The sequence below is a fragment of the Zingiber officinale genome, chromosome 3A, assembly GCF_018446385.1.
Source record: "Zingiber officinale cultivar Zhangliang chromosome 3A, Zo_v1.1, whole genome shotgun sequence".
NCBI lineage: Eukaryota > Viridiplantae > Streptophyta > Magnoliopsida > Zingiberales > Zingiberaceae > Zingiber > Zingiber officinale.
The window spans coordinates 160,141,509-160,263,949 of NC_055990.1; the positions used below are offsets into that span (position 1 = coordinate 160,141,509).

General features: G+C 43.3%; 8 protein-coding genes, 4 non-coding genes and 1 pseudogene across 15 annotated transcripts; 4 read left to right on the forward strand and 9 right to left on the reverse strand.

Moving 5' to 3' along the window:
• The first annotated feature begins 6,367 nt into the window (after window positions 1-6,367).
• LOC122054201 lies at window positions 6,368-35,832 on the forward strand (annotated as a pseudogene).
• Window positions 35,833-38,095: 2,263 nt separating this feature from the next.
• LOC122053101 (ABC transporter F family member 4-like) lies at window positions 38,096-40,799 on the forward strand. Its single transcript, XM_042614981.1, has one exon. It carries the CDS (start codon window positions 38,412-38,414, stop codon window positions 40,563-40,565), a length of 2,154 nt encoding a protein of 717 aa, XP_042470915.1. The 5' UTR covers window positions 38,096-38,411; the 3' UTR covers window positions 40,566-40,799.
• A 658-nt stretch (window positions 40,800-41,457) lies between these two features.
• LOC122053102 (uncharacterized protein At4g04980-like) lies at window positions 41,458-45,129 on the reverse strand. Its single transcript, XM_042614982.1, has 6 exons — window positions 44,778-45,129; window positions 43,512-44,684; window positions 43,217-43,382; window positions 42,617-42,781; window positions 42,381-42,533; window positions 41,458-41,920 (listed from the first exon to the last, which is right to left on the reverse strand). Exons 2-6 carry the CDS (start codon window positions 44,336-44,338, stop codon window positions 41,873-41,875), a joined length of 1,359 nt encoding a protein of 452 aa, XP_042470916.1. The 5' UTR covers window positions 44,339-44,684; window positions 44,778-45,129; the 3' UTR covers window positions 41,458-41,872.
• Window positions 45,130-45,234: 105 nt separating this feature from the next.
• Window positions 45,235-45,308, reverse strand: TRNAV-CAC. Its single transcript has one exon. It is a non-coding gene; the product is annotated as a tRNA-Val (tRNA).
• A 113-nt stretch (window positions 45,309-45,421) lies between these two features.
• On the reverse strand, window positions 45,422-45,495 carry TRNAV-CAC. Its single transcript has one exon. It is a non-coding gene; the product is annotated as a tRNA-Val (tRNA).
• A 122-nt stretch (window positions 45,496-45,617) lies between these two features.
• TRNAV-CAC lies at window positions 45,618-45,691 on the reverse strand. The gene has a single exon. It is a non-coding gene; the product is annotated as a tRNA-Val (tRNA).
• A 121-nt stretch (window positions 45,692-45,812) lies between these two features.
• Window positions 45,813-45,886, reverse strand: TRNAV-CAC. Its single transcript has one exon. It is a non-coding gene; the product is annotated as a tRNA-Val (tRNA).
• A 29-nt stretch (window positions 45,887-45,915) lies between these two features.
• On the reverse strand, window positions 45,916-47,626 carry LOC122053104 (endonuclease 1-like). Of its 2 annotated transcripts, none has more exons than XM_042614986.1 (9): window positions 47,475-47,626; window positions 47,216-47,396; window positions 47,054-47,143; window positions 46,916-46,971; window positions 46,757-46,840; window positions 46,594-46,689; window positions 46,452-46,516; window positions 46,308-46,381; window positions 45,916-46,206 (listed from the first exon to the last, which is right to left on the reverse strand). In XM_042614986.1, exons 1-9 carry the CDS (start codon window positions 47,592-47,594, stop codon window positions 46,082-46,084), a joined length of 891 nt encoding a protein of 296 aa, XP_042470920.1. In that variant the 5' UTR covers window positions 47,595-47,626; the 3' UTR covers window positions 45,916-46,081. The 2 variants fall into 2 exon arrangements, with proteins under 2 accessions (XP_042470920.1, XP_042470919.1); XM_042614985.1 differs by having other exon boundaries at window positions 47,051-47,143.
• A 596-nt stretch (window positions 47,627-48,222) lies between these two features.
• LOC122053103 (probable galacturonosyltransferase 10) lies at window positions 48,223-52,240 on the reverse strand. 2 transcript variants are annotated; one of them, XM_042614984.1, is made up of 2 exons: window positions 51,821-52,240; window positions 48,223-49,837 (listed from the first exon to the last, which is right to left on the reverse strand). In XM_042614984.1, exons 1-2 carry the CDS (start codon window positions 51,977-51,979, stop codon window positions 48,533-48,535), a joined length of 1,464 nt encoding a protein of 487 aa, XP_042470918.1. In that variant the 5' UTR covers window positions 51,980-52,240; the 3' UTR covers window positions 48,223-48,532. The 2 variants fall into 2 exon arrangements, with proteins under 2 accessions (XP_042470918.1, XP_042470917.1); XM_042614983.1 differs by having other exon boundaries at window positions 48,223-49,981; window positions 51,821-52,237.
• A 407-nt stretch (window positions 52,241-52,647) lies between these two features.
• LOC122053106 (vacuolar sorting protein 18) lies at window positions 52,648-74,252 on the forward strand. Its single transcript, XM_042614987.1, has 23 exons — window positions 52,648-52,906; window positions 52,994-53,206; window positions 53,467-53,606; window positions 53,697-53,792; window positions 54,287-54,354; window positions 55,466-55,567; window positions 55,739-55,874; window positions 56,940-57,080; window positions 57,164-57,283; window positions 57,399-57,455; window positions 57,889-57,948; window positions 65,986-66,093; window positions 66,359-66,519; window positions 66,992-67,070; window positions 67,390-67,452; window positions 67,626-67,756; window positions 68,448-68,553; window positions 69,813-70,001; window positions 71,145-71,372; window positions 72,668-72,823; window positions 73,167-73,328; window positions 73,606-73,722; window positions 73,797-74,252. Exons 1-23 carry the CDS (start codon window positions 52,735-52,737, stop codon window positions 73,965-73,967), a joined length of 2,976 nt encoding a protein of 991 aa, XP_042470921.1. The 5' UTR covers window positions 52,648-52,734; the 3' UTR covers window positions 73,968-74,252.
• Window positions 74,253-76,323: 2,071 nt separating this feature from the next.
• Window positions 76,324-79,142, forward strand: LOC122053108 (universal stress protein PHOS32-like). 2 transcript variants are annotated; one of them, XM_042614990.1, is made up of 3 exons: window positions 76,328-77,185; window positions 78,121-78,169; window positions 78,913-79,142. In XM_042614990.1, exons 1-2 carry the CDS (start codon window positions 76,456-76,458, stop codon window positions 78,126-78,128), a joined length of 738 nt encoding a protein of 245 aa, XP_042470924.1. In that variant the 5' UTR covers window positions 76,328-76,455; the 3' UTR covers window positions 78,129-78,169; window positions 78,913-79,142. The 2 variants fall into 2 exon arrangements, with proteins under 2 accessions (XP_042470923.1, XP_042470924.1); XM_042614989.1 differs by lacking the exon at window positions 78,121-78,169 and having other exon boundaries at window positions 76,324-77,185.
• Window positions 79,143-79,256: 114 nt separating this feature from the next.
• On the reverse strand, window positions 79,257-80,921 carry LOC122053107 (transcription factor bHLH112-like). The gene is made up of 7 exons (XM_042614988.1): window positions 80,609-80,921; window positions 80,204-80,525; window positions 80,027-80,122; window positions 79,887-79,952; window positions 79,740-79,805; window positions 79,626-79,670; window positions 79,257-79,549 (listed from the first exon to the last, which is right to left on the reverse strand). The coding sequence occupies exons 1-7, from the start codon at window positions 80,881-80,883 to the stop codon at window positions 79,394-79,396; spliced, it is 1,026 nt and encodes a 341-aa protein (XP_042470922.1). The 5' UTR covers window positions 80,884-80,921; the 3' UTR covers window positions 79,257-79,393.
• Window positions 80,922-95,388: 14,467 nt separating this feature from the next.
• LOC122053109 (probable proteasome inhibitor) lies at window positions 95,389-101,009 on the reverse strand. Its single transcript, XM_042614992.1, has 9 exons — window positions 100,652-101,009; window positions 100,374-100,560; window positions 100,154-100,300; window positions 97,821-97,898; window positions 97,092-97,169; window positions 96,967-96,998; window positions 96,836-96,896; window positions 96,659-96,736; window positions 95,389-95,617 (listed from the first exon to the last, which is right to left on the reverse strand). Exons 1-9 carry the CDS (start codon window positions 100,812-100,814, stop codon window positions 95,548-95,550), a joined length of 894 nt encoding a protein of 297 aa, XP_042470926.1. The 5' UTR covers window positions 100,815-101,009; the 3' UTR covers window positions 95,389-95,547.
• Between the last annotated feature and the right edge of the window lie 21,432 nt (window positions 101,010-122,441).

Consider the following 122,441-nt stretch of genomic DNA (forward strand, 5'->3'; position numbering starts at 1 on the left):
CACGGAGAGGAGCCGCGGGCTCAGGTGCATCTGAGGGACGAAGGCCGAGGAAGAGGACTTCAAAGGCGACTCCGGAAAGGATGAGAGGAGTGTCGACTGGTAATGGGACCAGTCGACTGATCCAAATTCACAGAATGCACAGAAGCATTCTGTGCTTGTCGACTCAGGGGACCAGTCGACTGGTACATGACCGTTGGCAGAAATTGGGGTCTAAAGAGAGCCGTTGGAGTTGCCTAACGGCTAGCACCAGTCGACTGGTGCTTGAACCAGTCGACTGGTGTCGGGGTTTGAGTTGATTTGTGATCAACTCTCTCCTCTTATTTAAGGGGAGCTTTGGGGCATTGAGGAGGTTACTGATGCTTGTAGTTTAACTCCTATTCTGTGCCCAAAGCTCCCAAGTCAATTCTCTTCCTCCTAATTCTAACTCCATCTTGTAAAGAGGAAGAGTGCACCTTGTGAGAGGTTTGCTCCACCGAGAAGGAGAAGCTCTAGCCGGAGATTGCCGGGGACTGATCCACCGAAGGATCAAGGGATCGTCCACCTCAAGGACACGCCGTGGAGTAGGAGTAAGCAATCTCCGAACCACGTTACATCGAGCGTGTTAGCGTTTGTATTCTCGTTTGTGTTTCATTGTTTTAGTTTCTATATTTCCGCTTGCGCAAACTAACGTATTGTAGAGAAGAAATCGACTTGGGGGTGGCCTAGCTATCCAACCCCCTTTCAAGCCGGCCACCGATCCTCCAACAATTGGTATCAGAGCAAGGAAGCTCTTCAACGGACTAATCGCCAAGAAGAACAACATCATCAAATGGCCGGCTCAAACATTCATCCACCCAAATTCGAAGGAGACTTCTCTTGGTGGAAGAAGAAAGTGGAGGTATTCTTCGAAACCAATTTTGATATTATGCTAATCATGGAAATTGGTTTCGAACTACCTAGGGATCAAGACAACAAGATACTTGAGAAAACAAGGTGGAGCAAGAAACAAAGGGAAGAACATCTAGCAAATTCGAGAGCCATCCATCATCTACTACATGTTCTTCCCCAACAAGAAGTAACAAGAGTTGGAACCTATTCAAGTGCCAAGGAGTTGTGGGAGAAGCTAGTGGAGCTTCATGAAGGCACATCGGAGGCTAAATTGGCAAGAAGAGATCTCTTCCGAACTCAACTCAACAATGTAAAGCTTGAGAAGGGAGATAAGGTATCTACACTTCATGCTAAATTTAAAGAAATCTTAAGTGGACTAACAAGTGTAGGTGAGAAACTCTCCAACCGGGACATCATAATGAAAGCTATCAATGCTTTCCCAAGATCCTCGACATGGAGCTCCATTGTAGATTCATTCTACATTTCAAAGGATCTAGAGAAGAGCTCTCTAGATGAATTCTTCTCAACCATGGAGCTTCACGAAACAAGGGTTGAAGGATTAGAGGGAGAAGCAAATAAATCAAGAGGAGTAGCCCTTGTGGCAAACAAGGGAAAGGGGAAGAAGAAAGCTCCATCTCCATCATCTTCCGATTCCGAGGAGTCAAGTGCCTCAATGGATAGTGACCAAGAGGCGTATATGGTAAGGAAAATTAGAAGAGTTTTTAGAAATTTTTCATCTAACAAATCTCATGCTAGGAAAAGCTCAAGAAGCAAAAGTAGGACAAGGAAGATAATTTGCTACAATTGCCAAGGAGAAGGACACATAAGAGATGATTGTCCTCTCTTGAAAAAGAAGGAAGGGAAGAAGAAGAAGGAGAAGACAAAAGAAAAGGGGAAGAAGGCTCAAAACCTAAAAGCAACATGGGATGATCCTTCATCTTCATCGGAGGAAGAAGAGCATCACATAGTCAATTTTGCGCTTATGGGGATTGATGATGTAGCCTCCACCTCATCCGAGCAAGAAGAAGGAAGGAGCTCAAGTGAAGATGAAGAGGGGAGCTCAAGTGAAGGGGGAGGTCAAACTTCGGATTCGGACTTCTCGGTAAGTGAGGTACATAATCTTCCTCCCCATATTTTAATTAAAATTATTTCAAGCACAAATGATGATTTGTTTAAGGCAAAAAGAAAGAACAAATCTTTGAAAAATGACATTTGCATGCTTAAAGAAAAATTAGAATCCTTGCCTATTAGGGATGATGATTTGTATGTTTCCTCTACAAGTTCAAATGATTCATGTTTATAAGAGGAAAATAGGAAATTAAGGGAAAAAGTAGAATACCTCACCATAGCCCTTAGAAAATTTGAAATTGACTCAAAAACCCTAAATATGATCATTGGGAGCCAAAGGGCAAGTTTTAAGAAAAATGGGATAGGATACAATGAACAAAATAATGAAAAGACCTATCATTGTCTACTTGCTAGGGGGCAATCCAAGACAAAGACCATAGATAGGAAATGGATCCCCAAAGAGTACTTGGTCAACCCAATTAGAAAGAATTTCTATTGGGTGCCAAAATCAATCCTCAAGGGTTAAGAGGATTTTATGGCAAGTCAGCCATAGAAGTCAATAATTCAAATTTTTCCTATATGGTTGACTTGAGACCTTAAGGGGGAGGACTTAGCCTTGATAGAGATTTATGATCAAGAGGGCTAAGTAGAGGTTACCTTTATCTCACAATGATTTGTATTATTTTCTAACCATGAATGTGAGATATTAGGATAATACAAGTAATTCACTTATGCTTATGGCATTTTGATGAGTTATGAAGTGTATAAATGTTTAGTGATCATGGGCCAACTATGGGGAAAACAAATATTTAATTAATGGACATCTTGCCCATAGATCATAGTTGGACATTTCAAATGTTTTGAAAACAATTCTATGTTTTATTTACTGTGGTCTAGCTATTTTAAAACATATGATTGCAAAACTGAGCTTGAAATTGATACAAACTTGCATGTTTTCGATATTTTTGAAACTTGGTCAAAATTTTGAAAATAGGTTGACTTTTCATGAAAACATATTTTTCTTAGTTAAAGAACATTATAAGAAATATGTGTTCAAAATTTCATGATTTTTAGAATTTTCTAGAATTTTTTATGGATTTCTGAAGTTGGCTGCCGTAGGCTGAAATTGATGTTCAGTTTGTGCCAGTCGACTGGTACCAGCCTTTCAGCATTCTGTTGGTCTTTAAAATCAAATTTTTGGTTCAAATTTGGTTGGAACTGATACCATAGTATGTGTACGTATCTGGTACAATATTTTTGATGGTGTCAAAGGGGGAGAAATGGGTAGGTTTAAGTTAGAAATCTACTTGGGTGCAAATCTTTGAAAATTAAGATTAAGAGCATGTGTTAAGGGGGAGCTTGGGTTTTATGCTTCATATTTACATATTGCTTGTACTTTTCAAAGTTGTTATTGGTGCCTAACTTAAACATATTGCCACACATCAAAAAGGGGGAGATTGTTGGTGCAATCGACCTAGGTTTTGATGTGTGTGTCAAAGAATTTAAGTTAGGCTTTCATATGTATTTGATATGTGTTTGAGTCTTGCAGGACTTGGTGGAACACATGAGAACTTGGTGCGGCCAAGTATGGGAAACTCATCCAAGGGCTCGGATCCTTGAGTCGGTGAAGGATGGTGTGGAAGACATCCGAGGGACCGCCGGACGAGGAGCAATGGAGTGGAGCCGAGGGAAATGGACTTCAAGGCAGCGTGAAGGATGGCACGGAGAGGAGCCGCGGGCTCAGGTGCATCTGAGGGACGAAGGCCGAGGAAGAGGACTTCACAGAATGCACAGAATGGTTCTGTGCTTGTCGGCTACGAGCATCAGTCGACTGGTCCTGAGACCAGTCGACTGGTACATAGCCGTTGGCAGAATTTGGGGTTCTGCAAAGAGTCGTTGGCTGAGTCCAACGGCACACCAGTCGACTGGTGCTTGAACCAGTCGACTGGTGTCGGGGTTTGAGTTGATTTGTGATCAACTCTCTCCTCTTATTTAAGGAGAGCTTTGGGGCATTGAGGAGGTTACTGATGCTTGTAGTTTAACTCCTATTCTGTGCCCAAAGCTCCCAAGTCAATTCTCTTCCTCCTAATTCTAACTCCATCTTGTAAAGAGGAAGAGTGCACCTTGTGAGAGGTTTGCTCCACCGAGAAGGAGAAGCTCTAGCCGGAGATTGCCGGGGACTGATCCACCGAAGGATCAAGGGATCGTCCACCTCAAGGACACGCCGTGGAGTAGGAGCAAGCAATCTCCGAACCACGTTACATCGAGCGTGTTAGCGTTTGTATTCTCGTTTGTGTTTCATTGTTTTAGTTTCTATATTTCCGCTTGCGCAAACTAACGTATTGTAGAGAAGAAATCGACTTGGGGGTGGCCTAGCTATCCAACCCCCCTTCAAGCCGGCCACCGATCCTCCAACAAGAACTTAGGCAACTTAAACATTTTCTTGATTTAGAGATTGATCGCACACAAAATGGAATATTTCTTTGTCAACAAAAATATTCCAAAGACATGTTGAAAAAGTTTGGAATGCTCGAATGCAAGCCGATCTCGACACCTATGGAACCAAATGTCAGAATGTGTGCACATGAAGGGAAAAGTTTAGAAGATGCAACAATGTATCAACAATTGGTAGGCAGTCTCATCTACTTAACCTTAACTCGACCTAATATTTCTTATGCAGTCAGTGTAATAAGTCAGTATATGCAAAATCCAAAGAAACCTCATTTGGAAGAAGCTCGACGAATACTAAGATATGTAAAGAGCACAATTGATTATGGTCTTTTGTACAAAAGAAATGAAGAAGTTAGTTGGCTACTGCGATGCTGACTATGTAGGAGATTGTGACACAAGAAGATCAACAACTGGTTATGTATTCAAGCTTGGTTCTGGAACAATCTCGTGGTGCAGCAAGAGACAACCAACTGTATCGTTGTTAACCACTGAAGCAGAGTATCGAGCAGCAGCAATGGCAGCTCAAGAGAACACATGGTTAATACAACTAATAAATAATCTACATCAACCAGTAGACTATGCAATTCCAGTATATTGTGATAATCAATCAGCAATTCGTTTGGCGGAAAATCCGGTCTTTCATGCAAGAACTAAGCATGTTGAAGTGCATTATCATTTTATTAGAGAAAAAGTTCTGCAAGGAGAAATTGAGATGAGACAAATCAGTACAGATGATCAAGTTGCGGATGTGTTCACAAAAGGCTTGAGTGCCAACAAATTCAAGATTTTCCATTATCAACTCAGCACAGTACAAAGGATTGGTGTTGAGGGGGAGTGTTGAAGATCAATACCAACCCATTAACGGATAAGAATAAAAAATATGGATGAGAATAATTTTCTCATTCAATGTATATAATTTAATAGATAAAAAATATAATTAGAATGTGTGATTTGGAGTATTTCTCTCATTTAAGAGATAAGATTTAAGATAGAAATTAAAATGTGTGTGGTTGGGAGTATTTCTCTCATCTAATAGAGAGGGATAAAATTTCACTGTAGATAGAATTTAGTTTTCTGATAACTATGTATCTTGCATGGTGAGTACTATAAATACCCCCCCCCTACATTTAGGTTCAATCATCCAACGGAAAATAAAAGTATAGAGTTTTCAAGTTGAAAGTTGTTTTTTATCTTCCTTTTCTTTTCCTCTCTAAAATTGTGAGTGATCCTCAAAAGTATTGTAGTGTCTTTGAAGTGTGAATATAATAATTTATTTACTTGTTTATAGTCCAATTTTTCAACACACTTAGCCTCTTCAATAACTATGAAGGGATGACATGTTCGATCAACTCGCAACTTCGATCGGACGAAGCAGTTGGTCGGGCCAATCAATATTTAGCCTTGAGATTTGTTCACCTGTCATTGGTTTAGATACGGAAAGCGATTGACCGGGAGGACCGATCGGCTGGGTTCTCGTATTCTGCATATACGCAAGAGAATCCGTGGTCGGGCTTCAAAGCTCGGCCGACTGCTTAACTCTGATCGACCATTTGGTCCCGACCGGCCATCCAGTTCATGGCCCGATCGACCATATGACTATTTAGGTGCACCCCTGCTCCTGTTAATGGCCTTAAGAGTTGACTACTTATTGATTTTAACTGCCAGCTAATCAGTCTCCTCGACCTTGACCTGCTTTCGGGGCTTCATCTTAATCACCTTATCACCAACCTATTTGTTTCCTCTGTAACTCACGTGCTTATACTGCCTGCCTTTTCTTTATTATATTCCAAGCAATAACAACTTGCATATTTTCAATTCCGACTTGACTTTTTTTATAATATATATATATATATATATATATATATATATATATATATATATATATATATATATATATATATATATATATATATATATATATATATATATATGAATGTATATTTTTCCTCTTCTAGCACCTAAGAGAAGGATGCATCTGAATCTCAAACAATTCTGAAGCTTCAACCCTGTAATCTGTTTAAGCATGGAAAGGAAGGGGATATGGAGGCTGGTCCTCATCCTACTCCTTGGCCAGCTTGTCTCTTTCTTCCTTGCAGTAGCTAGCTTCACTTCTTCTCTGATAGCAGATCTCGGTACATTTTTCACTTACTCCATTTCCTCAGAGATCTGCCTCTCTGATGGCTGATGCCATACTTTCTGTGTTTTTGCATTTGAAGGAACTAATTGTTGTGATATGATTACGCTAACACAGTAATTTATAATTGCACCAATAAATGACAAGTATACAATAAACGGTAATAAGAGTAAGGTTAAGAATTTGTGTATCTTCGGTTGAAGCGTCGGACTTGCCGACTGTCTTTAGAGAATTTATTGTCGCCCACGGTGCAGAGGCTCTCTGACAAAATCCTCCCAAGATCCGACAACTGCTCGCGCCGTTCGTAGGTGCACTCCAAGACGAGCGCCACACTCGAACTCAACCTCAGATCGCAGAACCAAGTCTCAGAACTTGGAAAGAAGAAGAAGAAGAAAGCAGAGGAATGCTTTGCTTTTTTCGGAGTGATTTGAGAAGGAGCAGAGGAAGTGTATTTATACACTTGAAGCAGTGCAGAGGAAGCGACGCACGCTTTGCTTCTGCCTCCTCATCTCACGCGCGGGTGTGCTGCTTCGCATCCTCACGCGACGCGGACAGAACCGAACAGATGCCGTCGCGCTGCTTCGCTTCCCTGGGGATTTGCACCCCCCACCTGCGCGCGATGATCGCATGCGTCGCGCCCGGTTTATGAATTTCCGGTTCGAACTCCCCGAAACCACCTGATTTGGGCTCAACCCGCGCATGCGTGTAAGTCCCCTTAACATTGCTAAGCATGGATGGAAGGACTCCATATATAAGGCCTTCCAACCTTCTTGGCTTAACAATATGAGACTAAAAACATAAGGGATAATGTGAATTAAAACTCAACACTGATACACCATTAACATGTACAGTCATGGCTTACTTACCTTTCTTTGTCTCTCGTGTATGGTGCTGTTTTCTTCTTCAGGGGGCAGAGACCTTGTGGTGAGTCTTTTAATGTGTGAGTTCTGATGACATTAATTGATATTTTGATACATTGTTTGGATTTGCAGGTTCCTTGGTACTGGTACCTTGCCTTGGCCATTGTTGATGTCCAAGGCAACTACTTAAGTAATCTCTTTTCTCCACCTCCTATTTGATTTTTCAGCTGCTTATGTTGAGTGAAATGACCTCAACTAGCTCCATTTTCTTAACCATTGATGTAAACTATAAGACAATTAAAAGCTTTAATTTATCTGTTACAGTAGTCAAAGCCTATCAGTATTCTTCAATTACAAGTGTGACATTGCTGGATTGCTGGACTATTCCATGGGTCATAATCCTCACTTGGTTTGTCCTAGGGACAAGGTATTCTCCATGTCAATTTGTGGGCGTTGCAGTGTGTGTGTTAGGCCTTGGCTTGGTGCTTCTTTCCGACGCGCACATATCTGGTGGTGGAGGTAGTTTATCTCAGTACAAAGTTCCATTAACAACTATCAAATTGTTAATTCAGAGAACTAATCTTGTTTTCTCTTGATGACCTGATAGCAACTTTGGTAGATGTTTTGTGTTTCAGATGGAAGTAAACCTATCATTGGCGATGCACTTGTGATTACTGGGACATTTAGCTATGCATTCAGCAATGTTGGTGAGGTTAGCCAAAACAGCAGTTCATCATTCAACATGTGGTTAAAATATCAAACCCTCCTCTTTCCAAAAACATGCAGGAATTGTGTGTTAAGAGGAAAGATCAAGTTGAAGTACTTGTAATGCTTGGGATACTTGGGGTGCTAGTTAGTACTTGTGAGATGTATCCTTTAAATATGTACATCCAACCCACACATCTATTGGTTTTGTTTTATAGGCATTATTATGTTAGTTTTGTGATAATCAGATTCCCTAACATGCTTAGATCTATTTTTGAGAGGAAAGGTCTTGAATCAGTCAAGTGGTCTGCCACAATGGTAAGCATTCTACACATTATGTATTTACTAAGGGCTTAAGCTATACTGACTAAGCAAACTACATTTCCTCCTCTTGTGTGTGTTTTTTACAGATATGTTTGTTTGGTGGATTTGCAGCTGCAACATTTCTGTTCTACACTGTTGTTCCTTTTGTGTTGCAGGTAATTTTAGGATAACTGAACCAGGCCCGGCTCAATGCATAGGCCATTAAGGCCTATGCCTAGGGCCCCAATTTTATTGGGGCCCATTGATTAATTAATTAAAGATATTAAAAAAATTAAATTAGCATCATTAATATTAATTAATTATAAATATATTGCTAATTCATTAATGACACCTTGTCAATTAATTCGTTATCGATTCCACTTCCTATTTGATCCTGTCCGAATGCTGAATCAACGGACACTGGGCACGGGACACTCTTCGACTGCTGACGTGGATCTTCGACTGGTGGCACGATGCTCCGGCGGACCTGCACAGAAGTCGGGCCGGGAAGGGGTTCCCGGCGGTGACCTTCCGACGCTCAAGTCAGGTAAGCAGGTGGTGGAAAAAGTAGCTCCAAAGGTCTTGAACGCGTACCCTCGGCGAAGTATGAGGCTCTCTTTATATAGAGCGGTGAAAGAGCTCCTGCACATCCACCGAGACGCCTACGTGTCTGCAGCCCATACCTCGGTATGTGTTTGTCAGAAAACTTACCTGACGCCATACTGCTACAGTCCAAGCACGTCTTCGATGGGACAATAGAACACCTAGCTGTCAGACGTAGAGTATGGCCTAGCCATAGGACTTGACAGCTGTCAGAAGATGTCCTTGCCTTTCCCTACCCCACAGGCCGGTACGTTCGTCCGGACGGGGAGTGACGTCCGGACGGCCCTCGCTTTATGCGTCAGCCGGACGGAATTCCCCTCTCGTCGGCCTGCCGTATGCATCGATCTGCTGGGGATATTTTCGGTAGGGTACTATGCAGGGCCTGTTAGCAGTATGTCACCTTCTCTTAGGGATTCCGCTCGGCTCCCTGCTACTGTTCCATTGAGCGTCGGAACTACGACTTCAGTGGGGGCACCTATTGCCTTGGCTATTCACCGGTCGGTCTGCATGGGCCGGTCGGGAGGTTGGCCCCTGCCTCTCCGGTCGGCCACTTGGCCTTTTGACTCCAACGTGGCATTGACCCCTCAGAGTGGGGGTCCCCTGTTCTAACCGCCGGATCACTTGCCTCCCCTTCAAGTCTAGTCGAAGGAGGCGAAGTCCGACTGACTGGACTGCCGATCTGACTGAGTAACGACTGCTACGTTAATCCGCTCGGCCAGGCTTAGGGATGCTCATCCGTTCGGCTGTACCTTGCCCGTGCCTTGCATTGCCTGGAATTTACGCCGAACCTTCTTCTATACTGCCCATCATGTGTTCTGCGCATGGTAAGGGGCGCCCATTAAATGCGACCAGTATCCAACTGACACGTGGCGATCGTGCGTTTGTCAGCGTATGGCGATGGCGTCACTTCCGATGGGACAGCCGCCGTTTGAAATGGACGGCTGGATGATGACCTCGTTTTTTATGACCTGGATCGGACGGTGGAGGTTGCTCCCGGGCGACAATATAAAGACCCCGACTCATTTTCCGCCGCACTGTTGCTTCATCCTCCTTCGTCTTTACGCTGCTCTTTCTGCTCCGGCGATCCTTATTCACCGCCTGTTTGGTGCGCTCGCCATCTTCTTCCTTTCCTCAATCTTCCTTGTACTCGTAAGCCTTCCTTTCCAGCTACCCGCCTCTCGTGTTGCTTCCTTTTGCATTATGTCGGCATTTTCTTTTAGTTTTTCTGTCGATTATCGTTTCTGTTTCGACCATGGCGAGTACCTCTACGCCTATCGTCGGCGCTCCTAGTCTCTGGTACATGACTATGGAGAGCCGATTCGATGAAGAAGACGCACTACGTCTCATCCGAACATACGAAATTCCAGCCGACCACGAAATAGTTGTAGCCACTCCTTCCGATCGGCCCAATGATCCGCCGCCCGACACCGTTTGCTTCTTCCGTGATCAATTTTTGGTCGGGCTGCGCTTTCCTCCCCATCCGTTCATCATCCAAATATGCAACCACTTTCGCCTCCCGCTCGACCAATTAGTCCCGAACTCGATTAGGTTGCTGAGCGGGGTGATAGTCCTTTTCAAGTTGAATGATATCCCCTTGGATCCTCAAATCTTCCACTATTTCTTCTACCCAAAACAATTTGAGTGGGGGACCTTCATATTTCAATCTAGGTCGGGTTTCGTCCTATTTACCAACATGCCGAGCTCCAATAAACATTGGAAGGAGCATTTCTTTTTTATGCGTCTACCCGAGCGGCCGGCCTTCCGAACGAAGTGGCAGACGGCGGTGCCGACTCAACCGGGACTCGGCAAATTCAAGAGTCATCCGGCGTATCTTCATGCGGCGAACCAGCTGGTCGGCCAACGTTACGATATCGACAAGTTACTCCTTCCGGGAGTAATGTACATATTTGGCTTGTCTCCCATCCAAGCCGATCTGCCTTGTAGCATGAGTAAGCGATTCTTATCCCCCCTTTTTCTTTTGTGCTAACTGATTTGTTCTCTGTTTCTGCAGCTGAAGTTATGTGGCGCGCTAAGGCAACCGAAAAGCTTAAGTTGAAAGCCGCCAATATTGAGGTGGTAAAGGACAAAGAGGTTGCCGAACGGGGTTTGGTTCCGACCGGCTCTGCAACTGAAGGGAGCGAGGGAACTCAAGTTGCTCCCGAGGCGTCGGCTGCCCGCGCCTTTACTGACGAAGCTGCAATCAATATCACAACATCCGCCCAGGGCGAGGAGGAAGGTCGTTCGGCCGACGAGACACCTTTGGTGACTCGAAAGCGCCGTCGGCTAGAGCAAGCTGCTCCACAACCTTCACAAAGGGAGCAGCTTTCCGAACGGAGCGCTGATGCTCTTGCGATTTTTGAGGCGGTCTCCTCAGAGCATACGCCAACTCAACTTGACTTGCCGCCAACCATCGTTGAGGCTCAACCTTCCACCTCTCGAACTTTACGTCGCCTTAGACGATTGGGCGACTACCCGGGTCCAATCGGCGAGTCTTCTGGCCCGGCTGCTGCATCTCAAGATGATTCGAGCGGCCCGAGGGTGATTAAAACCGTACTAAGATTTCCATCGGAGGAATATATATTGGCCGCCGATCGGCCATCGGCTCCCGAGCAGCAGATCACCCTCACCGGTCCGCTCGCCAAAGTTTGGGAGGACGCGCGCGTGCGCGTCACGCTTATGTCCCCCAGTCAGCTAGGGGACAGTAACCTGCAGCAGGCGACCGGGGTATGCCTTTCTGCTTGATTGATATTTTTTGTTTTAGCTGTTAACCTTTAGCTTAACTACCTTCGTTTGCAGAGTTGGGTAGAGCAGATTGCTGTCAGCAATCGACTGGCCGAGCTGGAGGAAGAAATGAAAAAACTCAAGCTCTCGGAGGCGAACCAAGGGCAATCAACGACTGCTCTAGAGAAGAGCAAAAAGCTCTTAGAAACCGAACGGAAACGCGCTTCCGATCTGGCGGCCGAGGTTGCTCGGCTTGAAGCGGTGGTCAAAAAACGGGATAAAGAAATCCAGACGGCGACTACTCGGAAGCGCAAGGCCATCGACGACATGGACGGAATGAAGGTGGAGATCATAGGGCTAGAGCAACGCATCAAGGATCTGGATGCCCTTCTGACCACCGAGAAGGAGGGCCGCTCGGCCGATCTGCTGAAATTTGATGAAGACTTAAAGGCTCTCCATGCTGCCAACGATGCTTCCCAGGCCGCGCTCAAAGAGTATCAGGAGAGGGAGTCGGCTCGCTCTGAGGAAGTGAGGAAGGCATTCGTCCGCTCGGATGCCTTTGGGGAGAAATTTACTGACAAGATCTCCCTCACCTTTGAAGAGGCGATCAAGGCGGCTGTGGATCACTTGAAGACCAAAGGCCACCTTCCCGTCGAGCTGATCATCCCCCCAGAGGATCTGGCTACCGTGATGGGCGCTATCCCTGATGCCCCTTTTGATTTTGACGCGTGAGGAGTGTTTTTCATCAACTTTTTTGTACCCTTGCCGTTCGGCCCAACTTATTTTTTGCTGTAACTTTTTTGGTTTGCCCAGTGCTCGGCATAAATAGATTATTTTTTCCGTTCCTTCAACTTTTGTTTTGGCAAGAAATTTTCCTCTCGTCATGTCTAAAGTGTTCTTTAAAACTCCTCCGCTCGGCTTCATACTTTAACATGGACTCAAGCCGATTGTCTTCAAAAAGTCTTTCGCCATGCAACTGCGCAGCCGCTCGGCGCACGAACGTCACTCGTTCATGTGCTCACATCTTTAATTCCTATTAACCATCTATTGCTTTGCACCTTACCTCATAAGGTTTTTCATATATTTTCGTTAAGCGAGCCGCTCGGCCGTATGTTGGCCTTCAAGAACAGGCTTTGTCGTCGGTCGGCTCTTACCGCCAGAATGTATCACGTGGATGGTTATCCGCTTGGACGTTTATAGACGCCGACTCGTCTCTCGATTTTTAACGTCGGAGCTCGACGACCTTCCGCTCGGACGTTTATAGACGCCGGCTCGTCTCTCGATATTTAACGTCGGAGCTCGACGGTCTTCCACTTGGACGTTTATAGACGTTGGCTCGTCTCTCGATATTTAACATCGGAGCTCGACGACCTTCCGCTCGGACGTTTATAGACGCCGGCTCGTCTCTCGATATTTAACGTCGGAGCTCGACGGCCTTCCGCTCAGACGTTTATAGACGCCGGCTCGTCTCTCGATATTTAACGTCGGAGCTCGACGGTCTTCCGCTCGGACGTTTATAGACGCCGGCTCGTCTCTCGATATTTAACGTCGGAGCTCGACGACCTTCCGCTCGGACGTTTATAGACGCCGGCTCGTCTCGATATTTAACGCCGGAGTTCGACGGCTCCCTTCGGACGTTTATAGACGCCGCTCGTCTCGATATTTAACGCCGAGCTCGAGCGGTCTTCCGCCGGACGTTTATAAGCGCCGACATATCTCGATATTTAACGCCGGAGCTCGACGGCCTTCCGCTTGGACGTTTATAGACGCCGGCTCGTCCCTCGATATTTAACGTCGGAGCTCGACGGTCTTCCGCTCGAGGCGTTTATAGACGTCGGCTCGTCTCTCGATATTTAACGCCGAGCTCGACGTCTTCCGCTCGGAGCGTTTATAGACGCCGGCTCGTCTCGATATTTAACATCGGCTCGACCCTCCGCTCGGATGTTTATAGACGCGGCTCGTCTCTCGATATTTAACGTCGGAGCTCGACGGCCTTCCGCTCGGACGTTTATAGACGCCGACTCGTCTCTCGATATTTAACGTCGGAGCTCGACGGCCTTTCGCTCGGACGTTTATAGACGCCGGTTCGTCTCTCGATATTTAACGTCGGAGCTCGACGGTCTTCCGCTCGGACGTTTATAGACGCCGGCTCGTCTCTCGATATTTAACGTCAGAGCTCGACGACCTTCCGCTCGGACGTTTATAGACGCCGGCTCGTCTCTCAATATTTAACGTCGGAGCTCGACAGCCTTCCGCTCGGAATTTTTATAGACGTCGGCTCGTCTCTCGATATTTAACGTCGGAGCTCGACGGTCTTCCGCTCGGACGTTTATAGACGCCGGCTCGTCTCTCGATATTTAACGTCTGAGCTCGACGGCCTTTTTCAAGGCTAACTTCAATACAGCCGCTCGGCAAACCCATTGGCCCTCCTTTGAATTAATTTTGCTTCCTGCATTACAAGGGTACGGGCGACCAACATATATGCAAAAATAAGTTACATTAGTGCACCTTTCACCCAGCCCGATAAGGCTGGAGATGATTCGCGCTCCACGGCCGGTCCAGTTGACGCCCGTCTTCATCCTCCAAATAATAAGCGCCCGGGCGGAGCTTTTCAATAACCTTGAAGGGGCCCGCCCACGGTGCCTCTAGCTTGCCAACGTCGCCGACCGGCTTGACTTTCTTCCAGACAAGATCGCCGACCTGGAATGATCTGGGGATTACGCGGCGGTTGTAGTTTTGCTTCATCCGCTGCCGGTACGCCATCAGCCGAACGGACGCCTTGGCTTTTTCTTCTTCGACCAAATCCAGCTCCATGTTCCTCCGCTCGGCGTTGTCCTCATCGTAATTTTGGATCCGAGCGGACTCGACGCCGACTTCAACAGGAATGACCGCTTCACCGCCATACACCAAGTGGAAAGGCGTGACGCCCGTCCCTTCCTTTGGAGTCGTTCGGATGGCCCATAAGACGCCCGGCACTTCATCTACCCAACTTCCTCCCAAGTGATCGAGCCGAGCGCGCAGAATGCGAAGAATTTCCCGATTGGCTACCTCGGCTTGACCGTTACTTTGGGGATAGGCCACAGACGTGAAGTGTTGCTCGATGCCATAGCTTTGGCACCAATCTTCGAGCAACTTTCCTGTGAATTGCCGCCCATTATCGGAGATAAGTCGACGGGGGTTCCCGAACCGACAGATGATGTTCTGCCAAATAAATTTCTTGACCATCTGCTCGGTGATCTTGGCTAGCGGCTCAGCCTCCACCCACTTGGAAAAATAATCAACCGCCACTAATAGAAACTTCCGCTGTCCGGTCGCCATAGGAAACAGACCCACAATATCCATTCCCCATTGGTCGAACGGGCAAGACACAGTGGCGGCCTTCATTTCCTCTGCCGGTCGGTGGTAGAAGTTATGGTACTTCTGGCACGAAAGGCATGTCGACACTGTCCGAGCGGCGCCCGCTTGTAAAGTCGGCCAAAAGTATCCAGCTAGCAGGATCTTCTTAGCTAGTGATCGTCCGCCCGGATGCCCTCCGCACGATCCTTGATGTACTTCTTGGAGGATGTAAGCCGAGTCCTCCGAGCTCACGCATTTCAACAGCGGGCGTGAGAAAGCCTTTTTGTAAAGCTGATCTCCGATGAGTGTGAACCGACCGGCTCTCCTCCTTAGCAGCTGGGCTTCATTCTCATTGGATGGTGTGGCGCCCGAGCGGAGGAACTCTATGATGGGTGTCCGCCAGTCGCTTGGAAACGTGAGGCCTTCCATCCGGTCGACGTGCGCCACCAACAGTACTTTTTCAATTGGCTGCTGAATGGCGACCGGCGTTATTGAGCTCGCGAGTTTGGCTAACTCATCGGCTGCTTGATTTTCTGCTCTGGGTATCTTCTGGACAATAACTTCTCTAAAATTGGCTTTAAGTTTCTCAAACGCTTCAGCATAGAGCTTGAGCCGGGCGCTGTTAATTTCAAAAGTGCCAGAGAGCTGCTGCGCGGCCAACTGCGAATCCGAATGAAGTATTACCCGACCGGCGCCAACATGCCGAGCTGCCTGCAAGCCGGCTATGAGGGCCTCATACTCTGCTTCATTGTTGGTAGCTTTATAATCCAGCCGGACGGATAAGTGCATCTTTTCTTCTTGAGGGGAGAGCAACAATATTCCAATCCCGCTTCCGAGCCGAGTGGACGACCCATCCACATATACTCTCCACATAGCTTCCGGCTCCGGCCTCTGCACCTCAGTCACAAAATCGACCAAGGATTGCGCTTTGATTGCCAAGCGGGGCTGGTATTGGATGTCAAATTCACTTAACTCCGTCGTCCATTTGATGAGCCGCCCGGACGCTTCTGGATTCAATAATACACGCCCAAGCGGGCTATTGGTTTTGACAATGATGGTATGCGCCAGGAAGTATGGGCGAAGGCGCCGAGCAAAAGCCAGCTTTTCGAGTCCAGTGTAGCGAGATTCAGCATCTTTTAAAATGTGACTAAGGAAATACACAGGCTCCTCTCCGCTCGCCCTCACTAACGCCGAGCCGATTGCTTGCTCGGTTGAAGACAAGTAAATACAAAGTGGCTCACCCGCAGCTGGCTTGGCCAATACCGGGAGAGAATTCAGATATGCCTTCAAGTCCTCGAACGCCCGATCGCATTCTTCATCCCAGTGAAACCTTGTGGCCTTGCGCAAGATTTTGAAAAAAGGAAGGCTCCGGTCGGCAGTTTTAGATATGAATCAGGACAGGGCGGTTATCCGACCGGTCAAACGTTGCACTTCCCTTGTATTTCTTGGAGGCGGCATGTCTTGTAGAGCTTTCACCTTGCTGGGATTTGCTTCGATTCGATCCTGTCCGAACCGCCGAACCAAAGGACGCTGGGCACGTGGCGCACTCCTAGTCGATGGTGTAGGCTTCCGTTGGGTCGCACGAATCTCCGGCGAACCTGCACAGAAGTCAGGCCGGGAAGGGGTTCTCGGCGGCGACCCTCCGACGCTCAAGTCAGGTAAGCGGACAGCAAAAGGTGGCTCCAAAAATCCAAGAGCGCGTACCTCCGGCGAAGGGTGAGGACCCTTTATATAGAGCCGTGAAGAGGCTCGGGCACACATACCGAGGTGCATACGTGTCTTCTATCCATACCTCGGTATGGGATTGTTAGAAGAGCTTACCTGACACCATACTGTTACAGTCCGAGCACATCTATGATGGGACAGCGGGATCCTCTGTTGTAAGATCTTACGTATGGCCTGGTCGTTGAACATACCCGCTGTCAGGAGATGTTCCCCCGATGTTTCCTTTGTCCTTTTGTCTCTTCTGTTCCCTCGCCGAGCGGCCAGCCGCTCGGCAGGCATAGGTCTGCCCGGGTGCTCGGCTGAGAGTGTTCCACAGCAACGATGCTTTTATGCTTCGGCCGAGCGGGCTATCCGCTCGGCCAGGTGACCCTTTTCACTATGAGCGTCGGAAACCCGCCCATGGTCGGGTTGTCTTCTGTCCGGCCCGGGAAGCTCTTGGCCGAATGTCAGGTCGGCTCGGCATCCTTCCGTTCGGCCCGGCATCCTTCCGTTCGGCTCTGCATCCTTCCGTTCGGCCCTGCATCCTTCCGTTCAGCCCGACATGCTTCCGTTCGGCAGGGCATCCTTCCATTCGGCCCGACATCCTTCCATTCGGCCCGGCATCCTTCTGTTCGGCCCGGCATCCTTCGTTCGGCGCGAACTTGGGGTTGACCTCCACGTGTCTTTGACCCTCCGCCCATGAGGGTCCCCTGTCCTTACCACCGGATCACATGCCTCCCCTTCAAGTCTAGTCGAAGGAGGCGCATAGTCCGACTGACTGGACACCCGTAGTGCCAAGCGGCGCATCCAAGAAACCATCCTCCGCTTCTCCTTGTTAATCGCCTCTCATCCCACCTCTCTTGCGTTTCGCAAGGAATTTTTTACGAAGTTTTTTGCGTGACTTTTCCGCTCGGCCGAATATGTCCTACTTTGACAAAAGAAGTTGTTTGCTTGATGTTGATGTAACTTTGGGTACTGAGCCGAGCGGAACGTCTCTCGATATTTAACGTCGGAGCTCGACGGTCTTCCGCTCGGATGATTTATAGACACCGGCTCGTCTCTCGATTTTTAACGTCGGAGCTCGACGGTCTTCCGCTCGAAGGGTTTGTAGACGCCGGCTCGTCTCTCGATTTTTAACGTCGGAGCTCGACGGTCTTCCGCTCGGAGGGTTTATAGACACCGGCTCGTCTCTCGATTTTTAACGTCGGAGCTCGACGGTCTTCCGCTCGGAGGGTTTATAGACGCCGGCTTGTCTCTCGATATTTAAAGTCGGAGCTCGACGGTCTTCCGCTCGGACGTTTATAGACGCCGGCTCGTCTCTCGATATTTAACGTCGGAGCTCGACGGTCTTCCGCTCGGAGGGTTTATAGACGCCGGCTCGTCTCTCGATATTCACTACAACAAAATCGCTCATAGACATCGGTTTTCCACCGGTGTCTATTTGATTTTCGACCGATGTCTATGAAGCCGATGTTAAAAGTCTGCCATTTTAGACATCGGGTTAAAACCGGTGTAGTATCACTTAACGACACCGGTTTTCGAATCGGTTATTAACCGGTGTAGTATCACTTAACGACACCGTTTCATACACGGTGTAAAACCGATGTAATATTGTATGTTAATAACACCAGTTTTGGCAGCGGTAAATCACCGATGTAATATTACTTTATAACACTGGTTTTACATCGGTGGAAAACCGATGTAATATGTATTTTTTTCTAACAGCACAGATTTGATTTTAAAACCGACAATAACAAAAAAAAATACACAAATATTCACAAATTGTACAAATATTCTACATTCAATAATATCCATAAAATACACAAATATTCACAAATTATATAAATAATCTTCTTACAACAATATCCATAAAATACCCCAAATATTCTTTTTACATCAAAAGCTAGCTAATAGATATCAAAATCAAAGTATAACATTCTGTTAACACATTAAGGTACAACTGTCTCAAATGTAATCTAGCATGCATTCAGCCCACTCGAACCGCACTTATAGACGCCGGCTCGTCACTCGATATTTAACGTCGGAGCTCGACGGTCTTCCGCTCGGAGGGTTTATAGACGCCGGGTCGTCTCTCGATATTTAACGTCAGAGCTCGACGGTCTTCCGCTCGGACGTTTATAGACGCCGGCTCGTCTCTCGATATTTAACGTCAGAGCTCGACGGTCTTCCGCTCGGACGTTTATAGACACCGGCTCGTCTCTCGATATTTAACGTCGGAGCTCGACGGCCTTCCACTCGGGAGTTTATAGACACCGGCTCGTCTCTCGATATTTAACGTCGGAGCTCGACGGTCTTCCGCTCGGAGGGTTTATAGACGCCGGCTCGTCTCGATATTTAACGCCGGGCTCGACGGTCTTCCTTCGGAGGGTTTATAGACGCCGGCTCGTCTCGATATTTAATGCCGGGCTCGACGGTCTTGCGCTCGGACGTTTATAGACGCCGGCTGCGTCTCGATATTTAACGTCGAGGTCGGCGGTCTTCCGCTCGGGCGTTTATAACGGCTCGTCTCGATATTGCCGGAGCTCGGCGGTCTTCCGCTTCGGGCGTTTATAACGCGGCTCGTCTCGATATTTAGCGTCGAGGCTCGGCGGGCTTCCGCCGGGCGTTTATAGACGCCGGCTCGTCTCGATATTTAACGTCGGAGCTCGACGGCTTCCGCCCGGGCGTTTATAGACGCCGGCTCGTCTCGATATTTAACGTCGAGCTCGACGGTCTCCGCTCGGACGTTTATAGACGCCGTCTCTCGATATTTAACGCCGGAGCTCGGCGGTCTTCCGTCGGGCGTTTCAGAGGACTTGCCCTTCTTATTGCGTGAGACTCGACGGGCTTCCCTCGGACGTTTATAGACTCGGCTCGTCTCTCTATATTTAACGCCGGAGCTCGGCGGCCTTCCGCTCGGGAGTTTATAGACGCCGCTCGTCTCGATATTTAACGTCGGAGCTCGGCGGCCTTCCGCAGAGTTTATGGACGCCGGCTCGTCTCGATATTTAACGTCGGAGCTCGGCGGTCTTCCGCCCGGGACGTTTATAGACGCCGTCTCTCGATATTTAACGTCGGATCTCGACGGTCTTCCGCTCGGACGTTTATAGACGCCGGCTCGTCTCTCGATATTTAACGTCGGAGCTCGACGGTCTTCCGCTCGGACGTTTATAGACGCCGTCTTGTCTCTCGATATTTAACGTCGGAGCTCGAAGGGTCTTCCGCTCGGAGGGTTTATAGACGCCGGCTCGTCTCTCGATATTTAACGTCGGAGCTCGACGGTCTTTCGCTCGGACGTTTATAGACGCCGACTCGTCTCTCGATATTTAACGTCGGAGCTCGACGGTCTTCCGCTCGGACGTTTATAGATGCCGGCTCGTCTCTCGATATTTAACGTCGGAGCTCGACGGCCTTCCGCTCGGGAATTTATAGACGCTGGCTCGTCTCTCGATATTTATCGTCGGAGCTCGACGGTCTTCCGTTCGGACGTTTATAGACACCGGCTCGTCTCTCGATATTTAACGTCGGAGCTCGACAGTCTTCCGCTCAGAGGGTTTATAGACGCCGGCTCGTCTCTCGATATTTAACGTCGGAGCTGTTAGGACCAAAAGTAGCTAGAGGGGGGGGGGGTGAATAGCTCGTCGCGTTCGCTCGGTGCTTGGCGTTGTTCGGCGTTGCTTGTTTCTTCAAGAATATGCAGCGGAAAATACAGAAACAAATACAACCATGTTAACACTAGGATTTTACTTGGTATCCACCTCCAAAGGAGGTGACTAATCCAAGGATCCACACCACGCACGCATCCTCCACTATGAAACACTCCTTTTCGGTAACTACCGAGGGCGGAGAAGCCCTACAAGACTCTCGGTACAAGAAGAAGGAAAGGGAAACAAAATACAAGCACAAATCTTACAATGAATGCAGAAAACCCTAACCCTAGCTTCTCTTCTTGCCTTTGATCCGCCTCTTGACTCGGAGAGCTTCCAAGAACCTTCAAGAACTGGCGATCACGAGCTTTGAGAGTGCTGTGGAGGAGCTGGCGAAGATCTGAGATGAAACGGTGAAGAGATGCTGCAGCCAACGCACGCCTGCAGCTCAAATACGACGCAACGGTCGGATCCCGATCGATTCGAATATTCCCAATCGATCGGGGAGGCTTTGGATCGATCCACGGATCGATCCAGAGCGCCTCTGTGCTCTGGAAAAACGCCTGGATCGATCCACGGATCAATCCAGCGCTTATCGCGCAAAGCAGCCGCGTCCCAATCGATCCACTGATCGATTTGGACATCTGGATCGATCCAGAGGCTCTCTGTTCGCTAGGAAAGGCCTGGATCGATCCACTGATCGATCCAGCACTTGGTTTTTGCCCAAAACCAAGTCCCAAGCCTCTCAAACCAACATCCGGTCAACCTTGACCTGTTGATACATCATGCCTAGCATCTGGTCACTCCTTTGACCTGCTAGGACTTCCCACCAAGTGTCTGGTCAATCCCTTTGACCCACTTGGACTTTACTCGTCGTGCCAAGTATCCGGTCACTCTCTTGTCCTACTTGGACTTCCACCAGATGTCTGATCATCCTTGATCCATCTGGATTTTTCCTTGCCTGGCTTCACTCACCAGGATTTCCTTCTGCCTAGCTTCACTCACTAGGACTTTCACCTGGCTTCACTCACCAGGATTTCCAATCTGCCTAGCTTCACTCACCAGGACTTTCACTTCTGCTGCCTAACATACCAGTTAGGACTTCCTAGTCAGGTATCCGGTCACTCTTGACCTACTTGACTCTCCTTCAATCACACTGATCACACATGAACAACTGCACCTGCATTGTCCATGTGTCTACATGTATTGTCAAACATCGAAACTATGACCAAGACCCAAGCTTGGTCAACTCAGTCAACCTTGACCTAAAGGATATTGCACCAACAATCTCCCCCTTTTTGATGTTTGACAATACCTTTAAGTTAGGACCATTCTGAGTTAAGCTAGTCCCATAGCCTTAACTCCATTCATGCCAAAAGTATGAATGTTGGTTCCCTTCATTCTCCCCCTATGAGCTCCCCCATAGGTAATGAAAGCCTAGCTTAAACCACACATTCTCCCCCTATTGGCACACATCAACCCATCTTTGAGCACACATCAACCCATGCCTCAATTTTAGGCACACTTCAACAAATGCCCCATTGTTGAAAACTCTCCCCCTGAAGAGTTGCTCATCGTTGTTCACAACTTCACTCGTTGTGGTCAACACGATAATGAAGGTCCCATACCCTTCATTATCCTTAACCTTACATTCTCCCCCAATGTAGGCAAATGCCCATCCTTGAGCATTATCCACTAGAACCCACTTGAACAATGAGGATATCCACTCCCCATTAAAGTTCAAACGCTCAACCTTGAGCATGTTCTTAACAGAAGGTTAACCACCTTCCAAGGTTCATGAAAAATAATTTTTCATGTCTTTAAAGAGTCCCTCCCCCTAAAGACATGGTGGTAACTTCTATCATTGCACCAACAATGACTTGGAATTCCTAAACCTTTAGGAAACCCAAATTTTAGAAGTTTTGAGGTTTAAATGTTCAATATTTGAAACAACCTCAACCTAAACTTCTACTTAGTCTTCGTTAACCAATCCATCCTTGTTTTCAACATGAAAACACCCTTTTTATGTATACAAATGTATTTTGAGGGGTTAGGAATGGTTACATTGACTAAAATAGGTTTAGAGTGCTGAAATCAGACCTTCCCAGCCAAAATCAGCATCCTGGATCGATTGGAGTTGGGTTCCAATCGATTCAACCTATTTGAATCGATCCACTGATCGATTCAGGATGTGTGGATCGATCGGCTGATCGATCCAGTGAGCTTCTGCTCGCGAGAATTGCCTTCTGGATCGATCCACGGATCGATTCAGGCACTCCAATCGATCCATGGATCGATTGGAGCTCTGATAGTTGCTGAATTTCAAATTCAGCCAATTTCAGAAACCCCTAGAAAATTCTACAAAAATCTAAAAATCATTAAATTTCATATAGACATTATTTAGGGCATACTTTATCATGGAAAAATAGTTTTCTATGAAAATACTTCATATTTTCAAATATTGACACAAACTTGAAAACATGCTAAAACTTTAGCGTTTTCTTCAAGTTTGTGTCTAACTATTCAATGGTGATTATTATCAAAAGATAGCCTTCACCAAGGTTTTCCAAAAGTCTTTTAAAATAATTTTCAAAACCAATATCCCATCACATTCCTTGGGCTTAATGCACATGACTTGTACATTAGCTTTCCCAATGATGGGAAAACACATAACTATGTGTTTTGATGAACCTAAAACTCAAAAGAATGCACTAAATCAACATGTAGAGTTTTGTTCATCATCCTAACATCTCACTTGTATCTATTGTGGACAAAACACATAAAAGTCACCTTATAGTCCTTGTGAGATGTAAGATTTTGATTTTGCCTTAATCTAGGGATCATGCATATCTATCTAGGCATTCTAGAGTTATTAGACATCCACCTAGGATGTCACTTGTTAAAAAGTGTTGTTGAATGCCATTTATCCTTAAGTACAAGAAATTAAACTTAATGCATGATTATGTTATGACATACATCAAAAAGGAGATAATTTTCAAAAGAAAATATCCTATAACTACATGATGTATGAATGTCATGACATGGTATTTTTGGATTTTTCATAATAAAACAATGAATGCAAAAATAGACATGATGTCATGGCATATGATGGGCAAACAATCATGGCAAGATTTAGCATAAATAAAATATACCTAGATTATCTATCTAAGTATCCTTAACCACTTAGCTAACTTAAAATACCACTAGTTTCAACTTAAACCTATATTGCCCTAAATTGCTCCAAGACAATGCCAAACCTTAAATTGGCATTTCTAATTCCCTTGATAAATTTATGCCAATTGAAATTAAGCATATTCCTCAAATGTTGGCATATTTCATTTTTCCACAAGAGCAACACTTTTAAATTAAGGCCTGGGTTGCCTTACATTTTAAGAGAATACCAAAATCCCAACTTGGTATTTCTCTATGAATTTCCAATTTGTGCCATTTTAAGATAAAATCAATTATTCCACCAATAGGCACATTTTACTCTTTCAAGGAGTAAATATTAGTTCCATTTCATTTTCAAAGGTTAACAAAAACCTTGAAAATGCTCCTTGAGTGTCAATTTCCTCAAAGTTGGGTTAACTACCCTTCTAATCGGAGTTGACACTCTCTAACCCATCTATGGGATAGAGAAGATGCTCCTAGGAACCCAACACCTATTGGTGCTCCTTGGATACTCTAGGTACTCACTAGGGATAACTTCCCTAGATACCTTCCTAGTGACCTTGTTAGGCTTCTTAGAAGCCTTAGCCACAATTTCTAGGTCAACTCTAGGGATATCTTCCCTCGTAGCCTTGTTAGTGACTTTCTTAGACTTCTTAGAAGTCTTAGTCACTTTGGTTGCAAAAATACTCTTAGGGATGACTTCCCTAGTATTCTTGGTTTGACCACTAGACCTAGAATTTGTTCCATAACTATATGGAACTCTATGGTAAGAGGGCACACCCTTCTTAGCCTTTGGTTTGTATCCCAAACCTCTATGGCCATTGGATGGCTTTTGTACCCCTAAACCTAGGTTATGCTCATTTTGCCCTAATAGGATATTTTCCATCATTTTTAGGGTCTTTTCCATTTTATCAAGTCTTGACCTCAAGACTTGATTTTCCATCACTAAGTCCTTAGTTTTTGGTTTTCCATTAAGTCCATGAGCATTTTTGTTTCTAGGCTTGTAGCTACAATCCTTAGAGTTCTTGCATAGACTTTTACCTACATTCCTAGCCTTAGGTGTAGTAGTTTTAGCATGTAGGGCCACATGCTTTTCCTTAAAGCCCTCATGCTTTCTATTCTTATGGTAAATTGCATTAAAATGATAAAAATTTGAATTATCATGCTTTTTACCATAATGTAAAGGGGTAGACTCAATAAATGTTACCTTCTTCTTGACCTTGGAGGCTCCCCCTTGACTGGTGCCTCCTTGAGCCTTGACCATCTTCTTCCCCTTGGGGCATTGACTTCGGTAATGCCCTTTCTGTTGACACGAGAAGCACACAATGTGCTCCTTGCCCTTCTTTGTCCCGGGGTTGGTCTCCTTGGGCTTCTCCTTGCCCTTTAATGCCACTTGGCCCTTTTTCTTGGCCAATTTAGGACACTTGCTCTTGTAGTGCCCATGTTCCCTACATTCAAAGCATATAATATGATTTTTATTATTAATTGAAATATTTATACCTTTACTTGTAGGGGTGACATCTTTTCCTTTGGATCTGGAGGTAGAAGCTTCCTTTTGATCGGACCTTGATTCTCCTCCATTTGATTTTTCTTGACTTGTGGAGGTAGAAGCTTCTTCCTCCTCTCCTTCTCTCGATCCGGATGTAGAAGCTTCTTCTTCTTCTTGATCCGGCGTCACCAAGGATTGTTCCCCCTCAATCCTAGAGGTGGAGGCTTCATCATCTTGAATATGAAACAAGGAGTATGCTCCCTCCTTGTTCCCTTCGTTGCATTCCCTTGAGGATGAAGCTTCTTGGATTTCCTCTTCTTCGGAGGTTGAGCATCTCTCAACCTCGGAGTCCTCCTCTTGGTCTTGCTCCAAAGAGTCACCCTCTCTGGATTCTTCATGATCTTGTACAGTGGAGGGGATCTCTTCATGAAGCTTGGCCAATTTACTCCATAGTTCCTTTGCATCTTCAAATTCTCCAATTTTGCAAAGGATGGTGCTTGGCAATAAATTGACCAAGAGCTTGGTCACTTTGTCATTGGCCTCGCACCTTTGGACTTGCTCTTGGCTCCACTTGCTCCTCTTGAAAACTTTGCCCTTTGAATTTCTTGGAGCCTCGAAGCCTTCCATTAGAGCAAACCATTGCTCTATCTCCATCATAAGAAAATTTTCGATTCTTGATTTCCAAGAATCGAAACTCGTGGAAGTGTATGGTGGAGCCACCCTTGTGTCAAATCCAAGTCCATCTTGGAATTGCATCTTGAAGTTTAGCTTGATAAAGTCTTGAACTTGAAGAATTTGCTCCAACTTCTTTACCCTCTAGCTTTTCTTGATATGCTTGACCCTTCCGGCGATGATTCCGGTGAAGAGCGGCCTTGCTCTGATACCACTTGTTAGGACCAAAAGTAGCTAGAGGGGGGGGGGGGTGAATAGCTCGTCGCGTTCGCTCGGTGCTTGGCGTTGCTCGGCGTTGCTTGTTTCTTCAAGAATATGCAGCGGAAAATACAGAAACAAATACAACCATGCTAACACTAGGATTTTACTTGGTATCCACCTCCAAAGGAGGTGACTAATCCAAGGATCCACACCACGCACGCACCCTCCACTATGAAACACTCCTTTTCGGTAACTACCGAGGGCGGAGAAGCCCTACAAGACTCTCGGTACAAGAAGAAGGAAAGGGAAACAAAATACAAGCACAAAGCTTACAATGAATGCAGAAAACCCTAACCCTAGCTTCTCTTCTTGCCTTTGATCCGCCTCTTGACTCGGAGAGCTTCCAAGAACCTTCAAGAACTGGCGATCACGAGCTTTGAGAGTGCTGTGGAGGAGCTGGCGAAGATCTGAGATGAAACGGTGAAGAGATACTGCAGCCAACGCACGCCTGCAGCTCAAATACGACGCAACGGTCGGATCCCGATCGATTCGAATATTCCCAATCGATCGGGGAGGCTTTGGATCGATCCACGGATCGATCCAGAGCGCCTCTGTGCTCTGGAAAAATGCCTGGATCGATCCACGGATCGATCCAGCGCTTATCGCGCGAAGCAGCCGCGTCCCAATCGATCCAGGCTTTCTGATCGCTTGGACAAGTCTGGATCGATCCACTGATCGATCCAGCTCCTGGATCGATCCACTGATCGATCCAGCTCCTGGATCGATCCACTGATCGATCCAGCACTTGGTTTTTGCCCAAAACCAAGTCCCAAGCCTCTCAAACCAACATCCGGTCAACCTTGACCTGTTGATACATCATGCCTAGCATCTGGTCACTCCTTTGACCTGCTAGGACTTCCCACCAAGTGTCTGGTCAATCCCTTTGACCCACTTGGACTTTACTCGTCGTGCCAAGTATCCGGTCACTCTCTTGTCGTACTTGGACTTCCACCAGATGTCTGATCATCCTTGATCCATCTGGATTTTCCCTTGCCTGGCTTCACTCACCAGGACTTTCACCTGGCTTCACTCACCAGGATTTCCTTCTGCCTAGCTTCACTCACTAGGACTTTCACCTGGCTTCACTCACCAGGATTTCCAATCTGCTTAGCTTCACTCACCAGGACTTTCACTTCTGCTGCCTAACATACCAGTTAGGACTTCCTAGTCAGGTATCCGGTCACTCTTGACCTACTTGACTCTCCTTTAATAACACTGATCAATCCCTGATCAGAATCTCCCCACATGAACAACTGCACCTGCATTGTCCATGTGTCTACATGTATTGTCAAACATCGAAACTATGACCAAGACCCAAGCTTGGTCAATTCAGTCAACCTTAACCTAAAGGATATTGCACCAACAGGAGCTCGACGGGCTTCCGCTTGGACGTTTATAGACGCCGGCTCGTCTCTCGATATTTAACGTCGGAGCTCGACGGTCTTCCACTCGGACGTTTATAGACGCCGGCTCGTCTCTCGATATTTAACGTCGGAGCTCGACGGTCTTCCGCTCGGACGTTTATAGACGCCGGCTCGTCTCTCGATATTTAACGCCGAGCTCGACGGGCTTCCCGGAGCGTTTATAGACGCCGCTCGTCTCTCGATATTTAACGTCGGAGCTCGGCGGGCTTCCGCTCGGACGTTTATAGACGCCGGCTCGTCTCGATATTTAACGTCGGAGCTCGGCGGTCTTCCGCTCGGACGCTTTATAGACGCCGGCTCGATATTTAACGTCGGAGCTCGGCGGTCTTCCGCTCGGACGCGTTTATAAACGCCGGCTCATCTCTCGATATTTAACGCCGGAGCTCGGCGGTCTTCCGCTCGGGCGTTTATAGGCGTCGGCTCGTCTCGATATTTAACGTCGGAGCTCGGCTCTTCCGCTCGGACGTTTATAGACGTCGGCTCGTCTCTCGATATTTAACGTCGGAGCTCGACGGTCTTCCGCTCGGAGGGTTTATAGACGCCGGCTCGTCTCTCGATATTTAACGTCGGAGCTCGACGATCTTCCGCTCGGACGTTTATAGACGCCGGCTCGTCTCTCGATATTTAACGTCGGAGCTCGACGGTTTTCCGCTCGGAGGGTTTATAGACGCCGGCTCGTCTCTCGATATTTAACGTCGGAGCTCGACGGTCTTCAAGGTTAATTTTTACGCTGCCGATCGGCGAATCCATTGGCCATCCTTTGCATTAATTTCGCTTCCTGCATTACAAGGACATGGGCGACTAACATATACAAAAATGATTTACATTCGTGCACCTTTCACCCCGCTCGATAAGGCTGGAGATGATTCGCACTCCACGGTCGATCCAGGTGCCGCCCGTCTTCATCCTCCAAATAATATGCTCCCGATCGGAGCTTCTCAATAACCTTGAAGGGGCCCGCCCATGGAGCTTCTAACTTGCCGACATCACCGACCGGCTTGACTTTCTTCCAGACAAGATCGCCGACCTGGAATGATCTGGGGATTACACGGCGGTTGTAATTTTGCTTCATCCGCTGCCGGTATACCATCAGCCGAACGGACGCCTTGGCTCGCTCCTCGTCGACCAAATCCAGCTCCATGTTCCTCCGTTCGGCGTTGCCATCATCATAACTCTGAATCCGGACGGACTCGACGCCGACTTCAACCGGAATAACTGCCTCGCCACCATACACCAAATGGAATGGTGTGACGCCCGTCCCTTCCTTCGGAGTCGTCCGGATGGCCCACAAGACGCCCAGCACTTCATCCGGCCAACTTCCTCCTGAATGGTCGAGCCGAGCGCGCAGAATACGAAGAATTTCCCGATTGGCTACTTCGGCTTGACCGTTGCTTTGGGGATACGCCACGGACGTGAAGTGTTGCTCGATACCGTAGCTCTTGCACCAATCCTCCAGCACCTTCGGCTTGATGTACCTGTTGGAGGTTGCTGTCGCCGAGCTGCCCCGGAGTCATCTCTTTTATGCGACGCTGAGCGTCCTCCCAAGCTTTTGCAAGGTGGCCCGTCAAGGTGATCTGCTGCTCGGGGACCACTGGCCGATCAGTAACAGCCATGTATTTCTCTGAAGGGGAGGCATGTGATCATAGTCTCGGGGCGGCTTTCGGATGAGCGATCGGAAGAAATCCCCATCCACCAGGCCTTGTGTGAAGGCATTCATCATGGTTTCCGAGGTGGCCGTTGGAATGTCCATCGCTACTTGGTTGAACCGCTGGATGTAAGCTCGAAGCGATTCACGGGTTTCTTGCTTGATGGCGAACAAGCTCACGCTCGTTTTCTGGTAGCGTCGACTGCTTGCAAAATGGTGAAGGAAGGCCGTTCGAAAATCTTTGAAGTTCGTGATGGATCCGTCCGGCAATCTCCGAAACCACCGTTGAGCCGATCCCGAGAGAGTGGTAAGAAAAACCCGGCACTTTACTCCATCTGTGTATTGATGGAGAGTAACTGTGTTATCGAACTTACCCAGATGATCATCTGGGTCGGTTGTCCCATTGTACTCACCGATCGTCGGAGGCGCGTAGTGCTTTGGCAGAGGATCTCGTAGAATAGCTTCTGAAAATTGGCGATTGATCCGCTCGGGAGATGCGTCCGTTCGGGGGGCTTTCCCCTTTCTGTCATCTCGCCTAGGCACTTCCTCCGAAGAAGATCCCCTATCCCTATGAGCTGGTACGACTTCAGGGGTGCGGAATAGGGCTCGATGAAATGCAACGGTGGTCGGTGGTGCTTCCGCTCGACCACCAGACGCCGATGTTGCTTGCTGCTCCGGCCGCTCGGCTGTGGCTTTTTGTTTTTGCTCCACGAGCTTGGCGGCCCTTATCTCGATCAGAGCGTCAAGTTCCTCGTTCGAGAGCGTCACCAAGTGTTGTCGTCCAGCCTCGTCCATGGCTGCCGATCGGATGCAGGAGCGTTCCCACAGACGGCGCCAAATTGATCCTGTCCGAACCGCCGAACCAAAGGACGCTGGGCACGTGGCGCACTCCTAGTCGATGGTGTAGGCTTCCGTTGGGTCGCACGAATCTCCAGCGAACCTGCACAGAAGTCGGGCCGGGAAGGGGTTCCCGGCGGCGACCCTCCGACGCTCAAGTCAGGTAAGTGGACAGCAAAAGGTGGCTCCAAAAATCCAAGAGCGCGTACCTCCGGCGAAGGGTGAGGACCCTTTATATAGAGCTGTGAAGAGGCTCGGGCACACATACCGAGGTGCATACGTGTCCTCTATCCATACCTCGGTATGGGCTTGTCAGAAGAGCTTATCTGACACCATACTGTTACAGTCCGAGCACATCTATGATGGGACAGCGGGATCCTCTGTTGTAAGATCTTATGTATGACCTGGTCGTTGAACATACCCGCTGTCAGGAGATGTTCCCCCGATGTTTCCTTTGTCCTTTTGTCTCTTCTGTTCCCTCGCCGAGCGGCCAGCCGCTCGGCAGGCATAGGTCTGCCCGGGTGCTCGGCTGAGAGTGTTCCATAGCAACGATGCTTTTATGCTTCGGCCGAGCGGGCTATTCGCTCGGCCAGGTGACCCTTTTCACTATGAGCGTCGGAAACCCGCCCATGATCGGGTTGTCTTCTGTCCGGCCCGGGAAGCTCTTGGCCGAATGTCAGGTCGGCTCGGCATCCTTCCGTTCGGCCCGGCATCCTTCCGTTCGGCTCTGCGTCCTTCCGTTCGGCCCTGCATCCTTCCGTTCAGCCCGGCATGCTTCCGTTCAGCAGGGCATCCTTCCATTCGGCCCGACATCCTTCTGTTCGGCCCGGCATCCTTCGTTCGGCGCGAACTTGGGGTTGACCTCCACGTGTCTTTGACCCTCCGCCCATGAGGGTCCCCCGTCCTTACCACCGGATCACCCCGCTCGGTCACTATGTATCCCAGAAAACACCCTCCTTTTGCTCCGAACAGGCACTTCTGGGGATTTAGCTTGACTCCATATTTGCGCAGCGTTCAGAAGGTTTCCTCCATGTCTTTGAAGAGATCGGCCGCTCGGACGGTCTTGATGAGAATGTCGTCCACATACACTTCCAGATTTCGCCCGATCTGTTCTCTGAATACTTTATTCATCAAGCGCTGATAGGTGGCTCCCGCATTCTTCAATCCGAACGGCATCACATTATAGCAATATGTGCCGTCGGCCGTCACGAAGCTGACTTTTTCTTGGTCTGCACGGGCGAGCGGCACTTGATGATAGCCTTGGTAAGCATCGAGCATACATATTAATTCGCATCCGGCCGTAGAGTCCACCAGCTGATCTATTCGGGGCAGGGGATAAAAGTCTTTCGGGCAAGCTTTGTTGAGATCTCGAAAATCGACACACACTCTCCACTTGTTGCCGGGCTTAGAAACTAGCACCACATTCGCCAGCCAGCTCGGGAATTGAACCTTGCGTATATGGCCGGCTTCCAAGAGTTTCTCCACCTCTGCTCGGATGATGGCATTCTGCTCGGTGCTAAAATCTCTTTTTTTCTGCTTGACTGGCCGAGCGTCCGATCGGACGTGGAGCTCATGCTGCGCAATACTTGGTGAAATTCTGGACAGCTCATGTGTCGACCAGACGAAGACATCATGGTTTCTTCTGAGGCATTGGATCAGCTCCTCTTTCTGCTTCACCTCCAGATCGGACGCGATGAATGTTGTAGCCTCCGATCGGGTGGGGTGTATCTGTACTTCCTCCTTTTCTTCGTAAACTAAAGAGGGAGACTTTTCAGTTATAGCATTCACCTCGATCCGTGGCGATTTCCGAGCGGAACTTGCTTCTGCTCGGACCATTTCAATGTAGCATCGCCGAGTGCGCTTGGTCTCCCCGTACCTCTCCTACTTTGTCTTCGGTTGAGACGGCTGCCCGGAACTCGCTGAGCGCCGGTCGTCCCAAAATGACGTTGTAGGATGAGGGAGAGTCCACCACCACGAAGTTCGCTGTCCTTGTCCTCCTGAGCGGCTCTTCTCCCAGTGAGATGGCTAGCCGGATTTGCCCGACCGGCAGGACTTCGTTGCCCGTGAACCCGTAGAGTGGGGTTGTCATGGGCAGCAGCTCGGCTCGGTCAATTTGTAGTTGATCGAACGCCTTCTTAAATATAATGTTGACCGAGCTTCCTGTGTCAATAAATACGCGGTGAATAGTGTAGTTGGCTATTACCGCTTTGATGAGCAGAGCGTCGTCGTGGGGTACTTCAACTCCTTCCAAGTCCCCGGGCCCGAAACTGATTTCGGGTCCCTCCGCTCGTTCTCGGCTACAGCCGATTGCATGGATCTGGAGCTGCCGGACGCTCGCCTTTCTGGCTCGGTTGGAGTCTCCTCCGGTCGGCCCACCAGCTATGATGTTGATCTCGCCTCGGGAAGTATTGCTTCTATTTTCTTCTTCCCGAGAGGACGGTCGGGACCGTTCTCTTGACGTTCGGCGATTGTCCTGCCTTGGAGAACGATGTCGATCGGGAGTTTGTTGCTGTCGCCTATAAGCTCTTGTCCGATCGGCTTCATTAGTTCTCTGTCGCCTGTCGACTGAGGGAGACCGTCGGCCGCCATTCCGGGGTGCGGGATGAGCCACGAAGGGAAGACTTCGACAATCCCTTGTGTTGTGGATATCCGTCCGGTGGAAGGAGCAGAACATCGGGGTCCATTTCTTCTTTGGTTTGGGTCGGGCGACAGCTACCTCTTGCACGTGGGACCTCACATGAGGGGAGCGGATTGCTTCGGCCCTCGGTCCTCTTGGCGGTTGATGCGCGGTGGGAGGCTTCCGCTCGGCAGGTGGAGCCCGATCAGTCGGAGCTTCCTTTCTTCGAGCCTCTTGGGCCTCCTCCACGTTGATGTACTCGTTGGCTCGGTGTAGCATATGGTCATAGTCTCGAGGCGGCTTCCGAACGAGCGAGCGGAAGAAGTCCCCGTCCACGAGGCCTTGTGTAAATGCGTTCATCATTGTCTCTGAGGTGGCCGTTGGAATATCCATGGCTACCTGATTAAACCGCTGGATATAAGCTCTCAGCGGCTCTCTCGGCTCCTGTTTGATGGCAAACAGACTAACACTGGTTTTTTGATAGCGCCGACTGCTTGCGAAGTGGTGGAGGAAGGCCGTCCGGAAATCCTTGAAGCTTGTGATGGATCCGTTCGGCAGCCTCCGAAACCACCGTTGAGCCGATCCCGCGAGAGTGGTAAGAAAAACTCGGCATTTTAATCCATCTGTGTATTAATGGAGCGTAGCTGTGTTATCAAACTTACCCAGATGATCATCTGGGTCAGTTGTCCCATTATACTCGCCGATCGTCGGAGGCACGTAGTGCTTCGGCAGAGGATCTCGTAGAATAGCCTCTGAAAATTGGCAATTAATCCTCTCGGGCGATGCGTCCGCTCGGGGGGCTTTCCCTTTTCTGTCATCTCGTCTAGGCATTTCGTCCGAAGAAGATCCATGATCTCTATGAGCTGCTGCGGCTTCAGGGGTGCGGAATAGGGCTCGATGAAATGCAACGGTGGCCGGCGGTGCTTCCGCTCGACCACCAGACGCTGACGTTGTTTGCTGCTCCGGCCGCTCGGCTGTGGCTTTCTGTTTTTGCTCCACAAGCTTGGCGGCCCTTATCTCGATCAGGGCGTCGAGTTCCTCCGTCGAAAGCGTCACCGTGTGTTGTCGTCCAGCCTCGTCCATTGTTTCCGTTCGGATGCAGGAGCGTTCCCACAGACGGCGCCAAATTGATCCTGTCCGAATGCTGAATCAATGGACGCTGGGCACGGGGCGCTCTCCGACTGCTGACGTGGATCTTCGACTGGTGGCACGATGCTCCGGCGGACCTGCACAGAAGTCGGGCCGGGAAGGGGTTCCCGGCGGCGACCCTCCGACGCTCAAGTCAGGTAAGCAGGTGGTGGAAAAAGTAGCTCCAAAGGTCTTGAACGCGTACCCTCGGCGAAGTATGAGGCTCTCTTTATATAGAGCGGTGAAAGAGCTCCTGCACATCCACCGAGGCGCCTACGTGTCTGCAGCCCATACCTCGGTATGTGTTTGTCAGAAAACTTACCTGACGCCATACTGCTACAGTCCAAGCACGTCTTCGATGGGACAATAGAACACCTAGCTGTCAGACGTAGAGTATGACCTAGCCATAGGACTTGACAGCTGTCAGAAGATGTCCTTGCCTTTCCCTACCCCACAGGCCGGTACGTTCGTCCGGACGACCCTCGCTTTATGCGCCAGCCGGACGGAATTCCCCTCTCGCCGGCCTGCCGTATGCATCGATCTGCTGGGGATATTTTCGGTAGGGTACTATGCAGGGCTTGTTAGCAGTATGTCACCTTCTCTTAGGGATTCCGCTCGGCTCCCTGCTACTGTTCCATTGAGCGTCGGAACTACGACTTCAGTGGGGGCACCTATTGCCTTGGCTATTCACCGGTCGGTCTGCATGGGCCGGTCGGGAGGTTGGCCCCTGCCTCTCCGGTCGGCCACTTGGCCTTTTGACTCCAGCGTGGCATTGACCCCTCAAAGTGGGGGTCCCCTGTTCTAACCGCCGGATCACTATTTATATCTTGTAGTTATCTTTATTTCCTCTTTAATTGTCTACCATAATTTTATATGAGATTTTATTCTGCCTTAAATATAATTCATTTTTAAATTGACATATTTCTTTTTTATTATTATTATTATTACTCCGATTCCCTTTTTTTTTTGCAATTAGTAATACTATTTTTATAAAACCTAATGAATTCTTTTTTCCTCAATATTTCTTAAAAATCCTAATAGTTCTCTCATAAGTGTATTGTGCCCTTTTCTTTTTTTCATCAGCAATTTTGTATGTTTCTCCTTTCTCACGGATGATACTTGGAGAGAAGGTCCTTCTCTTCCTTTGCCGATAATATTTCTTCCTTGCTCTTTCTTTTTATTTCTCGATAATAATATGAATTAGAGATTTTTTTATCATAAAATATAAAGTAAAATGCATTAACAAAAATATTTTTTTAAAATTAAAATTAATAAAATCTATTTGACATTCTAACTAAAAAGATTAAATAATTTAATAATTTTATTAATAAAAAATAAAATTATTATCAAAATACCCGTGTGAAAACTAAATTTCATATCAAAAATTAGTTTTTTTAAACAATAATATTTAATTCTTTTTAATAACTAATTTTAAAAATATTTTTTTTAAATTATTATTTTCAATCCCAAATCTAAATGAAAAATGTTAAAGAAAATTAAAAATATATTAAAAATTTTAATTTTTTTTTTGACCTAGGGCCTCATGGAATCTTGAGACGGCCCTGAAATGAACATTGTCCTAAAAACATAGTGATGTTAAGGCATTGACAGTTTGTGCATTGAGGAGAACTGAAACTCTTTATGCAGATGAGTGGAGCAACCTTGTTCAATCTATCTCTTCTCACATCCGATATGTGGGCTGTCGCCATTCGCATCTTCTTTTACCATGATAAAGTAGCATTTCTGTTTCTTCCTGGATCATTTAACTAAATTTGTGTTGTGTTTTCCTTCGATAATTACAGTGTGTTGATTGATACTAATTTTCAGGTGGATTGGTTGTACTTTGTTGCGTTCAGTTTGGTGGCTATTGGCTTGATCATTTACTCAGTGAAGTAAGTTTGCATTTCAGCAATGGTAATTCTACATTTTCATCAAACTTTCTCCTGATGTGTAAATCTCAATTCCATTTTTCGATAGCGAAAAAGCCACAGCAAGTGGAGAAAAGCCTGAATCTTTAGAGCATGAGAGGATCTCACAAGAAAATTCAGGACTGAATTGACTGCCTGAGCATTGTTCAGCTACAAATATGAAGCCTAAAAAAGATGTAGATGATGTTCTAAGAACTGATTAGTGTAATTGATGACATGATTGAGAATTCATTTAAAGTGTGTATTTCAGTTTGCTCCATGTTTTAGTAAATCGAAGAAGATGAGTACTGATCGGTAACGATGAAGGACCCCATCCCACTGCTATGGTGAAAGTCAAAGTCAAGGTGGTCAACACATATATGACATCGGTCGGTCGGACGAAATATGTCCCGACCAGGGAGAAGACTTCGACCTGACGTCGCCTTTGACACGGGGAGCAATTAAATAACCGACGCTCAAGGGAGACAATGTGCCTTGAGGTATAGATTTCAACTTTGGCCAAGCGATTATTTCGCTCAACATGACAACAGACTTCGGTCGAGCGACTACCCTGCTCGGCTCGATAACGGGCTTCAGCAATAATACGGTGGACCTTCGGTCGAGCAGACACACACGGAGGACCAGCTAGGTTTTGGCCGACCAGACGAGGCACCAGGGCGGCGGAATTCCGACCGAGCGACCAACCCGCTTAGCCTAGCAGTACACTTCTGATGATATCCAATGATATCCTTTTGGGAGTTAGTGCCACCGACACTGGGCATGGGCTGCCAGAAGATCGTACAGCGGAAACTTCCACTATCACTTTAGAGATATGCTCGGCCCGTTAAGGTACTATGTCAGAGACACTTTACTGACAAGTCTTTTTCAGGGAATGCTTCGAGAAGTGTACACGCGCACTACCGAAGCTCTATATAAAGGGGGGTCCAAGTATCGATGGAGGTACACAATACATGCGATATTCACTGTTTGTGCTACAGTTCTTGTTGTTCTGCTTCATTCTCATTGCCGGTGATTGACTTGAGCGTCGGAGGACCAACGTCGGAGATCCCTTCCCTGACTCAGCACTAACGTAGTATGTGTTGCAGGTCCGCGCGGAATTCACAGGAGATCAGCGTGAGCGCCACATCCTCAACTTTTCGTCTCTTCGACTTTCGGACAGGATCAAGTACGTTGCACATAGTTCCTTTGATCGATGGGAATGATAGTCGCAAATTAAGTTACAAATCGACTTGTACCATATTGATTTAAGATTCAAAATATTTTTTAGAGTCGCAAACTCGTATTAAACTAAAAAATCCAAATATCTGCAAGTTAGATTTGGAAAATTTTGTTCCTTAGAACTACATTTTGTTGAAATAAAAATAGTCAAATCCGGTTGTAACTGAAATTTAAAAATTTATAAAATTATTTAGGGTTTGAGGCTTCAACGCTAGAAGTGTTGTAACATAGTTCTGCCTCTAAAATTAGTAGAAATCTTGAATTTAAGGAACACAAGTTAGTTTTTATAGATGGAAAAGGCAGCCAGATCTAACGGTTCACATAATTCGGTTGCACAAGAATAAAATATCCATAGAGTTTATAGAATCGTGATCTAACACGGGATTTATTTGGGATCAGAATCATATTGTCAAAATCAAATCTTACAATCATACACATCCTATTAAAAATTTAAGTTAGTATTTGATACTAGGATGAAATTGATAAAGAAAGACTAAATCAATTTAATAATTTATTAATTTTTTTTATAAAATATAATAATATTAATAATAAATGTATAATATATATAATAAATAAATATATTTTTTATAATTTTAAAATTTTAATATATATAATAATTACATCTGTATAAAAATTTTAATTAAACAATCTATTTTAAATTAGAAATTGATTAGATTAATTAATTATTAAAAGCCTTTTTAATTCAGTGATTCCTTATTTTATCTAGGATGTAAATTAGCAGAGAGCGGTAGAATGTTTAAGTTTGTTTGATAAAATAATCGAATCAAATCGGATTGAGATTAAAATGAATCAAACTTTTGATATAATTATTCAAGTTTAACTTGATTTATTTTTATAAACTTAAGTTTGTTTATCTTAATTCAAACTTAATTTGTGTTTGGTTTTAGTTTGATTTATCTAGATGCTATCGAGTTCTTAATTTAAGTTTATTTGATTATTTAAAATTTTTAGTTTGTTGATTAGTTATCGAGTTTGATAATTCAAATTTATTTATTATTTTATTTTATTATTTATTTAATATATTGATAAAAAATTTATTAATATGATTAATAAAAATTATTCACTAATATTGTCCATGGAGATCATTCATCAATTTTATTCACGAATAAACATTAACGAAGTGATTATATACGTCTTCAAATTTATTTATTTATTATTTATTTTATCGAACTGTTAAATTTATTTATTTAATTAATTAATTATATATATATATATATATATATAAAGTGAACATAAATAAACTTTTGTTCAGCCCTTTGCCGATCGACGATGCCCCTGCTTCCTCGCTAGAGCACTCGTCCCCGCTGCTCTGCCGTCGCTGACTCTGCTCTTCCGTCGCCGCCGCTGACAGCCGCCGTCCACCGATCCATAGCGAGCAGTCAGAGAACAGTCTCCGTCGGCCGTCGGAGACCGCTGCCGCGAGAAATTAGCAACGCCCAAATTCCGGTCTATTTCTCTATCGATCTGTTCCAAATCTGTTCCGAACCGACCGGTTCGGGAGTTCTATAAATACAGCTTTCTTCCGGTTAGGTTTCTTCCGTAATCGTCGTTCGGGCTTCGTCGGCGCATCCTTCTCTTTCTGCTGCTTCCGCACCGCCATCATGGTGAGGAAAACCTCCGCCGACATCTCCTCTTCCAAGGGCGGAAAATCCAAGGAATCCGCCTCCATCGCCTCTGCTGTACCCAAAAAGGAGAAGATCTCCGTGTCGGCTATGCTTGCTTCCATGGACAAGCCCAAACCCTCATCTTCTGGCGCCTCGAAGAAGCCTAAGCCCAAAGCCAAATCCTCTTCCTATACGGATGACATCGATCTACCGCCTTCTGACGATGAGGAAGAGGAGATCGCGGAGGAAGACGCAAAACCTAAATCTCGAAACGCTGTTACCGAGTTGTCGGCCGCCACCATCTCCGACAAGGAGCTCAAGAAGAGGGAGAAGAAGGACAGCTTAAATGCGCACGCTGCCGAGCAGGCACGGCAGGAGGCCCTGAGGGATGACCACGATGTCTTCACGGTGGTTATTGGATCCCGCGCAGCCGCCCTTGATCCTGACGCTCAAGAGGGTGCTGCCGATGCTAACGTGAGGGATATCACCATCGAGAATTTCTCTGTTTCTGCTCGGGGGAAGGAGCTCCTGAAGAACGCCTCCGTCAAGATATCCCATGGGAAAAGGTACGGTCTTATTGGTCCAAACGGGAAGGGGAAATCTACTCTGTTAAAGCTCCTTGCTTGGAGGAAGATTCCCGTCCCACGCAACATTGATGTGCTTCTGGTCGAGCAGGAAGTAGTCGGGGATGAAAGAACTGCTCTTGAGGCTGTTGTGTCTGCTAACGAGGAGCTGGTGAGCCTTCGCAAGGAGGCTGCTGCTCTCTCCGAGAAACCTGAAGGAGGAGACGATGAAGACGACGATGATAGTGGAGAGAAGCTTGCAGAAATATATGAAAAGTTGCAGCTTTTGGGTTCCGATGCTGCAGAGGCCCAGGCATCTAAGATCTTAGCTGGGTTGGGGTTCACCAAGGAGATGCAGCGTCGTTCGACCAAGTCATTCAGCGGAGGATGGAGGATGAGGATATCCTTGGCCAGAGCTCTCTTTGTGCAGCCAACTTTGTTACTTCTGGATGAGCCTACAAACCATCTTGATCTCCGAGCAGTGCTATGGTTAGAGGAGTATCTTTGCCGCTGGAAGAAGACGCTGGTGGTGGTGTCCCATGACAGAGACTTCCTTAACACCGTTTGCAATGAGGTCATTCATCTTCACGAGCTGAAACTCCATGTTTACCGTGGGAACTTTGATGATTTTGAGAGTGGCTATGAGCAAAAGAGAAAAGAAACAAACAAGAAGTTTGAAATTTATGAGAAGCAGATGAAGGCTGCTAAGAAGACTAGCAACAAGGCTAAGCAAGACAAGGTTGATGATCGGGTTAAGTATGTCGCCGCCAAGGCAGCTAAGAGCAAGTCAAAGGGGAAGGTGGTAGATGATGATGCACCACCACCTGAGGCGCCCCAACGGTGGAGGGATTACAGTGTTGTATTCCACTTCCCGGAGCCCACTGAGCTGACACCGCCACTTCTGCAGCTCATCGAGGTCAGCTTCTGCTATCCAAACAGGGAGGATTTTAGGCTCTCCAATGTTGATGTGGGAATTGATATGGGGACAAGGGTTGCCATTGTAGGACCTAATGGTGCTGGCAAATCCACTCTGCTGAATTTACTCGCAGGGGACTTGGTGCCCACTGAAGGAGAAGTTCGTCGGAGTCAAAAGCTCCGGATTGGGAGATATTCCCAGCATTTTGTTGATCTCCTGATTATGGAAGAGAACCCAGTTCAGTACCTTCTCCGCCTTCATCCAGATCAAGAAGGATTCAGCAAGCAAGAGGCTGTGCGTGCTAAACTTGGGAAATTTGGCCTGCCCAGCCACAACCACCTTACACCCATCGCCAAATTATCTGGAGGCCAGAAGGCTCGCGTCGTGTTTACTTCTATATCCATGTCTAAGCCTCATATTCTTTTGTTGGATGAGCCGACAAATCACCTTGACATGCAAAGTATTGATGCACTGGCAGATGCACTTCAGGAGTTCACTGGTGGTGTTATTTTGGTGAGTCACGACTCACGTTTAATATCACGAGTGTGTGAGGATGAAGAGAAAAGTGAGATATGGGTTGTGGAAGACGGTACTGTTAGAAAATTCCCTGGTTCTTTTGAAGAGTACAAGGAAGATCTTCTGAAAGAGATTAAGGCTGAGGTTGATGAATAAGGCAAATGTAACTTATTGTTTCTGCTTTGCTGTGAGTGATCTACTATTATACTGCATACACTTCAGAACATAACTATGCCCTTTTACAATTTTACTGATGCTGTTCTTTGTCATGTGATATTCATTCAAAACTGGTATAAGTTCATAAACAGATGTATAAGAGCAAGTTGAAGCTACGCTACTGCAAAGTTGTTATGATATTTTTTAGGGTCATATGAGAGTTAATTTTGCATACATGTTGTTTTTGAATACAGTACTGCTCTTATATCATGTATTGCTATCATGTATTGCCTTTTATAAGAATTCTATCGGAGTAATAAATCTTTGTTGTGTACCTTGCAACATGTGAAGCACAAGCATGAAATAGATTAAAACAAATGGTCATGCTTGTTATGTGCTTGAGACATGTGAGTTATGTGCTTGAGACATTATATCCTTGGCCAGCTCTCTTTGTGCAGCCAACTTTATTACTTCTGGATGAGCCAACAAACCATCTTGATCTCCGAGTAGTACTATAGTTAGCGGAGTAAACAGATGTTCATAAACAGATGTAGAAGTGCAAGTTGAAGCTAGCTTTCTTGTGTAAGGCATCTAATAGATTAGCCTTGCTGTTGTGAAGTTGTTATGATTGTTTTTAGGGGTTTTGAGAGTTATTTTGCATACATTTTGAATTTCAACACATTTGTTTTCTTAATTTGATTGCACAAGAATGTTTGTTACAATCTTACTAGCACATTGGTTCATATCCACGTATTCTCTCTGTTTTTCTGTATTTCCTGCAATGTAGTTGACAGTCACAAGTCACTTATTTTCTCCTGAATTGCTTTTCTTTTATACTTCTATTGGTCACTGTTCTACTTGATGAAACATTATGCATAAGTAAAGCAATAACTGAGCACAATAATACTAGTTAATTTCAACTGGCGATATTCAAAGCTAAATTCTTGATTCTCTTCTAGTGTTTTTGGTTCAAAGGCGATACTGTGTCTTCCCCAGTCCATTTGTTACAGATATTTTTCTTGATTCTCATCAATTGACTTTATGTAAATGATACAAGCAGCTACTCGCATCTAATCCTTGCTGCGCTCCATCACTAATGAAACTTAAATTTGAGGACTGAAGTTGAGGAAGCTCCCTTTGGAACAAAGAAAGATGTATACTAGGAAACTCTAGGATTCAGAGCAAGCCTCTATCTCACGAGCCAATTCCCTGGTCAACTTATCTGCTCGATCATCTTGTCCTCCAGCAAAGTTGTATACTCGAAATGCCAGCTGAAAAGCCCTCCACAGCATTTTCAGTCTTGTTTTTTATTTGGATGTGGTTTCTCCAGCTATTTCCTGAGTCTCTCTGCACTCCTGCCACATACACAAGAAAAAAAAAACATAGAAGAGCAACCTCAAAGTTAGATCTTTAAACCTCAAAGTAATTAACACAATCTGGATGAAAATGTCAATTAAGTCAAGATGATCAGATGAAATTTATCCCATCATTGAACTTTTTATGATGATCTAATTACATAATTAATGAAACGTTATAATATCCAACCAAAAATTATAGCGTATTCGTTTTTGCAATCATTTAAATATCTTATAGCCATAATTAATGACAAGTTATAATATCCAACCAAGAGTATCTATATTAAGCAAACAGTCGGATGGAAACAGTAGATACAAAACTAGATTCTTAACTCCAATCATGAAAATCTATAGGTCGGTACCAAAAGCATCTATATTAAGTAAATTGTCAAGTGGAAAATAATGCATATAAAACTAATATTCTTAGGCACTATACACCATATGAGTGGAGGTAACAAACCTTGAGCACCATTTCCATGCAGTCTGATGATAAATCAACCATGCCCTCCTTGATTCTTACAAGGGCAGTGAAATCAAACATAATATTGTGGTTTTTTAATCTCTTGGATTCTTCATCTTTGTTGCGCTCAGTTACATCAACTTCTTCTTTGATCTGTGGGATAGTTATCAGATTGGACCTTCTTAAAGTTGTCGATAACTAGTTAACTACATCAAAGTGTCATTTAATGAAGTCACCTTGTTGAAGTAGCACTCAACCTTCGCAAGCTGCTGGGCAATTGGAGATGCTAACTTCCAACCCTTCAATGCTGCAACTATAGATTCCAACCTCATATGTAGAGAAGCTGCCACCCGAATATTCTCCAATTTCTTTAACGGGAAGCCTTCGAACCTAGACAAGACCTGAAACCATCGAAAAATTAGAAAAATTAACAAGAAGACTTTCTCCCCTTGGTTATAGATAGTCTACACAAGGACAATATTTACACAACCAAACCAGTTTGGTTTAGTGAAGATCTGGGGTTCCAAACCTAATGGCATTGGTGTTTAAGCATTGAGTTGTGGAAACAGTCTGTTGTTTTTTTTTTTGTTTTCAGAATATCTATTTCTGGATAATTTTCATGTTGATTTTTTCAATTTTTAAAGGGAAATTAAGAATCTTCTGCAAAATAATAACAATAATAAATTTTACTAGGCAAGAAGTCAAGAAAATGTCAAATTTTAAATACCTTCTTTTTAATAGAAAAACAAAATCTTAAAACTGAAAATAGAGAACATATTCATGGACATTGAGGAAACACTCAGCAAGCTATAATGACTGATTAGATGCAAATCTACCTGTGTTTCATCGGTTAGTTTTTCAAGCACTTGCTCAATTTTCTGGTGAAATTTTGATAGCTCCTTCATATCCTTTGTCTTAAAGGAATTGAGAGAGGATATCATCTTCAGAATAGATGCAGAATGCTTTTCAACATCTTCTTCAATTTGCCGAAAGTAAGATGATCTAGCAAAGATGTGCAAATATCACAGTTAGCTTTGACTGACGTACATGATGTTATTTATATACTAATCGATGAAAATTACTATTAAGGTTATCTAGAATTAGTAAGAGCTTCAACTTGGCTATCCTAACCTCTTTGTCATCTCAGCCAATGCATCAGCCATCCCTTGAGCTTTATTACCACCTGAGGAATTCCCAACTTGATTTTTCCTTCCTTGCAACGCTTTGCCATCTAAACTAGAACCTTCCACCTTTCCTTTGAGGGCTCTATATAACTTTCCCATTTGTGTCGATCTTTTCAGTCTTGCATCATTTCTCTTGGCACGAATAGCTTTTGTTGCAGCCAATGGAGGAGGTGGTGGTGCAAATCCATTTGATGATGTCAAGGATGATTGTTGCCCTGATGATGCCACTGGTGATGGTGGAGGAGGAGGTGGGCATGGAGAGGATGGCACAACGCAACTTTGCGATGGCCAGGGTGGCGAAGAGAGTGAATCACTCTTAATGAGGAGTGACGGAGTGGAAAACACTCCTGACAAAGTTTCGGCCTTAGGCACACTCGACACTGAATCGGGCAAAGATGCTTCAGAAGGTTTGCTGACATGATTACTTTGATCTATAGTCACAGCATATGCAATTGGTTCTGCCTCCATTGTGGAATACTTTGGTGACCCCAAGAACACTGGTATTCCAGCTAAAACCATAGGCGAGGAAGGCGACATAGGGGTAGGCGATGAAGGTTGCGCTTTCAATCGTAATATTGGCAAAAGTGGGCGACACCAGCTTAGAAGATTTAGTATCAGTGCTGCTACCATCAGCCTCATTCGTCTTTTTCTCAGTATCATTAGCTGGTGACTTAGATGGTGTCTCTCGTGCTTTGGCAATCGGCGGCGAAGAATTCGATGGCGTTGATAAAAATGAGTCATCTTCAAAACCCTTGCTTCCATATCCAAGATCATCGCCGATCTCAGACAACGAAACAGGTTGCAGAATCATGCAGGCATCCAGTGAATCCAGCTCAAGTTCATCGACTTCATTTTCCGATTGGGTCAAAGCGGTGCTGGGATCCAATACCACAGGGAAAAAGTGGAAGGAAAGATGTTGCAACTTCCCGATAGCCCGAAGCCGCAGGGGGCGGAGAAGAGGTGGCTCAACGTGTATATCTGGGATTCCCTTAACTGGTGAGTTCACTGCTGCTTGTTCTTGTAGTACCGAATTGGGAGAGATTGGGTTGCTAGAATCATTTAGCTCAGAGTTAGTAGTAGAATCCATCTCCACAACATCAAACAACTCTCACGCGCCAACCTAAAATGAACCAAAAATCATTCAAAAAGGGGAAAAAACTTTCTCTGTTTTTTTTTTTTCTGCACTCATCTTTGAGCATCGCGAGGCTCTAACCTAGATGAGGAAGCAGCGGAAGCTCGACAGCGTTGGTGCCGCGCCACGGCAGAACAGATCGGACCCCAATCGCATTACGAGTGTTACTTAGAGGCTGCCAAGCTAAGGTCGACATAAACGAAATCCCAGCGGCGGATCGGCATCAATCGGAGCGAGGACAAGAAGGATCCGAACAAGGAGATGATGCAACTGCCGCAAAAGGTGGAAAGGGCCACGAGGAGGAAGAAGACCGGGAGTTGAATAGATGACCGCCATGAGCCGATCCAAGCGCGGAAAGCGCGGTTTGGTTGAGAAAGAGCGGCCGCCGGAGGCTCACTGCGTTGCCGTGCTTGCCTATTTCTAGGTTTCTGCATTTAACTGAAGGGTTGAGTCCCACTAAATCTGAGCAAGAAATTTCATCTACAATTTCCAAAAAAAACAAAAAATGGAAAAAATTTATTTCGATAAAATAAATTACTGTGTGAGCCCGGGTTCGAACCGGGGACATCTAGTGTGTGAGACTAGCGTGATAACCAACTACACCACCCAGACTTGCGTCAGAGGTTAGGAAAGAATTTAACTGAAGGGTTCAATAAATCTGAGCAAGAAATTTCATCTAAAATTTTAAAAAAAATGCAAAAATTCATTTAGATAATATAAATTGTTGTCTGAGCCCGGGTTCGAACCGGGGACCTCTAGTGTGTGAGACTAGCGTAATAACCAACTACACCACCCAGACTACCGGTAGAAGTTAGGAAAGCATTTAACTGAAGGGTTGTGTCCCACTAAATCTGAGCAAGAAATTTCATCTACAATTTAAAAAAAAAAACTGTAAAAATTCATTTATATAAAATAAATTGCTGTCTGAGCCCGGGTTCGAACCGGGGACCTTTAGTGTGTGAGACTAGCGTGATAACCAACTACACCACCCAGACTAGCGTTAGAAGTTAGGAAAGCTTTTAACTGAAGGGTTGAGTCTCACTAAATCTGAGCAAGAAATTCCATCTTCAATTTAAAAAAAAAAATGTAAAAATTCATTTAGATAAAATAAATTGCTGTCTGAGCCCGGGTTCGAACCGGGGACCTCTAGTGTGTGAGACTAGCGTGATAACCGACTACACCACCCAGACGTTGCGGCTTTGTACGACCAGAAAAGTAATTATTAAACAAATGGTCTTAATTGCTTTACATTACAACATCGCATAGTGGTAATGTCAATTAAATGCACTTTTGCTAACAATATCTTTCATCAGTTTATTTCCTTGCATACTAATTAATAACTGAATTTATCTTTCCAAGCCATAAGGCCCATAAACTTCTTCTGATCAGGTTGGTGACGCTACTGCCTGCCTGTGATTCCCAAATACTCTGTTCAATACCATGGCCAACCTGATGCCCCCTTGTGCTATCCTTTTGGCCACAATAGGCAGCCTTGAACTGAAGTATTCATCTGGCCAAAAGTTTAAAATAAAAAAAAAACCACATAAAAGCATCATTAATTTCTTTTTTGCTTCTTGCTAACAGTAAAAAATAATGTGGAGCTAAAATTACCTGCTAAAATGTCTCCTTCACTAACTCCGTTGTATCCTGATTTGCAAGCTAAGTCTATGCTCTCTTTAGCATACCTGTCCATGCAAGAAGAAGAGATGATGAATGAGTAGAATTTTTAATTCTGCAACATGTGTGAGATTTTACTTGGTTGGGCAGGAGAGGAGATCATCACAATCCCCCCAAGAGGAGATGTCACTAGCCCATATTCCCTGCAAGAAGGAAATCTGTACTCATGCAAACATGTTTTTTCTTTCGCCAACAAAAAATAACATCAAAATAAACTCACATTTGTGAAATTATTCTGCAGCTCTTCTTGGAAAGCGGCCAAGTCCTTGTCGTAGTAGTCTGCAAGAGCTGTGAGGATAATTTCTCTGTCCCACACCTAATTCATAGAAGAATCACACCATCAGGATTAAATTGACCTCTGATTCAAACCATCATGATCTTACGTGATGCAGGTTTGATTTGTGCCTGAACCAGCGGACGTGGATGGTGTTGCCACCTTCATCGCTGGTGAATCCAACATGCATGGGCTGCAGCATCAACCATTTAATTAGAATATATAAATGACAAGAACTTGGAGTTCAATGAAGACAGAACGCTATTACCTGATGGATATCGCCCATGAAGTGGGAGAGGAATAGCAGTGCTTCAGTTAAGTTGTCTGTGCAAAATCAACAATAATGATTAACACCAACATAAACACACGCACTATAATCTTTGTACTAAATATAAATCTTTACAACGGCGATCGGAGGAGCCTTCGCGGTAGTGCAGAAGCTGTGAAGTGAAGTTGCTGATTGCTCCAGCAACACACTTATCTTCTTTGCAATCCCCTGCATCAATGATTTATAATACCAGCTCAAAGAAATTTTTTTGGATCTACTGTGATTGTATTAAGAGATTACTTCCGTAGTCGAAGGTGCAGGCTTCGTCGGGTGTGTCAATGAAGTGGAGAGGGCTCGTCCACCGATATTTGTACCAGTGCCGGACTTGATCCGGCCAAGTGCAGAGAGAAGACAGATCTCCATTTGCATACTGTGGCAGCAGGTGCTTCACTGTCTCTGCTGCTTCATGATCCAACAGGTCCTACAACACATAAACACTAATTCCTTGAGCTTAATAATTTGCGAATTAGCAATATGTTAATCTTGTTTAAAGAACTACCTGCGCAATTCTGCAAGTTAGAATATGTCCCTCTTTGCTCCAAGACTCAGCCACTGGCAAAGAAGAAACCATCATCGCCATTGGCATCATTAACCACAACGCTTGCCTTGAAATCTTCATGGTTTCAAGATCTAATCGCTTGTTGATTTTGTTGCGACAGAGAGTAAAATGCTACTGACCTTAATATAAGCAAGCAGTTGGAGGAGCAGTGTTCTTTGAGTGTAAGTTTCTTGTTGTTGCCGCCAAAATGATGCTATTTGATACTGGATATTGAGAAGCATCTGCTAAGATTAACTGGGAAGCAAATATATCTAACTCAAGAAGGATTTAGCAAGCAAGCTAGTTCTTCAAGTAAGGGAAGCGTGTGGGGATAGTTTTGGATTTATTTAGATGCAGAGTTCGATGATGCCCCTGTTTAGGACTTTGAGTGACGTAAAGAAAAAAGAGACTTTTTTCTGATTAAGAAGCGATGTCATGCAACAACTTGGAACCGCTACAGATGTCCAATTCGTGTGGTTGTTGACAATGAACCTTCGGATCAAGAACATATCTGCACTGTTCTTATTCACAATGGAAACCTTCGGATAGAACACTCCTTTCAGACTATTGATTTACCATTTATACATGAAATGAACCTAACAAGAATAAAGCTGTACATTCTAAACGATGCAAAAAACAAACAACAAAAGTATTCAGCTCGAGGAAAATACGACACAAACACCACAGGCATCAGCAAAAACCTGTCGACTCAACTATGAATAATTAATCTTGTTTCTGTAAAAATTAAGGTCGATGGTGTGTCTACTACAAAGACTTGCTTAACAAGCATCTAGTTTTAGTACAAAACACACCGCATCGTGGTCAGCTGACCTATGATAAGATCCATCTTGCTTAACATCAAAGAGTTATACTTGCTGCAAAGACATTGTGGAAAATTTGTCCGACGAAACAATTTATATCTGTCTACAATTCCTCGAGTTCAACAATTGCTGCAGATCTAGGCTTTCTTCCATCTCATAGATAACAGGAATAACACTTGTATTCATCCCATAATATGTCTACCCATGAATGAAACATTGTTGCAAGATAGGATGTGAGAAATCAACATACTTCTCCCAAAAACCCTTGTACTTCTCCATTCCAATCTTCAACCAGGGTTTCATGTTTCCATTATAGTGCAATACAGCACCATTTTTTATTATCAACGGATCGACGTGAGTATATCCCAACCCTAGCACATGCCATTCGGGGTCCAGCTTCTCCACCAACCCATAGAAGGCCAGTAAGCCAGGAGGCAACGTACCAAGCTTCCATAAGGAATGGTCAGCATTTTTGTCCTGCCAATAGTGATAAATTCCAGTTACATTCTTCTCCCGCCACTCCCTTAGGTCAAGGACATTCATTCCGAATGCCCATCCACACGCGTCAGGATCAAAATAAGCTCGTATTAAAGGGTGGGAATAGTTCAGATATTTATGGAACCTGTGAAATGTCTCCAAGCAAGTCTCAACAGCACCCATCACGTTTCCATTTAGATTGATTGAGAATAATTCTGAGAGATCCTTTTGAACAACAACGTCATCGTCAAGGAACACCACTTTTTGTAATGCTGGATAGACTTCTGGGATATAGAACCTTAGGTGGTTTAACATTGATAAGTACTTTGGGTTCCTGAACTTGATTGGTGTTCGTTTATCACCACTTCCAGAAAAGTAGTAGCTCTGTGTTTCAGAGTTTTGAAGTTGCTTTAAAACTGGGACATACGAGGCATTAAGCCAGCTGAACTCCTCTACCTTCTGGATCTCAATGGTTGCACCTTGGAAATTGTTCATGGAGAACCAGGCCTTCATCGGAGCATAATTCACCTCGTCTGTAACCAGGTGGAATACAACCATTTCTGGATGCTTTGAGTTCATGGACGTAGAGTTGACCACAGCTGATGCAGCAAGGATGTTATCAGAGAAAATACAAAAATGGAAAAGGCTATTGTCCCTAAGCTTCTCAAATGTGTGCCTTCCTTCTGAAAGTTTTCTTTGAAGATTTCGATTCCTGAACCATTCCATAGTAAGCCTAATACCAAAACAATATAGGCCTTTTGGCAGTTCTTCAGCAGCTATTTGTCCATATTTGGTGCTCTTTTCAGTTTCAAATTTCATCTTCTCATCAAGAGATAACAACTGACCTTTCATCTTCATAATCATGGTTGCACTGTCATAATGGAGCTGCTGCGCTTGGTAGAGCAGGAGACCCATATCACGAATTGCTTCCTCCATTTCCTTCATCATCAATGAAGTTTCCATCATTGCAGCAGTTGACAGAATAGCTTGACATTTTTGAATTTGGGAACTAAGCTCCGCTGCAAACTGGAGGTTATTGCTATCTTTAGACACCACAACCAAAGTCTTTGCAAGAGTTATTTGGTCTACTATCTGCCTTGTAAAGGAGTATGGACTAAGCATATCATCAGTAACGTTTAGACCTTCAATTACACTAGGGTTGTAGAGTTTCTGCAACACAATGAATGTTTCAAGGGAAGAATGGGTGTGCATGTAAAAGCAAGAGAAATTATAGATTCAAAGGTAAAAGATAAATTACTATCCAGTAAACATTCTATTCTTACAGATCGGAGCAAAACTAGGGAAAAAATAAATACCAATTAACCAGAATAACATACGTTGATGGGCTTTTGGAACATATTTTGTGGTTTCACCCCAAAGTCATTAGATTTAGAGGAAGAATGCAATAAGACAGCCACTTATTCAGATATATAATTGTTTCGAACCATGGAAATAAGAAAGGACCACTTTACAGCAGAATTCTAACCAAATGGAGAAAAAAATATTCTTCTAAATTTATTAGGAAATCGACAAATATTTGGTACCAATTTTCACGCATGATGTGCATGACACACTTCCACTTTTCTCCTCTTTCCTTGCACTTCAACAAGGATGTCGCAACCATTTTCAACACCCCATTCTCATTATCTCCTTTTCTTCATATCCCAGTTCTCAAAATTGATTTTTCATCTTTTTCATAATTATGTAATTTTTAACTAGTAGGCTGCTAGTGCACTATACTGCCAACAGTCATAGCGCCAACTGCCAGCAAGATTGTTCCACAGAATGATATTCAAATATTGGTGTGCAGGCTTACCAACAGAGATCTAAGTGCACGAATGATCTTTGTAGTAAAGGTACTTAATTCACATCAATGATAAACACTAAACAATGAAACCAGTCTATGTAACTGCTGGCCAAGAAATAAAGTTGTTGCTAGTTCAGATGTCAGTAAAAGGTTCTCTTAACCTCCAGAGATTTCAATAAAAGGTTCTCATAACTTGAGGATGTGGTTAAGCTTTCAATATTACACAATCTTTTCAATTTAGATGATTCATACTATCCATCAAAGAGTGAACACGCGCTTGAGTGTGTGGAATATATACACTTACTTGCCTGAGATGCCAAGTATAGTTCTTTTTCCTCCGTTTACCACCACTGATGATACTTTTAATTGTAATTGATTCAACTTGTAACTATAAAATTTATTGGTCATCCTTTGTCATTTTCATAACATCTTACCTTATTTTCTATTACATCTATATGAGCTACAACTTAATGCCGACATATAGTAAAACTTGTATTCTCTCCTTGTATGTATTAATACTGCACAACTTTTCCTGTGTTGTTTATTTGTTACCAAAATCTAATTTAGAAAGAATTCAATCTCATGAAATTTTCCTTTTAGGCAAAGGGACGCATGAGAATCACACCAAAATCCAGAAACCATCTTCACTTTAACCGGCCAGCCTTTGCTGAGAGAGGAAACTTTTGAACAAACTAGTCTCGATGTCAAATGAGAGAATATTGTCGGTCATAAAATAAACACAAACAATACAATAAGCAAAAAACATATCTGTGTTGTAAGAGAACATGTAGAAGAAACTTCATCTGCTATATGCAGGTTGAATTTTCCCAATGTCTAAGGTGATGAGAATGACATTTGATGTAGGTTGATCCCAAGGAAAAATTAGGAGGCAAATTTGGAGCTATGAAACTAAAATAGATTCCATTGAACAGCTTCGTCTGGAATTTCAAGATATCAGAAATGGAAATCTAGAGGATGACATTAAAATGGGGAGGGGAAAAGGGGGTAAAACTAGTAGCTCTTCAGCAAAAAGTTTCACCAGTGAGCTAAATAGAATCAAAACTTTTTGCCCGTTTATTGTTAACAAAAAATAAAAACAGAAAGATGTTTTAAAGATATTGCAGATATAAACCCCCCTAAGACAGAAATGATAATCAAGTAAAAAATTCATGCAGACTAAACATCGCAAGTCAAGATCTCACCTGGCGGGCCAACGGCGGCGTGGATCTCGGCAGCTTCTCCCGACTTAGCACCACAAGGAGCAGGAGCACCCCGAGGCCGCCGGCTACAAGCCACACCCAGGCACTGGAGAACCACCGTCTCCGAGACGGTCGCCTGAGATCGGACGACCTCCGACTCATTTCGCTGCCCCTCACACCCGGCGACAGCAACCGAACAGATCAAGCGCCGCGCCGACACCCATCTTCGGAGATCCGGAGGAAGAGAGACCTTCCAGGTCAGGAATCGATCTTAGGGTTCCGATTGGGGCTTTCAGGTTCCAAATCGTCCTCACTCCGACCTGCTATTCCGGCGGCTTCGAGCTCAGGAGACTCCAGGCTGAGCGAGTGCCAATCTCCTCCAGATCGTTTGTCCCAGCAAACTTTCAGTTAAGACTCGGCTATTTCCTGTTATAGTAATTTAGAATTTGGCATCACGGGGCTGGTGTGGGGTACCCAGGTTTGACCCAATCAATAATAGGCTCAAATCATATTCGATAAATTCCAATCTGGTGGAGCCAGTCTTCATTCTCGCCCTGAGCTGCAAAGGAACAAAACTCAAGCTGTGGTTGTGGTGAAATGCGAATCTCATACAAGTTAACGTGTTTTAGCATAATCTTTACTCAATAGAGAGAATTTGTAATAGTTATAAAGAACAAAGACAAGTACGATGGCCCACTTCCAAGTTGTCATCGTAATATTATAGCAGCTGGCATCCACCAGAACAAATAACCGTCAGATCTCAACATTCACGAATCTTGAAGCGGCAGGCGGCTTACGTGGCCTCCCTTATAAAGAGTGGATGGCTTTATTTGTTCAAACTTCTCCAGCGATCTCATTTCTTCACATCGCCGTGAATTCTAGGGTCCCGGCGATACCAACTGCCGGATCCCGTCGCCATGGACTCCTCCGGCATCGGAGGCGGCCTCTTTATTGTTGATCCCCTCGAGCGGAATGCTACCAGGGGCCGCGGCGTCATCACGTCGATGGCTGCCGGCAACGATGTCATCGTCCTGGGCACCAGCAAGGGCTGGGTCCTTCGCTACGATTTTGGGCTTGGGGACACCCAGGGTTTGCATAACTGCTCATTTCTGATCTTTCTCCGCCCTTATTCTTCTTGGACCTCGGATCACTTCATTCTATCTATTCTGATTGCAGACCTCGACTTTTCCGGAGGAAGGGGCGGCGATCAGCCAGTTCACAGAGTCTTCGTCGATCCCAGAGGGAGCCACTGCATTGTGACGGTTCTCCAAGCTGGCGGCGCGGAGACATACTACACCCACGCAAAGTGGGCGCGGCCTAGGGTTTTGAGCCGCCTGAAGGGATTAGTAGTCAATGCCGTGGCCTGGAATCGGCTGCAGATCACGGAAGGTATGAGCCATCCGTTCATGATGCTAAATCTTCACAAAAGATCTTTCTATTCGCTGGAAGGTGGAGTTTCCTTAATCACCTATTCTTAGTTGAGACTGTTCTGGCTCATTTGGAAATGTATATCCATATGGTAAATTTTTCTGGTTGGTTGGAGAAAAAGTTGTTGGATATTGAGGGCTTCGGCTCTATCATATTCGTGGATTTTAGTGGAGATTCGTTTTGATTGAAGGGAGAATTCGTGTTCTGCTTTATGGTTTCAGGGTCAACAAAAGAAGTGATTCTTGGTACCGATAATGGACAGATGTTTGAGATTGTGGTGGATGAAGTGGACAAGAAGGAGAAATATGTAAAGCTGTTGTTTGAGCTGACTGAGCTTCCTGAGGCTATCATGGGTTTGCAGGTTGTACGCCATGCATAATGTTCCTTTCTAGTAGAAATTTTGTAGTTTGTCTTCTATGTCAGTATCTATTTTCGGTTTCACCTTTTGCAGATGGAAACAGCTTCTGCAGGTAATGCAACCAGATTTTATGTGATGGCCGTGACAGCTACAAGACTGTACTCTTTTACCGGCATTGGTTCATTGGAGGTTAGATAAATAATTCTGCTAAGGGATTAGTGTAGTTTCTTGTTATGCTCTTCTGCTTAAGTTTAGATCCTAAGGAGTGCCTTGTTGTAGACCCAACCTGACATTTTTTTTGCTTACAGTGTTCAGTTATCTCACTGAAGTATGATCATATGGTGTTCATACAACAACCTATATATGGGTATCTCATAGTATAACCTGAACACTTTTAGATACCACTTATGTTGATGTGCGAAGGTCCTCTCATTTTCTACAGATGAATGCTTTGTGTTGTTATTTTTTTTCAAATATTATATTGTTGAAGGGATAGCAAAGCATCTTACTTTTAATTGAAATATATATAGTTCAGTAACTAATTACTCCATATTTTTCTGACGATATGGAACATTAGTTAGAAAAGTTTCTCCTATTGCTGGTCTCTCAAAGGAAGTGTTATGCTCAGTACAAAAACTCTAGTGAATTGCTTGTGAAACTTCTTATGCTGCTTTGTTTTGCAGACTGTCTTTGCTAGCTATTCAGATCGTGCAGTACATTTTATGGAACTTCCCGGTGAAATACCCAATAGGCAAGTTATCATCTGCTCATTGTTCATCTGTTAGGAAAAAATCTTAATATCCTGTTCTAATTTTTTAATTGAAATATAAATTTTTAACTTTTCTTTCCTTTTTATGATAGCGCTTTACAATATTTAGCATGTCTTAGGTCTCCGTGTGCTGCAGGTTTTTTTGTTTAACACAGTAAGTATTGATTAAACACACATAATTGATGATCACAGATTAAATGAGACAAAGGAATCAGGACTATCACTTTTGATAATGTACATAAAAAATGAATTACCTGTCTAGTTTGTCAATTTATTATATTCCCATATGCATAAAATCTTGAAACATCACCCTAATTATGCTAAACTAGTAGCATAACATTGTATTTCAGCTAACTCTAGCCTTTTAACAGACTGACTATCATTTGGCTCTACTCCTCTGATTACTCCCATTGGCTTCCTGCATTTGACAATTAGAGTGATGTATCTTTTGATCATTTGAAAGATTGGATATTTATTTATTTATTTTGCATCAAACATCCTCATCCTTCACCGTGCTCAATCATATCATAATTATTTCATCAATGATGGAGTAGAATATGTCAAATCTATTGGGAACATTTAGATTTATGGATCTATGCTATTGACTTGACTTTTTGGTCAGAGAAATTCTTAGGAAAGTTCTTGTCTTGTCTTGTCTTGGGTTATCAGTTTGAATCTTCACCATACTTTTAGGCCAAGTGAACTAACTGGAACAAAGTTGGAACTTATGGTCATAACAGGATCTTACTCTATTGGTTGGATCTTCAACAAAGTTTATACTTTAGACCATGCTGTACTAGTAGACTCTTGATTATTATGTTGGTGGAAATTACAATTTGTGATGTAATAATTCTTCTAATGATTTATCACAAGTACCAAGAAAAATAGAAAGAACACATCAACACTGTGTTTTTTTTTTTCACTTGATTTTATTTTTCTACTTTGTGTATTTTAACTTCTTACATTGTTGAGCAATCAATTTCTCTTCCTCTTACATTTATACAGAGAGATAATTCATATTTTCTCATATAGTAGATTGTAAATTTATGTTTTAAGCATATAATTGCTTGATAGAACATTTAACCATTTTCAGTGAGCTGCATTTCTTTATCAAGCAACGAAGAGCTAAACATTTTGCCTGGCTTTCTGGGGCTGGAATTTATCACGGTGACTTAAACTTTGGTGCACAGCATAGGTATGAAATTCTTCTTTGAACTTTATCTGACATGTTGATTTTTATAGCTTACTAAACTTTCAGTTACATCTATTGCCCTACATTGTATAGATATACTTGATAATTCTGAGTCAATTTGAGAGTTGATGTACCTGCATCTAATTTTCTTGGAGCTACCAATTGTTTATCTAGTTCAATCAATGGAGATGCAAACTTTGTTGAAAACAAGGGCCTTTTGGACTACTCAAAATTGGGTGAAGCCAATAAACCAAGGTCTTTTGCAGTTTCAGAATTTCACTTCTTGGTTTTGATTGAGAACAAGGTCAAGGTACGTGTCATATTCAAGCTGAAATTTAACTAGATTTTGTATCTGTATCTTACATGTAAAATAGGTGATTTAAGATACGTGAATTAACATTTACAGTGAAAAAAAGGAAAACAACTGAGGGAAAAATAAACTGGTGACATAACATACCAGTAAGTGATGTACTACCATTTTGTAGTTGAGGTAGCTTGATATCTTATATTACGATGTGCACACATTGGAAGAATCAGCTTGGGTTTTTAATAGGCCTAAATAACATGTTCATTAAGCTTAAATCTAAGTAATAGATCAATCAGAAACTCTACAAACCCAACTTTAGATGTCTGCCAAAATTGCACTGTCATAGTTTTCCGCACTTCGCGTACTTGTGAAAAAAAAATAGCAAATAAATCCACCCATGTGAATCCAAGTCAAACTCATTGTAGAGTCTTACCTAGTATATGGCTTTTGATTTTGAATGTGGCTCCACAATGACATATGTTTTTATTTTCTTATCTTATGCTATCACAAAATCTAGTTGTAGGCCCTTTTTAAAACAAATTATTATTATTATTTTTGCAATATACTATGAGAAGATTGGTGGATTAGCTTACCATATAAAATCCTTAAGCCTAACTAATAATAGTTTACACATCAAAGCCTCTCCTGATCATCATCATCAATTCATCACCAAGTTCTCTACGTCCTGACTATTTGAAGTTGTCTACGTGGATCTTATCGTTCCATTGAACTCTTAACTACGTCACTAACGATATTTGATCAATCAAATCATTGTTTATTTTATTAGATTTTTCTACAGTCTCCTCTGTACCCCTTGCACCCTCAATTTCTAATCAGTTCTGCTTGTCTAATGTTAAACCTCTAGATCCTAAATTCTAGATTAATTTATTTGCCAATATGAAGCTATTTTTGTAGCCCACCTCTATTTGACTCTTGCATGCTTGCTAATGACCTCAGGTAAATGTTGCTATGCTGTAATTTTAAGTTAACTATTTTTTATCACTTGACAACTTGTGAGGCTTATTTGTTTTTCATAGCTCACACAAACAACTTTGCCTTTGTTGGCAGGTTATTAACAGGATTAGCCAACAAATGATTGAGGAACTAAAATTTGAACATTCACCAGAATCATCAAAAGGAATCATTGGATTATGTAGTGATCCCACTGCTGGGTTATTCTATGCATTTGATGAAAATTCTATTTTCCAGGTTAGACTTCAGAGTTTATGTTGGTTTGTGGTTTACTAAAATATCCTTACCTCTTACTGTATATTGTGGTCTTCCATACATAGGTTTCTGCTCATGATGAAAGTCGAGATATGTGGCAAGTATACCTAGAGATGAAGGAATATGCTACTGCTTTAGCTTATTGCCGAACTCCAATCCAGAGGGATCAGGTGTATCTTGCTCAGGTAATTCTCATCTTTATGGGCTTTAATACATATGGAGTTCTATACGATGATGATATCTCTCTTGGGCATTGAAGCATGGTGAACTTGTTCATTATGATCATTAATTGTTGTTCAGGCTGATGCTGCTTTTTCCACCAGAGATTATCACCGAGCAGCTTCCTTTTATGCAAAGGTGAGACTTGTATCATTAATAATATTTTGAATTATTAAAACGATTAATTTTAGCAACTCTTTATGGATTCTTGCCAAAACATATTCCCTTAATAATTTTCGAAGTAATTAATAAGCCAAAGCAGTAATGATTAGCATCAATTTGTACTTGTGTCAAGCATCATGAAAAGTGAACGCACGGGTTGTGATAATACAATGTGAAGCATTATGTTTGCATGAATTTCATTACTTTAAGCTATGTGGAAATGTCCTTTAGCAGTAGTGAGTTTGCACTGGTAGCTACTGAAGTTAAATGCGTAAAGAATTTCTTGAGCAATGAGTGCCTTTGGTTGTTTCCTCATTGACTTTCATTAAAAAAAAAAACTGTTGTCAAAGCTTCACTTTTCTTCTGACTTTGTAGTACAACATGATTAGAGGCTTTCTGTCGTTTGCAGGTGAATTACATCAAATCCTTTGAAGAGATCAGCTTGAAGTTTGTCATGGCAGATGAGTTGGTAAGATCAAATACCATGATCAATGTGAGAAGTAATTTAAATAATAGTGAAGAATATCAAGTTCAATAGTAGACGATCAAAATTAATTATTATAGTGGTCTTCCAGTTCACTCTGCCCTTAATGCCTGACTTGTATTATTTACATATGCTACTTGCAAAATCCAAAGTTGGAATAGAATTCTTGTTTAAGAGATAGTTTCTCACCAGCATTATGCAACCCACTGATGGGAAAGCTACTTTCTTTTTCTTGGGTTGACTTAAAGAGGATGAAAGAATCTATGGAGATTCACATATCATTTTTCTATCATCCTCAGAATACAGAACCCATAAAGCAAACAAAAAATTGCTTGGTTTGATGATTTAGAGATTAAATTATTGCAAACATGTTCATCTCGACAATGTGCTGCATATTTTTTCACTCTTAGTAGTATGTGATGAATGCCTCTGCTGGTATTATTTGAGCACATGGAAAGCAAGTGGAGCCTAAGAAAATGTGAGAATGAAAATATCTGACTATAGAAGTTGGCTTAGATGGTCAAACATTGCATGTTGGAGATTCACCATCTTAACTGTAAGTACATGAAGCTCATCGTTAAATGCTTCTAAAATTGGCAGCTCAGATCTGAACATCTAATAAAAGAATATAAGGTGTCCTATTTTCAGACTATAAACTTTTAGGCATTTTGCATATATTACACTCTTGCATTTGGTCGAACTGTGAACTTAAGCTCTCTTTATTTGGTTCTTTTCTTCACTTATCAGCAGATCTACTTGTTACTTATTGCATATCTGAAACTACCATTTTTACTAGTGCAATTTTAGATTGGCAACTACTCAGGAATTTCTCAAGATATTCTCCACATTAGCTTTTTTATGCTTTTTCATTTCATTATGATCTGGGGCCCTGGAGTCCTCTACCTTGAACTTGAAGTAATCAAATATCAAATGCTAATTTGAGAACCCATTCTCATGATGATTGAGCATCTTAATTCTGATGTATGATAATTATGATCTTCATGGATGCGACTCTAGGTTTGTAGGAAAGTTATGGTCATATAGAAGGCATTATAACCTGGAAAATCTGACCAGCATAAACAAATTTATGATTGCCTGAATGTATCATGGATCACCATTGAATCTTGGATTCCTCATTTCTTGTTGAATTGTAATGTCCGTAGAATTTTTTCCCTTCAATCCCAAGAAATCTAAACAGTTTTTGACTTTTTATCGCACTTGTCAACAATGAAAATATTAGTCCTATTCAAGGTAAATATATCTGAAGCTCTTTCTATTAAATTCCTAGACTACTAAGAGAATTCATTCTAATCAGGATGTTAATCCTATTTAAAATATTTTTGAAAAATTCAAAATTGTCTGACTCTTCAAAATTTGATGGTCTGGTACATTTCTTAGAAAATAGCAGGAGCTTTTTTAAAAGGTTCAGTTTTTAGAAAAAGTCAATTAGAGTTTTATTGGGATAATTAAAGTTTTATTGGGATAAATTGAGTCTTCATTTTATGAAAAATAAGTTTTATTGTCAATTTATTGTTAAGAAAAGAAAAACCCCATATCTTAGACACCATGGAATTATTGACTTATATAGAGGATGATATACAACATAATTACAATAATATCCCTAGTTATGCTACAATATTCTAACACTCCCCCTCAAGTTGGAGAATATAGATCATATGTACCAAGCTTGTTACATATGTAGTCAATTCGAGGACCTCTCAGTGACTTAGTGAATATATCTGCTAGTTGATCATGTGAGTTGATAAAACTAGTATATATTTCTCCCGATATGACTTTCTCTCTAACAAAGTGACAGTCAACTTCAATACGCTTTGTCCTCTCATGGAAAATTGGGTTCGAGGCAATATGCATGGTGGCATGGTTGTCACACATAAGTGACATTTGTGTAACCTCCCCGAACCTGAGTTCCTGAAGCAACCGTTTTAGCTATATAAGCTCTTGAGTAGTTATGACCATAGCTCGATACTCTGCCTCTGCACTGGATCTTGCCACAACATTCTATTTTTTGCTTTTCCAAGAAATAAGGTTACCTCCGACAAATATACAAAAACCAGAAGTGGACCTTCTATCAGTGGGAGATCTTGCCCAATCTATATCAGAGTATCCTATGACTCGAGTATGCCCTTTGTTTGCATACAAAAGACCTTTTCCTGGCGCGCCTCTGATATATCGAATAATACGAGTCACAGCATCCCAATGTTCTTTGCATGGAGAGTTGAGAAACTGACTGACTATACTCACCGCAAATGAGATATCCGGACAAGTAACAGTAAGGTAGCTTAGTTTCCCTATTAATCGTCTGTACCGTTCAAGATCTGGAGGAGGCTCCCCTGATTTGGCAGGAGCTTGACATTAGGATCCATAAGTTTGTCGACTATCTTTGAGTTTAACATTTTTGTTTCTTCCAAAATATCCATTGCATACTTCCTTAGGGATATGACGATCCCCTGTTTTGACTGCGCTACTTCTATTCCCAAAAAATATTTGAGTTTGCCAAGATCCTTTGTCTGGAAATGTTTGAAAAGACGTTTCACTTGTGAAATCCCAAGATGATCACTACCTGTGATGATAATATCATCAACATAAACCACTACGTAGATGCAACCGGTAGATGAGTGGTGATAAAAGACAGAATGGTCAGCCTCGCTCCGAGTCATGCCAAATTGTTGAATTACAGTACTAAATCTACCGAACCATGCTTTGGGTGATTGCTTGAGGTCATATAAAGATTTCCGTAGGCGACATACAAGACCAGAAGACTCCCTCTGAGCAACAAAATACGGAGGTTGCTCCATGTAGATTTCCTCAAGCAGATCACCATGTAAGAATGCATTTTTGATGTCCAACTGATAAAGAGGTCAATGGCGAATCGCAACAATTGACAGGAATAGGCGTACAGAAGACATCTTGGCAACCGGAGAAAAAGTATCCCCATAATCCAATCCAAAGATCTAAGTATAGCCTTTAGCGATGAGACGAGCCTTAAGTCTGTCAACCATATCGTCCGGACCAACTTTCACCGTATACTCCCATCGACAACCACCTAGGTGGTAGAGGAACGAGGTCCCAAGTCCCACTACTCTGTAAAGCAGAAATTTCATTGAGCATAGCCTGTTTCCATCCTGGATGAGCAAATGCATCACCTGCAATCATAGGAAGAGAAATAGACGACAAGGAAGAAAGACAAGAATAATAGGAAGGAGAAAGATGATGATAACTCAAAGAAACATAGTCAGGAGAAGGATTACGAGTGGAACGCATACCCTTCCGAAGTACAATAGGAATATTAGAGTCAGGAGATGGGATCGGAGGAAACAGCGAAGGACTTGGCTCCAAAGATGTGTCCATAGCAGTGTCAGTGTTGGTCGGCGGCAAAGCAGGACGAGGACGATGCTGATAAACCTGCAAAGGAGGAGTCGAGGCTGGGGATGATAGATGCACCTCTGGAGGACAAAAGATAATCACTGGTGCAGGTGGAGAGGGAGAAACCTTGGGCTGGGAAGCGGGATGCCTAAAAAATGAAATCGAATCAAAGAATGTGACATCAGCAGAGATAAATTACCTATGAAGAGTAGGGGAATAACACTTGTACCCTTTCTGAGACCGTGGGTACCCAAGGTAAACACACTTATGAGACTGGGGAGAGAGTTTATCAATGCTTGGATCAAGATCATGAGCAAAACATATAGAACCAAAGACTCGAGGTGGTAAAGGCTGAAGAGGATGATGAGGGTAGAGGATATGATGAGGTATTTTACCCTGAAGAGTGGAGGAAGACATGCGATTGATGAGATAACATGCAGTAAGTACGACATCACCCCAAAACTGATAAAGAACATGAGAATGGAGAAAAAGAGTCCGAGTGGTCTCAAGGAGATGACGATTCTTGCATTCTGTAACCCCATTCTGGTGAGGGGTATGAGGGCAAGACGTGCGATGCAGTACACCATGAGATGCCAAGTAGGAACGAAACTGAGTAGAAAGATACTCACGTGCATTATCACTTTACAAAGTTCGAAGAGAAATGCCAAACTGAGTTATGATTTCATGAAAAAAAGATTGAAAAATAGAAAAAAATTCTGAACGTTCCTTCATCAGATATAACCATGTACAACGGGAAAAATCGTCTATAAAAGTAACAAAATATTGTAATCCCAATGTAGAAGAAACACGACTCGGACCCCAAACATCAGAATGAACCAAAGCAAAGGGGGGTGTAGCTTGACTCACAGTGCGAGGAGAAAAAGCACTACGAACAAACTTACCTAACTGACACGACTCACAAGACAAAGACTCTAAGTGAGAAAAACTAAGATGTAATTATTTCAACTTATCAAGACCTGGATGTTCTAACTGAGCATGAATAAGAAGTGGAGATGCCGCCGCCGAACCAACAAGAGAGGGTTGTTGAAGTTGATAAAGTCCATGAGACTCACATCCGAAGCCAATCATCCTCTTCGTACTCCGGTCCTGTAAGGAAACAAACGTTTTAGTAAAAGAAATAACACAATCAAGAGACCAAGTAAGTTGACTTATTGACAATAAATTAAAGGAGCTCCGGGAACATAAAGAACATTATGAATGGAAAGAGACGGAGAAGGATGAACAATACCAATACCCTTGGACTCAGTTTGGGAACCATTGGCCATGGTGACAATTGGTAAATAACCAGAAGTAATGAGAGAAGAAAATAGAGATTTATTACCAGTGATATGATCAGTGGGTTTCATAATAAAAAATCCAAGGACCTGAAGAGCGAGATATGCCAGCAAAGGAATTACCAGCATGTGCAACAGTAGCAGTGAAATCAGAAGTCTGATGATCCTCAAATCATTTCAGAAAGTCATTATAGGAAGGTTGTGGGGTCAGATCCGGTGTTAACTGTGAAGTGGAAGCTGAAGAAGCAACAGAACTCTGAACGATCTGAGCAACGTGAGGAGGTCTACCATGCAGACCCCAACACTTATCAATCTTGTGGCCCGGGCGGTGGCAATAATCACACCAAGGACGTCCTTTGCCACCCTTGCGAGGTCTATTGTTGTGTCGAGAGATCAAAGCTGACGAGTGAACGGAAGGAGGCATCGTCAAGATCTTGGGCAAGACACATAGGAGAGTTGCCTAGGTATTGTCCATGGTAGCTTCCGTGGGGTTGCCCAGGATCTGATCATGAACATGAGAATAATCTGTGGACAGACCATATAAAGCCAAAGACATAAAAAAATTCTTCTAATTTTTAAGCTCTTTAACAGGATTGACCGCAGGTGGTAGCAGTTTATTGAAGTCACAAAGAAGGCTAGAGACCGAACCCTGATAAGTTGACATTGAATCCTTAATCTAATGAGCACTGAGGATGGTCATGAGATCTTCACAAACTTGATAGAGTCACCGAGAGGTGTTTGTAAAGAGTTATTGAGCCTGTGTCCAAACAACTTTGCAAGTTTTGTGAGTACGGAAGACATTCCTAAGAGATGGATGGATGATGGCTCGTATAATACAACACAATTGAGCATCAACCTTCTTCCACAGAAGACGATCGGCAATTTGAACATCTTCTTCAATTTGAGTGAGATGTGTCTCATAACCCTGCCCAACAAGTCAAAGCTCAATATGAGATGCCCAAGAGACGTAATTCTTACCATCCAATTGTTCGGAAGAGAGGGGTGCAGTGATATGGTTGGTAAAAATAGAGATATCTGATTTTGGGATGCCAGATGTAACCATTGATTAGTTTGGAAGGGGCGGCACCAGCACGGATAAGGTAGGACGGAACCGAAGAAGAGGGCAGCACACTGAAGCTTTCGTTGGAGAATAATGATGGGGCACCAGAGTTCTCTGGGGAAGACTCCTGCCTTCACAAACCACATCCGCAAGGAGTCCTTTGTAGCGCTCGGTGCTGGAATTAGGGATGACCTTCGCTGGAGAAGTGGATGAATAGCTGCTGTCACCTTCTTCGAAATCCCTTGCCCGTCCCAACCACGGAAGGAAAGGAGCGTCGGAAGATTGCCTAGAGGTGAAGGACACATCGGAGAACCACTCTGATGCGGTGAAGAAGATCGGGGCTCGCCGCTGTCATCGTTCCTTGAAGTCCTAATTTTTGCAATCACTCTGGCTGGGGCTCTAGGGAAGAAGGGGACTCACTGGAGAACTACTTCGGTGAGTTGAGCACGATCGGAGGTCACCATTGCCGCTTGCAGTCACTGGCAGGAATGCCGCCGTTGTCACCTCTTGGAGCAGATCGCAGGGAGAAGAGGAATTGGGGGCGTCGGGGGAAACGCAAAGATGGGAGGCAGTGGCGGTAGAATGGGGGGAAATTAGGGTAATAGGAAGTTAGGGTTTTTTTTCTTTTAACTTGCTCCAATACCATGTTAAGAAAAGAAAACCCCATATCTTAGACACCATGGAGTTATTAGCTTATATAGAGGATGATATATAGCATAATTACAATAATATCCCTAGTTATGTTTTAATATTCTAACATTTATAAAAGGGGAAAAATTCTTTTGTCTCTTGTGACGGTTTTTTCAGAGAAATTTTCCTCTAGGGTAAGATTTTATATTCGTCTCAAGTTCCTAGGTGATTTGACAATTCAATTTTGGATGTGTCATTCATAAAACTAGAAATTGGCTCAATTTTAATCCAGCAAATTTGTAGTTTGTGGTCCCCACTTCCACATTATCATTCAAATATTCCACTATACAAATATCCTAAATCTCACAATCAAATATTTCACCAATCAAATATTTATGGGTCCCATCAACCAAATATACCACTCCCAAATATTCCTAATTCCACATTTAAATATTTCACCAACCAAATGTTTATGGGTCCACGATAATTTTATTAATTTACATCTAATTTTGTATATATTTTTTATTTTTTTTAAACGTTGATTGAATTTTAAAAAATTTTAAAAAAAATTGGCAACGTTATTTTTTATTTTTTCTAGACAATTAAATTTTAAAAAAAAACAAAACAAAAAAAAAAGTAACTGTTGCCTACTTTTGGTGGGCCCAGTTGCATGCCACCAAAAAGAAATCACCGAGCATAAGTTTGTGCTCGGTGATTTCTAATGTCTTTAAAATATCCCCCTACAATGGAGGATATTAAGAGGAGGGGATATTTGAAGAAATATTTTCTCTAAATATCCCCTACTCTGGATGCTCTGAGTAAGAGTGATGACAAGGTGTTATAAGGATCATGAGTTTTACCCTTTCAGGCACATTTTAAGAAAGTACGAAATTCAAGGACCACAAATTCAAGGCAAATAATACCTCAACAGGACCATGAGTCTGAATCAATATGCAAATAAAAAAGAAAAAGAAAAAAGTGTCACTGGAGCACACTTTTGGTGTTGATATCAAGAAGGGGAATAACTGCAGGTTCATCCTAGTTGTGGGATACCACAAAATTGTTGCAATCTTAACTTTCGTTTTTAGATAATTGGATGAAGGTGCAATAAGTTAAGAGTAATGTGTATCTTGCTGTTTGAATTTTTGTGGCATCAGAACTAGTGTTCCTTTTTAACTAGGTTGTGGAGAAGTATCAGGTTCTCTCTTTCTCTTGCTTCTTTAGGAAAAAAAAACAACTGCTACTGAATTTCCAGACCAGGATGTGACTGAGTTTGGTTGGAAAGAGTAGTGCAGCTTGGGTCTTTAGCAGCTGTATTCCAATTACCTAAGTTCAAAACCTTCATGTGAGTTTGGTTGGAAAGAGTAGTGCAGCTTGGGTCTTTAGCAGCTGTATTCCAATTACCTAAGTTCAAAACCTTCATGTGATTTCACATAATGAACGGGAAACTTTTATTTGGATAATCATTTAATCTTTGAAATTGCACCTTTTTTATTCTATATTGTTTTATTTTTATTTTTGTTTGTTATTTTTATTTTTAGAAAAAAAATACAGTTCTATGTATTTGGTGAACTTCAAATTTGAACTTGAAAATTTCTGTTCTCTATTATTGAGCATGTGAATCTTCAAACTTCAATTGTTTTTCGGTTACAGGATTCGCTACGGACATTTTTGCTACGAAAACTTGATACTCTGACTAAGGATGATAAATGCCAAATCACAATGATCTCCATGTGGGCTGTAGAGCTTTACTTAGACAAGGTTTCCCTTTCTGTGTGCTTTTTTATTTAATCGTGCTGCAGCTTATGTTTTCTCCGTATTGCTAAACTTCCCTTTCCTTAAAATTACTCAATTTTCTGAAATAGATTCTTCTAAAAGCTAAACACCTGTTAATTTTATTGAAAACAACACCTTTTCTTATATAGAAGGCCCACAGTACCACAGGGCAACATATTAACTTAGCTTATTGAGTAAGTTTTTGGATCACTTATGACAGTATACTTATTTCAGTATGGTATCTTTGTAGATAAACCGGTTGCTTTTGGAAGATGATGCAGGAAAGCCTGGTAACGATGTATCAGAAATGAACAAATCTGAGTATCAGTTAATTGTACCAGAATTTCGAGCCTTTCTTAGTGACTGTAAGGATGTTTTAGATGAGGCAACAACAATGGACTTATTGGAGAGGTATGCTAATGGTATATGATATGGTTCTTACTGGTATATATGGAATTTCTACTGAAACCTATACATAAAATTTCAAAGTTTCTGATTATTTGTTCATGGAAGTAGAAATATCTTTGGATTCTTGGTTTTCCTTATCTAATCTTTGAAAAAATTTACTCTGTTCAATATTAGTTACAAGAAATATTGATTTGAAATGCTTATATATTTATGTAAAATGATTTTATGGAGATGGAATTTGTATTTTGTACTGTCATATCTACCTCCTTGTGGCATGGTAGAAAAGAATATTTTATTTAGCATCTTTTTGCAATCCTTCTTTTTCTAGTACAACTACAAACTGTGACTTCCAATCCCTATCCACAATGAATGATATATTTTTTTGCAATTTTTATGTTTGATGCTGTTATATTTTGACAAATTAAATAGGCTAGGCAGAGGCATAAACAAACAAAAAAAATTCTGAATTGTTCAGGCACGGTAGAATTGATGAGTTGGTCTACTTTGCTGGGCTGAAGGAGCACTATGAAATTGTCATTCACTATTATATTCAGGTATAGTTCTTCTTTGTGTATAACATATCTGTATTTTTATCCTGAGACCAGTAAATTTGCCAAGTAACTATGGCACTACACAAACATTGTTCTAGCATGCAGAGTTATTTAACTGTAATCTTTCTTGAAATATAGTTTCTTGAGCTTTAATATAGTTTGCAACTTTGCATGAAGCTCGTTGCTTTCTTGATATTTGAATATTTAGAATTGGAATATTGTCCACTTATTTAACTTGAGCCTACTGTCTGTTAAAGTCACCATGTTTAACAATAACTAGAGAAGTTGATCCAATACTATCTATTTGCTGAGTGGTTTTTAGCAAGGTGAAACGAAGAAAGCATTAGAGGTGCTCCAGAAACCTAATGTTCCTATAGATCTTCAGGTACTCATTTCTGCCTTGTTGTTGTTATTTTAAAGATTTATTTAATTTACTAGGATCCAATCCCACCTAGTGGGAAAAGACTTGGTTGTTGTTGTGGTCCTAGTATTTAATTTACTAGGATCTTATGGTTTATGCACTATTTTATACACTTGAAAACTATACTTTCTTTGCAGTATAAATTTGCCCCTGATCTGATCATGCTTGATGCTTATGAGACTGTTGAATCATGGATGGCTACAAATAAGCTGAACCCAATGAAGCTAATACCAGCAATGATGCGCTATGCAAGTGAACCACATGCCAAGTATGAAAAATTGCTCTTTTATTTTCTGTTTAGCATATTGATGTTTGTTTAGAAGTGGAATGCTAATTTCCATGGTGGTAACTGTGGTCATGATTGCTCCATCATAAACTTGCAATTGTGTTTTCTTTGAGAGTAATATTGGTATATCTGTGATATATACAGTTGGTGTAAGCTTCTGTATCATATATTTTTTACCATATGTAATTATTACAGTCCAGATGTGTAATATTGCTACACAATGATGGCAACTTATGTTTAGATATGTTGTGACTCCATCTGGTTATTACCAAATCACACGACTACGTATCACCTATATTTTTGAATTGAACATTTTATTTTTTGCCTGACTTCTATTTTCATTGATATCAATTGTGAAAATTTGCAGGAAGTCTTAATGTTATGGTTCTATATGTTCCGATTTTGCTATGGATCTTGGATAATTTTTATGCATTTTCATGCTGTTTTCCCTCTCCCTTCCCCTCTCTCTCTCTAGTTATCTATCCAAGTAAACGAAGCCTTAATCTTATGGTTTCTATATGTACAGATTGTGCTAATAGGTAAAGTTCCAGGACATTGTGTATTTCCTCATGGTCTTTTTGAGCATTTGACACAAATATTGATGCTAGATATAGCAAGTTGCTTAGATGTGAACATTTTTTCATTAACTTGATATCATGTATGCTTGTTGCAGGAATGAGACTCATGAGGTCATCAAGTACTTAGAATTCTGTGTTCACAATTTGCATAATGAGGATCATGGGGTTCATAATTTGCTACTTTCATTGTATGCCAAGCAGGTTGGATATATTAGCCCCTGATTTACTTAGCTACTTAGTTTATTTTGGAAAAGTATTGACACCCACCTATTTAGTGATAAATTACCTTCTATACTTTTACATAGCAATAACCCCCCGTTAGCTTATACCATAGTCATGAATTTTAATAAAAATAACTTCTTGACTCAACTTGTTAATGTGGCAATTGGTTCATAGAATTTTGTTCTTTTTTTCCCTCTAAACTGTATTAAATGATCAATTATTATGTTATCAATCGGTCATTTTAACATGCTATCCAATTAGGATAACAAGAAATGTCAGCAATCTTCGAACATGATTGTGAGATTTCTCATGCAATCTTCCAAACAGGAGGGACACTACAATTTTCTTTGACTATATGTGATTTGGCTACAGGCTTATGATAAATCTTATTTGTTCTCATCCTTTTTTAATTACTAAACCATTAATGATGGTCGATCATGCTGGCAAATGCATTTGCCTTCTCATATCTTGATAATGGATTTGGTAATTTGTATTTATTCCTCTCATAGTTTTGCATTATTTTTCTGTCATAATCTCCACTTTATAATGTCTGTTCTAATCTCTAACTAGATACATAATATAATATTTTCATCTTCCATGTAAATATCCTTTAGTTCCAACATAGTGACAGGCAGATGAAATGAGGTTCTAGTGAAATCTTAGGACATAAAGAGGAAAGTAGGTAAGAAGCTTGAATTTCAAGTAGGACATGGGTACAAAGATCACAATAATTTGTTTATTGTTGTTTCATATGTTTCTTCTATTATTGCTTTGCTTATTTTTAATTTTTAAAATTTCTTTTCTCTAGAATTGCATGATATTATAAATGATTACTAATATGATGTAAAGGATTGCAGTCAGTTGAACTATCTGATCTTTTCAGCTTATAGAAGTACTAAGTGTTTCTTTTTCTGATGTTATTCTTTTATTGCCATGTGATTTGTTCTTACATTTAATTATTATGTCATACATGATTAACTTGCCATATTTTATAAGAATGCATGTGGCAATGAACATCAAGTAGGTTTTTATTAAGTCATTTATTTGCCTGTTGTCCATCTTTGGATTAAAAACCTTGCTATCTATTTCATCAGACAAAGCACTTAAAATTTTTGATTTATGAAAGCTTCATTATTAAAGAAACTATGAGTGTTTTATGAATCATGCTTTTTTATTTTTTAATAACCTCTTATTATATTTTAATAGGTCTGACAATATCTTTGAATAATATTGTATAGGATGATGAGAGTGCATTGGTACGATTCTTTCAATTCAAGTTTGGCAAAGGACGAACAAATGGTCCAGAGTTTTTCTATGATCCCAAATATGCTCTCCGGTTATGTCTAAAGGAAAAGAAAATCCGTGCATGTATTCATATTTATAGTATGATGTCCATGCATGAAGAAGCTGTGGCCCTTGCATTGCAGGTAAAAGAAAAATTGATTAAACATTTTAGAGTCCTTTCATGCTTCATTATTGTATCTGTTCTGATCTAGGTGTAAAATTTCTGTTTTTAATATATTGATTATTGTATCAACATGGAATGGTACTTTTTTGGGCTGACTTGGTCTGACCATGTTGATATCTTCATTGATTTTTCTCCTTGGCATGCCGCCTTCTCCTCCCTATGCTTCTCCTTTCGCCTCTGTTTTTCATAGTTTACTCTGATAGAAGGTGTGGAGAAGAGGAGGAAACACACCTAACTTGGGGAATCTCGCTCATTCCAACTGCCATTGGAGTTGGTTTGTTTGGGCTTCAGAGATAAGCTCTTGAATTACCTGATATAGGCTTTACATGCTTGTTCACAGGTGTGATGTATTTTATCTCTTTTAGACAAGTGATTTTTATTTGAATTTCTCATGCTATCTTTTACTGAATATATCCATTTTTTGAAAAACCATCCATCTCAGATATACCCAGTGACATTTTTTCACATGCTGTTCCTGACTATTTAGAATAAAATACTTCCGATGGCTCTCTTTACTTTGCGTTCATTGGTTTTATTCCAATAGTAATAAAATTTCTGGTAATTTTTTGCTTAATCACAAATGCTTTTGGCCTTTTCCGAAATCATGACTCGTATATTCAATTCAGTTTACATTTATCATCCCTAAGTCCCGCATGTATCTCCACATCTCTAGTATATTATTCAGAATTAATGCTCATTGAACCCTCATCAATCAAACTAGTGTTATGAAGATATAGCATACACTATGGAGATCTAGGATATGACTAGTATAGATTGTACACAATTGTAGATTCTTGTTATAAACTAAAACCTCTTTCAGTAGTCTTACTACTTCCGCATGGTATTTTATCAAAGTAACACAACCAACTGGACTTATTAGGCTAGTCACCTGCTAATGTCTGTAATAAGAACTCTCCAAGTATCCATCAGCGTGCTTGCTGGTAGAAACACTTCTGTAAGTTGCTATTTACGTTGCTGGAGATTTTATCTTAATGAACCTATTTAGGTCATATTTGAATGGTCAAAATTTTGAGTTATAAGGCCACAGAGATATTATTTGGTTAATATAAATATTTTATTTGCATGAATTTGCTTTGATCAGGTAGACACAGAGCTTGCGATGGCAGAAGCTGATAAAGTTGAAGACGATGAAGATTTGAGGAAGAAGCTATGGCTTATGGTTGCAAAACATGTAATTGAGCAAGAGAAAGGAGTTAAAAGGGAGAATATAAGAAAAGCTATAGCATTTCTCAAGGAAACTGATGGACTTCTGAAAATTGAGGATATTCTCCCATTCTTTCCAGACTTTGCCCTTATTGATGACTTCAAAGTAATTTTCTCTGATCTAATGCTATCTTGACTATGAATAGCACATTAGGTTAGCAGTAGTTTACATCCAATTTTTCATTAGTCTTTAGATGTGTTTGGATGAGATGATCCTGAACTTTTAGTTATGTTTTAAAAAATGAAAGAATTTTTAATGGCGTTTCTAGTTTTGTAGATTGTTCAAGTTTCTTGTCTGTATTGAGTTTATTGACAACATCAATACATAAAGTTTAACAATGATTTACAAGATCTTGTTTGGGTGTACTTTGAGTGTGTAGATTTTAGGTAAACATTATGCATAAGGCCTGACCTGAATTATAGACAAATTGACTCAGTTTTTCCACATTCTAAATTTAGTAAATTAATCAAAATATTCTGTTCAATTATGCTGATTGGGTTAAGCCATTCCTGATTGGGTTAAGTCATTCCTGTCTTTTTTGCTCGCACCTACTTCTTTGTGGATTAAGAAAATATTGTTTAATTGTAAAAAGGCACAATTCTGGATCAAAATCTCTTAAGAAAGTCTAACTAGGATCTTACAATTCTTGCTTATGAATTATAATCGAGACTTATTTGAGTAGTAAACTTTTATCCATTCCATACCTCAAATTGATTTTCATTCAAACATAGCCTTTCTTTTAAAAGATTTAGCATTTATTGCAAAGGCATCGCTGTTTTTTTTTTCACATGAAAAATGTATCCCCTCTTCATCTCTTTGTAGTGTATCCTTGTTATGCAGTAGTATATTATTTTTTAGACCATCTAATTTTCAGTAGGAGATCCCAAACAACTTTGTAATTTACTAAAATGTTGTATACCACCTGTTAGGTGTTACAAGAGATCAAGGTGACTTTTGGTATAATTTTGAGCCAAAACTAAAAGAATTGAATAATTTGAAGAAAAAACCATGGATACAAGAATCAACTACAATGTTTTGGTAGATCTCCAGATTCTTGAACAATCGATAGATCTATAAATGATTTGTGACCCCCAAGTAAGAGATTATGCCCCTAAAAAATCTTCTATTTTGCTTAACATAACAAGGATTAAGTAAAGAAAGGACAAAACAAGGCACAACCTATGATGATTGATGAAAAAAAGGAGCACCTTTATGATAACTACCCATAGAATGTTTTATCATATGAATTTCTTCCTTGATATTTTGATCTTCTTTGACATTCCATCATGTGTTTTATGCCCCACTTTCTGTCCTTGTTATAATCTTTTCCTCGCAACTTATTTATTCTATTCATTTTGGGTCAATCTGCAAATTCATGATTTCCCTCAATGATGTAATAGGAAGCAATCTGTTCTTCATTGGAAGATTACAACAAGCAAATCGAACAATTGAAACAAGAAATGAATGATGCTACTCATGGAGCTGACAACATACGGAGTGATATTAGTGCCCTTGCCCAAAGATATGCTGTAATTGATCGTGATGAAGAATGTGGGGTATTGCTCTGACTTACATTTGTATACTTTTCAAGAAATTAAAAGTCTTTGGTCATCTTATGATAATGGAGATTATAACTGTTCTGTTTGTTGACTTGATGATAATATCTCAGTCGGCATTTTCTAAATTGAATAGCTTGTGTAGTTGTGTCCTGTGAAGTGTCTATAGTTAGCTCCTAGATTTGCAGAATCAGATTGCATTAGCAATGATGTAATGGAATATGGATGTAACTTCACTTGCATTGTTTATTTTGTATAGATTAAATTGTTTGAACATGAAGTTATTAGAAATTACCTTTCTTCAGATTGTTATGCTAATCTTCTCTTCTCTTTTGATTGATAGGTTTGTAAAAGGAAAATATTAACGGCTGGAGGGGCACCTCTTCTAGCTAGGGGTTATACATCAACTGGACATATGGCCCCCTTCTTTATTTTCCCATGTGGTCATTCCTTTCATGCAAATTGTCTGATTGCTCATGTGACTCGCTGCACAAGTCAAACCCGAGTAAGTAAAAATTAGGTTTTTTTTTGCATTTAATCTCAATGTTTCGGTGATTATCTTTCATCTGTGTGAGAATACTCTGCTATTAACTCCTAGAGCTCGTAAAGCTACCTGCTATATATTTTTTAGAGTTTCTTGTTGGAGTGACTATACAACCATGATTGTTTATCTGCTAAACCTTGTGGTGGCTAAGTTTGTTGGGGTGAACCTGCTCCCACAATTGCAAGTTACCCCACGAGTTATTGTAAGCCCTTCACATGTTCATTTTGTGCTGGCTTAGGCCGAATACATACTGGACCTTCAGAAGAAGCTTAGCTTACTCGCAGATAAGGCCACAAATGAATCAAACGGCACTGCAGAAGACAAATCCATCACTAGCATGACGCCTCTTGAAAAGGTTAGTAATGGTCAAAGCCTGACTTCTTGCTTTCGTAACAATTGAACTGACCTGAACTTGGTTTCTTCTAACAGCTTCGATCACAACTTGATGATGCTATAGCTAGTGAGTGTCCCTTCTGTGGTGACCTGATGATCAGAGAGATTTCATTGCCTTTTGTTCTGCACGAAGATGCAGAGGAAATAGCTTCTTGGGAGATCAAGCCTCATGTGACAAGTCAGAAAATTCTACCTATGACCATATGATGCCTGGTTCTTTGCTCATTCAAAATTGTACGTAGTCTATGTTTCCTCCTGACATGAATGCGAAGCAGCTATTGACGTGGATTACATAGATTTGTATCTATGTAATCACTGTATCTACCTGCAATCTACTGTATAAAGCCGAGCAATCTTTGATACTCGACATTTGTTTTTTTTTTGTTATTTATTATGTATTTCTGATCGAACTGATTATTTTGTCTTTTACAATTTTGTTAAACTTTTGTATCTAGTTCTTGATGAACAACTGGAAATAAATATTTTATTTTATTTTTCTTGAGCATAGAAAAACAATACTGGATTTGAATTCGTTCCTCAGTTATTGAGCAACAAAATTTTTGTCCAACAGACGATTGCTGTTAGTTCTGGAGCACAACAACAAACCAGGTATACGGCAGATGTCTCCTTTCTTTTTTTTTTTTTTTTTTGTTTCACGTTCAGTTATTTATTTCGTTATGGCACGTGAACGCAGCTCAAAACAAGTAAAAGTGTAATTCTATTTTCCTGAGATTTTCCATTATAATTTATTGCAAGTCTCATGATAAAGTTTCCGAAAGTATGCTGCCAATTTATTCCTGTCTACCAATAATGACTCTGTTTAAGTTTCGTAATAGGTTCTGACAGTATCAAGGCATTCTAAATTCATGTGTGATTAACATACCAAGGCCTGATTGTCATACTCATTATTTTAGTCAGTAGACTAAAATTTAGTCTTTGCTTCAATGATATATTGCTGCGTACAGCTCCAGAATTCAATGGCTTCACTGGATCAGAATCATCAAAGTAGGAAAAGTATGGTTAAGAGTGAGTTTTCTGCAAGAAGATACCTTCAACAGTAAACAATAGACAAATCTATTAACTTAAGCAGCAGCTGAAGCATGATTTTAGAATCAAGGCAAACATGTTAACAAGAGTAGTAGATTGATTGAGGAAGAAGAAACTATGTATACTCCGGAAAGGTTGTTAATGTTGGCCTCCCTTGCCACGGTGTTCAAGAATGATTCCATATCGAAATAGGATTGGTATGGGAATTATATTTCTAAACTGCAATAGCAAATTTAACTTTCAGGAATAAGATTTTGCAATCTGTTTTTCATTTATCTCACTTATTTTCCTTTAGTAAAACCTAAAGATAAAGTGAAACTTCAGACTTACAGAGTCTACTTGTAGACATATTTTGCCTCTATGGAAATACTTATAATGTGTGACAGGGATTTTCATTTTCTTATTTACATTGCATTTTAGGGAGTAAAAGTGTGGAAGGCATTTTACTACTTAAAACACTTTTTTTATAAAAAAAAAAAACAAGAAAAAGAAACAGGAAACTAAAACTTAGGCCCCCAGAGGATCAACTGCAGCACCATCTCCGCCCTCCTCGACTCCCTCACTTCCGCCGCCTCCGTCTTCGTCTCACTTCCTCCTCCTTTTCCGGCGATCGACTTCCGCTCCTCCCCCGAGGCTTCCATTTGCCGAGCAGTGCTCCTCCGCTGCGCCAGCAACGTGCGGAAGTCGATCCTCCACCTGCACTCGCCGGCGTCGCACATGCTCGCCGACCGTCTTCGCCGCCTCCGTTTGGCTTCGACGGGCGGGCGCTCCAATTTGTAACTGGAGAAAACGAGGAGGAAGACCAGTACACCAATCTTCTCCCTGTCAGCATGGTGATAGCATATTTAAATCCAATTTCCACCATTGTTTACAATTCTCTTCACTTCTTTTTTTAAGCTTCCCGTCGCTTGCACCATATATCTAGTGGACTTGTGACGACCGGCAAGAAACAATTGGATTTTATAACGAGGCGTTGTCATATACATTAATCACATGACTGCAGCAGCAGCACCGTCCGTTGGTTCTTATCTTCGTTGTCATGGACTCATGGTTAAGGTGAAATTTGATTAGAATAAACAGCGGTGCATCTTGTAGCCTTGCTGGTAAGGAGTACGTCTTGTGTGGTGGGATGTTTGTCACATGATGTTGCGGGGTCGAAATTTAAAGTAATCGGGACGTAAATCTTTGGTCCCTGTGTAACTCATCTCATTTATCACATGCTCGCTCAGGATGTTGTGATTTATCTCTTTTATGATGGCCTTGGATCGGGTGCGACGGAGACATTAGGGGTGAGTGATTTCGTCTTTTGCCAGAGTACGTGTCTATCCGTCGTCTAATTTGTGTTTTCTTCGATCCGAACGACTCAAAGCAAATTAAATGCGAGTCATGCGACCGGCCGTGCTGTGTTTGGACGCTTCTTCCTCTTGTCGAACAAGAGTTTGTTTGTTGAGGGAGGATCCGACCCGACACGAATCGGATTTGATTAGTCGATCCGAATTGATGAATTCTTTTTGAATTAGGGCTGACCTATCTGACTTGAACGGGCCTGATCGTGAAATTTAGTTACTAACAACAGCAGCGGCAGCAGCAGTCGTCGTCATCCGCCTTCCGTCTCAATCTCGATCCGAGAAAGCAACGCCTCGCCGCCATGGACTCCCCTCGGACTCCCCCCAAGGCCCGGCTGCCTGTCATAGAGCCCAGCTCCCCTCGCTTCTTCCTCTCGGCCGCCGCCGCCGCCAGCCCCGGTTCCCACCGCCGGATCGCCATCGCCGTCGATCTGAGCGACGAGAGTGCTTACGCTGTCGAGTGGGCCGTCCAGAACTACCTCCGCCCGGGCGACGCCGTCATCCTCCTCCACGTCCGCTCTACCAGCGTCCTCTACGGCGCCGACTGGGGCGCCATCGACCTCTCGGTCGAGTCCGAGGACGCCGCGTCGGAGGTGTCGCCCCAGCGGCTGGAAGAGGACTTCGACGCCTTCACGGCTACCAAGGCGCAGGACCTGGCTCAGCCGCTCGTCGAGGCGCAGATCCCTTTCAAGATCCACATCGTCAAGGACCACGACATGAAGGAGCGACTCTGCCTCGAGGTTGAAAGGCTTGGTCTGAGCGCGGTCATAATGGGGAGCCGAGGCTTCGGGGCATCCAGGAGGAACAATAAGTCTCGGCTTGGGAGCGTAAGCGACTACTGTGTGCATCACTGTGTTTGTCCTGTTGTTGTGGTTCGATACCCCGACGATGCTGCTGGTGTCGAATCCGGGGACATGGGATCGTCTTTCCCTCTTGCCAATGGCTCCAAAGTTCCTGTGGGGAAGGAGACCGACCTCGATGCGGTGGCTGAGGAGGAGCAAGAGTTTCATGATGCCGCTGAAGAGCACAAAGGTGAGATCTTTCGACAATTCATTGAAATTTAACTTTGGGGAAATATCTAGGACAATATTTTTATTCTTTGTTTCATATCGAAGTTAGATGCTGCAGAGTCGACTGTTGGGATATTCAAACATGCGTTTGAAATTTTTTTTAAAAAAATAATAATATATATATATATATATTGTCGTTGTTGTTGTTATTTCCAATATATCCATATGAAACTTTATTCAGATTCACTGTGCTATGCCCGGTAAATCTGATGAGAACCATATGTGGGTTATCAACTATGGGAAATAACAACAGGAGTATGTTGTGACGAGGAAACGCAGATCCAAATCCTTTAAATTGTTAGGAAAAGTTTAGTAGGTGGTGCATGTTGAAGCAAGAGGTTGATCTGGTAATTCAATTTTGGTACTCTGATATGTAGCATACACTAGAAGAAGTAAAATGCTTCTTTCACTGTTTTATAATTGCCTTATTGTTATGCATATGAAGAATCGTATGTATCAGTAGAAACGATGTGCCTTAATTTAATCCCCATAGACAGTTAAAAACACTACTTTTGGATTCCTCCACTTACAGTAAACTAAAGTGACTTGATGGATAGAACAACCAAGTTTGCATTTGGGGCATATCAAAGGTTCTAAAGCCCTTAATGAAGCTTGGATTTAGTTATGAAGCCCAATGCCCCCATTATTAACACTAAGCCAAGTGAAGTAGTTTCCATATATCTGGCAGGCAATAATTTGGTTGATATTTTTAAATGCAATTTATATTGAAGAGGGCGTTTGATATTTCTGCAAGTTTGTTCAAGTACTAATTGCTTGATTAGCATATCTTTCTTGCTGTATCCTTGTAGTAAATTATTTAGCAAAAATAAATAGTGTTTTAATTATTTGTTGTTATCCTTTTCTTCTGATGTGATTTGCTTCTCAACTATGGTGCAGATGCATGATAAACATGGCACAGGCATCATTTTCTACAGTGAGGATTGAGGTTTTAACCAAGCGATGTCTTTATGCAAGAATTTTAGATATTTTTACTGCTGCTAATATGAGCAATCAAAAGACGACAAATTTATGAATTTTGCATTTATAGTGCAGCTTCATTTAGTTTTTTCTTGTGTCATTCTTCTTTACTTGTTTATCCTCTCTTCATTATGGCGATGCTGAATAAATTGATTACTTTTCTTTTTGGAGACAAAGCATACTCGTAAGTTTGTCTCACTGGAAAGGGAACTACCATTAATTCATTATCCAATGTTTTCTGTGACAACTGAGGCTTGTATAAAATGTGGTAGGATATGCGTAGTATGAACAATAATTTAGATTCTTTAAGTTGTCTTATGGGAAAAAGATATTGTTTGGAAATAAATAACTTGTGAATGAGCCAACACTCAGAAGCCTTTAGGTTGTTACCAATTAGGAATTGCACCCCCAAAGGTAAGTTCTTAGCTTGCTTTCACTGCCTCAAGTACAGTACTACATTCAGGTCTTAATCTGTCATCAAAACCTAATTCAGTTGAACTCAAATAGTAGTCTCTTTGATTAACTTAGGACTACTAAGCTACATGTTTTATTTGGCGTGTATCATCAGAAGATCATTCATCTTTCAACTACAACTTCAAGAAATATGTAGATAATATTTGCTTTTGAATTACCACAAATTTTGTCACTTATCTATTGGTACATGATCCTAATCTAATGTTTAATAAACTGTTTTTCTTCTTTTTTTTTCAGATGACCGTTGACATGAACAAAGGTGATGGTAAATTTACTACGTTTGTTTGGCAGGGGAGACGCTTGTGTAAAGTCTGATAATATGTTGTTTCTTGCTGTTTGCTTACTGGTCAACTCTAGAAAATAGGCAACTTTTGAGTGTGGATCTTTTGTGATTACCAGACATTTGTGCTGCTTATTTTGCAAATAATTTTCTTCGTTTAGGCATGCTCAGTGAAGAGAGCCAACAAGTCCCGTCTCTTTTTCTAGATCATGTAAATAAGCATAGGAGATTCAACTTGTTTAATCATATAAGAATTCATATCCTAAGTTTTTTAAATTAAATATTAGAAACAATTTGTTTCTATCGATAAGGAACAATGAGTTTTGTAACTTTGCTTAAACTCACCATTGCATCATACAATTGGCATAAACTCTATCAATCTCTCTTTTATGAATCCGATGCAACATCATAAATGTGAAATTTCATCTCTTTTTGTTTCTATCTAAACGCTCCTAAGTTAGGGGTACCCAAGAAATCACTAGGGACCTCATGGTTAGCCACTGCGAATTTAGTGCTGGAAATTGGAACAAGGCAGAGCCCCTTGCTTCTGAGATCGTCATCTTCTCCTTCACCATCCTCTGATTCATTCATGCTCTGCACAAATTATCAAAATTCCATTTCAATTACAAAACAGATAGAGCAAAATAGAAAGAGGTTAAACCTTAATTACTCGCTGCAGTTTGTGCGCATTCTTCAGATATGGAGAGCTTGAAACCTGATTCACATGCATGTACAGATTAGGAAACAAATAAAAACCTCAATGTAGGAGAGAGAGGCAACATACGCGAACTTGATTGTGGAGGAACTTGATGTACTCGATCGCTTCGTGGAGAACTGATGCAGTATCTGTCTGTAAAACCAAGAGCAATATTATCAATGAAACTAATTGAGAGAGTAAAAAATCAAGATGAACATAGATATATATCTTCACCTTCCCAAAAGGAGAAACCAGTTGTTGAAGTGCAGTAATTCTGTCTCCTAGCTTCTCCTTCCTCACCTAAAGATCAAAATACCAACTACATCTTATCGATTTATTATCGACCCAAAATGCTTAAGCTCAAGTTGTCCAACCTTGAATGTTGCTAGCGAGGACGATGTGCCTAATCTTGGCTTCTTACTGCTGCCTTTCTTCTCCGAGTTCGAAGAAGAAGCCACTCCTGAGTTACCCTGCATTGTTGATTATAATCAAATGCCACTGTAAAGAGAGAATTAATTAATTAATTAATTGGTAATTAATCGAATATTTACCATGCTATTAACAATTGGCTGATCACTAGGATGGAAATTTGAGCGTGCCACTTGCTGCTTGAGTAGCTGTGATTGATTCAACTCCTGCACCTGCTGATAATTAACTGGATAATTATGTGGATGATGGATAAACTGCGTCATTAATCGGCTGTCATTCTTCTGCAACATCGGTCGATCGCAGGATGAAGAAACGATCAGTGGGATGGTATTGTTGTTATTGATCATGGTGGAGCTGGAGTCGTCATGGAACAAGAAGCTGGATCGAGTCATGTCCTCTTGGTCTTGGAGCAAGGCATGGAAGCTGCTGTCGTCTCCTCTTCCACTGAGATCAGGAAAGAATTCAATCGATTGATCAATAAGTTTACGAGATTTGCTGTATAAAAACACCACGATCGAGTAAATTACAAGAAAGGTTGGTTCCATTGGATGGAATTAGAAGGCGAGAGGAGGCCAAAATCCAACGCTTGCACTTCTTGAGCACTGCTGTTGCTGCTACTACTGTTAACGTGCATGTCCTGGAAAGTTATCGCGATGCTGGAGATCGATCCCGGCGACTCGTCGCAGGAGCTGGAGCTGGCGTCGAACACGTCGGCGGAGGGCAGCTGGTTGTAGCTCCGCGGGACGGCGGCAGAGGCGGTGCTGCGCCAGCTCCGGGAGGTTGATTGGAATTGATTGGCCATGGATTGATGAGGATCTCTCTGGTTCGATTCCAGTTTTATAAAGATTTTTCTGGTTGTTTTTATTTTGTGTATATTTTTAGGGAAGATATGTTTGTTGGGTAGTATTTCATTGCGCAAAAATAAAAATAAAAAGACATTCCAAATTAAGAGAAACATTATATTAACATACTTATTTAAAAAAAAAAGTCAAATGGGTGCATATTCTATGATTTTACCCTAAAAGTATTTATAAATTTAGGATTACTATACCGAGTAATTTCTACAACATGTGAAGTTATCGATAACTTATACATGTAGATGCTAACGGGCAGGGGCGTAGCCACCTTAAGGAGAGGGGGTGCGTTCACCCCCTCTCACATTTTATTAAAAATTATATATATATATAAAAGTCCTTATCGTCACTTTGAGTAATTGATTCATCATCATTCAATGTCAAAAATTGAAATTGATCACATATTTAGAAAGTTCATGACCTAAATTATCCATTGGTACCACTTATATGAGGAAATATCATGATTTGAAATATTAAGTATTAAATTTTAAAAATAAAATATATAAAAATAAACGGATGAACTAAATCGTAGGGCACAAAATAAGGAAGCTAAATTAAAATTGATCGAGTTTGAACTAAATTCAACGGGTAGATATGGAGATAAGAATTATGTTGGTTCAAATTAGAATTAATTTGAAGTTGAATTATGACCGAACCAAATTTAACGTTTAAAAAAGTTCGGACGATTTAAAAAGAATTAGGATATTTTTAACGAAACCTTTGATTTTTTTTTCTCCCTCTTCTCCCTTTTCTCCCTATGCATGTTACATCCTAACGTACCGTATGCCACCCCTTCGCCCATTCCTCTCTTTTATTTTTTTTTCTTCCTCATTTGCTTCTTCTCATCTTCTCCAATATTAGTAAACCTACAATTTTTTCCTCTCCTCTTCTAAAGCACATGAGTTTTTTCCTTCTCCTTTCTCTTCTCTAACAAGTAAGAAATACAACACCAGTTGCTGCCCTCTTCTAACAACAAAATCAAGCAGTCATCAACCACCTATCTTCTTCCTCTTCTAGTATTTTTTAGAATTTTATTGACACAGTGATCCGGTAGTAAGAGCGGGCCCCCCCTTTCTGGCAAAGTCAACGCCAAGTGAAAGTCACCGGAGCAGCCGCCCATCCGAGGAGAGTGTGGTCCGACCGGACGGACGACCATAGACGGCCGGCCCGATCGGACTGCCGGCCGCCCGATGGAATCGAATACCCGGAAGGGTCCGGCCGGCTCGCACTTATGGTTGGAAGACACCTTGTCAAATCGGGGTTCCGACGCTCAGTTAAAAAGGTCACGGACCGAGCTGACCTTTTGACCGGCTACAGTCATAAAGCGCTCCTGTTTATTAGTCTCCACAAAGCACAGGTAAACCATTGCGTATGTCCGGTCGGATGTTGAGGGAGATGTCCGCTCGGACGACAAGTTTAGAGCAAGGAAAAAGACCCGAGGATTTCTCCTCTGACAACCGGTCATGCTCCAAATCTCATGACAGGGGATTCTGCTGTCCCATCGAGGGCATGCTTTGACTGTAGCGATATGGGTCAGGTAAGTTTTCTGACGGCCACATACCTAGGAAAGGACAGGTAAGCTTTCTGACAGCCGCATACCTAGGAAAAGACAGAAGACACTTATGTACCTAGGTACGTGTGCCCAGACTCTTCATAGCTCTATATAAAGAACCTCAGGTTTCGCCGGAGAGGTACGTATTCTGAGATTTTGGAAGCCACTTTGTTCATCGTAGCTTACCTGACTTGAGCGTCGGAGGACCGTCGCCGGGACACCCCTCCCGGCTCGATTTTGCTGCAGGTTTACCGGAGCACTCGAGGATCCAGTAGGGAGCTCCGCCTCCCCAGCGTTCGTTGACTCTTGGTTCGAACAGGATCAAATTGGCGTCGTCTGTGGGAACGCTCCTGCATTCGAACAAGAACAATGGACGAGGCTGGACGACAACACACGGTGGCGCTTTCAACAGAAGAACTCGACGCTCTGGTCGAGATTGGTGGAGCAAAAACAGAAAGCCGCGGCCGAGCGGCCGGAGCAACAAGCAACATCTGCGTCAGGTGGCCGAGCGGAAGCACCTCAGGCCACCGTCGCATTCCACCGGGCCTTATTTCGCACCCCTGAGGCCATACCAGCCCGAAGAGATAGAGGATCTTCTTCAGATGAAAGGCCAAGGCGGGATGACAGGAAGGGGAAAGCTCCCCGAGCGGACTCCTCCCCCGAGCGGATCAATCGCCAATTTTCGGAGGCTATTCTGCAAGACCCTCTGCCCAAGCACTACGTGGCTCCGACGATCGGCGAGTACAATGGAACAACAGACCCGGATGATCATCTGGGTAAGTTCGATAACACAGCTACGCTCCACCAGTATACGGATGGAGTAAAGTGCCGAGTCTTCCTTACAACTCTCTCGGGATCGGCCCAACGGTGGTTTCGGAGGTTGCCGGACGGATCCATCACTAGTTTCAAGGACTTCCGAACGGCCTTCCTCCACCACTTCGCCAGCAGTCGGCGTTATCAGAAGACAAGTGTCAGCTTGTTTGCCATCAAGCAAGAGTCGAGAGAATCGCTTCGAGCCTACATCCAGCGATTCAACCAAGTGGCGATGGATATCCCAACGGCCACATCGGAGACGATGATGAATGCCTTCACACAAGGCCTTGTAGATGGGGATTTCTTCCGGTCGCTCATCCGAAAGCCGCCCCGATATTATGATCACATGCTGCATCGGGCCAACGAATACATAAACGTGGAAGAAGCGCAAGCCGCTCGGAAAAGGGAAACTCCAACCGAGCGCGCACCTGTTCATGCCGAGCGGAGACAACACGCCGTTCAGCAGCCACCCAAAGGACCGAGAGCCGAAGAAATTCGATCCCACCACGCCAGATCGCACGTACAAAAAGTGGCTCCCGCTCGGCCCAAGCCAAAGAAGAGGTGGACCCCTATGTTCTGCACCTTCCACCAGACGGATACGCACAATACGAGGGATTGTCGAAGTCTTCCCTTCGTGGTCAATCCCGTTCCCAAGAAAGACGAACGACGGTCTCCTCCCATCGACAGGAGACAAAGGACCCATGAAGCCGACCGGACCCGCATCGAAAGGCGACATCAACAGACACCCGATCGGCACAGATCTCCGAGACAGGAGAACCGCCGGGCGTCCAGAGAACGGTCGCGACCGTCCACTCGGGAAGAGGAAAACAAGAGCAATACTTCCCGAGGCGAGATCAACGTTATTGCAGGAGGGCCGACCGGAGGAGACTCCAACCGAGCCGTAGGCTCGGCGACTGGAGATCCACGCTGTGGTGCAGTAGCCAAGAGCGGGCAAGTGGACCGAAATCACTTTCGGTCCCGGAGACTTGGAAGGAGTAGAAGTGCCCCACGATGCTCATTAAAGCGGTAATAGCAAATTATACTATTCACCGCATATTTGTTGGGGAGCTCGGTCAACATCATATTCAAGAAGGCTCGATCACCAAATTGATCGTGCCGAGTCACGCCTATGACGACCCGCCTACGGGTTTACAGCAAGTTCACCGGCTCGGACAGATCCCGGCTACCTCACTGGGAGAGGAGCCGCTCAGGAGGACCAGGACAATAAACTTCGTGGTGGTCGACTCTCCCTCGTCCTACAACGTTATTTTGGGACGACCGGCGCTCGGTGAATTCCGAGCAGTTGTCTCAACTTTCCACCAGAAGATAAAGTTCCCCGTGGAGGACAAAGTAGGAGAAATACGTGGAGATCAGCTAGCAGCTCGGCGGTGCTATATAGAGATGGTCCGAGCAGAGGCTTGCTCCGCTCGGAAGGCGCCCCGAATTGAGGTACACGCCATAACCGAGAAACCCCCTGCTTTAATTTACGATGAAAAGGAGGAAGTTCAGATCCATCCGACCCGATCGGAGGCCACGACTTTTATCGCTTCTGATCTGGAGGAGGAGCAGAAGGAGGAGCTGATCCAATGCCTCCAACGAAATCATGATGTTTTCGTCTGGTCGACACATGAGTTGCCCGGAATTTCGCCGAGCCTAGCGCAGCATGAGTTGCATGTCCGACCGGACGCTGGCCGAAGGAAAAGGGACTTCACGAGCGTAATACCATCATCCCGGCGGAAGTGGAAAACTTCGAGGCCGCCATACGCGAGGTGCGCTCCCGAGTCGGCCGGCCAACGTGGTATTGGTCTCCAAGCCGGGCGGAGAGTCTGCATCGACTTTCGGGACTTAAACAAAGCATGCCCCAAGGATTTTTATCCCTTGCCCCGGATAGATCAGCTGGTGGACTCTACGGCCGGTTGTGAATTGATTTGCATGCTCGACGATACCAAGGATATCATCAGTACCGCTCGCTGCGAAGATCAAGAAAAGGTTAGCTTTGTGATCGCCGACGGCACGTATTGCTGTTCGGATTAAAGAATGTCGGGCCACCTATCAACGCTTGATGAACAAGGTGTTCAGGGAGCAAATCGGGCGAATCTGGAAGTCTATGTGGACGACATTCTTATTAAATCCCCCGAGCGGCCGATCTTTTCAAGGATATGGAAGAAACCTTCCGAACGCTGCAAATATGAAATCAAGCTAAATCCCCGAAGTTCGGAGCTAAAGGAGGGCGTTTCTTGGGGTACATAGTGACCGAGGGAGGAATCAAGGCAAGGTGAAGGCCCTGCAAGACATGCCGCCCCAAGAAATACAAGAGAAGTGCAAAGGTTGACCGGATAACCGCTTTGTCCAGATTCATCTCCAAAACCGCCGACCGAGCCTTCCATTCTTCAAGATTTTGCGCAAGCAGCTAATTTCCTGGGATGAAGAATGCGATCGAGCGTTCGAGAATTGAAGACATATCTTAATTCTCTGCCAGTGTAGCCAAGCCGATCGGGGTGAGTCACTTTATATTTATTTGTCGTCAATCGAGTATGCTGTAGGCTCAGCACTTGTGAGGGCAAGCGCGAAGAGCAACCGTGTATTTTCTAAGTCACATTTTAAAAGATGCTGAATTTCGTACACCGGGCTCGAGAAGTTGGCCTTTGCTTTGGTTTTAGCCGCTCGGCGCCTTCGACCGTATTTCTTGGCTCACACCATCATTGTCCGGACGAACAACCTTGTTAAATCCGAAGCGTCCGGACGGCTCATCAAGTGGACGATGAATTAAGTGAATTTGACATCCAAGACGCCCCGGCGATCAAAGTCCAACTTGGCTGATTTTGACCAAGTGCAAAGGCCGAGCCTAAGCTATGTGGAGAATATATGTGGATGGGTCCTCCACTCGGCTGGGATTGGAATATTGCTGCTATCACCTCAAGAAGAGAAGATGCACCTATCTGTCCTGGATTACAAAGCTACCAACAACGAGCAGAATATGAGGCCCTCAGGCAGCCCGGCATGTGGGTGCCGGTCGGGTGACTCTATTCGGATTCACAGTTGGCCGCTCAGCAACTCGCGTTCGGCTTAAGCTCTACGCTGAAGCCTTTGAAAAACTCAGAGCCACTTTCCGAGAGGTCCTTATTCAGAAAATTGCCTGAACGGAGAACCATGCAGCAGATGACTTGGCCAAGCTAGCAAGTTCTATAGTGCCGGTCACCATTCAGCAACTTATTGAGAAAGTATTGCTGGTAGCGCACGTCGACCGGATGGAAAGCCTTACGTTTCCTAGCGACTGGAGGACACCCATTATAGAGTTCCTTCGCTCAGGAGTCACACCGGCCGATCGGGAGGAAGCCCAACTGCTCAGGAGGAGGGCCGGTCGGTTCACACTTATCGACGATCAGCTCTACAAGAAGGCTTTCTCTCGCCCATTGTTGAAATGTGTGAGCTCGGAAGATTCGGCTTACATCCTCCAGGAGGTACATCAAGGATCGTGCGGAGGGCATCCGGGCGGACGATCACTAGCTAAGAAGATTTTGCTAGCTGGATACTTTTGGCCGACCTTACAAATGGACTCCGCTCGGACAGTATCTACGTGCCTTTCATGCCAGAAGTATCACAATTTCTCTCACCGACCGGCAGAGGAGATGAAAGCATAAATCGTTTCATGTCCGTTCGATCAATGGGGAATAGATATTGTGGGTCCATTTCCAATGGCGACCGGGCAAAGGAAATTTTTGCTGGTAGCGGTCGATTATTTCTCCAAATGGGTAGAAGCCGAGCCACTAGCCAGGATCACCGAACAGATGGTCAAAAAATTCATATGACAACACATCATCTGTAGGTTCGGTATCCCTCGCCGATTGGTTTCCGACAATGGGCGGCAATTCACAGGGAAGGTGCTGGAAGATTGGTGCAAAAGCTACGGCATCGAGCAACACTTCACGTCCGTGGCTTACCCCCAAAGCAACGGTCAAGCCGAAGTAGCCAACCGGGAAATTCTCCGTATTCTGCGACCACGTGGGAGGAAGTTGGCCGGATGAAGTGCCGGGTGTTTTATGGGCCATCCGGACGACGCCTAAAGAAGGAACGGGCGTTACACCTTTTCATCTGGTGTACGGCGGTGAAGCGGTCATTCCAGTTGAAGTCGGCGTGGAGTCCGTCCGGGTCCAGTGTTATGATGAAGTCAACGCCGAGTGGAGGAATATGGAGCTGGATATGGTTGACGAAGAGCGTGCCAAAGCATCCGTTCGGCTGATGGCGTACCGTCAACGAATGAAGCAAAACTACAACCGGCGCATCAGGTCGGCGACCTTGTCTGGAAGAAAGTCAAGCCGGTAGGCGACGTCGGCAAGCTTGAAGCTCCGTGGGCGGGTCCCTTCAAAATCACCGAGAAGCTCCGCTCGGGCGTGTATTATTTGGAAGACGAGGACGGTCGGCAGCTAGATAGGCCGTGGAGCGCAAACCACCTCCAGCCTTACCGGGCGGGGTGAAAGGTGTGCCTATGTAAATCATCCTGTGTACGTCTTTCGACTGAATACTTGAAATGCAGAGATGAAAAGTCAAAAGAACGAATATAAGGCATCGTCCTCGAGGATCGAAGGCCCCGTGCCGTTCGGACGGAGGTAAATTATCCGAGCCAAAGGCTCGATGATCGAAGGCCCCGTGCCGTTCGACCGGAGGTAAATTATCCGAGCCAAAGGCTCGAGGATCGAAGGCCCCGTGCCGTTCGGCCGGAGGTAAATTATCCGAGCCAAAGGCTCGAGGATCGAAGGCCCCGTGCCGTTTGGACGGAGGTAAATTATCCGAACCAAAGGCTCGAGGATCGAAGGCCCCGTGCCGTTCGGACAGAGGTAAATTATCCGAACCAAAGGCTCGAGGATCGAAGGCCTCGTACCATTCGGACGGAGGTATATTAGCCAAGCCAAACGCTCGAGTATCGAGGAGTATGTTAACCGAGCCCCTAGCTCGACGACGAAGGCCCCGAGCTGCTCAGCCGGAGGTATATTGTACGAGCCAAATGCTCAATTCCGAAGACTCTATGCCGTTCGGCCAGGTAAACGTTATCCAAATTAGGCTTAAAAGCCCGACGAGCTCCGTCGTTAAAAATCGAGAGCCGCGCCGACCGGCTAAAAATATCCGCGTTGACGAGCCCCGTCGTTAAAAATCGAGAGACGAGCCGGCGTCTATAAACCCTCCGAGCAGAAGGCCGACGAGCTCCGTCGTTAAAAATCGAGAGCCGCGCCGACCGGCTATAAATATCCGCGCCGACGAGTTCCGGCGTTAAAAATCGAGAGCCGCGCCGACCGGCTATAAATATCCGCGCCGACGAGCTCCGTCGTTAAAAATCGAGAGCCGCGCCGACCGGCTAAAAATATCCGCGCCGACGAGCCCCGTCGTTAAAAATCGAGAGACGAGCCGGCGTCTATAAACCCTCCGAGCGGAAGGCCGACGAGCTCCGTCGTTAAAAATCGAGAGCCGCGCCGACAGGCTATAAATATCCGCGCCGACGAGCTCCGGCGTTAAAAATCGAGAGCCACGCCGACCGGCTATAAATATCCGCGCCGAAGAGCTCCGTCGTTAAAAATCGAGAGCCGCACCGACCGGCTATAAATATCCGCGCCGACGAGCCCCGTCGTTAAAAATCGAGAGACGAGCCGGCGTCTATAAACCCTCCGAGTGGAAGGCCGACGAGCCCCGTCGTTAAAGATCGAGAGCCGCTCCGACCGGCTATAAACATCCGCGCCGACGAGCTCCGTCGTTAAAGATCAAGAGACGAGCCGGCGTCTAAAAATAATCCGAGAGGAATATCGTCGACACACCAATCACCCGCAACCGATATTAAGCCCGACGCTAAGTTCCGCTCAGACTCGAGGTATAAAAGGTTCTGGCCGGCCTATAGCGAGTGAGTATTGCTAGCAACACAGAATGATATTCGGTCGCACGGAAGGGCTGGGGAAAATACTTCAAGAATGCACCTCGAATGCCAACGGGGTGATAGCGGACGAGCGGACAGCACCGGTATTAGCAAGTGGACAGTGCAATAAGATAGAATACACGAAAGGAAAACATTTCATTAAAATTAAAAACCTTAGGCCGAGTGGCCTAAGTACAAAAAAAGATTCATGTTCAGCCGAGCGGCAAAATTACAAGAATTACTCAATGTAGTAGTAGAGGTCCCTCGGAATGTTGCTCAAGAGCTCCATTTGATCGCCGGCCGGAATATTGGTGGACTCCGGAAGAAGGCCCTTCGACTTTAGATAGGTCATAGTAGCCGTCATGGCCAAGTCGAAAGCCGAGTACATCCGCTCGCAAATTTTCTCCGAGAACTCGGGCGATCGGATGTGGCTTTGTTGGAGAGCGGCGATTCGGCTCGGCTCAGCATCCTGGTACTCTTTGAAGGTCGCCTGGGAGCTTGTGAGGGCCTCATTCAGACTTTCAATCTTCTCCGCATCGGCCGAGCGGCCTGCCTTCTCCCGGTCGAGCTGCTCCGTCAGCTCCTTAACCTGTGCTCCAGGCCTCGAGCCTTCTCCAAGCGGAGATGGCTGTGTTCTTCCGAGTGGTGGCCGAGTTATCTTCGTGTCAAGCGACTTGACTTGTCGCCGGACTCGGCTAGGCGTGGGCTCGGCCGCTAGCAGAGTTTGAGCTTTCTTCACTCTTTTGCACTTGGAGTAGGAAGGGCCTTGGGAGCCGCCCGGACCGTAGTTGTTTTATCTCCTCGTCCGCCATAGCCAGCTGGAAACCGCTATCTCTTCCACCCATCTCTAGCAAGACGCATTTGTTAAAAGCCGGGTGGAAATATTCAGACAAAACTTCAAAAAGCAACAAACTTACCCCCGTAGCCGCTTGCATATGGCTGTTGGCTAAGTTCTGGAGAGGGATCATTGCTACTCGCGCCCGAGCGTCGGCCCACATCTCGGCAAGAGGCCCTTTGTTGGCTGGTCGGCTTCTGGTAGCAACTCTTCAGTTGGAAGATGAAGAGTAACTCGTATTGTGCGGCCATGACCAGGGATCGCCCGACCGGGATCAGAAGCTGGCGCAGAAATTCGCGAATGGACGGTCGAGCGTTGGACTGAACGGCGAGCAGGGGGGAGAGTGTCGACCGGAGTAGCCTCAACCGGAGTAGCCTCAACCGGAGTAGGCAGCTCGTCCCAGTCAGAAGGCGTCCGATCGGACGAGATGGTCTCGGGCACTGGCGCCTTGCCTTTAGCAGTCGCAGCGGCCCGGTCGGGGCGTTGGACCGCGGAGGTAGCCGAGCGCAGCGGAGTCTCCACCCGGCGCCTCTTAGGCAGTGGCTGTTCCTCCTCCCGAACGGATCCTTCCTCGGTGGTCGTTGGTTCCCTGGAGGGGGCAGCTCCGCTGGCCGCCTGCTGTTGAGAGGTCGGAGCGGCCGATTCAGCCTGGGTGTCGCTCTCTCCTTCGTGTGAACCGACCGGCTGAATGCCCAGCGCCTCCATTTCCTTGGCCGCCGCGGCCTGTCAGCTGCATAAAAAGAAGAAGAAATCAGTTAGCAATTAAAGCAAGCGCCCAAGCAAAATTCTTACCGAAGCCGGTCGGAAGTGGGGTCCGTATAGGACTCAGCCCAAAAATGTACATCACTCCCTCGTGAAGAAGTTTGTTGATGTCAAGCCTCAGACCGGCTAGTACATTTGCGGCGTGAAGATAATCCGGTCGGGTATTGAATTTCTTCAACTCGGGAGTAGGAGGTAGACTGACCTGCCACTGGGTCGGGAAGTTTGGCTGACTGGGCATGCGGATGTAGAAATAATAGTCCTTCCAATGTTTATTGGAAGTGGGTAGTTTATTGAAGAAGACCAGACCGGGCCGAGCTTGGAACATAAAGGTGCCCGGCTCGGCTTGTTTAGGATAATAGAAATAAAAAAAGACCTCCGGGCGGAGGGGAATGTTATGGATCTTAAACAAAACGACAACACCGCAGAAGAGACGGAAGGTATTTGGTACTAAACTTCCGAGCGGCACGCCAAAATAATTACAAACGTCTACTATGAAAGGATGCACGGGGAACCGCAGACCGGCGGTAAATTGGTCGCGGAAGACACAGAAACCGCCGCGCGGCGGTCGGTGTGGCCGAGTGACGGGACCAGCTAGGCGAACTTCGAAATCCTCGGGAATTTCGAAATTGTCAGCCAAAATATCAAAATCCCGTTGTTCGAAACGGGACCGCATGGTGGTATACCATGGGCCCAGGGATTGTTCTTCGGGGTGAGAAGAACTGACCATGATCCAGACAGAAGAAAGCAAAAAGGAAGTCTCAAAGACGAAGAAATGGAATTTCAAAGACTGGAGCTAGGGGAAGAAAGGCGAATTCGATACCGAAAAGGAAGGAGGAAAGCTCTAAAACCTTACTGGAGGGAGATGGATCGAGGAGAGGCGCCGGAGAGTGTCAGAGGGCAGCAACAAGATCGCCGGAGCTCCAAAGCGCAGAGAGCAGCAGTAGAGGTAATGGAGGCGTGTGAAGGTGAAAAGGAAACGAAGAGTTTATAGGGTGAGGGCCGGGCGGTCTCCACCGTCGGATCCAGGTCACGGGAATCAAAGCACACATCTAGCCGTTTATTTCGAACTGCTTCGATCACATCACAATATCATGCAACCGCCTCCGTACTCTGGTGGCCTTGCTCCACGTGGCAGTCAATCATTCGGAGCATTTAATGAAGGTATGATCGGCCTTGATGGCGAAGATTGGCGCAAAACGCGAGGAGATCCGGTGAAGGCCATCATTGATTCATTCAAGGATATTTCTACGGCTGACCGAGCGGATAGTATTGGCGTTGAGGAGCCGTTCGGCTAGACTCACAGTCCAGTCAGTCGGACTATTCGCCTCCCTCGACTAGACTTGAAGGGGAGGCAAGTGATCCGGTAGTAAGAGCGGGCCCCCCCCTTCAGGCAAAGTCAACGCCAAGTTAAAGTCACCGGAGCAGCCGCTCATCCGAGGAGAGTGTGGTCCGACCGGACGGACGACCGTAGACGGCCGGCCCGACCGGACTGCCGGCCGCCCGATGGAATCGAATACCCGGAAGGGTCCGGCCGGCTCGCACTTATAGTTGGAAGACACCCTGTCAAATCGGGGTTCCGACGCTCAGTTAAAAAGGTCACGGACCGAGCTGACCTTTTGACCGGCTACAGTCATAAAGTGCTCCTGTTTATTAGTCTCCACAAAGCACAGGTAAACCATTGCGTATGTCCGGTCGGATGTTGAGGGAGATGTCCGCTCGGACGACAAGTTTGGAGCAAGGAAAAAGACCCGAGGATTTCTCCTCTGACAACCGGTCATGCTCCAAATCTCATGACAGGGGATTCTGCTGTCCCATCGAGGGCATGCTTTGACTGTAGCGATATGGGTCAGGTAAGTTTTCTGACGGCCACATACCTAGGAAAGGACAGGTAAGCTTTCTGACAGCCGCATACCTAGGAAAAGACAGAAGACACTTATGTACCTAGGTACGTGTGCCCAGACTCTTCATAGCTCTATATAAAGAACCTCAGGTTTCGCCGGAGAGGTACATATTCTGAGATTTTGGAAGCCACTTTGTTCATCGTAGCTTACCTGACTTGAGCGTCGGAGGGCCGTCGCCGGGACACCCCTCCCGGCTCAGTTTTGCTGCAGGTTTACCAGAGCACTCGAGGATCCAGTAGGGAGCGCCGCCTCCCCAGCGTTCGTTGACTCTTGGTTCGAACAGGATCACACAGTAAAATAGTCATGTTTTGTCTTAGCTTGCTCTCTTTGTGTTATTGACGAGCTCACCGAAACTAGTTAAAGTTGCTAACGAAGAAAGTAAGTTCTCTGTTTTTTTTACTTTTTCCTCTCTATTTTATCTTCTCTATTTTTCTCAAAAGCAATGATCTTTCAAGAGTTGTAAGTTATTCCTTTCTCATTTCATGAATTTTTGAAAATTGCCCCTCCTAATCGAAAATTCTGGCTACGCCCCTGCTAACGGGTATCTGTTATATGTCCTAGAAGCTATATGCTAATTTTTTTACTTGATCATATTAAATTATTTATTTGAAATATAATGAATATTATGAAGTCTACGTGTTTATTTTGCTCATTGAAATATTATTTTAATCAGATTATCATTTGCAGCAAAAATAAAATGATAAAATTATCGTTGTAGATACTAATAACTAGCTTTTATACGTTGTAGAAACTACGTGATCAATTATGATCAATTAATGTTTATTTAAAATATAATGAACGTCATAGAGTCATCATTGTTTGTTTTACTGGATAAAATAATATTTTAAATTTGGTAAATGATGATCATCTTTTTTAATTCTGGCCCTATTTTATAATTCAACTTTTTTCATTTTTTTATTAACTCGGTTTAAATATGATTTATTTCTTTTTAGTGTTTTAATATACAAATTGGATTGACTTTTTTTTTAATGTCCATAAAAATAAATGTCTATTTGGAAAATTTATTTTATTATTTTTAAATTTCGATCAGTCGAATAACTTGGGAAAATGTTTAAAATACATATATATTTATCATATTAATTCCATTTTCTAGGTCAACCGGCTAACCAATTCAATGGTTAATCTTCATTCTAGTTTTTAAAATAAAACTAACTAGTCTAATCAAATAGCTCAAAATTATAATTTTGTTTTCTTAACAGTAATTGTCATATTAATTGTGCTGGCGTAAGGTTACCGACGCCTCTTAGTTTTTCGTCGAGCCACTCGAGTGGGCGGCGGGCGGTGCCACCGACCGCGCTGACGTTACCGGTGGCGACACGGCGGGCGTACGTCAACTGCGGGCCCCGCCGCAGCGCACGCGTGCCGGCGAATCCGGGCGGCCTCTCGCGTCAAAAGGCCGAAAGCGACGCTCTCCCACTAATTCGAATAATAGTAATAATAATGTGATTTAAAAAAAAAAAACAAAAACAAAAATGCGAATGGGCACCATTGGACGTATACCTATAGAAGCTTTTGACCACTGGCGATTCGTGTCCCTCCTTCACGTCAACGTTGTTGGTCGACCGTGTAGGGCCCAACTCGATCTAGCGCCTTAGTTGGGAGAGAGAGAGAGAGAGGATGGATCACGGCTGTGAATCTTTTTGTTAGATTTGTTTTGGAAACTTGGTGGAGTACAGAGTACTGAGCTGTGAAGATGAAGAAGGTGGGTGGAATTTGACATTCTCTAGTATTAAAACGTTTTGACTTTGTTACGGAGGAGAAAATATAAAGCAGCCGATCGAGGGGTCAATTTTATTTATTTGGCATCCCTTTCGTTTTTGTGGCCAAAGGGGACAGACAATACGGTGCATTATGGGAAGCTCTATTATGCACAAACAATGACATAAGACGATAAAAGGGTAAAAAAAAAATAGTACATATTCAATTAAGAGAAGTTAGATAATCAACCTCTGTGTAATTGATGTTACGCGTTTGACAATATTTATGGGAGCGTGCGAATTTCATTTCTCCTTTTATCAAATAATGCCACCCGAAGTCAGAAAACATTAAAATTAAAATAAAAAGATGCTTAATAATTTTGCAATAATGCAGTGAGGTATAAGGGTGAAATCTGCCATCCAACGATTGTCTCATATTATTGGAAAAGAATAAATCAGAAAATTATAAATGATCCCAGGATCACAATATGATCACATAACTTAACTTTGCCGAGATTCGACTCTCTTACATAATTTGACAATTCTATCCCATAGTTATCATCTCAGCTATGCCCTAAGGCTGTAGTGAGATATCATTAGATGTCTGATTTCTCTCAGGTAAGAAATTATTGTGCTAAGACAAATATGTCTATAATTTATCCCAGACAGTATATGAGGCCCAAACAAATATCCCTTTCAGGGAATGTGAGGTAGCCTGAAGGGGTGAAGGCTTCACCTTTTTTGCTCCAGGGTATGCAGTGTTTCGATAAATATGTAGCCACACAAGTTTGACGATGAAGCTAATGGAATCACGTAATCAAGGTGGAGTTGACCCAACACATGATGCATGCACCTCCGGAGAATGTGGCCATGTCCGGTGAAAGGAGAGTTTTTTTTTAAAAAAAATGAATCTATTATCTATAAGAACAAACGGCTTTGTAAAACGTCAATCAAATAAAATAAAGTCACCACATCATAAGCCTGTTAAACACAGGTTTATTTATTTATGATTCAGCTGGGAGGTGAAGCCAAAGAGCAGTTGATAGAAAATATCCAACAAAACTAGAGAGAATCTATCAAATGTACATTATGTTCCATAAGTGGTGCAAAAACATAACATTCTGCCATTCCCCTATATATAATCAGGTCCCTGGAAATGCTCGAGATCCGGATGAGTGCCACCACCAGGTCGACGTGGTTGTCTGCATCAGGATTCAGGCAGTGGCTAGTCAAACACTCATTATATAACAAATAATAACAATAATAATAATCAAAATGGCTCAACGGTAAGACAATGGGTAATTAAACGTAAAGATCTTCCACAACGTACTAGTCTGGGATTGTTATATTTAATCGAGAATAAAGCTACTGAAACAAAACAACCCACCTTAGCAATAATAAAGGCTACAAAGAGTATAGCTACATTACCCCCTTAGTTGAGTGATTTATACGGTAACTAATGGTTAGATCATATATTTTCTTGAAGAAAGTCTCCCATGACATGCAGCCAACATAAAGCAATATTAATATAAAACTTGTACGTTCTTCTAAACTACTTCTGGACCTCGTCAAGTTGTCCAGATAGAGCCACCATGCCCACCACTTACTGGGCCTCGATAAAGCAGCCTCACCAATTATCACAATAATCGAGCGCAGTTCTACTACTGGAGCTCAAGACATTCTTTTTTACTATGAAAAAAATATAGGTAAATAGCTCCACAAGGCCGACGTCTTCAGTTGGATTATACTCCATGATGGAGTAAATTACAATTCTTCCTGGACCGCTGTTTGATGATTAACAAATGTGTCCTGGTGCAATAATGGAAATGGGAACTCTCAGACCATCTCCTCCTAACCTGTTTTCGGAGCAGGACATTCCTCCATTCTCTCACACACTATTCTAAGAGTTATTGGACTTTTTAATGGTTCAGCTTGATTCAGAATGGAAATTGATTGGTGGTCATCCCTCATACAAAATAATTGGTAGGAACACAATGAGAGAATCTTTGGCAATCAAGCTTCTGACAAACAATATCCTACCTTGAACTGCGTTATGGGACTTCTGAAATGTTTTCCTTCTCATAATCTTACAATAAAAGCCAATTTTACACTTGTTTTCCTGAAATCTTGTGCATGCGTGTGTAAATTTATGGAGAGCTCAAGGAAAAAAATTTAAAATGCAGGTCATTCATGGTTAATGCACATTTATGCTACTAACTTCCGTTTCCCAAATAATTTGATACCTGATAAAACGAGCAGGCTCAAACCCAGGGACACCTGGAGGGCCGTAAGGGTCATAACGAGCACCCGGTGGTACACCCCTGTTCAAAGACAAATGTTTTCAAATTGTCCAATCTAACGATTATTATGCAGCAAAGTTAGATAATCAACAGCAAGAAATTAATTATTCAAGGACTTACGGAAGGCCACCAATGAAGCCAGGTCGTTCATCAGAACCAAAAAACCTTGGATCATTTGGTCCTGTCACATTCAGGAATATTAAGAACAGTAAAGGACATTTGGAAATACTATTAAGATGATACCAACGTACCTACAAGCATACCACCACCTATGCCAGATCCTCTGTTGATTAAGTATACACCAAATTAGTAAATGATTCCTGCCAATAAAATGTGACTGATATACATAGGCAATGAACTAAAGATGGGGATATACCTATGCGGAAAAATTCCAGCACCAGGACTAGGATAAATATCACTTATTCCGCCAGCAGGAATAGGGGGGTAAACAAGACTGCAGAACATGCAAAAACATTACCAACCAGGAAATTCACGTGTAACTAAAACTTTGATGCACATGCAGAAAAAAGATAGAGAGAGAGAGAAGAATAGCCAAATTTAATAGATAAAAGATGAGAAATATTTCTAACCACGCCATGATAATAAGATCATTATCTACTATTTAAGCACATGGAGATGAACAGCTGTGCCAGATATCTTTTTGAAACGAAGTGGAAGTTCTATAGCATATAAGGAATAGGAGTTCAAAGATGGACATACAAAACCAAAATCTGATATCTTTTTCCAAATATTAAGTTTACAAATCCTTGAAAAAAAAGGAAAGAAAGGTGAAGTGACTAGTTTTGATCCTTCCCTGAAACCGCCCAAATCAAACCAAATATGATAAGTAAAAAATGACCCATAGTTACTCAGCCAAAGTATATTTTTCAAAAAAAAAAAAAAAAAATACAATGAGACTTAAAACTAGAAGTTTCAAAATAACCAGATTGTAATTCCAAAAGAAATCATGTGCTTAAGGTAATAAGATTAGGAATAGCATCACTAGGAAATAAACAATAGACTACAGTAATTGAGAACTTCATAATTGTTAAATAACTAGGAAATATTGATCTTCATGTGTGCATGTGTTGTGGGGAGGACTCACCCTGGATCGTAAGGTTCCTGCTGACCAGCTATTATCAAAGAAGGTTCACTGGTGGTATCGCGCCTACGTTTATCAGCACTGCAAATAGAAAATAGATTGTCTGAATCAAGGAGTCTTTACATTGAGTAGATGCAGAACCAGAATGATAAGCAATGCATATTGAAATCTAAAGATAAAACCTAAAGTGTTGGAGTTATTAGGTATAACATGTTGAGGGTTAGTCGCATAATAATATTTTAGTTCTAAGATTTCTACTTTAAGCTCCATATATTCATATAATTATTGCTCTAGAAGTGAGGCAGCATAATATTCTTTTATCCCCAAATTCTACATAGCATTATATCCCTGTTTCAAAGGTGGGTTTGCAAGAGTGATTTCCTTAGGGTGAGGCAGTGACCCAACTCCCCTCATCCAATCCTCTCACAACCTGCCCAACTCCACTTGACACCCAGCTCTGATGTCTACTGAACAAAAATTCCTCCCACACAACAGCCCCCATATCAACTCTAGTTAACACCTTCCTGCAAGCATTTCTCCGCATGAGATTTACTTAAGTTCCCTATCTGCATGCGATGACGCACATTCCAGCACCCTTTTCCCAGAGGCCATTGCACCATCACCATTGACCATGCACAATAAGAATCAACTGCATGCATCACCAATGCCTCCTAATATTGCCGTCAATGCTTCCATTTCCTCCCCTATTCATGGTTTCTGCTGATAAGGTGCTCATCGCCTCTTTGATTTTCCTATTTTATGTGTTGAAGGTTTGGCAACTTTTTATTTGGTAGCCCCTCTAATTTAAGAGAGAGAGCGCATTAGATATTTAAGTTATTTTTCTAGATTGATAGGAATTTTAGAATTCTAAGTTGTAGTCAATTTATTTCCTAGGTTGTCAACACCTTTTAAATAAGTGGTTATGCTTTACCTGTTTATTTAATTTTATGTTCCAATTTCATTGGGTTGGATCCTTTCAAAAAGACTCTAACTTCCCCTTGTAATTTTCCTTTAAATCAATAATATTTACAACAACTCTAGCTTCACCTTATATGTTTTCTTTGAATCAATAACATTTTCAATCAAAGCCCAGTGCTTCATGTTTGTCTCTTTCCACCACATGATGTTGCATCATGAAGTTAGCTGCTTTACAAAGGAAACCCAACTAAAATGCTGAAAAGAGTTTTGGTTAAGACGAACCTTCAGAAAATTTAGCCATTGATCGATAAAATCAGAGCAATTTCAGCAAAACTATATGGCAGTGAATGAGCCTGCCCAACAAATTACAATGAACAAATGATGAAAGGTTGCAATATTCTCTTTCAGGTCCAAAGTAACTAACTGGAAGGTAGGATCTTTTCAATTTGATGGATGCTGATGGTCAGGGGTTGGTAAACTGTTTGTTGAGATATTTTATAAGTTAATCAGTGCAAAACTTTGGCAGCAGTACTAGTAATTGGCATTCTAGATTAGCATAGTATCAGCCAATCCACTAAAACGATTACCACATTATTCTGTTTGATTAGTTTTGTAGTTGTCATGCATATATTTAACTTAATTATTTTTGTCACTATATTTTCCTATCACTTTTGGAAAATATCTTAACCTAACTTCATTTAGTGTCTTATGACAACAAGTGTACTGATTGACATAACTCTGTCTGATTACTTTAAGATTGTTTATTCATGTAGGATTGATGATCGAGTATGTGCTTTTTTGTTGTCTATTAATATAATTTCTGAAAGCAAGCATAAAATTTTTGTGACTCATGTCCACATTGTTTGTCGATCTACTCTCACTAAACTACACATTTATAAAGAAATATATCAGACCTTTAAACATAGAATATGGAATTTAAGATGATACAGTAATGGACATATGTTCCCTAAGGTGGTCTTCAAGAGAATAAGGAAGATGAAGAAGGTTGAGTTTTATTCTTGCTAAACTCTACAACATGGTACCATATCATCATAGTTCAAATGTGTTTAGTCTTTTGGGATGCTAACATGACTCATACTTTACATCATGGAGTCTATATTTACTTTTAAAGGCTCAGAAATTATCTTTTTTCCTCTTTGCCCATGCAGCACGGTACAGTAGATTGACATATTTTAAATACAAGGTACACTTAAAATAAGAGGAAAGTCATCTAGGGCTTCCATACTTCAATTGGGAGAATATTCAGTGTGCCACGGTCTTGAGAAACAACTCAAATTACTTTCCGTATGACAAACAAAGATAAGCAGAAAGCATTCAAAGAGCAGGTGTATGATCAACTAATACTAGAAGGCAACACCTCAAGAAACAGTAAGTTGTAAAATCTGACAACAGCATACCTAAGCGCTGATGAAGAACTCTCAAACTTGGGCTCTAACTTGGCCAGAAGTCCAGCTCCCAGATTATCAACAAGACGCTTCAGATTCTTATACATCTTCGAATAATTGCTACTCTGGTCTGCCACATCTGACACGTATTCCTTTATGCTAAAGAAAAGGACAAACGCAAAATTTCAATATTTAAGAAAAAACTAAGATTTCTGTAAGAAGAGAAACATACTTGATCTGGAGATTCAAAGGCTCCTTCTTCTGTTCATTAAGATCCAATACATCAATGGCGAGTTCGTCCCCTATAGGCAAGCACTTTACCGTCACGATCTTCTTGGAACCGTTGACAGTTTTCGTGTATACAAAGGCATAGGCATCCTCAGGTTCATTCCACCCATCGATTCCAACCTCTTCTCCATCTAATTCCAAAAGAAAAATATGAATCAAGACCAACGATTTTATCAAATTCCGCTAAGAAATGCCGAGACGAAATGCCAAAGCAATACGCACCAGTAGGAGGGTTATCCGAGAGGGCCCTCGCACCAGTAGCGACGAGAGAGAATCCGGCGGCTAGGAAGGAAGCGTGGACGGCGAAGACTACCTTGTCGTGATCGTTCCGGAAGGAAGGGCGAGAGGCCCTGATTACCGCCATCACCGAGCTATCTGAAGCCATTACCGGGATGAAGCTTTTCGACGTACAGAGCGCGCAGAAGACTGAAGGCGGCGCCGAGCAAAAGGAGCCGCGACGGGATCTGAGGGAGGTGGGAAGACGATGGACCGAGGGCTTCGGAGTTTGGATAGGAGCCTTGGAGGACAAGAAAGACAGTATAAAAGGCACACCGCGAGACTTCCAACTCCAAGCGGTGAGAAAAGATTCGTCGTGGATAAATTATGATGATTATAATAGTAATGGATATTTTTACAAAATATTTATAAAATTATAATAAAATAAAATAGGAAATTATTTGCTTCTAATTTTAATTCTGTTTTCAAAAAAAATATTAGTATTTCTATTGTCATCTGACTCTAATAAATTGATAGCTGATCCGATGGTAAAGACGCGTAGAGGTCAAAGATCATGAGGGTCAATCCTAAAGTCCTGCCGAGCGGATAGGTCATCTAATCGCCCGACCGGAAATCCCCCCAGGCCGGACGGAAGATAGCTCGACCACGGGTCGGGTTTCCGACGCTCAAGGTAAAAGAACTGTCATTCCGAGTGGCCAGACCGCTCGGAAGAATCGCAAACCAAGAAGGCGCAATCTCATCCGAGCATGTGATCGTGGACTTTCTCGGTCGGTTTGATACACTCACATCCTCGTACGCCAGGAGAACCGAATGGATGTCCCGGCCGGATCATTAGATGACAAAACCCAGAAGGAGACAAAAGGAGTTGCTGACGATATCAGCCTCGAGACACTGGCCGTCGACAAACAGCATGGTCGGCGGCCGAGCCGTACAGAGGATCGTACGGTGGGAGCTTCCACTGTCATGCCAGAGATATGCTCGGACGATTGTAGAATGGCGTCAGACATGCTTTTCTGACATCCACGTTTGAGGTATGTTTGGAGAAGCGTGCACGCCTTAAAAAGCGTGCACGCACCTCTCCGGGGTCCTATATAAAGACCCCCAGACTTCATCGGAGGTATGCAGAATTCTCATCACTGTAGCCACAGTTACTCTGCCCCCTTTCTCCTTTGTTGCCTAACTTGAGCATTGGAGGGTCATTGCCGGGAACCCCTTCCCGGCTCGGCTTCTTTGCGGGTTCGCCGGAGATCCACATCACCAGTCGGAGACGGCGGAGAGCGCCACGTCCCCAATGTCCGTCGACTCAGCGCTCGGACAGGATCAAATTGGCGCCGTCTGTGGGAACGTACCTGAATCCGAGCCGAGAAGATGGAAGAAGCTGGACGCCAACTCATGGTAACGCTCTCTCCCGAGAAGCTCGAAGCACTCATTCAAGCGCGAGCCGCAAAGATGGTTGAACAACAGCAGAAAGCCCAACCAGAAAGGATAGCGCAACAGGCCGCCTCGGTCTCTGGAGGTCGAGCGGCCATGGAGGACGGACCGGAACAATATTCTACGTGGGCTCAGAACAAAGGGCAGACCGACACACCGGGAGACGCGCCAGTCGCCCCATTCCGTTTCATCGGGCACTGTTCCAGATCCGGTCGGAGCTGGCCCTAGCCAACCAGGGATCGTCCGATGAAGTGCCCGTGCGAGACGCCAGAAAGGGGAAAGCACCGCGTACAGAGTCATCTCCCGAGCGAGTCAATCGCCAGTTCTCTGAGGCGATTTTACAAGACCCGCTCCTGAAGCATTACACTCCAATATCGATCGGGGAATATAATGGCGTAACTGATCCAGACGACCATCTCGGTAAGTTCGATAACGCTGCCACTCTTCACCAATACACCGACGGAGTTAAATGCAGGGTTTTCCTTACTACGTTGTCCGGTTCGGTGCAACGCTGGTTCCGGAGGCTGCCGGACGGATCAATTAAAAGCTTTAGAGATTTCCGAACGGCCTTCCTCCACCATTTCACAAGCAGCAGGCGCTACCAGAAGACCAGCGTCAATCTGTTCGCCATCAAACAAGGCTCGAAGGAGCCACTCCGAGCCTACATCCAGCGCTTCAACTAAGTGGTCATGGATATCCCAACGGTCACTTCAGAAACTATGATGAACGCGTTCACACAGGGACTTTTGGACGATGATTTCTTCCGCTCGCTTATCAGAAAGCCGCCTCACGACTACGACCATATGCTGCACAAGGCCAATGAATATATCAACGTAGAGGAAGCCCAAGCGGCCAGAAGGAAGGAAGCACAGTCTGAGCCACCAGCCTCAGCCGAGCGGAAACCTCCCACTAGCTATCCTCCACCTAGAGGACCTCGGGCGGAAGCAGCCCGACCTCATCAACAAGCAAGGTCGCACGTCGTTCAACAAGTATTGGCTGATCGACCTAAGCCAAAAGGGAAGATATGGACTCCCATGTTTTGTTCGCTCCATCAGTCAGCAACCCACAACACACACGATTGTCGGAGCCTCCCTCCAATCGCTCATCCTGCGCCGAGGAATTATCGCCGCCGATCACCTTCGCCGGACCGGCGACATCGACACCTAGGGGTGGGCATCGACCGGTTTGGTCCGGTTTTACCTTACTACGGTTTTATTTTTTCGGTTTCGGTTTTAAAGATTTTTGATCCAAAACCAAACCATTTTATTACAGTTCGGTTCAGTTTTTAGTATAATACGGTCCGATTTATACGGTCAGTTATATACGGTTTATACAATGAATTAAATTGATTTTGTGCTACTACAAATATTAGTTTAGAGACCAAGAAAAACTATCAATTTATTAAAATTATTATGAATTTAAAGTAATACTAAAATTTTGTTATCCGGTAACAATAAGTAAATATAAATATATAATTTGATTATGCTATTATATTATAAATGATTAGAAACCAATATCCATAAAAATAATGTTTTAAGTATAATACGGTCGGTTCGGTTTTTTCGGTTTTTTGGGAGTCAAAACCGGAAATCGAACCGAATAACCGAATTTTTTAAAACTTAAACCGAAACCGGCCGAAACCCCGAAAAAACCTAAAAAAAAACTGAAAATTTTCGGTTCGGTCGGTTTTTCCGGTTTGAACCGAATTATGCCCACCCCTACCGACACCAGAGCCCCGGTCGCCATGTAGAGAGGGAATCCCCCGAGCGGCAATGTCATCAACAGCCCAGGACTCAACCTCGGGCATCGCACGAACGTCCCAAGCAATCCGCTCGGGAGGAAGAGAATAGAAGCAACGCGTCCCGAGGAGAAATCAACATCATCGCTGGTGGACCAACCGGAGGTGACTCCAACAGGGCAAGGAAGGCGCATGTAAGGCAGCTTACGATCCATGCGGTTGGCTGTAGTCAGGAGCGGGCGAATGAGCCCGAGATCAGCTTTGGGCCTAGGGACCTCGAGGGAGTCGAAGTCCCGCATGATGACGCCCTCATCATCCGAGCGGTAATAGCTAACTATACTATTCACCGCATCTTTATTGATACAAGCAGGTCGGTCAACGTAATCTTCCAGAAGGCCTTCGACCAATTACAAATCGACCGAGCCGAGTTGCTGCCGATAACAACCCCCCTCTACGGGTTCACCGGTAATGAAGTTTTGCCGGTCGGACAGGTCCGGCTGGCTATCTCGCTGGGAGAGGAGCAGCTCAGAAGAACGCGGACTGCTAACTTCATCGTAGTCAACGCTCCCTCCGCGTACAATGTGATCTTGAGGCGACCGACTCTCAACGAGTTCCGAGCGGTCGTCTCCACCTTTTGCCAAAAGGTCAAATTCCCTGTAGAAGATCGGGTTGGAAAAGTCCGCGGAGACCAATTAGCAGCCCGGCGATGTTATGTGGAGATGGTCCGAGCTGAAGAAAATGCTGCTCGGAAGGCACCACGCGTCGAGGTAAATGCTATAACCAAAAAGTCACTTCTTTAATTTATGAAGAAAAGGAGGAAGTAAAGATCCACCCTGTCCGACCGGATGCCACTACATTCATCGCATACGACCATGGAGCGCAAACCATCTCCAGCCGTACCGAGCGGGGTAAAAGGTGCGCCAGTGTAATTTATTTCATGTATGCTCCGTTCGTCTGTATCCTTTGGCTGCAGGGGTAAAAATTAAAAAAGATAAAAGGATATGAGCATTTGGTGCCGAACGACAAAACTCTATGAATACCGTCTAGCGGCGAAGTTAAACTCTAGAGTCGAACCGGCGACTATAAATCCTCCGGCCGGAAGATCGTCGAGCGGCGACGTTAAACTCTAGAGTCGGACCGACAACTATAAACCCCCCAATCAGAAGACCGTGAGCGGCGACGTTAAACTCTAGAGTCGGACTGACGACTATAAATTCCCCGGTCAGAAGACCATCGAGCGGCGACGTTAAACTCTAGAGTCGAACCGGCGACTATAAACCCCCCGGCCGGAAGACCGTCGAGCGACGACGTTAAACTCTAGAGTTGAACTGACGATGTTAAACTCTAGAGTTGAACCGGCGACTATAAACCCCCGGCCAGAAGACCGTCGAGCGACGACGTTAAACTCTAGAGTCGAACCGACGACTATAAACCCCCCGGTTGGAAGACCATCGAGCGGCGACGTTAAACTCTAGAGTCGAACCGGCGACTATAAAACCCCCAGTCGGAAGACTGTCGAGCGGCGACGTTAAACTCTAGAGTCGAACCGGCGACTATAAACCCCCCGGTCGGAAGACCGTCGAGCGGCGACGTTAAATTCTAGAGTCGAACCAGCGACTATAAATCCCTCGGCCGGAAGACCGTTGAGCGGCGACGTTAAACTCTAGAGTCGAACCGGCAACTATAAACCCCCCAAAGACCATCGAGCGGCGCCATTAAACTCGAATGATTTGGATACTACAAACATACCAGGCTAAATACAGCCGAATGACGACGCTATAAATCGACTTCCGAAGACAGAAGAACGGTAGCAAGGAAAACAAAGGATGAGGAGACTGACCTGCCGAGACAAAACCTGCTCGGGAAGCACACTTATTTGAGTTAGGCTAAAGAAAACGAGCTAACCATGCTGGAAACAAAGTTTCATTAAATAACAATCAGTTTTTTCAACCAAGCGACAAGATTACAAAACATCAACTTCATTCAAGATAATTAAAGATATGCTTGGGGATGGTAGTAAGAAGCGTCGCGTGCTCCCGGACGGGAATGTCCACAGATGCTGGAAGGTGGCCCTTGGCCTTCAGATAATCTGCCGTGGCGGTGATGGCCAGCTCAAAGGCCTCGACCTTCCGGCTGCAGACCTTCTCAGCGAACTCGTTTGAGTGAATGTATTTTTGCCTCAGCGCGAGGAACCGACTCGGCTTAGCCTCCTGGTACTCCTTGAAGACAGCGTGCGAGGCCTCAAGGGCCTCTTGAAGGTTCTTCATCTCGTCCTTAAGGGCCACCACTTCGATCGAACGACCCTTCTTTTCACGGTCCAGCAGATCCGCCAACTCCTTTACCCGCTGTTCCAGGGCGCGGGCCTCCACATTCTTCGCCTCCAAATCAGCGATAGTGGTATTCTTCCGAGTAGTTGCAAGTTCTATCTTGCGGTCATAAGTTTTGACCTGCTTTTCAAGCTGGTCTAGCATGTATGCCTGATCGGTTGTCTTCTTCCGTTCGGCCTCTAGCTGCTCCTTGGTTTTGGCCAGCTCCTTTTGCAGCTCGGCATATGAAGGGCCCTGAGAAGAGGACGACCCGCTAGAAATCTTGAGATACTTCAAATCATCTTCCAGCAGCTCCAGACGAGCGACAACCGCTACGTCTTCCACTCATCGCTGACAAATAAAAAGCTTCTTAATGTCGAACGGGGGGGCGATACAAAGAAGTTTGAGGGGACAGAAGACTTACGCCAGTGGCATGCTTCATGTGACTGTTAGCCAGCAGGCCGGGAGGCATTGTGGCGACGCGGGCTTGGGCATCCGCCCATACCTCGGCGAGCGGCCCCCGGATGGTGATCATGTGCTCAGGGGCCTTGGGCCGATCCGACTCCGCGAGGTAGTCCTCGGTAGGAAGATGCAAAGTGGCCTTAATGGTGCGGCGCCCGCCCAGCATCGTGTGAGCAGACGCGGAGGGTTCAGATGCGGGGGCGGACGACTTCGAAAGTATGACCGACAGCGGCGAGGCCTCTGAGGCACCGGAGGCAGGGAGTAGACCGGCTGAGCCGTAATGGGACCTGCCTGCGATTCCAGCTGGGAGGGGGTCCGGTCGGAGGAAAGGGCTTCGACGGAAGGAGCCTTGCCTCGAGGAGACAGAGGGCCCATCCGCTCAGACACTTCCACTGCGGAGGTAGTCGAACGAAGTGGCATCTTAGCGCGCCGCCTTTTCCTGTTGAGTGGGAGCTCGCCCTCCGGATTGGAGTCTTCCTCCCGAACGGTCGGTTCCCTGATGGAGGCTGCGCCACCCGTCACCTCCACGGGAGAAGTCTGAGCGGCCGACTCCCCCTCATTGGTCTCACTCTCACCCTCGTGAGAGCCGACCGGAGCAATACCCATCTGCTCCATTTCCTTGGCCGCTGTCGCTTTGATCGCCTCCGCCTTTTTCTTCAGAATTTCGAACAGTACAGATTCCATTACGATGTTCGCTGCAAAGAAAAGAGAAGGAAATCAGTTAGAACTCAAGGCAAATGCACAAGTGAATTTCTTACCAAAGCTGCTTGGGAGTTTGGCTCGGCTCGGACTCAAGCCGAACATGTACATCACTCCTTCAGGGAGGAGCTTGTTGATGTCGAGCTTCAGACCGGCTAGCATATTCGCCACTTGAAGGTAGTCCGGTCGGGTCTTATATCTCTTCAGTTCGGGAGAGGTGGGCGGTTTGACCTGCCACTTGGTCAAGAAGGGGAGCCGTCCAGGGAAACGGAGGAAGAAAAAGTATTCCTTCCAATGTTTGTTGGAGGTGGTCATTTTATCGAAGAAGAACAAGCCGATCCGAGACTGGAACAGATAAGTGCCCAATTCGGATTGATTGGGGTAATAGAAGTAGTAAAAAACCTCCGGACGGAGGGGAATGTTGTGAATTTTGAACAACACAACAACCCCACACAAAAGGCGGAAGGAATATGGCACCAGCTGGCCGAGCGGAATACCGAAGAAATTACAGACTTCGACGATGAAGGGATAAAGAGGAAACCGCAGACCGACTGTAAACTGATTGCGGAAAAAACAAACAGTGCCACGCGACGGTTTGTACGGCCGAGCGGAAGGCGAGGGCAAAATAAGTTCGAAATCAGAAAGGAGATTGAAGGCATTAACTAAGCTCTCTGCGTCACGCCGATCGAACCGTGACTCCATGGTAGTATACCATGGGCCAGGAGTGAGGTTTGCGGGCTGGGAAGAGCTGGCCATTGCTGGAATAGTGGAAAGACCAAAGGCAGAAGGAAGAGCAGGGGGCTCGACGGAAAGACGATAAGAACAGTAACCACGGAGCACAAACACAGCGAAGAATGCGGGAAAAAACACGAGAACAGAGGAGCAAGAGGCAAGAAATCCTTACGGAAAAGAAGGCGGCCGAAAGAAGAGGGCGAGGGGTCGCCGGAATGCCGAGGAACAAAGTTGCCGGAGCACTGAGCGCAAGAGAAGGCTTCTGGACACGCGAAGGCGAAAGTGCGGCGGAGGAGAACGACGAGAGCTTTATAAGGTTGAGCTTGATCCCGCCGAACCGTCGGATTCAGGTTAAGGGACCCGAGGCCCATATCTGACCGTTCATTTCAAACCGCCGAAGGTCCCATCGGACGCGATGCCGCCGCCGTACGATGACGGCAACAGCGCCACATGGCATCTGGTCACAGGAGAGCATTTAATCAGCCCCATTACGGAGCAGGGGCAGCGTGCTCCGTCTTAATGGCAAGGATTTGCACGCATTCCAAGGAGATCCGAGAGGCGTCAGGGTTGACTGCCAGCGGGTCGGCAGGATAGTCATCAGTAGTCGGCCGAACGGCAATACGTGCCTCCATTTAGGCCAGACGGAAGGGCATTATCGAAGGTGGCTGACCGGCTGTCACTCGGATAGACTCACAGTCCAGTCAGTCGGACTTAGCGCTTCCTTCGACTAGACTTGAGAGGGAGACACGTGATCCGGTGGTAAGGACGCATGGAGGTCAAAGGTCAGGAGGGTCAACCCTAAAGTCTTGCCGAGCGGATAGGTCATCTGATCGCCCGGCCAGAAATCCCCCCAGGCCGGACGGAAGATAGCTCGACCACGGGTCGGGTTTCCGACGCTCAAGGTAAAAGAACTATCGTTCTGAGTGGCCAGACCGCTCGGAAGAATCGCAAACCAAGAAGGCGCAATCTCATCCGAGCATGTAACCGTGGACTTTCCCGGTCGGTCCGATACACTCACATCCCCGTACGCCAGGAGAACCGAGTGATCGTCCCGACCAGACCATTAGATGACAAAACCCAGAAGGAGACAAAAGGAGTTGCTGACGATATCAGCCTAGAGACACCGGCCGCCGACAAACAGCATGGTTGGCGGCCGAGCCGTACAAAGGATCGTACGGTGGGAGCTTCCACTGTCATGCCAGAGATACGCTCGGACGATTGCAGAATAGCGTCAGACATGCTTTTATGACATCCACGTTTGAGGTATGTTTGGAGAAGCGTGCACGTGCCTCTCCAAGGTCCTATATAAAGACCTCCAGACTTCATCGGAAGTATGCAGAATTCTCATCACTGTAGCCACAGTTACTCTGCTTCCTTTCCCCTTCCCGGCTCGGCTTCTTTGCAGGTTCGTTGAAGATCCACATCACCAGTCGAAGACAGCGGAGAGCACCACGTCCCCAGTGTTCGTCGATTCAGCGCTCGGACAGGATCAATAGCCAAGACTTATTTTTTTAAAATTTATGTTTTTGTCAAAGAAATTTAAATTGAAAATAAAATTGAAGAATATAAATAAATAGATGATTACCTTTTAGGTTTTTTTAATTCGGGAAAAAACAACGAAGAATACAAAATATATATATATAAACTGGTTCAACTTGATTTTGAACATTATAATAATAAATAAAATCTTTGAAAGGGTTGAGAGTGCAGCTAATTAGATAAATGAATTCAACTAACTATTAAAATAGATAACTTAAGTCTGACTAAAGGACTAAATTTTTAATACAAATAGACTAGAGGACTAAATATTTAATACAAGTAGATAAATAAACTAATAAAAGATGCCCTCGCCTCCTCGGATGTACATTGTCAAGTAAAAAAAAAAAAAACTCATCTATCATGTCTTTCCATCTATTCACTATCTACACCATATGAATCTGGTGTATCTAAAGACACTAAGTTTAACTTTTATATAAACAAGATCCATTAACCTTTAGGAGAAATATTTTGATAAATTAACATATTAAATATCAATGGAAAATAACCTCTAACTTCTTGTTTATGAAACCTCAAACTACTCCGAATTAACATTCAATTTTTACCTTTTGTTATTTTTTATTTTACTTGTAAAATTTGTAAATTATCATAATCCAAATCCTCAAGTGTAGCTATTTTATACCTTAACTTCTGATTATTTGGCCAAATGTTTATCCTAGTATTAGGTTGACAAGATTTACCGAACCCTTCTTAAATTAAATTTCTAAATTCCTTAATTTTTGATAAAATTTATTGAATCCTTCTTAAGTCGAATTTTCATAAGAAGTCAAATTCTCATACCTCTTTATTTTAATAAAGTTAATGAAATCCTTTTTAAACTTAATTCTTAAACTCCTCTGTTTGGTAAAGTTTATCGAATTTTCTTAAACCAGATTCCTTTACCCACCACATAATTACATGCTGATCATATTATTAAACTAATTAAACATATTCACTTTTAATGTATAGAGAGTAATTTCCAACTAAATAACATGGTTTATTTGCATGCTAAAAAAAACATAGAGAGTAGACATGGGAAGAAAATATAATAAAAATAGAAATGCTCTAAAAAATTTCATCTTTTTTTCCCTATGATCCGGTGGTAATAGCCCGGGACCTCCTAACGAGGGGTCAACACCACGTGGAGGTCAAAAGGTCAGGTGGTCCGTCGAAGAAGGGTGAGCCGACCGGACTCATGAGAAAAGGGCAAGTCGATCGGTCTTCCAGTAAACATCTAATAGTAAAAGGCGCCCTGACAGAGATCGGGGTTCTGACGCTCAATGAAACAATAGCTATGAGCCGAGCGGAAGGCCTAAGAGAAGGTGACATACTGCTAACAGTCCTTACGTAGCACCCGCCCGGAAGTCTCCCCAGCATATCAATGCAAAAGACAGGCGGGACGTGATGGGCGTGTCGCCCGGCCGGCGCAGGGGATGAGGGCCGTCCGGACGACGCTTTTCGTCCAGCCGGCCGGCCGGACGTCCCGGCCGGTGGTGGGTAAAGAAGGACAGGAAGATCTTCTGACAGCCGTCAAGTCCTATGGCTAGGTCATACTCCAAGTCTGACAACGAGGTGTTCTGTTGTCCCATCAAAGACATGGTTGGACTGTAGCGGTATGGCGTCAGGTAAGCTCTTTGACAAACACATACCGGGGTATGGGCTGCGGACACGTACGCGCCTCGGTGGGCGTGTAGAGGCTCTTTCACCGCTCTATATAAAGAGTCGCAGACTTCGCCGGAGGTACGCATTCTACGATTTTTGGAGCCACTGCTTTGTTGCTTGCTTACCTGACTTGAGCGTCGGAGGGTCGCCGCCGGGAACCCCTTCCCGGCCCGACTTCTGTGCAGGTTCGCCGGAGCTTCGGGAGACTAGCCGAAGATCTACGTCAGCGACAAGGAGAGCCCCCCGTGCCCAACGTTCGTTGAGTCAGCATTCGGACAGGATCACCCTAGTTAGACAACTAGACAATAATCTCTGGATGGATGCTAAAACAGATGGTATTCATTGTAAGCATGGTTCTTGTATCAGAAGCAACAAAGGGCAATGGCATATGTTTGTAATGGAATGCTGATCTATTCACTCATCCATTTTGTCTTCTCTTTTCTGAATGCTAATCATTTTGCTAAACATTGTAAGTTTCTATAAAATATTTTATTTAACCAATAGAAACCAAACCCTTGCGCGAGAAATTTAAAAAAAAAACAACAACTTTTAACTTATCATTTAGGACTTGCAAGTGTAAGAGAGAACCAAAATAAAATACAGATACCTTGGAGATAAAAAAGAAGAGATGCTTGCAATGACCAAAATCTGTGAAATTAGAAATTTAAGTTAAACCAAAAACTATAAAGGAGGGTCACAGCATGTTGTATCCCAATTATTTGAGGTTGGCTATATAGCTGCTACGCTACCATCGGCCTTGTAGGCCATGAATGGGTTTCTAGAAGTATAAAGGCTCATGTGTATGGTATCATTATAGGGGTGGCATCAAGCACTATGAAATCAGTACAGCACATGTGCCAATCCTCGATCCAACTTGAAGGTACCACTTATAATGGTGGCACAGAGTAAGAATAAATTCCATGATGAACACAATAAGCCGCCATCTAATTAATATAATAAGGAAATGATACTTTTACATTTCTTCACGAACTAAATGTTCCGTCCATAAAATATACTCTAGAGAATTTCATATATCATATGACTTTAAAAATGCCTACATTAGCCTTGCTTGTAAGTCACCATTTCATCCACCATTAATGAGGCTTAATATAATCTATATAGTACAATACAAGTATATGGTGTAATAAATATTAAAAACCATAAAAAAAACTTACCTTTTATTTTATCTTATTTATTTCGATAAGGTTCTTTAATGATGATCGTGGAGGGGAAAAATAAAACTTATATTTAAAAAGATAAATTGTTATGATTGATTTGTAGTTAGAGGTGGGTGAATAGTTTGTTGCGCTTCGATTACTTGCTTCGTGATTGATCTGGTGGTAAGAAGAGGGGGCCCGCCCAGCGGAAGGTCAAAGTGGTCAACACCCGGCAGACGTTCGACCGGGTGAATTACCTTCCCAATCAGTAGGAGGATTAGCCAACCCGGCATCTTGACAGCTTAGCCTAACGTCGAGTTTCCGACGCTCATAAGGCAGTGGGAAGAAACGAAGGTCAAGCGGCCATCTCGCTAGCAGGCATCCGCCTGGAGGGCGGTAGCCGACGTGGCCTCCTCTCAGCTTGGGAAAGGCGCTGGTCGAGCGGTTCCTTTGCTCGGTCCGATAAAAGACAGAGGAAGCAGGTGGTGAGATCTTCCTAGGAACTAGTGTCGCTAACAAGAGACATGGACAACGCCCTAGTCAGACAGAGAATCGTACGGCGGAAACTTCTATTGTCGCATCAGAGATATGCTCGTGCTATTAAGGTAGGGTGTCGGACATGCTTTTCTGATACGCCCATTCCAGGTATGCTTTGAGGAGCGTGCATGCCTAGGGAAGCATGCCTGCACCCCTGGGAAGCCCTATATAAGGACCCTCAGACTTCGACGGAGGTATGCTCACTAGAATACTGTAGCTACAATTCTCGTTTCTTCTTCGCTCTACTTCTTTCTGCCGGAGATTTGACTTGAGCGTCGGAGGGTCATCGTCGGGGAACCCCTCCTCGGCTCGGCATTGTGTTTGCAGGTTCACGGCGGCAAAGGATCTACATCTTTGGAGTCTTCGACCAGTCAACAGGAGCGTCACATCCCTAGCATCCATCGACTCAGCACTCGAACAGGATCAAATTGGCGTCGTCTGTGGGAACGCACCTGAATCCAAGTCAAGGAGATGGAAGAAGCTGAACGCCAACACACTATGACGCTCTCTCCAGAGGAGCTTGACGCGCTCGTACAGGCGCGAGCGGCCAAAATAATAGAGCACCAACAGAAGGCGCTAGCCGAGCGGTTAGCGCAACAAGCAACTTCAGCATCTAGAGGTCGAGCGGCGTAGGAGGACCGGCCGAAACAACTCTCTATATGGGGTGAAAACAAAGGCCCGACCGGTACACAAGCAGAGGCGTCACTCGCCCCGATCCCATTCCACAGGGCCTTGTTCCAAGCTCCCTCTGAGATTGTGCAAGTGAATCGAGACCGGTCTTCCTCAGACGAAGCTCCCGCTCGGGATGCAAGAAAGGGCAATGCGCCCCGAGCTGACTCATCACCCGAGCGGATCAACCGTCAATTCTTCGAAGTAATTCTGCAGGATTCTCTGCCAAGGCACTACACACCCTTGGCGATCGGCGAGTACAACGGGTCGACTGACCCAGACGACCACCTCGGCAAGTTTGACAACGCGGCAACCTTTCATCAGTACACAAATGGAGTTAAGTGCTGAGTCTTCCTCACTACTTTGTCCGGCTCAACACAATATTGGTTTCGAAGATTGCCGGATGGATCAATTTAGATATTCAAAGATTTTCGAACGGCTTTTCTCCACCACTTTGCGAGCAGCAGGCCCTATCAGAAGACCAGCGTCAGTCTGTTCTCTATGAATCAAGGGCTTAGAGAGACTCTACGGGCCTACATTCAACTCTTGAACCAAGCGACCATGGACATCCCTATGGTCTCATCCGAAACTATGATGTTTGCCTTCACCCAAGGGCTCATCGACGGGGACTTCTTTTGCTCGCTCATCAGGAAGCGGCTGCGATTACGACCATATGCTAAAGAAGACCAGCTCAGATGGTCCGAAGGAAAGAAGCGCCATCAGAACCTGCTGTGCACTCCGAACGGAGGCCGCCAACCAACCATCAGCCTCCAAGAGGGCCCTGAGCCGATATGGCACGACCACCTCAGGAGCAAAGGCCACACACCGTCCAACACGTGGCGGTCGAACAACCAAGGCCCAAGGGAAAGGTATAGACTCCTATGTTCTGTGCCTTCCATCAATCCGCGACCCACAACACCCGAGACTGCCGCGGAGTCAGTCGCCCAGCCAACTCCCAGGAGTTATCGCCGTCGGCCACCTTCTCCCGAACTGCGATATAGGCGGCCGAGTATTGGACGACGAGAGGAGAACAGGCCGTCACCCGAGCGGTGACATCATCATCAAGCGAGAAGTGACAACCGTGCCCAACCTCACACGGGCATGTCAGGCATTCCGCTCGGGAGGAGGAAAATCGAAGCAACGCCACTCGGGGTGAAATCAACATCATAGCTGGTGGACCAACTAGCGGAGACTTCAACCGAGCTCGGAAGTCGTACACTAGACGGCTGGAGATCCATGTCGTAGGATGCAGCTCAGAGAGGGAGAACGGGCCCGAAATCAGCTTTGGTCCCAAGGATCTCGATGAGATCGAAGTGCCACATGATGACGCTCTCATCATACGTGCGGTAATAGCCAACTACACTATTCATTGTATATTTATTGACATAGGGAGCTCGGTCAACATCATCTTCAAAAAGGCCTTCGACCATCTCCAGATCGACCGGGCCGAGTTGCTACTGATGGCAACCCCTTTGTACGGGTTCACTGGCAACGAGGTCCAACCGATTGGTCAGACAAGGTTGTCCATATCACTCGGAGAGGAGCGGCTCCGAAGGACCAGGACCACCACCTTCATCGTCGTGGACACCCCATCAACCTATAACGTCATCCTGGGCAGGCCGACCCTCAACGAATTCCGGGTGGTAGTCTCGACCTATTGCCAGAAGATCAAGTTCCCCGTAGAAGACCAGGTCGGGGAAGTCAAGGAGACCAACTGGCTGCTCGGCGCTGCTAGGTCGAGATGGTGAAGGCGGAGGCTAAGTCCGCTCGGAAAGCTCCTCGACACGAGGTAAATGCCATAACCGAAAAACCTTCTACTCTAGTTTATGAAGAGAAAGAAAAGGTGCAGATACACCCTAGCTGGGCGGAGGTAACAACTTTCATAGCAGCCGACCTGCAAGCTGAGCAGAAGGCCAAGCTGATCGGATATCTTCAGTAAAATCATGATGTCTTCGCCTGGTCCACGCATGAACTACCCAACGTTTCCCCGAGCATAGTGCAGCATGAGCTTCACGTCCGACCGGATGCAAGGTCAGTGAAGCAAAGGAAAAGGGATTTCAGCACCGAGCATAATCAAATCATCCGAGCTGAGATAGAGAAGCTTTTGGAGGTCGGTCATATCAGAGAGGTTCAGTTCCCGAGCTGGCTTGCAAATGTGGTGCTAGTCTCAAAGCCCGACAACAAGTGGAGGGTCTGCATCGACTGTCGAAACCTCAACAAGGCCTGCCTAAAGGACTTCTACCCATTGCCTAGGATCGACCAGGTAGTGGACTCCACGGCTAGGTGCGAGCTGATATGCATGCTGGACGCGTATCAGGGATACCACCAGGTGTCGCTCACCCGGGAGGACCAAGAAAAAGTGAGCTTCATCACAGCGAACGACACCTATTGTTACAACGTAATGTCGTTCGGACTAAAAAATGCTGGGACTACTTACCAAAAGCTCATGAATAATGCTGGGGATCAACTGTACAAGAAAGTTTTCTCCCGGCCCCTACTCAAATGCGTCTGACCAGAAGACATCGAGTACATTCTACAGGAGGTGCATTAGGGAACTTGCGGAGGACACCCGGGCGGTCGGTCGTTGACAAGGAAGATGCTGCTGGCCAGATATTTTTGGCAAACCCTCCAGGTGGATGCCGCTCGGATAGTGTCCACCTGCCTGTCATGCCAGAGGTATCACAACCTCTCACATCGACCCACAGAAGAGATGACCATGCCCACAGTATCCTGCCCGTTCGACATGTGGGGCATGGATATAGTGGGGCCCTTCCCCATTACGACCGACCAACGAAAGTTCCTACTCGTCACGGTAGACTACTTCTCCAAATGGGTCAAGGCCGAGCCGATCGCAAGAATAACCGAGCAGATAGTTCAGAAATTCATCTAGCAGCACATCATATGTCGGTTCGGAATTCCGCGTCTGCTCGTCTCCGACAATGGGAGACAGTTCGCCGGGCAACGTCTCAGAGAATGGTGCGAAGGCTACGGGATTCAGCAGGCCTTCACTTCGGTGGTGTATCCCTAGAGCAACGGACAAGCTGAAGTCATCAATCGAGAGATTCTACGAATTCTTTGAGTTTGGCTCAACCACGTCGGGGGTAGCTGGGCAGACGAGCTATCGGGCGTGTTATGGGCAATCCGCACGACCCCAAAGGAGGGGATAGGAGTAACACCGTTTCACTTGGTTTACGGAGGGGAAGCGGTCGTCCCTGTTGAAGTTGGAATCGAGTCCGACCGTCTACAGCAGTACAACAAAGAGAACGCCGAGCGGAGACTCCTGGAGCTGGACTTGGTGGATGAAGCACGCGCCAAAGCAGCCGTCCGGCTGACGGCCTACCGACAAAGGATGCGCCAGAACTACAACAGGCGGGTAATACCAAGATCTTTCTAGGTCAGTGACTTCGTATGAAAGAAGGTGAAGTCAGTCGGGGATGTCACCAAGCTGGAGGTTCCTTGGGTCAGACCCTTCTGTAGGACCGTTAGATTCGATAGAAGGGGGGGGGTGAATATCGATTCGAAAATATCGAGTATAAGCGCAGCGGAAAAGTAAAGTAGACACAGTATTTTTTACTTCGTTCGGAGCCTGTGACGACTCCTACTCGAAGGTCCGCACTCCGTGAGTACTTTCGTTGGGCAATTCACTAGCAGTTCGAAATAATGATTACAAAAAATAGTACAATGAATGCTAATGAAAATGAAAAGCAAATACCGACAATAAAGACAAGAAAGGAGCGTAGTGTCGGAGCTTTGTTAGCGTCGCAGAAGTGCAGAGCAGTGGAAGACTTTTCTTTTTCGTTGTTGTACTGCAGCTCTCCTCTGACCCTTCTTTTATATGAGGCTCGGGGCGCCCTGGATGCCTTCCGGGCGCCCTGGTGAGACGTGGCAAGTCCAACCAGCGAGCTCCACGTGACGACGTGCGATCAGGATGAAATTTCCCTCCCGGGCGCCCGGATCCCTTCCGGGCGCCCGGACCCTGTTTTCCCGCAGAATCCGTTCTGCAAGACAAACGTTAGTCCGGAGGCAAATTTACCCTGCAACACAGATTGTTAGCAAAAGCAAAGTGAGTATGAATTAGCAAAAAGGAGTATGAGTTAGATTCCGTCTTTCCGAGACCGGAATCTAGTCACGATCTCGACTTAGATATCCGAAATGGATCTAAGCCGGATCGACGCCTAATGTTCCCTTCCCTCACTCCCCTCCAGTGACTTACCTTACTTACCTGCCAGACTTCCGGTCAGCCCTTCGACCCGTCTGGACTTCTTGCCAGCTATCCGGTCAGCCCGTCGACCTAGCTTGACTTCTTGCTAGCTATCCGATCAGCCCGTCGACCTAGCTAGACTTCTCGCTAACTATCCGGTCAGCCCGTCGACCTAGCTAGACTTCTCGCCAAGCGTCCGGTCAGCCCGTCGACCCGCTTGGACTTCTCGCCAGCTATCCGGTCAGCCCATCGACCTAGCTGGACTTATCCTGCACACTCGATCAGAGTGTTAGATAACGACGAACCTAACTTAACCTGATTTGTCATTCATCAAAACCTGAGTTAGACCGTTAGTGCTAACCGCACTAACAATCTCCCCCTTTTTGATGGAATGACAACCTGGTTAAGTTAGTGAAAAATATATGCAAAAATCAAGCATGATTTTCGAGGTTTTTAAGTTAGTTTTTCAAGTTTGCATTTAGTTGCTCTAACTTAACCACCTAACCCTCCCCCTTTGGCATTCATAAAAAAAAACAAGGGTACACATAGTGTAGAGTTACTGTAAAACAGCTGATCTTAAAAAATATCTGAGTTCGGTTAAAAAATTCAAGAAAAAAATTATTAAATCAAGTTTTTCAACTTTTCAAAAAAATTTTTTGTTTTAAGTAACATTTACTTTTACTTTTCACTTTTTCAAAACAAAGCAAAAATTAAGTGAGATTAAATTTGCCAAAATAAATGTTTAAGTTTAATTTTCAAGCATATGTTACTTTACTGGATAAGTTTAAATTTGCAATAGTCAACTTTTTAAATCAGGTTTAAAAATTAGGTGGGATTAAACTTCCAATTTTGCAAACACTCAGATAAATTTAACTTTTTTTTTTTTTTGAAAAATAGTGTTCAAAGAATAAATTAGTTTTAAAATAGATTAAATTTTTTTTAATTAATTTCTCCCCCTGAACTTGACACTTAAAATTTGAAAATATTTGCTAAAAATATTCAAAGTAGATATATATATTTTTTTAAATTGAGGTAGAATTTTCTAGAGAGATTTTAAAGAGAAGATTAAAAAATAACACTTAAGGAGATAATTAAAAAATAAACCTCCCCCTTAATTTGATACTCCTTTAATTTATTAATCCTCCTTATTTATTACTTCCCCTTAATATAAAATTTTACAACCGTAAAATATTTTTGTACCTAAGTGTTTTAGACGATTGTATAATTATCTTTATAAAATTGTTCATTTAAATTTGACTAACCGTAATTAATGTTAGATTAAGTTGAAATAAATTAACCTTTAGTGTAATGTTAAGTAAGATAAGTTGTTATTAATTCAATAATTGATCAATATTAATAATTTATTGATTAAATTTTGCTATAATCTAAATTTTGTATTAATTGATGAAGGTGTTAGTTATAATTTAACTTTTCATTTACTTCCTTTTAAGTTGGATTGACTTAGTTTAAAGTTGGTGGTAATTTGAAGTTAAACTCGTTATTCAACAAGGTTAAGTAAGGTTCAATTTAAGTCAAACTTTAATTATGTTTTAATAAAAATAATTAATATTTTAAAGGTTGATTAAGAAAAATGATTTAGAGTAATTTTAATATTTTTACTAAGGTTAAACCTAGGTTCTGATCAAATCAAGCTTAGTTCTCAAATAAAGTTAAACTTAAATAGTTAAGTTCTACTTATTAATTACATAATTAAGTTTAAAGTTAAAGTTAACGGAATTTAAGTTTTTAAGTTAGGTGTCTAAGTTTTAAATGAATTTAAAAGAATTATAATAATTATTATTTTTAAGGGATTTCTAACAGGATTTTAAAATGATTTTTATAATTATTTAATGACAATTAATATACGTTCAATTCAGTTTTGATTTTAGATTAAAATTAATATCAGTGCTTAATTTAGCTTTAAGTTTTAAGTTTAAGTTAAATTTTTAAGTTTTAATTTTCAGTTAGGTTAAATTAAGTTGAAAAGTAATGTTTAAATTAAGTTTTAATGAGTTTTAATTTAAGATCTAATTTTCAGTTAAGTTAAATTAAAAAATAATTTTAAGGTTAAAATGAAGTTTAAGATTAAAAATGAGTTTAAAGTCAAAATAATAATTTTTAAAGTGAAAATAGTCTATAGAAATAATTTATTATTATTACTATTTTTTTTAAGTTAAAAGAATTTTATTATAGTGAAAAAATAAGAAGAATTTTTCAAAATGATACATAATTTTTAAAATAGTTTTTAAATGATTTTTAAAAGAGTTTTTAAAAATAATTTTTTAAATGTTTTAAAAGAATTTTTTTTAAAAGTTTTTTAAAATGATTTTTAAAATGTTTTAAAATAATTTTTAAAAGAATTTTTTAAAGTTTTTTAAAATGATTTTTAAAAGAGTTTTTTTTTTAAATAATATTTAAAATGTTTTAAAATAATTTTTAAAAGAATTTTTAAAAGTTTTTTAAAATGATTTTTAAAAGAGTTTTTTTTAAAATAATATTTAAAATGTTTTAAAAGAATTTTTAAAAGAATTTTTTAAAGTTTTTTAAAATGATTTTTAAAAGAGTTTTTTTTTAAAAATAATATTTAAAATGTTTTAAAATAATTTTTAAAAGATTTTTTTTTAAAGTTTTTAAAATGATTTTTAAAATAGTTTTTTTAAAAGAATTTTTTAAAGTTTTTAAGATGATTTTTAAAAGAGTTTTTTAAATAATTTTTAAAATGTTTTAAAATAATTTTTAAAAGAATTTTTTTTAAAGTTTTTAAAATGATTTTTAAAATAGTTTTTAAAATAATTTTTAGAATGTTTTAAAATAATTTTTAAAAGATTTTTTTTTAAAGTTTTTAAAATGATTTTTAAAATAGTTTTTAAAATAATTTTTAAAATGTTTTAAAAGAATTTTTTAAAGTTTTTAAAATGAAAAATAGTTTTTAAAATAATTTTTAAGTTTAGAATAAAATTTTTAAGTTAAATATAAAATTTTTAAAGTTAAATTTAAAAATATTTTTTAAAGTTAATTTTTGTTTTGAAATAATTTTTTAAAGTTAATTTAATTTTTAAAATAATTTTTAAAGTTAATTTAATATTATTTTTTTTAAAATTAATTTAGTTTTAATTCGAAATTTAATTTTTAATTAATTCAAAATTTAATTTTAATTTAATTTGAAATTTGAAATTTAATTTTAATTAATTTTAATTTAATTTGAAAATTAATTTGATCCTTATTCATCTCACCCGATCTAGATTATCAATCAGGGAATCCTATAATTTTGTGAGATGAATTAGATTTAATTACAGAGTTTGGTTTAACTTTTGTTAGATTCAGGTTTAGCTTTGGTCTCAACAAATAGGCATTCTTCGGATAAATTTCTAAGCTTGGTGAGTCACTTGGACATCATTAGAAGTAGCCAACCTTTCGAGGTTTTCCGAATAGTCCTATCCACGGAGCTTAGTATTAAACCTTGGTCTAACTAGTTAGGATCCATTTAAGGGTAGCTTCGGTCAGTTCCACTTGGCTAAATGCACCAGATCGAAGCCATATCTTTCTAGACATGCGATGCCCAAGCTTCCCTAACGTACTATCATCCAAAAACTTCACCAGTACCATGATTCAAGTTAAACTTGGTCTCTTTTTAACTAATCATAATTACCCTGCCGGGTTAGTTTGTTTGGGTTACCCTGTCGGGTAAGTTAGTTTTGGAGGTGCCAGCTATTCTGGAGCCTCCCCCTAAATCATTGGTCTTTAATTTAAGATTTTTGTATAATTAGAGTTGGTTTTAGTTAAGTTGTAATGTTTAATTTGTAATTTAAATTTAAGTTTTTAATTTTGAATTAATTAAATTGGTCAAATTATCTTTCTTTAAGAGAGTGTATTTAATATTTGAATGTTCTTTCCATTTCAATTTTATTGGGTTAATTGAATTATCTTTCTTTAATAGCTTATTTTTAAAGTTTAAATTTTTATTTATTTTTAAATTTGAATTAATTAAACTGTTTGAATTATATTTTCTTAATGGTTTATCTTTTAGCTTTTTATTTATTGTTAATTTTGAAATTTCTAGATTATTTTTGTTTAATATGTTATCTTTAACATTTAATTTTAAGTTTGTTAAATTCCGTTTTGATTTTATTAAAGTGTTTGATTTTATCCTTATATTTTCTTTGCCTTTTAAATTGATATGGTTAATTGAATTTATTAGATTAGTTTTATCTTTAAAGTTTAATTTCTTATTAATTAAATTATCTTGGTTTTGGATAGCATTTTCTAGATTAATATTGTCTAGATTAAATAATTTATTAATTTTATCTAGATCAATATTGACCTTGTCATCTTTTTTGTTTGAATTTTCAAATTTGTTTAGGTTTAAATTCAAATTTTTAGATTTATTAATTATTTTCAGATTTTCTATATTTTCTAAAGTAATTATATTTGTTTTATCAGAAAATATCCTAGAGGTATTTTTGCAAGTATTGTCATGTACACTATTTTCACATATACTTTCAGACATATCTAAATTAACAGGCGCATATTTTAAACTACTACTAGCAAGGGTGTTTTGGTAAATATTACTAACCTTGAGCGCAACCCCTAATTCAGCAGGCTTCTCCGTTGGATCTGACTCGAGTCCGGATTCGACTTTAACTTG

What these genes read in the sequence shown, in the direction of transcription:
- LOC122053104 (XM_042614985.1), bottom strand. Translation starts at nt 47,594, where the DNA reads ATGAAGATTTCAAGGCAAGCGTTGTGGTTAATGATGCCAATGGCGATG. An exon ending in TAACTTGCAGAATTGCGCAG is followed by an intron (nt 47,397 to 47,474) that starts GTAGTTCTTTAA and finishes TATGTGTTGTAG; the next exon opens with GACCTGTTGGATCATGAAGC. An exon ending in ACAAATCAAACCTGCATCAC is followed by an intron (nt 46,690 to 46,756) that starts GTAAGATCATGA and finishes TCTATGAATTAG; the next exon opens with GTGTGGGACAGAGAAATTAT.
- LOC122053106 (XM_042614987.1), top strand. Translation starts at nt 52,735, where the DNA reads ATGGACTCCTCCGGCATCGGAGGCGGCCTCTTTATTGTTGATCCCCTC. An exon ending in TCATTCACTATTATATTCAG is followed by an intron (nt 67,071 to 67,389) that starts GTATAGTTCTTC and finishes AGTGGTTTTTAG; the next exon opens with CAAGGTGAAACGAAGAAAGC. An exon ending in CCCTTATTGATGACTTCAAA is followed by an intron (nt 71,373 to 72,667) that starts GTAATTTTCTCT and finishes ATGATGTAATAG; the next exon opens with GAAGCAATCTGTTCTTCATT.
- LOC122053103 (XM_042614983.1), bottom strand. Translation starts at nt 51,979, where the DNA reads ATGAGTCGGAGGTCGTCCGATCTCAGGCGACCGTCTCGGAGACGGTGG. An exon ending in CGCCGCCGTTGGCCCGCCAG is followed by an intron (nt 49,982 to 51,820) that starts GTGAGATCTTGA and finishes ATTGTGTTGCAG; the next exon opens with AAACTCTACAACCCTAGTGT.
- LOC122053108 (XM_042614989.1), top strand. Translation starts at nt 76,456, where the DNA reads ATGGACTCCCCTCGGACTCCCCCCAAGGCCCGGCTGCCTGTCATAGAG.
- LOC122053101 (XM_042614981.1), top strand. Translation starts at nt 38,412, where the DNA reads ATGGTGAGGAAAACCTCCGCCGACATCTCCTCTTCCAAGGGCGGAAAA.
- LOC122053109 (XM_042614992.1), bottom strand. Translation starts at nt 100,814, where the DNA reads ATGGCTTCAGATAGCTCGGTGATGGCGGTAATCAGGGCCTCTCGCCCT. An exon ending in GCTGGAATTTTTCCGCATAG is followed by an intron (nt 96,999 to 97,091) that starts GTATATCCCCAT and finishes CTTAATCAACAG; the next exon opens with AGGATCTGGCATAGGTGGTG. An exon ending in AGGTGGTGGTATGCTTGTAG is followed by an intron (nt 96,897 to 96,966) that starts GTACGTTGGTAT and finishes TGAATGTGACAG; the next exon opens with GACCAAATGATCCAAGGTTT.
- LOC122053107 (XM_042614988.1), bottom strand. Translation starts at nt 80,883, where the DNA reads ATGGCCAATCAATTCCAATCAACCTCCCGGAGCTGGCGCAGCACCGCC. An exon ending in CAATGGAACCAACCTTTCTT is followed by an intron (nt 80,526 to 80,608) that starts GTAATTTACTCG and finishes TCCTGATCTCAG; the next exon opens with TGGAAGAGGAGACGACAGCA. An exon ending in TGGTTTCTCCTTTTGGGAAG is followed by an intron (nt 79,806 to 79,886) that starts GTGAAGATATAT and finishes TTGGTTTTACAG; the next exon opens with ACAGATACTGCATCAGTTCT.
- LOC122053102 (XM_042614982.1), bottom strand. Translation starts at nt 44,338, where the DNA reads ATGATCTTGGATATGGAAGCAAGGGTTTTGAAGATGACTCATTTTTAT. An exon ending in AACTAACCGATGAAACACAG is followed by an intron (nt 42,782 to 43,216) that starts GTAGATTTGCAT and finishes CGATGGTTTCAG; the next exon opens with GTCTTGTCTAGGTTCGAAGG. An exon ending in TTGAGTGCTACTTCAACAAG is followed by an intron (nt 42,534 to 42,616) that starts GTGACTTCATTA and finishes ACTATCCCACAG; the next exon opens with ATCAAAGAAGAAGTTGATGT.